The sequence below is a fragment of the Eubalaena glacialis genome, chromosome 18, assembly GCF_028564815.1.
Source record: "Eubalaena glacialis isolate mEubGla1 chromosome 18, mEubGla1.1.hap2.+ XY, whole genome shotgun sequence".
In the NCBI taxonomy this organism is placed as follows: domain Eukaryota; kingdom Metazoa; phylum Chordata; class Mammalia; order Artiodactyla; family Balaenidae; genus Eubalaena; species Eubalaena glacialis.
In genome coordinates, this window is record NC_083733.1 from 58,007,444 (window position 1) to 58,113,085 (window position 105,642).

At 57.3% G+C, this 105,642-nt stretch overlaps 6 protein-coding genes across 20 annotated transcripts; 2 read left to right on the forward strand and 4 right to left on the reverse strand.

The window, feature by feature from the left end:
• Positions 1-3,056: 3,056 nt before the first annotated feature.
• On the forward strand, positions 3,057-4,440 carry CNFN (cornifelin). The gene is made up of 4 exons (XM_061174014.1): positions 3,057-3,093; positions 3,549-3,659; positions 4,117-4,253; positions 4,351-4,440. The coding sequence occupies exons 1-4, from the start codon at positions 3,069-3,071 to the stop codon at positions 4,438-4,440; spliced, it is 363 nt and encodes a 120-aa protein (XP_061029997.1). The 5' UTR covers positions 3,057-3,068.
• Positions 4,441-10,442: 6,002 nt separating this feature from the next.
• MEGF8 (multiple EGF like domains 8) lies at positions 10,443-52,036 on the reverse strand. 2 transcript variants are annotated; one of them, XM_061174514.1, is made up of 41 exons: positions 51,078-52,036; positions 46,146-46,309; positions 45,699-45,905; positions 44,675-44,855; positions 44,505-44,593; positions 43,486-43,901; positions 42,879-43,024; positions 42,628-42,750; positions 40,384-40,538; positions 39,925-40,044; positions 39,438-39,582; positions 39,192-39,355; positions 35,634-35,834; positions 35,037-35,237; positions 34,354-34,590; positions 33,408-33,526; positions 33,189-33,320; positions 32,985-33,098; positions 32,222-32,470; positions 31,514-31,713; positions 30,982-31,192; positions 30,635-30,884; positions 29,985-30,117; positions 28,220-28,467; positions 28,019-28,129; positions 27,743-27,861; positions 27,154-27,361; positions 26,438-26,609; positions 25,713-25,876; positions 24,807-24,951; positions 23,138-23,369; positions 21,970-22,093; positions 21,614-21,827; positions 21,245-21,459; positions 16,571-16,778; positions 16,217-16,376; positions 15,608-15,800; positions 14,956-15,126; positions 14,657-14,787; positions 14,029-14,161; positions 10,443-11,823 (listed from the first exon to the last, which is right to left on the reverse strand). In XM_061174514.1, exons 1-41 carry the CDS (start codon positions 51,262-51,264, stop codon positions 10,555-10,557), a joined length of 8,361 nt encoding a protein of 2,786 aa, XP_061030497.1. In that variant the 5' UTR covers positions 51,265-52,036; the 3' UTR covers positions 10,443-10,554. The 2 variants fall into 2 exon arrangements, with proteins under 2 accessions (XP_061030497.1, XP_061030496.1); XM_061174513.1 differs by having other exon boundaries at positions 26,438-26,618.
• Positions 52,037-52,417: 381 nt separating this feature from the next.
• Positions 52,418-60,866, reverse strand: TMEM145 (transmembrane protein 145). Of its 4 annotated transcripts, none has more exons than XM_061173011.1 (15): positions 60,689-60,866; positions 59,818-59,892; positions 59,624-59,701; positions 59,455-59,541; positions 59,260-59,361; positions 59,072-59,156; positions 58,894-58,965; positions 58,712-58,780; positions 58,304-58,384; positions 58,137-58,215; positions 57,897-57,990; positions 56,970-57,142; positions 55,980-56,100; positions 53,729-53,935; positions 52,418-52,764 (listed from the first exon to the last, which is right to left on the reverse strand). In XM_061173011.1, the coding sequence occupies exons 1-15, from the start codon at positions 60,809-60,811 to the stop codon at positions 52,684-52,686; spliced, it is 1,527 nt and encodes a 508-aa protein (XP_061028994.1). In that variant the 5' UTR covers positions 60,812-60,866; the 3' UTR covers positions 52,418-52,683. The 4 variants fall into 4 exon arrangements, with proteins under 4 accessions (XP_061028994.1, XP_061028993.1, XP_061028992.1 ...); XM_061173009.1 differs by lacking the exon at positions 52,418-52,764 and adding an exon at positions 52,919-53,246; XM_061173010.1 differs by lacking the exon at positions 56,970-57,142 and having other exon boundaries at positions 52,674-53,246.
• Positions 60,867-63,158: 2,292 nt separating this feature from the next.
• Positions 63,159-67,264, reverse strand: PRR19 (proline rich 19). 3 transcript variants are annotated; one of them, XM_061172856.1, is made up of 4 exons: positions 67,029-67,264; positions 66,517-66,682; positions 63,769-64,393; positions 63,159-63,682 (listed from the first exon to the last, which is right to left on the reverse strand). In XM_061172856.1, the coding sequence occupies exons 2-4, from the start codon at positions 66,625-66,627 to the stop codon at positions 63,210-63,212; spliced, it is 1,209 nt and encodes a 402-aa protein (XP_061028839.1). In that variant the 5' UTR covers positions 66,628-66,682; positions 67,029-67,264; the 3' UTR covers positions 63,159-63,209. The 3 variants fall into 3 exon arrangements, with proteins under 3 accessions (XP_061028839.1, XP_061028840.1, XP_061028838.1); XM_061172857.1 differs by having other exon boundaries at positions 66,470-66,682; XM_061172855.1 differs by having other exon boundaries at positions 66,470-66,682; positions 66,984-67,264.
• Positions 67,018-69,590, forward strand: PAFAH1B3 (platelet activating factor acetylhydrolase 1b catalytic subunit 3). 2 transcript variants are annotated; one of them, XM_061172858.1, is made up of 5 exons: positions 67,028-67,505; positions 67,730-67,819; positions 68,503-68,619; positions 68,698-68,820; positions 69,258-69,590. In XM_061172858.1, exons 1-5 carry the CDS (start codon positions 67,428-67,430, stop codon positions 69,546-69,548), a joined length of 699 nt encoding a protein of 232 aa, XP_061028841.1. In that variant the 5' UTR covers positions 67,028-67,427; the 3' UTR covers positions 69,549-69,590. The 2 variants fall into 2 exon arrangements, with proteins under 2 accessions (XP_061028842.1, XP_061028841.1); XM_061172859.1 differs by lacking the exon at positions 67,730-67,819 and having other exon boundaries at positions 67,018-67,505.
• An 858-nt stretch (positions 69,591-70,448) lies between these two features.
• On the reverse strand, positions 70,449-96,610 carry CIC (capicua transcriptional repressor). Of its 8 annotated transcripts, none has more exons than XM_061174420.1 (21): positions 96,508-96,610; positions 91,359-94,151; positions 79,286-79,435; positions 78,964-79,198; positions 78,750-78,879; positions 78,472-78,654; positions 78,226-78,391; positions 77,183-77,385; positions 76,862-77,087; positions 76,290-76,393; positions 74,789-76,016; positions 74,510-74,697; positions 74,022-74,143; positions 73,758-73,924; positions 73,366-73,656; positions 72,947-73,269; positions 72,425-72,678; positions 72,175-72,329; positions 71,964-72,095; positions 71,532-71,663; positions 70,449-71,442 (listed from the first exon to the last, which is right to left on the reverse strand). In XM_061174420.1, exons 2-21 carry the CDS (start codon positions 94,138-94,140, stop codon positions 71,075-71,077), a joined length of 7,539 nt encoding a protein of 2,512 aa, XP_061030403.1. In that variant the 5' UTR covers positions 94,141-94,151; positions 96,508-96,610; the 3' UTR covers positions 70,449-71,074. The 8 variants fall into 8 exon arrangements, with proteins under 8 accessions (XP_061030403.1, XP_061030400.1, XP_061030404.1 ...); XM_061174417.1 differs by having other exon boundaries at positions 72,425-72,726; XM_061174421.1 differs by having other exon boundaries at positions 72,175-72,326; positions 72,947-73,272.
• Positions 96,611-105,642: the final 9,032 nt, after the last annotated feature.

Sequence of the window (105,642 nt, forward strand, 5' to 3'; positions counted from 1 at the left end):
CTCACCATCGCGGCCTCTGTTGTTGCGGAGAACAGGCTCCAGACGCGCAGGCTCAGTAGTTGTGGCTCACGGGCCCAGTTGCTCCGCGGCATGTGGGATCCTCCCAGACCAGGGCTCGAACCCGTGTCCCCTGCATTGGCAGGCAGACTCTCAACCACTGTGCCACCAGGGAAGCCCCAGCAAATACTTTTTAAGTATAAATATGTTCCATCCAATACTTGGGACATACTTATACTAAAAAAGTATTTGTTGTTTATCTGAAATTCTAATTGAACTGGACATCCTGCATTTTATCTGGCAACCCTATTTGAGGAGGATGCAGGCCAGAAGCCTGGAGACGCTGCCATGCTCACTCCTCAGCCCCCAGCTCTCCTCTTCCTGCCACTGCCCTCCTCCTCACCCCCAAGCAAGCCACCTCACAGCTTTCCCAGTCCTGATTTCCTCACGTACATGAGTTTCTGTATCTATCTAATTGGGGCCCCCAGGCTGTGTCAGAGCTGGGAGAGGAAACTTGAGGACAACTCAGGTTGTCATCTTGGGAGCCCTAGGATCTGATCCTGAGTCACCTGCAGCCCATGGTCTGGACAGCTGGGGGTGGGGCTCTGTGGCTGCCTCCATGGAGCAAGCCTCAGGATAGGGAGAGATGCTGAGATAGGACGCAGAGACTCCAGGATAAGGACGCTGAGACACAGAGCTTGGGAAGAGAGACTCAGAGATGAGGAGACAGAGAACCAGGAGAAATTTGGAAACAGATCTGCAGAGATGAGGAAAGAAGGAAAGGAGAGATTCAAAGCCAGAGAGACAAAGATGCAGAGACGGGGGTGGGGGTGGGGTGGGGGACAGGGACCCTAGAACAGAAGGGGGGAGAAGATGTTTCCCAGACATGCAGGCTCCCGGACCAAGTAATGGACACTGACAGACAAGACGCTGAGTGCTGCCCTTACGTCTGGGGACAAGGACAGCAAGCCATCTGGGTGGTGTCAGGAAATCAAGGATTGCGGGGGGAAAGCTGGGATCCCAGACCAGCAGGGTGATCCACCTCATCATCCCATACTCATACCCAGTGAGTTGACAGCACCACCTTCTCTGCAGCTGACAACCCAATTTTCTGGTGCCTCCTACATTTTTGGAGTGACACCCGTGGTGGGAACCCCACCCAGCTCTAATTCTGCTTCCTTCACTGAGTCACCTCCAACCCCGCCAGACCTGTTGAGGGGAGACTTTGGTGACTCAGGCCTCCAGGCCCCCAGCTCTTTCATCTCCCAGGAAGCCAGCAGTCTGGGTATCCCAAGACCCCTACCCCACGCACGGATGCAGCCTAGCTTAACCCCAAGAGTCTGGACGCCCAGCCCCCTCCTCCCTCAGACCCAGGAGTCCGGGGCCCCAGTCCTCTGCTCTGTTAGGACTGAAGTGTCCTAGACCACATCCACCTCCCTCAGGAACCAGAAGTTTCTCAGTCCCCAGCCTCCTCCCTTCCTAATTTGGAGTTGGGTGAGGTGGGTTTATTTACTTTGGTTCCAGCATGGGTCACCCCCAAAACACACTTCCCCCCATGTGCCCGGTGGCCCTGAATGGGGGCACAAAGCCCCTTCTCCCCGGGAAGAAGTCGGGGCTTCACTAAGGATGGTGGGAGGGGGCTCATTGGGAGCCCACTCTGCACTCTCCTGCACCACCGGCCTTTCTCCTCTCCCTGTTTCCCTTCCCTCTAAGCCTTGGTGTGGCCAGTGGCTGGCACCTCCAGTCACCTGACCCTCCACCTTTCTATCTTTGTGTCTTTTTTCTGAATCTCTTCTCCCCCTTGTTATTTCTCCCCAGATCTTTGTGCCTCTCTGTCTCGGCATCTATTTCTCTCTCTCTCCATGTCTTCTCATCTTCTCTCTCTCCATCTCTCTGAATCTCCTTGTCTCTCTCTCCCCTCTGGGCCTCTCCTTCTGTCTCTGTCTCCCATTCCCTCCCTATCTCTCTTGTCTCTCCCTCTCTTTTGGTGTCTGTACAGCTGTGCCCCTTGCACCTCCCCTCAGCCTTCGCTCTCCATGTTTCGGTCTCTCTGCCCACTTCCCTTTAGACCTCTACTCCCAGCTCCTCATCCTTGGACCCCCTCCCCCACGATTTCCTTGGTCCTCTGAGGCCAGGCAGGAGGCAGGAGAGGGGGATGAGGGATGGAGAAGGAGGAAGGGGAAGTCCCAGTGTGGGGAAGAGGGTCGGACAGACCGGCTTGGCTCCCTGGGCATCTCTGTCAGAGCCCCACCCAGGGCCACGTGGCCTGCCCAGATATAAGCAACTCAGTTCCCAGTTGTCACCCACACCTCTGTCTCCATCATCGCTGTAGCAGTCCTGCAGGTAGGAGCATCTGCCCACAGACTTCTGCTCAAAGGTTGGTGCCTCTGCTCTGTTCTCCCCCCACCCAACTCCACTCACATCTCTCTGTCCCCTTACAAGTCTCTGTTTACCTCTCTGGACATCCCTGTCTTTCTCAATACCCCCTGTGACCCACCCCCCTTTCTCAACCTGATGGCACTGAGTTGAAGTTGGAAGTTCTGGGGGCCAGTACCCCCTCTACTAACCCTCTTGGCTGGGCCATCAGATGTGAGGCATTTCTCTTCAGCTCACTGAGCCTCAGTGTGCTGTCTGTGAAATGGGCTTGCAGAAAAAGAGTACTGGGCAGGTGTGAGTGTTACTGGTGGCATCTCTATAGGCACCTACCTCTGATCTCTTTCTCCCCTTGTCTCTGACTCTGCCTGTCTCTGTCTCTTGGTCTTTCTCTCCAGCTCTGCCTCTGGTATGAGGAGGTTTCTCTGGGGTCTGTGGGCAGCTGTACAGAGATGGGCGAGTTTCTCGCCCCCAACCCCATACAACCCTATCCCACGTCTTTCCTAGCCGGCAAGCTGATTTGGCCTCTTTCTCCCCAGCATCCTTACCCCTGAGAACCCAGCCCCCAGTGCCTCTGCCCCTTGCCCTGACCTCCCCCAGTATCCAGCATCCCTTGGACAGATTCTGACGCTGTCACCACTGTCACCTCTACTGTCCCCAACGGCCACCTCCTCAGGGCCAGCAAGATGTAATTTGAGATGCACGACAATGTGAAAGGCAAAGGTGGGATCGCTGGATGGAACCACAAACCTTCCAGTCCCCGGAACGTGGCCACTTCCTTCCCCTGGGCACCCTGGCTTCGAAGACAGACGGCGTCTACTTGCACCCCAGAAGCCCCGACATGCAGGGACCCAGCTCCCCAGGCCCAGGCGTGGAGGAAGCGGCGGCACGTCTCCGCCCCGCCCACATGTGGCACCAACCTTCCCTAGACTTGCAGGCTCCCCACCCACCCCACCCCCAGCTGAACCAGTTGTGCAGGAGGCACCAACAACAGGGACAGACTGGGGTGTCGATGCCCAGATGTGGCATAAAGAACGGGGGAGGCACAGTGGTGTCCCCTCAGCGGGCGGCCTGGTGGCCTCGCCCGGACTGCCCGGCAGAGGGAGGGGCTGCATAGGTGCAAGGGCCCAGGAGGTGCTGCGAAGCTGCCCGCTGACCCCCGCCTCCCCCCTCCGCAGCCATGTCCTACCCAGTGACCAGCCAGCCCCAGTGTGCCAGCAGCTGCTACCAGACCCAGCCCTGTGACTGGAACACCACTCTCATGGACTGCTGCAATGACATGCCCATCTGTGAGTGCCCGCCGCTCCCTCCCCAGACCCGGGGAAAGAGCAGGAGGGGAGCGAAGGTCACCCCCAGCCCCTTCCTCTCCCTACTAACCCCACTCCCAGTTTCCTTCCTTGGGCCCTGAATTCCCAGTCTCTAACCCTCATGCCTTCCTGGGACGCCCGACACTCCCTAGGATCCTGGCCTCACACCTTCCAACTTCCACTGGGACCCTCAACGTCCCCCTTGCACCCTCACTTGTCTTCCTTGGGGCCCCAACTCCCCCTTCAAACCCTATTTGCCAATCTTGAAACCCCACTCTTCGGACCCCTAATTCCCTCTGGGCCCCTCACTTCCACCAACACTCAGCTGCCTCTGGGCCCCTCAACCGCGCGCCGCGGACCCCGCCTCGCCCCTCCCCGAGGCGGAGCCGGCCGATGGCACCCGGTGGGCCCCGCCTTTAGAGCCCCGCGTCCCCTCCAGGTCTGTGCGGCACTTTCGTCCCTCTGTGCCTCGCCTGCCGCATCTCCGACGACTTCGGCGAGTGCTGCGGCACTCCCTGCCTGCCCGGAAGCCTGAACTCCCTGCGCACCGGCATGCGCGAGCGCTACCACATCCAGGTGCGCGCCGGGCCCGGGACCCGCAGGAGCCGAGGGCTGGGGACGGGCCTCCTGGGATGCAAGTTAGGGCTGCTAACCTCTTTCTCCCACCCTCCAGGGCTCTATCGGGAAAGACTGGGCGGCCCTCACCTTTTGTTTGCCCTGCGCCCTCTGTCAGATGGCGCGGGAACTGAAGATCCGAGAGTAAAGACTTTCCCCTCACCCTTCTCCTTTTCCACCCGTCACGCCTGCCCTCCTCCGCCTTCTCTTGGGAGGTCCTAACCCTCCGCCCTATCCCGCCACCAGAAATGCACCCACAATAAAAAAAAAACCTAAAAACCAACTCCGCCTACATCCTTTTTGTCCTAGGGAAGGAATCTGGGTGGAGGAGGAGGTTTGGTGAGAGAGGCGGGGACACAGGGAACATGCCTAGGTGTGGAAGGAGTTCCAGAGTCGAGTCAGACGCTTGACCCGGATCTGCTGCGTACGACATTGGCAAGTCTCTTCCCTCACTAAGCCAGGGAGTCCTCACTAACAAAGTAAAACCACCAACTCCCTAGCTGCCTACCTGAAGCTCCGCCCAGAGCCTGAAAATAAGCAAAACCAGAAAGGCTGTCTGGGGACTGTCCAGGTAATAACCATTCAAAGAAAAAATTAGGGGAGTCCCCCTGATCATTCAATACCTATGGACTCTTGGCCTGCACACAATCCTAACAGATGTGGAGGCTCTCTGTCTTCAAAGCACACAACTGTCAGGTTTAAAACTCTCTAGAGCTGAAAGGCAGACTCAAGGATCATACAATTCAATCCACCCCCTTTACTGAAAAGCAACTAGCAGATTAGAAGATGTTTGGGTCTCAAAGTTGGACAGACCTGGGATTCAATCTTGACTCTTGCCACTTACCAGCTGTGTTCTCTTAGTAAATTAATAAACCTTTCTGAGTCTGTTTCTCCCTCTGAGGATAATCCCTAATATGTCATATGGCTACCGTGAGAGCAAGAGATGGAAAGGCCAGAGTCAATTTAACAAACTGTTGTTAATATTATTATATATTATGTAATAATTTATAACTATTCTAATATGAATATATTATTTGTATTATTTGCTATTCTTCTCTGTGTATTCAACCATCGAGTGACATTCTTCACTTGGAATGTGTAATGAGCATCTTAAGTTTAACGTGTCTAAGACCTGACCCCTGATTCCCCACCGCCCCCAAGTCTGCTCTTCCCACAGTCTTCCTCATCTCAGGAAATAGCAAACCCCATGTCTTCTGTTGCCCACTTTCTCACCCAGTGTCCAAACTGTCAACAAATTCTGTTGGTTCTACTTTCAGAACAGATCCAGAATCTCCCTTCTCCCCATTCTACTGCGCCTCCTTGTTCCAACCACCCTCCTCTTTGGCCTAAACAAATGCAGTGGCTCCTCACTGGGCTTCCTGCCCTAACTCCACCCTTTTCGTCTCTTCCCCACAGAGAAGCCCTGTGGCCATCTGAAATAGATCACATGCCTCCTGTGCTCAGAACCCTCTGATGGCTCCTCCTGCACGTAGTAAAAGCCAGAGTCCTCACGGTGGCTCAAGGACCTGCAAAATCTGCCTCTTATTCCCTCTGTGACCTTACCTCCTCTTTATTCTCTCTACTCCACGAGTCTCTTTGTTGTTTCTCTTAAGATGTTAGGCACGCTCCCACGTCAGGATCCTTGCACTGGCTGTTCCCTCAGCTCGGAATTCTCTTTCCTCAGATGTCCCTATGGCTCACTCTTTCACTTCTGCTCACACGTCATCTTAAGAGTGAGGCCCGCCCGGGACTTCCCTGGTGGCGCAGTGGTTAAGAATCCGCCTGCCAATGCAGGGGACATGGGTTCGATCCCTGGTCCGGGAAGATCCCACATGCCGCGGAGCAACTAAGCCTGTGCTCCACGACTACTGAGCCTGCACTCTAGAGCCCGCGAGCCACAACTACTGAGCCCATGTGCTGCAACTACTGAAAACCATGCTCCTAGAGCCAGGGCTCCGCAACAAGAGAAGCCACTGCAATGAGAAGCCCCTGCACCGCAACGAAGAGTACCCCCAGCTCGCTGCAACTAGAGAAAGCCTGCACGCACTGACAAAGACCCAACGCAGCCAAAAATAAATTTTGAAAAAAAGAGTGAGGCCCCCGCTTCCACCTTACATTAAATAGCAAGTACCTACCTCCCCATCCCCCTCCTTCACTGCCTTGTTTTTCCAATCATTTTCCAACATACCGAATCTTTTATTATTTGGCTCCCCACTGGCTTGTCAGCTCCATGAGAGCAGGGACCTTGTTGACGGCTATATGTCCAGAACAGTGTGGAGCCCAGTAGAGGTGGAGACAATGTGTGATCACAGGTGGGATACGTTGGCTTAGAAAAGGGAAGAGATCATTGTAAAGCAATTATACTTCAATAAAGATGTTTAAAAAAAAAAAAAAAAAAAAAGGGAAGAGATTTTAGAGGTAATACATGGGGGCAATGGAAAGTCAGGCTTGTGTCGGAATCTGGACTCGTCTACTAATTTGCCCTGAGTTTTAGGCAAGGGACTTAACTTCCCAATCTGCAGAATGGGGGAACATGCCCATACCTCCCAGCTGTGATGTTGGGAAGATTAAAAGACTCATGCCAAGCACCCAGCACAGTGCTGGAGTGCTGTAGGCCCTTGGTAAAATTTCTCCCCTTTTCCTGAGGTCCCTAGGGCATCAGTGGCCACACATGGGCTAGAATCCAGGTCCCTAGCATCCCGTGTCCAGGCTTTCTCTCACTTCACCACAAGCCCCTTGCATTCGGATGTGTGGGTACCAGGGAGAGGCAACTGCTGAGGGGCTGACATGGAAAAGGAGGAACACGTGCTGTGGGGCACTGGTACAGGAGCATCTGCATAGCAGTGACAGGAGCTGGAGGGAAGGTGGCTCTGTGCCCCAGAGCAAAAGTCCAGTCAGAATGCAAACGCTCTGCTCAGGAAGGCAAAGCCACAGGGTGACTGCTAATAAGAGACCTTACCAAAGGGTCCAAACACAACATAGAGGAGTCTTTTTTTTTTCCTAAGCGTTTAGCGGGACCTGGCAGAGGGCCAGCACTTTTATTTATTTTATTTATTTTTGGCTGTGTTGGGTCTTCGTTGCTGCGCGCGGGCTTTCTCTAGTTGCGGCGAGCGGGGGCTACTCCTCGTTGCGGTGCGCGGGCTTCTCATTGCGGTGGCTTCTCTTGTTGTGGAACACAGGCTCTAGGCGCGCGGGCTTCAGTAGTTGTGGCTCACGGGCTCTAGAGCACAGGCTCAGTAGTTGTGGCGCCCGGGCTTAGTTGCTCCGTAGCATGTGGGATCCTCCCGGACCGTGGCTCGAACCCATGTCCCCTGCATTGGCAGGTGGGTTCTTAACCACTGCGCCACCAGAGAAGCCCCCATGGAGGAGTCTTGAAGAACCACCTTAACTCTTTTCTGGTTATGTGGGATGACCCCACTGGCCTCAGGACTCCCTGAGGCAGCATGTCCCACTGCTAGTTAGCTCCCCAGTTGGGAAATTCTGCCTTATCCTGAGCAGAAATTGGCCATTTGGAACACCTACTCCTAGTGTCCACTCTGTGCTGAGACAGCTAGGTCAACTTATGCTAAATAAAGCAGTCCTTCCTTGGGAGGTGGAAGAGCCTGGTGGTCAGGAACATGGATGTGAGAGTCAGGTCTGGGTTCAAATGGCAGCTGTCACTCAACAGCTAAATAATGTCTATCAACTTCTGTCTTCTCATCTGAAAGATGGGGATTACATGGTACCTACCTCATACAGTTGATTGTTGCAAAGATCATGAAAAGATCAAGCGAGCCATCTAGCATTGGTATTCAGTAAAATGTAAGCTCACAGTCACGTCTTGGAGGTTAGGTACGACTATCAGCTCATAAAGGCAAAACGTGTGTGGGCAGAGTAATCCCTGAAAATTCCTTAAATTGCTCATAAAGTCTGAAAATACCATGATATTCACAGGCCACACTGGAGACCCACAGGCCCCCTAAATCCAACACATCATCATGTCCTTGGCTCAATATCAGATGAAGCAGCCGGTCTGTGCCTAGGGGCTGGGTTGTAAGTACACTGTGGAACGCTCCCAGCCAAGACTCCCACGCTGAGCGAGGCCCACTGACGGGATGGAGATCTCCCACTCCCACCTTCCCTCGCAACAGGCCTCTTGCTTGGCCGGGGGACTGGCGGATAAAGGCTCCCATGATGCTTTTGGTTTGGGCTGTGAGAATCTACTTGAATTAGAGAAGAATCGCCGTGCTAGGGCCTCACCTCAGTCTTTGCGCTGCCTGAATTCTCTTACGTCAGGGGCCAGAATAAAACCCAAACCTGGGACCAAGGCAGTTTGTTTTCCTTCCTGAGACGAGCAGGGGTCTCCTTGTGACAGGAATCTGGGCAAGGGTCAAAGGTCTCACTGCCCTCATGTCCCCTCAGTTCATCCCTCCTGGGGAACAAGAGCTTCTGTAGTGGCACCACCCCCGCCAGGAGAGACAGTGAAGAGCCAGGCTCAGGCCACGTGGGTTGGAGGGGGCACCAAGATAAGGATATTTATCTGATTTAACCAGCTCTCAGGTGCTGGGTCAGAGAGCCAAGACGGCCCATCTGCTGCATACAGACAGCACTTGGACACTGGATCTTCCCCACACTATTTGTTGCTTTAATTGCTCCCCCTCTTTCAGACAGCCTCTGATGGCACACATGGCCTCAGACGGAGAGGAAGACACAGGGCCCAGCTCCCCAGGGTCCAAAAAAACAGCTGAGGGATGGAGTCTTGGGAAAGGAGGAGTCCCAAGTTCAAGATGGTTAGGATGGGGTGGGGGGCAGAGGCGGTCCTCAAGGGGCAGAAGGGCTCAGAAGTCCAAGGTGGTGGCTGGGGTGAGGGTAGGCCCTGGGGAAAGGCCAGATGCTGCTTCAAGGCAGCATTGTCTGGGAAGAGAGCTGTATGTTGAAAACTCTGCCATTTCTATTCCCAACCCTGGTGTCCCCCACCCAACCCTGCCCTTCCTGGGGCGGCATCTCAGGCAGGGGCTTTGTCTCCTTATGCCCCCTCTGAGCACAGTGACCCTGGTCCTGGGGTCAGGTAACACCACCTGAGCCTCGTCCCCCCAGCCTAGCGGTGGCAGCAGCATCCTGCTCTGGCTCGCCCCTGGGCTGCCTCACTGTCCCATCTCTTCTCGGCAGCGTCCCTCACCAGTACAGCCAATCCCCACACTCAGCTCCCTTTGCTGAAATACTCCGGGTGACTCTGTTTCCCTGGTTGGACCTACCCGAAGAGATGTCTCTAAAGGGGATCTAGGTCTAAAGCTGGACTCCTGGTCTCCCCCCCACAGCTCCAGTCTGCCCCGTCTTTATAAACCCACCTTCCACCCCCAGTTTGGGCCACAAAGTTGGGGTCAGCCTGGATTCCTTCCCTCCCTCACTCCGACGTCCACACCATCGTCACATCCTTCCACCCACAGCCTGCATCTGTTCGCGACTCCTCTTCTCACGGCCACTTCCCTGATCCGGCCCATCTCTTGTCCCCCTGCTGCCTCTCTCTCACTGTCTCCAGTCTACTCTCCACACAGCTGCGTGACCCCTTAAATACCTCGGATCCTGTCATTCTCCCTCCTAAAACTGATGGCCGCCCAATGCCCTGAGAATAAAACCCCAAACCCTATGTGTGGCCCACAGGCCCTGGGTGATCCGCCCCCTGCCTGACCCTGACCTCATCTCCTCTTCACACTTGGTCTGGGTCACACTGGCCAGCTTTCCGATCCTTCCAATAACAGAAGCTGGTTCCCGCCTCAGGGCCTTTGTCCTTGCAGTTCCCTCTGCCTGGATCCCACTTCCCACAGCTCTTCCCACAGCCAGTTTCCTTCTTAAAGTCTAGCTTCGCACAATGACCAACTGACTACCCCAAGGTTCCTCACAGCCACGTCCCGTTGCTACCTCACGGCACTCGTCCCATTCGCAATGGCCTGACTCATCTGTGTGCGCGCGCGTGTGCGCGCATGCCGACGGTCTCCCTTCGCTAGAACCTAAATCTCACGAGATCAGGAAACCTTGGCTGTCTTGGTTCCCGCTCTGCCCAGTGCCTTCAACAGTGCCTGGCACATAGTAGGTATTCAATAAATAATTGTTGAATGCAGAACAAAGAAGGCCCTGTCTGGGGACCCCCCCCACCCCCCCACCCCCGCCCAGGGGAAGGAAACCAGAGGTCTCTGAGGACACAGTGTCCCAGGTGGAGGGGCCCCAAGTCCATGGCGGCCCCCTCAGGGGACTCCACTGCTGTGGCTGAGGGTCCCACCACGGGTCAGAGGGACATGCTGGTGAGGTTGTCCTGGCTCAGCAGTCCCTTCCGGCCTGCACCAGCCCCGTGCCCACCGCCCCCAGCACCCCCGCTCCCCCCACAGTACTCATGTAGCCTGTGCCGCAGAGTGACAAGGGCTGACCCCAGGCAGGCGCCGTTGGGTGCGTGGGGCCCGCCAGGCAGCTGGAGCAACAGGGTGGCCACGCCGGCCATGCCATCTTCAGTGGGCTCGAGGGTGATAGGCCCGGCTCGCAGGCCGGCAGTGGTGGCAGGGATGGCTGGTGGGCAGCAGCTCCCCCCCACGGGTCCCCAGGGCCCACCGGCCCCCGTCAGCAGCAAGGGTGCCAAGAAGGGCTCAGAGCGGCGGAAGGCGGGTGGTGGGAGCCCGGCCGGCTTCCAGGCGGGGGCCGGGGCAGCAGGGTCGGGCGGGAAGCAGACGGTGACCTTGGCGAAGGGGCGGCTGGCCATCTTGGTCATTTCTTGCAGGTGCCGGCGCTGTTCCTGCCGCTGATCCAGGGCCTGCTTGGCCTTCCAGAGCAGCACGCAGAGTGAGAGGAAGAGGAAGAAGCAGGAGAAGAAGACGGAGAAGAAGACAAACAGGTCGATGTGGGCCTGGTCCTGCCGGAAGAAGAGCAGGCCCTGCGAGTCGGCCGAGCCATTGGCACTGGGTCCACTTGGGTCTCCCACGCCCAGCAAGAGCAGGTAGAAACGGCTGGACTTGAGGGTGTGGTGCTCGTGCGGGTAGGTGATGACCAGCCGGTCCCGCACGCCATGGACCACCAGCACCACGGATGGCTCCGTCACCGTCACGTACGTGATCAGGCCCCGTGGCCACACCTCCCGCACTCGTGGCTCCGCTGGGGTGGCCGGCCCACCTCCGGCCCCGGGTCCCCCCAGATCCCCAGCCCCCCGGGGCCCACCGTCAGCAGGGGGTGGGGGTGCTGGGGGAGGCGGTGGCGGCTGGATGTGTACGGTGTGGACGCCAGTGTCGGGGGCCACACGGACCACGAAGGTGTCATAGGAGGTGGAGACGTAGAGGTCCACGGCGCCAAAGGTCACGTCCAGCGTCAGGCGGATGTCCACATTGGTGAACTTGGGCTGCACGCCGAAGAGGACCGTGCGGCCGGGGCCCAGAGCGCGGCGCTTTGGCTCGTGGAAGCAGTTGGTCTGGGACGTGGGGTCCAGGCAGTACTCCTGCTCCACGGAGATGAGGCGGTAGCACTGCTGGCCACCCAGTGGGCTCCCGTGGAATGACTCCCGGCACTTGGCACACTGCGGGCAGGGTAGGGAGTGGAAGCGGCCATCAGAGCTGAACTCAGTGTCCAGCCCTCCTCCAAGGAGGACTGATATTTTGTACCTATTGGTAAGTAGCCCGTGCCCTGGGTTTCCACAGTGTCCCAGCAGCTTCCTTGTGACGCCCCTGGATTTCCCTGACACGGTGTGGACACTAACAGCATCCTACACTCCAGCACTGCTGTTCCTGGTGTCACCCCAGTGACCACAGCACCCTAATGGCAAGGCCTCTGGAACTCTGAGGCACAGCAATGAAGAGCTCTGTTGAATCCTGGCTCTACCTCCTCACTAGCTGTGTGGCCTTGGAAGAGTGACTTAACCTTGCTGAACTGGAGATTCTTCCTCTGTACACAGATAGTAAACACTACAGAAATCACAGGCCCAGCACAGGTGAGCCAGCCTTGCCTGCTAGCCTTGCTGTTTCTGGACTATATTGGGTAGGTCCTGCCTCAGGGCCTTTGCACTGGTTGAGTCTCTGCGTGGATCGCTCTCCTGCCTGCCCCGCCCCCTGCCCCCCATGTTTGAATGTCTTTACTCAAGTGTCATATTCTCACTGAGGCCTTCCTTGGCCACTGTATCTACCATTTCCGCTCCCAACATTTCCTGGCCCCCCTTTCTGCTTAATGTTCCTCCTTACTGCTCATCACTAACGCGCTGCGTGCTGACATATTCATTCGTTGGTTGCTGGACTCCTCCATGAATTCCCTGAGGACACAACATTTCGCCTGTTTTGTTCCCTACTGTGTCCCAGTGCCTTGCACGGTGCCTGGCATATATTAGGAGCTCAGTAAATAGGTGTTGAGTTAATGAGTTGGCTGGATAATAGCTATTTTGATTCCTGTAGTCCAGTGGAAACCACTCAATCTCTGGGATTGACCAAGGTCAGGTCCAAGCTCCAAACCCAGCCAGCTGTCTGACCTGGGACAAGTCTCTGAGCCTCCTTTTGCTCTTATGCCCACAGCTCACCGAGGCCCTAGCACGGCCTTCATGAGCCTTCCATGTCTGTGCTGTCTCCACTGTATCTATGGCAGGCACTCCTTACATACTAACCACTACTGCTATCATTAGAAGCTAAAGAAACTGCTGTTTCAGAGCTACCAACAGAGCTGCTGGAGGAGGAGGTCTGAATGAAGCTCTGAAGCTGTCTGTTTTGACAAAGACCAATGGGCCTTTTGATTATGCATCAAGCAAGCAAAAATTCTGGGGACTTCCCTGGCGGTCCAGTGGTTAAGACTCCGAGCTCCCAATGCAGGGGGCACGGGTTCGATCCCTGGTTGGGGAACTAAGATCACGCATGCCGCACGGCAAGGCTGAAAAGAAAAAAAAAAGAAAGAAAGCAAAAATTCTGGTCTTGGATGGAAATGTTAGGAGTCAGTAAGGCTTGTGAAGCTCTGTCGCCATTTTGGGTGTAGTCGCATCTTTGCCAATAGATGGGTAGGGAGACTGAGGCAAGCAAGGGATTCTCTCTTCCTTCTGGAACTAGAGAGAAGGTAGGTGGGTGGGGTGGTAGGAGCTGTACTCTAAGGAAGGAACATGGAATATCCCCTCTGTGGGAGGTGAGCCTGCAACACAGTAACCAACCAGGCAGTCAGTATGGGGGCTCCAGGAGCCCCCCAGCTGAAGAAAAGGGATATGGACTCAAGGGGAATTCGCATATGGGTATTAGTAATAATATGAGATCCCCTACTGGCCCCAAGTGACCAGGTGAGGGCTGCCACTTGAGCGAAAACTTGCCTGAGAATGAAGCCAACCCAGAGGAAAGCAGAGTCAAGATCCAGGGAAAGAAGGACTCCTGACTGCACTGTGTGAGCACCCAGATCTGGCCATTCCTGAAGTGGACTCCAGACCTCAGTTTTGAGAGCCAACACATTTTCTTTTTTGCTTAAGCCACTATGAGATGAGTTTTCTGGCATCTGCAATCTTTAAGTTGTGACTATCCGTAATGGAGTCCGTCTCCTCACCCCCACCGCCTACAAGAGGCTCATTTCTGGGTTCCCAGCGTCACCGCCCGGGTCCTGAAACTGACTAGGGCTCAGGAACAGTCTATCAAGTTGACCTTGATCCCCATGACCACAGATATCGGAACCACGCTGTCAGTCCTGCCCGGGCCAGGCTACCTCATCCCAGCTCTGACCTCCTCTGGGCATGGGGCCCTTGGCCCATAACTTGCTTCTCCAGCCGCACCTGGTACTTGTAGCAGTCTCGGCGGTCACTGGGGGAGCTGCCCTGGCACGTGCCCGTCTCTGTGTTGTTCTGACACGGGCAGCCTGTCCCGTCCTGCTCGTTACATGTGTCCGCATGGCCATTACACTGACATCTGAAGAGAGGGAAGAAGACAGGGGTTATAGAGCTCCCATGACCTACAGGGGCCCAGGCTGGATGCTGCAAACATGAGCTCCAATCCATGAGGCCAGAAGAGGAAACTGAGGCTCACAGAGGTCAAGCCGTTGACCCCAAGGCCACAGTGTTGTTCAGTGGCAGAGTCAGGATTAGAACCCAGGATGGACGGACTCCAGGGCTTACTGACCATTCAGAAGGAAGGGGGTGGAATGGGGAGGCTGTCTTGAGGCCTCTCCCTCAGGGCCCTCTCTCTTTGCCCAAGAGTCTCCACCAGGGCTGCTCGGTAGCCTGCGTTTCAGCACTGGCCTGAGGGAGAGGGTCTCCCACCTGAGTCTAGTTCATCGCCCCCAACCCCTGCCTCAGGGGATCTCATCCTTTCCTGACTGAGGGCAGAGGACTGGGGAGAGGAGCCTGGCTCCCAGAGCTATTCCTACTGAGCGGGGCAAGGGTTCCTGGCCCCCCTTCCACTTACTTGGTGCACTTCTCATCGAGGAGGAAGTAGCCATGGAGGCAGCTCTCACATTTGTCCCCATAGCTATTATTCTGGCAGTTCACACACACGGCCTCGTCTTCACTAGGACCCTCTGTCACCCAGTTTTCAATCTGGCCAAGGAAGGACAGGGTAAGCACAAAAAGGCATGGACCAGCCCCTCCTCCCTCAGAGCCAGGAGTCCAGACCCCAGCAGCCTCCTCCTCCCTCAGACTAGGAGTCCAAGCCCCTGGCCCCCTCCTCCTTCAGACCCAGGAGTTCAGGACCCCAGCCTCTTTCACCTCATCTGGATCCAGCGAGTACTTCTCCGGCTCCCTCCTGGCCATTTCAAGCTCCTTCCTGGAGACGCAGACCTGGCTGTTGCCCCGACAAAAGGCGTGGCAGGGCCGGCAGGTCCCGCCCCCCACGGCTGAACCCACGAACAGGGGGAGGCACTGCTCACAGTGGCTGCCCTGGAAACCAGGGACAGGGCGGTCAGAGGGGGTGAAGAGCCACAGTGGGTGTGAGAGTGGGGGAAGGTTCTGAGAGCACCAGGGGAGGGCAGCAACGGCACAGGCATTTGGCTTGGGCAGTCCCAGCCCATCTGCCATTTAGCCTTCCGCCTTCACTTGCACACCTCCAGTGATGGGGCTTCACTCCCTTCAGCCCCAAGTGTTGAGCTCAGAAAGCCCTTCCCCACAGGATCCCAGAGGCTCCTCCACGTGACCCCCCTCCCTGGTCCAGTACTAATTCTGTCCCGCTATCCAGGGTGGCTCCTCTGTGATACAGACCCAGACGGTGTGCCCAGGGTCCTCTCGTACTCCCCTGGGATAGGGCTAGGCCCCCTCCTCCCTGTGCCTAGCTCACTGGGGCTTGGAAGGAGGCTCAAGATGCCTGAGCGTCGGCTGAAGGCACAGAGGCCCGGGGCGAGGGCCTGAGGTCCCGGACGGACACCTTGGTGTGATTGTGGCAGAGCAGGCAGTGGTCGCGGGCCCCCACGCCGGCGCACTCGCTGTGGCGGTTGCAGCGACACTCCGTGGAGCAGTTGTGGCCGACAAAGCCGAAGTGGCAGCGGCAGTGATCGGGCTCCACGCACGAGCCGTTCACGCAGCCCTGGGCGCACACGGGGCGGCACAGCCCCGTCACGCTGCAGGGGTGGGGCAGGAGTCAGCGCAGGGCAGCGGGCTGCTCCCTCCCAAAGGCACACCCAGCCGTCCGTACGGTCCTCACCGCGCCTCTGAGGCCAGCCCACCCTCTTCACAACTAGTCCACCGCCCGGTCTGCTGCATCACTCCCCTGCCCCGGGTCCAGCCCAGCGCCTCCTCCAGGGGCGACGACCCCCTCCCCAGGGTACCCTGTTAAACTAACTGACCAACCTTGCCCTCCACGACCTAGCCCCCACCCTCACACCCTCCTCCACACCTTGGACTATGTTTTCTTGCGTCCCACTTTGATCCATGCCCCGTCCTTTACCGCTCCCCACAGACTCTCCCACCCCACGGTCTGCCTGGCCCCGCTCCCCTCAACCCCACCCAAGCCCCCCCGTCTGGCCTGTAGCCTCACTTGTCCATGGTGTAGCCCGTCTTGCAGCTACACTCGTAACCGTGGGGCCGGTCATGGCAGTTCTGTGTTTCGTTGCAGTCGTGGTGCCCGTTTGCACACTCGTCCTCAGGGGGGCAGGACAGGAAGGCCCAGGAGGCCCCAGGTCGCCCGCATGTCAGCCCTGGCATGAGGATACAGGGCTTCAGTGTGGAGGCCTCTGAACCACCCGCCTAGCCACCCGGGCCCTTGCTCCCCCTTCCCCTGAGCGCCACCTGTGAGGGCCCCCAGCGCCCCTCCACATTCCCTGCACCAAGCCCCAAGTCAGAACGCAGACAGGGGCCAGCCCCACTCACCCCATCCGCAAACCTGTCTCACCATCGCGGGGGCCGCTGAGTCCACCCTCCAGGCAGTGGCCGCCCCCATCCTGGCCCCCCCAGGCACACCAGCCACAGTGGGGCCGCCGCAGGCACAGGGCGCACTGGGTTGCCTGAGCACAGCCCAGGGAGCAGCTCTCGGGTCCTCGGAGCAGCCGCCCGCAGCCTCCAGCCATACATCGCAGGGGCAAGTAGGAGGGGCTCAGACACTACAGGGGAGGGGAAATGGCGGAGAAAGAAGATCAAACAAACACCTCCTGGGTATCTTCCTGGATTGCACCCTCTTCTCAGAGATCTCACCCCTGCTGGCCACAACCGGGTGGACCAAAATGGACATCAGCTGGGGTCATCACATTCTCCCTCCTCGGCATTTGTAACTACAAGTTCAGACCAGAAGTCAGGCTAGGGACATCCTTGAAACTAGACTGTGTAGACTAGGGCTGGCTGGGCCGTTTGGATGAACGAATGACAGCAAATGAAGAGAGCAGAGAGAGGCAAGAAAAGAGCAGAGACAGAAGGAGGCAGAGATGAGAATCACACACCCCAAAGACAGGCGGACAGGCAGCTTTCCAGGCTCCATCTCCAGCCCCTGGTAGGGCCTGGCTGCACTCTCCACCTGGGTTACAAGAGGCACCACTGTGTCGGTATAATGAGCCCCTTTACCCACCTGGCTTGGGATGCAGCTGTTTCTTACAATCAAAGAAAGGCAATGATCCCAGGTGGAAAAAGAAACAAGCCATCAGGAGCGGGGGTGCCAGCCACAGCCTCTTAGAAAGAACATGGACCCAGCTGCTGGGGCAACAGGATCCTCCCGCCCTTGGCTGGGAAGCTGAGGAGTCCGTGGTCAGGGGCTGCACAGCAGCTCACACACACCATCACTTATCGTGTCCTGGGACCCAGACACGGTGCTCAACGAGGTTCACACTCCTGGGAACTTACCTCAGTGTATGAGAGCGTTTTATTTACGGCTTGGGCCTTAAGTAAAGTATAAGAGGAAAGAGATTAGTCTAGGCTGGCTGTCTGGAAGCACTTAGGAAGAAACAAAGCTACCATGCAGTCCTGAAATAGAAAACCCCAACAGCTGTGGCCGGAGCTCTGAGTCCCTACGGGTTACGCCGGTGATGAGCCGAGCCTGGCTGAACTGCCAGAGCCAAATTCTCCTCCAGGTTAGGCTTCCAGATCTGAATTTAGTGCACCCCTTGGCACACAGCGGGGGCAATCTGGAAGGGGCCCAAAAGAAGCCCAAGGCTCCAGTCTGCTCAGCACTTTCTGCTGGGACCCCCCCCTAGTGGCCAAATGTGATGCTGCCCAATACCATAAACTGCATTTCCTGTATTCCTGGAAGAGATGCAGGATCCTAGCTCGCCTGCTGACATATGGCCACAGCCTAGCAAAGTGCCCGGCACAAGGAAGGTGCTCAATGAAAAATTTGGGAAAAGGACAAAGGGAAGGAGGGAAGCCGCCAGCCAGCCAGCCAGCCAGCCAGCCGGGGAAGAGAGCACCTTGTTGTCTGCCCCAGGCTCTGAGGCCAAAGGCATTCAGAAGAACAATGCCTGACTGTTAAAATAAGGCTGCCCTTGAGCCAAATCACAACAGGTCTGCTCTGCGCACCTGTTACGATTGATCTGTGTTTTTAAAACACCTGAGCCAACAGTTTTAACTGATTTTCCCAGAAATCAGATCTGGCAGCAGCCCTCTGACACTCCCATGCAGCATCAGCTCCGCGCTCTCCATTCAGCCGCCCCACCACTCCCTCCCGCCTCACACCTCCTGAGCTGCCTGCAGGCTCTCTGGTGTTGCCTCCCAGTCCCTGGGATCCCAATAAAGACAAACAATGGAAATCTCAATAATATTTAGGGAGGACGTGTATCACCGGAAGGACCCCAGGCCTGAGGACGAGAGGCCTCTGCTTGTTAGAGGTGCCACCGCAGGGGGCCTCTGTCCTTGCAGCCACCCTGAGAGCCCCACGGGGAGCACCCCCCACTCCCAGCCGCTGCACTGACCCTCTTGGTGTGTCCCAGACAGCGGAGACTGGGAATCCTCCCAGTGGGCCGAACGTGGGGACGTTACTGAGTTTTTACTGAATAGCAGGCCGGGCTCCACGCTCTACATACATTCTCCCATCTAATTTGGATGACCTTCCTATGGGACGGTGTGGTATGATACAAAAATATATCTGGTCTTTGTCCCCGGTTCCTGATCCTGAGCTACTAAAACACATAGGGGTTCCTGAGCGGTGGGGATGTCTTGCTGTTTCATAAGGAAACCCTTTCACACCTGAGTTTATGCTAATGGGGTGACTTAGGGGAGTCAGCAGAAAAAGCAAGTGATTAGAGCCCCACCCACTCACCCGGGGTCAGGGGAGAGATTGAGCTCTATAAAAACACTTGAACAATGAGATTCAGGGGACTTCCCTGGCGGTCTGGTGGTTAGGACTCTATGCTTTCACTGCTGTGGACCGGGGCTCAACCCCTGGTCGGGGAACTAAGATCCCGTAAGCCGCGCGGCACGGCCAAAAAAAAAAAGAACAACAGTGAGATTCAGAGAGCTTCCAGGTTGATGAATGCATCTTCTGGGAGGGTGGCATGTCCAGAGAAGGCATGGAAACTCTGCATGCCTTGCCCTATTCATCTCTTCTATTTGGCTCTTCCTGAGTTGTATCCTTTATAATAAACCAGTATTAGTAAGTAAATGTTTCTCTGAGTTCTGTGAGCCATTCTAGCAAATTATCAAACCTGCAGGGGGGTGGTAGGAACCCCCAATTTACAGCCAGTTAGCCTGGATTTGTGACTGGCATCTGAAGTGGGAGCAGTCTCGTGGAACTGAACACTTTAACCTGTGGGATCTGACTCTGATCTCAGGTAGATAGTGTCAGAAATTAACTGAATTGTTGAACACACAGTTGGCGTCCAGAGAACTGGAGAATTGGTTGTTGGTGTTGGAAAACACCCCAGACAGGGTCTGTTGATAGCGCTCCTATTTTACCAAAGACTCATGTAGGCTCTTGGGTTGTGAGATGGTGAGTAATCACACCTCAGTTGGGTCTTGCACAATCTTGCACAATAAAGATGAACGAGAAGTAGACAGACTCACAACTCTGGCCCAGTGACACTGTTTCTGGATATGACAGCAGTAGCTGAAGCTTTCTTATCTCCTGCTGAGGTGGGGCTGGTGTTGACTGCCTGTGTCTGCCACTGGGACAGCTAAATCATGCCAGGCAGAGGCATCTTTGGTTTTTTTGTTTTGTTTTGTTTTTCGGCCGTGCCGCACAGCTTGTGGGATCTTAGTTCCCCGACCAGGGATTGAACCCGGGCCCTCGGCAGTGAAAGTGCGGAGTCCTAACCACTGGACCAGCAGGGAATTCCCCCCAGAGGCGTCTTTGGAATGGACTTTATGAGACAGCACGCACTGGGCAGCCAAGGGGTGGACTGTACCTCCCCAGACCATGCCCATGTTCAAGAATCATCTCTCTAGACCATAGCCATGGATGAGGGGTGGATCTGAATGGCCGTGTCAGAAGCAGTGCTCCTTCCCTTCCCCGGTCACATCTCACTGGACCACGGCTGGACATCTAACTCGTGAGCTGAGCTGAAGTCTTCCCCGAGAATGTGAACTAACAGAAGAACACAGAGATGACTGTGGTCTCTGGAATCAGAAAGTCACATAGAGACTCCCCTGGTGGTCCAGTGGTTAAGAATCCGCCTTCCAATGCAGGGGACGCGGGTTTGACCCCTGGTCGGGGAACTAAGATCCCACATGCCGTGGGGCAACTAAGCCTGCGTGCCGCAATTACTGAGCCCGTGTGCCACAACTACAGAGAAGCCTGCGCGCCGCAACAAAGAGCCCACAGGCCTCAACTAAGACCCAACGCAGCCAAGTAAATAAATAAATAAATAAATATTTTAAAAAAAAGAAAGTCACATAGACTGAGGATCAAGGTCTGCCAGTTGAGGCGATGTGTGTTGATGATCAAGCCAAGAGAAACCAGAGGATGGAGACGCGCAGAAAACAGCTGAGATCAGAGACCAGGCAGCCCGAGAAGGATGAAGCAACGGTACTTCCTACCTTCAGACAACATCAAATACCCCCGGTTCCTTATAATAACACCAGCTCGAGTGGGTTTCTGTTTCTTACAACCAAAAATTCTAAAAGTAGAGAGAGAAAGAGATGGAGGAGGAAAGTGGAAAGGTGTGGGAGGGAGAAGGGAGATGGTATTGAGTCATGGGAAGGATGAGCTTCCCATGGGCGAGGAGAGCTTAATTGAGAGTTGGAGAGACACCAGGGTTGAGGAGTCAGGAAGGGGGCGCTGGGACATGACGGGGAGACTCACAAGGCAAGGAGAGGGACTTCCCTGGTGATCCAGTGGTTAAGACTCCACGCTTCCACTGGGGGCGTGGGTTCGATCTCTGGTCAGGGAACTAAGATCCCCCAAGCCGTGAGACGTGGCCAAAAGAAAAAAAAAAAAAAAAACAACAACAAGAACAAGGCAAAGAGGGAAGAAAGAGATGTTGGAAGGGGAGAGAGAAGAGAAAGTGGGAAGAAAGAGAAAGTGTGATGGTGGGACCAGCCCTAAGGAAATGGAGGCGGAGGTAGGACAGCGGCGGCGGGGCTGGAGAAAGGTCAGTGCGCAGCAGGGAGGAGGGCCACCGCACACCCCGCTGGGGGCAGTCAGTACCTGTTGGAGGCTGCTGCTCCAGACACAGTGCTGCCAGCCCCCGTCTGCACCCTTGGAGTCCAGGCAGGAGGTGCAGTTGGGCAGGAGGTGACAGGGCGTGGGGCAGGGCAGCGGGGGCGATGATTCTACCGGCATCGGGGACACGTTCAGCAGAGAGTGGCTGAAGCACGTCCAGTCATAGGTGGGCTGCACCGAGAGGATGCGGCGGGTCTCCCCTGGGGTTGGGGGCACACGGATCAGAAGCAGGTCCAGGCCCCCAGCCCCCTCCCCTCCTCCTCCCTCAAACCAGGCCCCTGAGCCCCTTGCGTCCTTGGAGCAGGAATCCAGGCCCCCAGACTCTCCTCTCGGGGAGCAGGCCTCAGCGCTCACCAGTCCTCTTGAACTGCCGCGTCCACATGCACTTGCCCTCCCTCGTGCACTGCTCGCAGTCGGCCGCCCCACACACGGCCTCCGAGCAGTTCCCAGCCCAGAAGACCTCGCGCTGGTTGATGCGACAGTCATTCTCCGAGGTGCAGGACCCATTGCGCCCGATGCAGGCACCCTCAGGGCAGTTGGTACACCACTTACAGCGGGGGGCAGATGCCTGGCGGGGGGATACGGGCTCAGCGGGGTTGTCAGGGCCCCCAGCATCCCCCCAGCCTCAGCTCTTGCCACCCAATCCCAGCTGAAGAGCTCAGTGGTGCTTGAGCCACGCCCCTTTCCCCACCCCTACCCCCATCATTCACCTCTCCATCTCCAGGCTGCAGGGTCCGGGGATGGCGGGCCAGGCACTCACTGCAGGTCCGCAGACGTCGACATTCCTCGGGGGAGTGGGGCATTGGAGAGCAGGGGGGACCACCACAGCCCAGCCTGGGGGGACATGAGGTCTGGCTCATCACATTCAGCCAGGCCCCACCCTTCCTCCTCACCCTCGCCTCTTCCCGGTGCCTCGTGGACACCGTCCTGCAGGCCCCACATATGCATCCCAAACTGCTCTCAGCACAGGCCTCCCAAAGCTGCTCCTCCCCACCTCACTTGGTGATGGTCCCACGTCCACCTATCACCCAGGCCAGAGACACGGGAAGATAGCCCATGTCCTCCTGGCCCTCCAGCCATCGAGGCCTCTGCCTCCTGAATTCTTCTCTGACCATCCCCTCCTCCTCCACCCCTGCAGCCCCCCGCCCAGTTCAAGTCTCCCCCTTCCAGGCCTCCACCTGCAGCCTCCCCTCACCACCCCCTCCTACACAAGCCTACCCCTGCCCTCTCCTGCTTAAACCTTCTGGGGCTCCCCATCACCCACAGTGGAGGGCCATAATCCCTTACTCAAAATCCTTGAAGGCACACCTGTTTCAGAACTTTCCAGGTTTCAGAAAAGCAGTGGGTGCACCCGCTGTTACATAATACCCCTAGCAGAGTCTGGGGGAGCACCTTAAAAATCACACCCTTTAATATTCTGTAGTAAACATGGTGACACATACAATGGGACAAAACAAAGCCCGTCAGTAGCTTCATACCAGTGCAGGATAACTGCGCAGTCCAGTTAGTTTGTGCTAAACCTAGGACAGCGCCTTCAGTCTCCTGATATGTTTGGATTCCCAAACTCCAGGCAAGGAGTCTCTGGAGCTGGACGGAGCCCAGTTCAGCCAGGCACTGGAAGGCCTTTCTGAGCTGACCCACCCACCTTTCCAATCTCATTCTTCCCCAACTCAGATGGTTTCTAAAATACACCAGATACAGCCCCACCTCTGAACCCTCATGGTCTAAACTTGACTGGGTCATTTAGGGCCCAGTTCAGACTCAGCTAACCCCAGCCCACAAACAGGACTCCCCACTCGGTGGGGCCTGGCACAGAACCCACTTTGGAGGGCACCAGTACCACCCCCCCATCCACGTGCTGTCAGTCTCCATGGTTACCTATGGGCCTGGTCCCCGGACAGGCAGGCCCCATGGCACCAGGTACAGGCCCCAGACTGGTTACAAGCTTCGGGCGAGGGCAGCAGGTGGCAGGGGTCAGGGGGCAGGGTCAGGGCCAGCAGGCGGCCCAGGGCCACTCCCCCAAAGCCTCCTGAGATATACAGGCGACCCCCTACCGCCGCCACAGCATGGGCCACAGACTCCTCCATTGGCGGTCCCACAGAGGCTGGGCCTGGGGAGAGACAGAAAGTTCAGAGAGAGAGAGCAGGAGACTCAAGGAAGAGAGTCACACAAAGGTACCAGTCAGACAGGGATGCTGAGAGGAGAGACAGTCTAAGGAGAGCAGAGACAACGAAAGACAGAGAGAAGATAGATAAGGCCAAATAGGACAAGAGCATCAGACACAGACAGCAAGACAAAAGAGAGGGAGAGAGACACATAAACAGAAAAAAGGAACAGAAAAGAGTGGAATAAGAACAGAGACAAATGTTGTGGAACCCGGGGACTTCCCTGGCGGTCCAGTGGTTAAGACTCCGCGCTTCCACTGCTGGGGGCGCGGGTTCCATCCCTGGTCGGGGAACTAAGATCCTACATGCTGCGTGGCACGGCCAAAAAAAAAAATGTTGTGGAACAAGACCAAGGTGGTGGTTGAACCACACTGTGAAGGTACTAAATGTCGCTGAATTGTTCGTTTTACGATGACTAATTTTGTTATGTGAATTTCACCTAATTTTTTTTAAATCCTCAAAAAAAAAAAAAGAGTCACAGAATAGTGGAAAAAATAGAGTAAGAGCAAAAGAAAGTTAGAGGGCTTCCCTGGTGGCGCAGTGGTTGAGAATCTGCCTGCCAATGCAGGGAACACGGGTTCGAGCCCTGGTCTGGGAAGATCCCACATGCCGCGGAGTGACTAGGCCCGTGAGCCACAATTGCTGAGCCTGCGCGTCTGGAGCCTGTGCTCCGCAACAAGAGAGGCCGCAATAGTGAGAGGCCCGCACACCGCGATGAAGAGTGGCCCCCACTTGACGCAACTAGAGAAAGCCCTTGCACAGAAACGAAGACCCAACACAGCCATAAATAAATAAATAAATAAATAAAATTTAAAAAAAAAAAAAAATTCAACTTTAAAAAAAAAAAAAAAAGAAACAAAGACCCAACATAGCAATCAATCAATCAATCAATCAATCAATATTTGGGGAAAAAAAAAAAAAAAAGAGAGTTAGAGACAGAGGGTCAGAGAGAGAAACAAAAAGCAAAGGAGACAGGCCCAGAGACACACACACACACACACACACACAGTCACTTACAATGACTGTCAAATGAAATAAAACGGCAAGATACAATCCCTTTCCAGCCTATGAACTGGAAGGAAGCACCCTCACATATGACAGTCGTTGTCTCTAGAGAATGGGATTATGGGGGATTTTTTCCTTCCTATTTTACAAATTATCTACCATGACTATCATTACTTCATAAACAGAATTAAAAACTTTTCTAAGAAAAAAAAAGAAGGAGGGTGTCTCCGTGGGTGCTTAGATAACGTGGAGAGGACAGGAGTTTCGCTTGTGGGCCTGAAGGGGCCCAAATGACCCTTAATGAGTGAGAGTCGCAGGACAGGGCCAGGGCTCCCCCTGGTTGTCCCGGGGCCTCCCAGGGAGAGTGGTGGACTTACGGATGAGGTCGGGCAGGAGCCAGGTGTTGCAGTTGACCTGGTAGAGCAGAACATCGCTGCTGAACTCGTCAGGGTCCGAGCGCCCCCCGAGGACCACCATGGTGTCCCCTAGCAAGGCTGAGGCGTGGAAAAGTCGGGGGCGGGGCTGATGGGGAGACACACGGCAGGACGGCCTGTCAGAGCCCACAGTCGTCCGCTCTTCGTGCTCCCTCTCAGCCCACCCGCCACTCCGAACCTCCCCACGCCCCAGCCCCTACCAGACCACCCAATCCTAACCTTCCTCAAATCTCACCTCCTTCCTCCGGGAAGCCTCCCTCATTCCTCAGAGCTGTCTCCACAGCCATCTCCTTTCCCTGAACTCCCAGAACCCCCAAACCCCATGCAGTTCCTCAGGAACCCAGCCTCAGATGCTTGAGATGAGCCCCACATTTCTTGTGTGACCTCGCCAGCTGGGCCGGGGCGTATCCTGCTGGGGCTCTTACTTCCATCTCCCTTGCGGTCCAGCCCCAAGGAGGGTTTGGGAATATGTTTGTGGATGGCAAATGCAATTGTCTCTAATCAGCATACGCGGGGTTTCATGCTCTCCCACACACTGTCTCCTTTGGCCTTGAAGGCACAAGGAGCCTCAGTGTCCCGTTTCACAGCTGGAGAGGCCAGGAAGGGGAGGGACCTGTCACGGCCACGCCCAGAGTGTGGCAGAGCTGGGGCAGAACCCAGGCCTCTGACCTCCTGGTCTAGGATTCTTACCTCCAAGTCACAGAGGGAAGAAGGGGAGACTTGGGGTACTGGAAAGGAGGCAGAGTAGGAATCCAAGGTTGAGCCAGTCCCCGGGGCACTGGGAAAGGGGGGGGGGCCTCCCCTCCCTCCTGCCCCCTACACTCATCTGTCTGGACCTTCTTTCCTGACCTTTGCCCCCTGAGAAGGGGCCAGCAGGCTCCAGGTGCGGTCAGGACAGTGCAGGGAGTAGAGCTCAGGGGAAGGGGCCGCCAGCTCCACGTGGAAGCGGAAGCCGCCAAACACGTAGAGGGAGTCAGTGGCCTCGTGATACACAGCGGAATGACCATAGAGACCTGGGGGTGGAGGGTGAGTGAGCACAGAGGCTGGGGGAAGGGCTGGTGATCAGGAACGCTCCCCATCTTCCTGGGCTCCCCCTCTCATGACCACACCACCACCCTACCAGGCCCTGAGGCCAGAGACCTGGAAGCCTTTCTCAACCCCTCCCTCTCCCTTCGGTTCTAAAGGACAACCATTAAAGAGACTCTGGGAAAGGGAAGAGAGGGAGACAGGGTGACCAGAATGACCTTGCGGACGGTGATCAAAGAATGTAGAAGGAGAGAGAGAGAAACGAAAATACCTGAGGGGCACTGATCTAGGACCTGGAAGAGGGAAAAAGTGACCCACTGCTACTGGGCAGGAGGCGGGCAGCTTCTCATGAAGTCTGGGAGGGGTATATAGAGAAACTGAACTTCTCAAAAGGCGGTATCCTGAGAATGTGAGTGGGTGATGGGGGCAGACAGGGAGACAACAGGTAGGGGGGGCAGTGACCACAGACTACAGGAGTGGACAGAGAGGATGGCTGGGAGTCAAAAGCGCAGCGCCCCCTCCCCGCCACGCCCCGTCCCCAGGCCCACCTGTGGGAGGTGTCCCGCTCTGGGCTCCGGACACCCAGGTGCCGGTCGCCAGCTGGTACTCAAGCAGCTGCTGGTTGAAGCCATTTTCAGGGGAGTAACCACCCACCAGGAGCAAAGACAGGCCTCGGCGGGCAGTAAGGGTGTGACCAGCAACTGCTGGCAGCTCCACGGTCTGCGGGGCCTCGGGGATGAAGGGTGGAGGTCACGGGGGTGGGGGGGCAGAGGTCAGGGGTCATTTTGTGGGTAGAAGCAAGGCTCAGAGTTTCCCGAACTCCCCTTGAACCACTAAGGAGGTAGTGAGCTGCCTGGGGCTGGTCAGACCCCAGGCCTTCCCGCCAGCCATGGTCCCGGCAGGTGAGCAGCAGACCTCTTGCTGTTTCTGCCTGCTCAGTGTCACTTCTTCAGGTAGGAGTAGCCTGGAGATCCTTTGGGAAGCCCTTGCTCCTCTGCTCTCACTCTGGCTGCATGGGGCTGACTGTACCGGCTCCACAGCGGGCTGTGCCCCAGCCTGGAGACCAGAGCCTCACGTCCCCTTGGCTAGGGATTGACTCAGGAATTAAATGTGACCCAGAGTGGCCAATGAAATTCAATTCTGGGACTTGTGCTGGAGCCCTGGGAGGAAGCCTCTTCCTCTGGGGGCAAAGCTGGCAGGAGCTGCTTTGGTCATCTTTGCTAGAGCCTGGTTGTGGGGACTAGGGGAGGGGAGAGATGCTCACCTTCTCCTGCCGCCACTGCAGGGTGGTGAGGTTGAGGACCCAGAAATCCCGGGCGACACCCCCAGCCGTGAGCCCCCCCAACAGGTACATAGCACCACGGCCAGCAGGCACATAGGCAGCTGCATGGAAGGAGCGGGGTGAGGGGCCTGGGCCCCCATCCTCAGCTCCTGCCAACATCTGTGTCCACCGCCGTTCGCTCACTGAGTACCTGGGGCCAAGATGCAATAAAGCAGCCTCACTATACAGTCATACCAGCATCCCCTTGGGTGGCCCCCCTACACACTGGTATCCCAGCATCCCCTGGGATCACCCCCACACTTGGCAGGTATCCCAAAACCCCTAAGGTGACCCTCCTGTGACAATCACCTTACCATCCCCTGGGGTAGCACCACCCAAATAAGTATCCCAGTCCCTGAGGTCAGCCTCCTGCGACAAGTGTCCCAGCATCCTTTGGGGTATCCTTCACCTGTAGAGGTTTTTCTGCACCCCCCCCCCCCACCGAGGGGACTCTTATGTGAGAGACATCTCAGTGTCCCCTGAGGTAACCTTTTCTCATTCAGGTATCCCGCCTCCCCAGGGCAGTCCTCACCTGTACAGGTTTCCCAGCAGCCCCTGGGGCAGACCCAGGCCCCCAAACATCCACAAGGTGGCCTCAGGTCCCTCCACCATAGTGTGCCCCAGGCGGTGCAGGAAGCGGCTAGCGGTGTCCTGTGGGTGGAGTGCGGATATGAGGGCTCAGGTAAGGTCATTACAGAGTGTCAGGCTGGGTCTAGGGTCTATGGGGTAGTCTCAGGAGTGGAATGGGGGGACGATCCAGGAGACGGGCTGCACGGCACCTCCCCGGAGAGTGGCGTCCACAACTCACGGCTGAGAGGCGGCTGTCCATGAGGGTCTCCCAGACCAGCTGCCCACCGTCCAGCTTTGTGGCACAGTCAGGGCCCCCGAAGCCCTCAGCACAGATGCACACGCCCAGGCTCTGGGGAACAGCAGAAGGAAGCTGGGGAGGAGCCCTGACTACCCCCACCCAGCTCCCTGTCCCGCCCAGCTTGCCCTCTTTCACCTGTACCTGGTTACAGGTCCCTGCCCCGTTGTGGGCATTACAGTTCTCAGGACACAGAGCCATGCGGCAGTGTGGGCCAGCCCAGCCCTGGGGACATCGGCAGAGTCCAGCATCTGCGGCCCCGTCCTGGGGCACACACTCCTGGGGGACAGGGCAACTCCCGGGGCCCCCTGACCCACAGCGGGCAGAGCCCACGGAGGCGTTGAAGCCCCAGGACGAGGAGCCGTTGGCCTCCCAGTGCAGCACCAGCAGCCCTGTTGGAGAGAGTCCAGAGGCTTGTCACAAGGCCTCAGTAAAGTGATATTTAAAGAGAGGGGTGGGGGTTTCCCCGGTGGCACAGTGGTTAAGGATCCGCCTGCCAATGCAGGGGACACGGGTTCGAGCCCTGGTCCGGGAAGATCCCACATGCCACGGAGCAAATAAGCCCGTGTGCCACAACTACTGAGCCTGTGCTCTAGAGCCATGAGCCACAACTACGGAGCCCGCGTGCCACAACTACTGAAGCCCACGCACCTAGAGCCCGGGCTCCGCAACAAGAGAAGCCACCGCAATGGCAAGCCCACGCACCGCAACAAAGAGTAGCCCCCGCTCGCCGCAACTAGGGAAAGCCCGCGTGCAGCAACAAAGACCCAACGCAGCCAAAAATAAATAAAAATAAAAATAAATAAATTTATTAAAAAAAAGAGAGAGGGGTGGCCTGCAGGCCCTCTGACCTCATCACCTCCCACTCTCCCGGCCCTCTTCGCTCCAGCACCACCGACCCGCTTCCTGTTCTCAGAGCCTGGGCGTCTGCTATTCCTCCACCTGAACTAGTTGCCCTTTGCCCACACCGTGAAATCTCCCTTCTGCAAAGACTCCCTCCCCAACTCCCCAGACAAGCCAGGCTCCCCACTCCTTTCCATTTCCTCCTGTCCCTTACCAAAAGTGTCACTATTCTGACTACAATTTGTTCCCTGGTCTTTGTCACTCTCCACCTCTGCTGTGAGTCCGCGAAGGCAGCGCCTGTGTCCCTTGTTCACTGCTACATGCCCAGAATTTAGCTCAGGCCCAGCTTACTGCAGGGAAACATTTGCTGAGTGAAATGAAATCGAGGGCCCCTCAGCTCTAGCTGCTTACTGTGAAGGGTCTGGGCTTGTGTGCAATCGCCGTCAGGCCAACTGCAACTCTGCCCTCTCTCTCACAGCCTTGGAGCCACTCTGATTTACAATATGAAGAGAAGCATTTCCAAACCTAGGCCCTTTAACTGCCATGGGTAACAAATTATTTCTAGTGCATCTCCATCAGCTAAGCACAGCTGAGGTAATGGGGCCTGGTAATTCTTGGTTGTGGGGGCTACAGCCTGTGCACTGCAGGATGCAGAGTAGCATCTCTGGCCTCCACCCACGAGATGCCAGTAGCAGCCCCAATCACGACAATCAGAATGTCTCCAGACATAGCCAAATGACCCAAGGGGCAAAGTCACTCCTGGTTGAGAACCAGCGGGCTGAGGAGATAGATGCTCAGGGGCCCTCGCACCAGCTACATTCTGTGTGTCCCTAAAACATGTCCCACGTGGACCTTCTTTCCAGAGACACAACCAAGCCAGTACAATCCTCTCTATTTGCCTCTCAGCTGAAGAAACTGAGACCCAGTGGTGGCAAGGGACTGCCAGCAAGTCTCCCAGCAAGTCAGCTGGCAGAGTCAGGCTGGGTTTTGAGCCCACCTCAGGTAGCAAGGTACAGGGACAAAGGACAGCCCAGGACAGAGGTCCCACTTCCCCCAGTCCCCATACCAGAGAGGGCCTGCACAGTGAGGGGCCTGTCCCGCCGCTGGCCGCAGAAGGCAGCAATGAGGCTACGGTCCGACTGGACGACACCAGTGTCCAGGAAGCGTGGGAATCCATCAAAGGCCAGGACATAGCTCAGCTGGAGAGGTGTAGAGTGGGATCAGGGGATGATGAGGATGAGAAAGAGGAATGCTTGGGGTCTGGGAGGAGGTGCAGCTCAAGAAGAGAGGGCAATCTGAGACTGGGGAAAAGGCTGCTTGAACCACCTGGGCAGACTGTCAAACTGTGGCATGGAGGCCACCATTCCCACTCCTGTGTTCATGACAGACATGGTTGATCAATCATGCATTCTTGCATGGAGCCTCTTTCTCAATGCACAGATCCTGGCAGCCACTACCAATCGATCAGAGTTGGCACACAAGGTACCAATATTTACCATACCTGGACTGGGGAATGGGAGACTGGAGTCCAGGAAACAGGAGGCAATCTGGGAAATGGGAGGGTCTGTGGGCTTAGGAACAAATGGGTAGGGGTCGGAGGAATAGAGTTGGCAGTTTGATGGATGAAAAAACAGGGACATGGGGGCCAGGGTCCCTGTGAAGATTCAGACTGAGTGGGGGAGACGTGGGCCTGTAATCAGTGCCCTTGGTGCTCACCGTGCAGGGGGTGCTGCTGTCGGGGGAGAAGGTGAGGGTAAGTGGGGGACAGAGGGTCCCAGGGGCACAGGGCTGTAGCACCTCGGTGGCTGAGACAACCCACACACAATAGGACAGGCCTGGCCCAGCTCTTGCTGCCCCACCACCGGGAGGCAGTAGCCCCCCAACCCGGCGTGAGCCCAGTGCCACGGAGGACACGTTGGTGAGGAGGGCACGACCCCCACACTCCCGGAAGCAGGAGCCACCAGCCCTGGGGAGATGGAGGAGAGCCAGCGTCAGACCAGTCCTGCCCTATCCCACCACGTCCCTAACCCCACCCTGCCCCGCCTGGCTGGCCCCTGGCTCACCGGGGGTCCCCATAGTAGCCAGGGGAGCAGAGCTGGCAGTGGGCGCCCTCAGTGTGGTCCTGGCAGAAGCAGAGCCCGCTGAGGTTGTCGCAGTGGCCTCGGCGTGGGTCCCCATGCCCGTTGCACTGGCAGGGCCGGCAGCCTCCTGAGCCTGTGGCGTTACCAAAGCTGCCCGGCCGGCACCGTTCGCAGTGTTCCCCCCACGTCCAGTCTGTGGAGGGCCCAGCAGCCAGGATGCAGAGTCAGGGCAAGGGTGAGAAGGAGCCCGACCCTCCCCAACCCCACCTGGCTCAAAGGAGGGTAACTGGAACCCCGACTGGGGAGCAACTGCAAATCCCAAGAGGGAGTGCGGAGGCCCGCCAGAGAGGTGGGTGGCACCGAAACCTGTCTGGGGTAAGGAGCAGGCAATGGGACAGAGGGACTCAGGGCTGGGTGAGGGGACGCAGAACCCCACACAGACAAAAGAAAACAGAAGCCCCAAGGAGGCTCCCTTGAGGCCAGTCCCGAGGAGCTCAGGATGAGGGCTGCTCACCCTGGCACTCATCGCAGAAGCCAGGCCCCCGCTTGTGGCAGTGGCTGTGGAAGTTGCAGCCACAGTCCCGGGAACAGCGGGGAGAGGGGGGTCCCGGGGCAGGCGTGGGAGGGGGCAGGTCCGATGTCCAGCCCAGGTCACACACGCAGGTGAAGTCTGGGGGGCCACTGCACATGCCGTGGCCACAGTCCTCCAGGCACCTGAGGAGGTGTGGCAGGGGTGGGGGAAGGACTGGGCAGGCTTGGAGACCCCAAGGCATCCACCCCTCACCCCACTCCACCCCATTATCTCCATGGCAACACCATCATAAGCTACTGCCTGTTCCACAGATCCTGGACTCCATGGGTGGCCGTGTCTCCAAGGCAACCCCATCACATGTAGTAACTCCTGTCTCTATAGTAACCAAATATCACCACTGGTGATCTGTTCCCTGTGAAAACCCCTTTCAACTTGGTCCTCCTCCATCTCTATGGCAACGCTGAAGCCTGTGGCCTGCAGTCCATGGGTGACCTGTCTCCACAGTAACTAGTGTTACACTGAGGACCCTATCACTCTAATAAGGGCCTGCTCTGCAAGGTAAAAACCCAAGGCTCACTGGGGAGGCTGGCTCCATGGGAGGCAGCCCAGCACCGTGATCATTTCCTCCCAACATCTCCGCATGCACCAGCCCTGGGGCGACATCTCCATGGAAACCCATGCCCCACTCACGTGCGGTTGCAGTATGTGATGCCATCACCCTGGTAGCCCCTCTGGCAGTGACACTCGTAGCTGAGGGGTGTGTTCAGGCAGGTCGCCCGCAGGTGGCACCGCGCCAGGCCCAAGCGACACTCATCCACGTCTGGACAGCGGGCATATGCCCAGCGGGCAGGGAGGGCCACAGACAGCCCCAGGCCCTCCCCGACCCACAGGGAGCAGTTACCCCCACCCAGAGGCCCGGAGAAGTCCCCCTGGAGGCAACTGGGGAAGGGGGGAGGTTGAAGAAGGTGGTTGGGTCGGGTGGGGTGGGGCGGGGGGGGGGGATGATAAAGAAACAAGAGACAGAGACAGCAAAACAGTAACAGGGAGAGGGGAGATCAATCAGAGAAAGAGAAAGAAATATGAATACGGAGAAAGACAGAAAGAGAAATGGAAGAGAGGCAGAGAAAAACCCAGAGAAGCCAGACAAAAAAAGATTTTAAAAGACAGGAGAGAGAGAGGGATACAGCGAAAGGGAGCCAGAAGAGAAACAGAAACAGACAAGAAGAAAGAAAACAGAAGGAAAGATGAGAGAAAACAAGTCACAGAGACGGGGAAAGAGATGGCAGGGAGAAAAGAGAGAGAAAAACAGAGAGAAGGAGAAGAGGGGAGAGAAAAACAGAGATGATGGTAAGAAAAAGGCAAAGGAGCAGAGAAACAAAGAGGCCGTTAGAATTAGGGTGGGCGGAGAGCCCCCACCCGGCCCCGCCCCCCCCAGGCCCCTGCCCTGCCTCACCGTCCCAGCGTGGGGTTGTCCTCATTGCCACACCAGCCACACTCGTGGCTCTGCAGACACTCGTGGCAGGTCAGGAAGCGGTCACAGCTCCGGCACCGCGGCTCTGAGTGCACGCTGCAGGGTGATGGGCGTGGGGCTGTCAGAGCCACCCCGCTACCCTGGTCCCCGGCCTCCCCTCCTGGAACCCTGCCACCCGGACCGCACCTGTCGTCCCAGCCGCGGCAGCCCCCGTGCGGGTACCGGGCCAGGTAGGCGGCGAACATGAAGCAGGCGTGGGTGGACTGGCACCAGGCACACTGGCTGGAGTTGGCCAGGCAGTCGTCGCAGGTCAGGCGCCTGGCGCGGGGAGCGGCGCACGGTCACCCCACGGCCTGGCCCCCACACACCCTCACGCACCCCCTCCCGGCGCCCAGCTGCGCTCACTGGCTGCAGAGCGGGGGACACTCTTGCAGGCTCTTCAGGGCACCCCGACCCCGGCCCCGCCGGCTGCACGCTGCGTCCCCCTTGCGGCTGGTGCTCTGATGCCACTCGCAGAAGGGGTCCTGGGAGGTCGGAGGAAGAAGAGCCCGGCTTGGCCCTCTCCCTGGGGCTCCCAGCGCCAGTCTCCCAGTGCCAGTTCAACAGGCAGCTGCCTCCCTTGCCTGCCAGGGCCCACAGACCCCTGTTCCAAGCCCAGCTCCTTGCTACAGCCACCGACATCCATGGGTTCTGCCTGACCAGCACCCACTCTCTTTTTGGGCAGTAGCACCACTTTATGTGGTCCAGGTGGGGCTGATTCAATCCCTGGGGTCCAGAGGTGGGCAGGGGGACACTCTCCTTCCTCCCAGCCTCACTGATTGGTCCAGGAGCTGGCACAAGCCCCAGCTAGAGCAAATGAAAGGCACTTCTGAGACTTCTGTTGAACTGAGGGGTGAGAGTCAGGTGGGGACAGAAAGGTGCTCTCCTTCCCCTTGGGGCTCCAGTGGCTGAGGCTCCCTCGCCACTCCCAAGGAATGAACCTCCAGGGAAAACGAGAACGTGCAATGGAGGGAGGTGAACAGCTGACTACACGGTTTGAACCTCTGGAGCTAGCAGGCCTAAAGACCTACTCTTGGACCCTGGTGTCTAAGGGGATAAATGCCCCTCTGGTGCAGAGGTGCTGAGTTGGGTATTCTGACCCGTGCAACATGCAGAGTCATGACTGCCAGGAGCCGACTCTCCAGCCCCTCTCCGCAGCTCACAAACGACAAGGGCCCCAACTGTCTACCCCACCACCGCCCACAGGGCCCCTCGGCTGCCCATGCCAGCTCTGGGGGGCCCACCCCCTTGCTCAGTCGCCTGCTTTGGCTGACTCCGTGCCGAGACCTCCCCACTGTGGCCCGGTGGGCACCTGGGTGCAGGCGTGGCAGTCTCGATGCTCCTCACAGAGTGGGCAAAGGGCAGGCACCAGCACCAGCAGGGACCCGCCGGCCCCGCGGTCCCCGCAGTGGGCCCCGCTCTGGCGCAGGTGGCAGGTCGCGCTGGCCAGGCACCAGCCGCAGCCCTGGTCTGCCAAGCAGCCCAGGCAGGAGGAGTAGGAGGTGCAGGCCGACGAGCGATAGGGCTCCAGGAAGAAGAAGGAGATCTCCTGGGGGAGGGGGTCATATGAGGGTCAGGGGTCCACGCTCCAAGTCAAGGTTTGGGATAGGGATTAGAGTTTGGAGCTAAAGACTTAAGTGTTTGGAGACAAGGTTGAGAACTCGGGCCTGTAGAAAGTCAGGATTTAGGACATCAGCAGACAAAAGGGGATCAGGGTTTGAGAAAATCCAGAGATTAGAGGTCAAAGTACGGAGGGCAGAAGTCAGGGTCAGCAAGATCAGGGCAGGAGGAGTCAGAGACGTGGGCAGGGGTCAGAATATGAGATCAGGTCAGACTCTGGGGGTCAGATGTTGGGGTCTAGGGAGGGTTCAAGGTGAGACCCAGAGCTCAAGAGTCAAGGAGTAAGAGGTCAGGGTCAAGGGAGTTAGTTTGTGGCCCACGGCATCTGAGGCCAGGGGCTGGGGTAGGGTCAGAGGCGGGGACCTGGGTACTCACGCTGCCACCTGGCACGCCAGTCCGGTCCCACAGCAGGGTGAGCTCGCTGTGTCCAGGGCCCGCTGAGCCGTTGAGCTGGCCCCGGATCTCTACCGCGTACTTGTGGCCCCGGCCAGGCAGTGGGAAGAGGCGAGCAGACCCTGGACGCTGCAGGCGCCTCGTCTCCTTCTCCTGCTGAGCCACCCAGCGCCCTACCTCCTCCTGAAGTAGGGGTGAGGGGCAGACAGGGGCCTCAGAACTTTCCACCCACACTGACCCCCTGAAACCCCCAAGAGCCCCAAACCTACCTAGCACCCACCCCCTCCTCTTCCCAGGAGGGCCTCAGAGTTTCTTAGACCCCCAAAACCTCCAAGCGCCACTAAACCTCCCAGCAACCCACCTCCTCCTCAGGGGAGTCTGACTTAGTAACTCAGACCCTTCCCTTTCTTCACAATCCACCCCCCACCCCGTTCTGTTCACAGCTGAAAACCCCAGGGTCCTCCCGCCACTAAGGATAGATCCCATGCCTCTGATTTCTCCCCATTCCTCCTACCCACCACACATCCAAGCCCCCATATTTACCATAAACAGCCCCCTGCATGTCGCAGGCACCCTCACCATGTTTTCGGCGTCAGGCCCACGGGCCATCCGGGCCAATACGTGCAGGCGCTGGGCCCGGGCCCACACGGCCACGTCCTCAGCCCCTGGCCCTCCAGGCCCTCCTGGCAGCAGTGGGTGGATGAAGCCACGGTAGACCAAGGACACGTCGGTCTCTGAGCTAGGTGTCAGGGTGATGGTCGTACTGCGGACAATCAAGACCTGTGCCAGCCAAGGAGGGAGGCATGCATGAGGACCTCTCTGCGTCGCCCCACAGTCCTCACACCTCTCCAGCCACATCAGAGCTAGAAAAGACCGGGCAACCCAATCTCCTTCCCTAGTTTACTAAATGGGAGACTGAGGCCAGAAGCAGGGGGGATAGCTCGCCCACGGTTACTCTGGGAGAAGAGTTGGGACCCCAACTCAGACAGCAGACAACAGGGTCCCAGCCCCTGCTCATCTCCACCTCTCATTAAACTCCAAGACCCTGGACCTTTCAGCATCTTCTTCCTCAACACCCCATCTTTCCACCTAAGCCCTTAAGAGTCCAGATCCCTTAACTAGGGGGTTTGGAGAACTTTCAGGTTAGTAAACACATTCATGTGCCAGGAGGGTGCCACACCCCAACCCCACAGGGACAGAAGCTCAGGCCCCTTCTGGACCTCATCCTACGCATCACGTTCTTTGTTATATAATGAACCAGTATATATGTTTAAAAAAGAAAAGAGTCCAGATCCAATTCCAACGTTTGAAGCGACGCACATACTACGTGATTTACTGCTAGTATGTGTTCTTGTAATTGTAAAAGAGTGGAACAACCCAAGTGTTCATCATGGGAGACTGTTTAAATAAACTGTAACCCTACGGCATCAGAATGTAAATGCAACATTATGAAGCTGTTAAAAAAAAAAAAAGAGGGTGTTTCCTAAGTTCTGTTATGGGAAGCTTGCCGGGATACATTAAGAAAAAAAAGGAGAATGAGAAAACAACAACAACAACAAAAAGACCAAAAAAAAAGAAAAAAGAAAAAAAGGGAAGTGGTAGTACAGTGTAGATAATATATTACTTTTGATGCAAGAAAGAAAAATAATTAAATGTCACATTTACTTGTATTTGAATAGTTGTAAACAGCGGAAGGATATAGAAGAAATCCAAATAGATCTTCTGGGGAGAGTTAGGGTGGTCTTGAGTTAGGGGGATGCTGAGGCCAGCTTCCCACACTAAGGGGTGAGGACGGGGTAGATGGAAGAGACTTTTCACTCAACAACTTTTTACACTGTTGTGGGGTTTTTTGTGTTGTTGTTTTTGTTTTTAACTATCTAGGATTCATTTATTCTATTTTATTTTTTTTAGCCACACTGCACGGCATGTGGGATCTTAGCTCCCCGACCAGGGGTTGAACCCTTGTCCCCTGCATTGGAAGCTCAGAGTCTTAACCACTGGATGCCAGGGAAGTCCCCATTGTTATGGTTTTTGAACCATGTGACTATAATACCTATTTTTTAAATTAATAAGGTACCACTGTGGAAAACACTTTGATGATTCCTCAATAAGTTAAACATAGGATTACCCCAGCAATTCCGCTCATACTGAAAATAGGTTTTCATCGCAATATTTGCAAATATCAATTCATTATGTTGTACACTTAAAATTAATATAAGGTTGTTTGTCAATTATACCTCAATTAAAAAAAAAAAAAAAAAAAAAGAGGGACTTCCCTGGTGGTCCAATGGTTAAGAATCCATCTTGCAATGCAGGGGACACCGGTTCAATCCCTGGCTGGGGAACTAAGATCCCACATGCCGCAGGGCAACTAATCCCGTGCACCACAACTAGAGAGCCCTCATGCCACAACTATAGACCCACGTGCTATGGAGCCTGTATGCCACAACTAGAGAGAAGCCCGCACACCGCAACAAAGAGCCCCCGCGCCACTACGAAAGATTCCACAGGCCACAACTAAGACCCGACAGAGCCAATAAATAAATAAATAAAATATTTTTTAAAAAAGGAAAAACTTGCCAACAGGTGTAAACAACCCAAATGTTATCAGCTGATGAATGGACATGGCATGGCCATACAATGGAATGTTATTCAGCCATAAAAACGAACAAAGTTCTGGGACTTCCCTGGTGATCCAGTAGCTAAGACTCTGTGCTCCCAATGGAGGGAGCCCAGGTTCGACTCCTGGTCAGGGAACTAGATCTCACAGGTCGCAACTAAGAGTTTGCATGCTGCAACTAAAGATCCCTCATGCTGCAACTAAAGATCCCATGTGCCACAACTAAGACCTGACACAGCTAAATAAATAAATAAATAAAAGAAAAAAATAAAGAAAAAAATGAACAAAGTTCTGACACATGCCACAACACGGATGAGCCTTGAAAACATTATGCTGAGTGAATGGAGTCACACACAAAAGACCACGTATTATATGATTCCATTTATATGACCTATCCAGAGTTAACAAATCCAGATACAGAAAAAGAAAAAGGTTAGTGGTTGCCAGGGGCCAAGGGGAGAGGGGAATGCAGAGTGATTACTTAATGGATCTGGGGTCTCCTTTTGGGGTTATAAAAATGTTCTGGGGGGGCACATCCCCAGTGGTCTGGTGAGTAAGACTCCATGGTCCCAGTGCAGGGGGCCCAGGTTCAATCCCTGGTCGGGGAACTAGATCCCACATGCATGCCGCAACTAAGAGTTCACATCCCTCAACTAAAAACAAAAAAACAAAGAAACAAAAAACAGGGCTTCCCTGGTGGTGCAGTGATTAAGAATCCGCCTGCCAATGCAAGGGACACGGGTTCAAGCCCTGGCCCGGGAAGGTCCCACATGCCGTGGAGCAAATAAGCCTGTGCGCCACAACTACTGAGCCTGTGCTCTAGAGCCCACGAGCCGCAACTACTGAGCCCGCGTGCCACAACTACTGAAGGCTGCGCACCTAGAGCCTGTGCTCCGCAACAACAGAAGCCGTCGCAGTGAGAAGCCAGAGCACTGCAACAAAGAGTAGCCCCCGCTCGCCGCAACTAGAGAAAGCCCACACGCAGCAACAAAGACCCAACGCAGCCAAAAAAATTTTTAAAAATAAAAATAAAATAAATAAATTTAAAACAAAACAACAAAAAAAAAGATGCCGCAACGAAGATCCCGTGGGTCACAATTAAGACCCGGCACAGCTTAAGAAAAAAAAAAAAAAATGTTCTGGGGACTTCCCTGGTGGTCCAGTGGTTAGGGCTCTGCGCTTCCACCACAGGGGGGCGGGTTCGATCCCTGGTTGGGGAACTAGGATCCTGGAGGCCGCGCGGTGCGGCCAAAAAAAGAAAAAAATGTTCTTGAACTAGAGAGTGGTGATAGTTGCACAGTATTGTGAAGGTGATAAATGTCACTAATGGTAAGTTTTATGTTACGTGCATTTCACCACAGTTAAAACTTTTCTTAGGCCAATAAGGAAAATCAGACCCTTGCATGTAAACACTTAAGGGGTAAACCCAAGAGTGATAAAGATCCATTTGAAAAATGAAAACTCTAAGACCAAGCCCTTCAACACTCCACACTGGGCCCCATCCCCTGGCTCCCCACCTTGTCAGGCTGGGAGGTGTTGGGCGGCTGCTGGAAGGTGAGCAAGTGCAGGCCAGGCAGGAAGCTCTGGGTGACACAGGCCTCCAGGGAGGTAACGAAGACAGGTACGGGCCCCCACCAGCCCACGGTGCCCGAGATCTGCTCCCCTCGGCAGCGGGCCTGCTCTGTGAGGACAGGAGGGTCGGGAGATGGGGGTTGGTGTGGGGTGCTATGCTGCCCCCTCCCACACTGCCACTGGACACTCACCAGGCCGAGGGAGGCAGCTCTCGTTGTGTACGCACCAGCCCAGGGCGCCGGGCCCCCGGGGAGGAGCGGCGGTGCTGCTGAACGCCAGGCAGGCCTGGCAGTCACCCAGGAGGCGGCCCAGGCCCAGGCAGCTGGCAGCCAGACACTGCAGAGAAGGGAAAGACAGGGGTCACTATCCACTGGGGCTTAAGAGACCTGGGAAAAGCTGTGGATTCAGGAGGCTTGGGGCGGAAAGGTCAGGGGATTGGAGAAGGGAATTGAAAGCTGGGTTGGAACGAGAAAGATCAAGAGGACAGGGGTGGGGGATCCAGGGACAGAGACGTAAGTTCAAAAGGATCGGGAAGAGGGTCAAAGGTTCAAGGGTCAGTAGTCAGGAATGCCGATCTTAGGTGTGAAAACGAGTCTCCCAAGCGCAGGTCTGGGCAGAAGAAGACACTGCGGACCAGGTCTCCGTGCTAAGGGGCAGAGTACTAGGACAGTCACTCACAGCCCCCGAGGGAGTCCCAGGAGGCGGTGCAGCCTGGCAGGCTCCCTGACACCAACTGCATTCAGGGTCTCGGGAGCAGACGCTGTGGTCCGTGTACATGGAGCAATAGTCCAGGTGGTACTGTAGAGAGATGGGCAGGGAGCAGGGGGCGCCTCAGACCTGGGGCCTGCTCCCACGTCCTCGCTCACTTTGATGAGCCCAGGGAACCCCAACTGCTCAGAACCTCGAGGACCCCTATCCACTTCTCCCCCAGCCCCAGGGACCACTGCCCCTCTGCCCTCAGCTCCAGGGACCACCATTCCTCCTCCCTTGGACCTGGGGACTGACCTCCCTCCTCTCATGGCCCTAGGGACCTCCTCTCCTTCTCCCAGGGACACCCCCCCCCAACTTCCTCCCTTAACCATGGGAAACATGCTACCTCCTCCCCAGCCACCCTCTCCCTATCACCCCAGTGCTCACGTCTGGAGCAGGCGCCTGGAACACAAAGGGAGGCACCTTGTAGGCCATCAAGTCCCCACGGGGCCGGCCACTGTACCCCCCTGCCACCAACAGGACACTGCCACCAAGCACAGCCGCCACATGTGAGTACCGACCACTGGGAGGTGCTGCTCGGCCTAGGAGAATACAGACCCCCCGAGGACATGTGACCCCCCCCATCCCCCCTTCATGGCTCCCACCTTGAGGACCACCCCTGACTCTCCTGTGCCTCAACCCCACTTGCCCAAGGAAACCCTCCCAGCCTGCCTGGCCCTGCTCTAGTCCTAGTTCTCTCACCTCCTGGAGCTCCCACACTGCTGCCAAGTCACCTTCCAGACAGAGCATGATCTTTGGGGTCAAATCCTGGATCTACCATTTCCTTGGTTTCAAATCATGGATCAACTACTGACTAGCTGTGTGGCCTTGGGCAGGAGACCCGATTTCTCTGAGTCTTGGTCTCCTCCTCCGTGCATGGAACCTTGCCCTGGGGGAGCGGTGAGGCAGGCTGCCTGGCTCTCACCCGTTGCTGTCTGTCTGACACCAGCCTCCCTTCTGGTGACAGCCGCTGACTTTCCTCTGGAAAACCACCCCTCCCACCCACAGTCCACAAGGCTCCAGTCGAGCTGTCCCTGCCTCTAGCAGCAGCCGGGCTTGAGCCCAGGCCTATCAGAGTCAGTGACTAGTTCAGGGAGGGGACCCAATTGCTACAATTCTTGGGAAAAAGGCACTGTCTTCCCTCTGGGTATTTTCAAGGGGTAGGATATAATCCCAGAGCTGCTGGTGACCATCTACAAAAGGCAAACCTGCTACAGACTGAAGGAAGTCCAGCTGAGAACTGGGGAGAGAAATGGCTCATGCCATTATGTGAACACCTGGATCCAGGCCAGCCTGCAGCCAGTTTTCACTCAAGTGAGTCAAGAAATTCTTCTTTTTGCTTAAGCTGGCTGGGTGGGGTTTCTGTCACTTACAACCAAGAGTCCTGACTGACGGGTAAGCAGTCAGTGATTAGTGACTCCCTCACACTCTTACTGACCTGTATGCTCTGTAAGTGTATGGGACTTGGCCCAGGGGATCCAAATCTACAAAGGAGGAGGAGGCCTCCAGAAACCTCACGCTCTGGCCTACCCAGTGAAGGGGCCTGAAGGAGGGACAGGAGAAGCAGTGGAGCCCTGGATTGGAGGTCTCCAATGCTAGGCTAAGGCTTTATTCCTTTTTTTTTTTTTAAATATTTATTTATTTATTTATTTGGTTGCACTGGGTCTCAGTTGCAGCAGGCGGGCTCCTTAGCTGTGGCTCCCCGGCTCCTTAGTTGTGGCATGCAAACTCCTAGTTGCAGCATGCACGTGGGATCTAGTTCTCTGACCAGGGATCAAACCCGGGCCCCCAGCGTTTGGAGCGTGGAGTCTTAACCACTACACCACCAGGGAAGTCCCATTCCTGATGGTCAAACAGGATTCCTTGGGGACCCTTCCTCTTGCCCACCCCTTAAATGTTACTGTCCCTTCTTTTATGTTTGCCCTTTGTCCTCACTCTTCTGTTCAGAAGGCTGGGGAGAACAGATGGGCCTCTGGGAAGTCCACAGTCCCCTGAAAGAATATGCCCAGTTTGTGCACACAAGTGTCTTTCTAAGGAGAGGGCCTGTGACTTTCTTCCCATTCACAAAGCAGTCTCTGATCTAATGAGCTTGAAAGGCTTCTCCACACCCCCTCCAGGTGAGCCCTCTGGCCTTGCGCTATTAGGACAATGTGTTGGGCCCTTCACTGGACTGTCTTCTTTCTTCACTTCATTTTACTCAATTTATTCTCACAACAGCCCAGTGGTTTAAGTGTTATTACATTTTACAGAGGGGGAAGTTGAGGTGCAGAGAGATTAAATGATGGTTTTTGTACAAAAGGTTGTTTAGGAATGGCCATCCTGGTTCTGCCACTTGCCCACTGTGTGACCTTGAAGAAGTTGCTTCTTTGTAGGCAGTCCCCTGGGACAGCTGATAACTGGCAAAACCTGGATTGGAACCTAGATCTGATGCTTCTGAAAATGTCTTCCATCTCCATAGCAACAATGCCCTGGTCGTAGCGCTAGTGCAGGTGTGCCTCCTGAGGCCAGCTCCGATAGGATACTGGGCTCACCCCAACAAGGACCGGGGTGGCTCCTGCCCAAAGCCCAGTATTGTTGTGGGAGCAAGCGTGACCCTCAGGAGCCCCTCATGGAAACAGAGGGGCCACTCACCCTCAGGAGTTCCTGGAGGGGCAAGCTCGGCCCCCGACACCCACTGATGGCAGCCAAGGTGGTAGAAGAAGATGCCATCTTCATAGCACTTTTCCTCCTGGTAATGGGTGTGCACGTTGCCCCCTGGGAAAGGAGGAAAGGAGCACAGCTGGCAAGCCTGGGGGAGGTGAGGACACCCCTGCAGGGAGCCTCAGCTCAGCCTTGGGCCCCTGGCAGGCAGGCAGGTAGGTGGGATCGGGGAGCCTCCTCACCATAGACCACCATGTAGTTGCCCAGGACACTGGCTGTGTGAAAGGCCCGCTCCCGTGGGCCCTGAAGCCCATCCCGGCCCTTCAGGGTGGTCCACACGCGCCGATCCACGTGGAAGAGCTCGGTGGAGTTCACCCGCACAGAGAACCTGCAGGGGAGGGGTAGAGGAGGAGCTTGAGGCAGGAAGGGCCTCTCTCCCTCCTCTGGGCTCTTACGAGTTGTGTGATCACCCATAGTTGAGACTGGCTTTACTGGATTTATATCCCCTCAGAACTAGAAGCTCCTCATGGGCAGGACCCAGGTTTGATTGATCTCTGGGTTCCCTGCATAATCTAGCCAGGGCTAGACACCAAGCAGGGGTTGGTTAAATGACTGGATGAGTGGGAGTGCGTGGGGAAGCAAGTGACCAAGAGATTGAATGACAGACTAGAGAATGTGTGAGTCGGGGAGTAAATGAGTGAATAAACAAATGAGTGAATGAATGACAGACGGGGTGACTGAATGACTGCAGGGGTCTATCAGTGGGCAAAGACCGTTAAAGCATAAAGGCCCAGGGTGTTAGGCCAGGCCTGGCCCTGCAAGGCATGGGTTGTGGGGCAGGTCACTCACCGGGCAGTGGAGGGCCGGTGTCCACCGTGAACCAGCAGGGCACGCGACGGGGCATGGAACACCATGGAATGGCCAGTGGCGGCAGGGGGCCGCCCACCTGCCGGAATCACCTGCTCCCAATAGCCCCCACTGGTGCTGTCGAGGCGGAAACGGAAGAGGCCAGAGGAGAAGAGGTCGTGCTGGGTGCGGCCACCAGACACATAGAGCCAGATGCTGTCCACTAGGGCTGCTGCATGACCTGCCAGGCCTGGCGGCCCTGAGGAACTGGAAGCAGCTGGTGCCAGAAGCTCCCAGTGGCCAACGCCCAGCGGACTAAAGGCCCAAACGTCACTGGTGAGGGAGCCGTCAGCCAACTCACCACCCATCAGCACCAGGGAGCCGGCCCAAGCCACAGCCACGTGGGAGTGACGGGCAGCCTGTGAGGAAGAGACCAGGAGACAGAGATGGAGAGGGAAACAGATGGTGACACAGAGGAAGAGAAAGACAGAGAGAGATGCAGAGACAGGGCAAGATGGAGAGACAGAGATACAGAGAAAGAGAAGGTGAGAGAGGGGCAGAGATAAAGACAGACAGAGACATGCAAAGAGAGAAAAGAAGAGAGACGGACCCAGAAAGACAGACACATGCGAATAAAAACAGAGGTGTGACAGAGAAACACAATAAGAGAAGGCGGAGTCAGGGAGAAATGACAGAGACCAGTAGAGAGAGTAAGAGGTATAACCCACAGAGAAGGAGACACAGAGACCGAGAGAGAGCAGACGACCAAGAGTCAGAAACAAAAACCGAAAGATGGACCAAGAGAGACAGGAGACACACAGAAAGGTAAGATGCAGAAAGGAAGATAAACGAAGAAGAAAGAAAATCAAAGACACAAAAGCAGAAGCGGGAGGTGTAGGTGGTCATGTATCACGCTGCGGGAGCTGGGGGTGTGCAGGGTGATGGGGTCGCTCTGGGGCGCCCTGGCTGGGTCTGACAGAGTGGACAGGCACCTCCAGGCAGGGAAGAGGTGGGGTCCATACCGGGGCAGGACTCAGGTCCCAGCGCTCCCAGGTGTTGGCAGAGAAGTTGTACAGGACGAGGTCACCCAGGGCGCTGTTGAGGTCCTGGCCTGTGGAGAGGTGGACAGTCTCAGGCCCTGGCCACAGGCTGCCAGGCCTCTAGACCCCAGACTCATATCCCATCTGCTCACCTCCGAAAACAGCCAGCAGCCCCGGTGGAGACAGGAAGGCACCAGCCGCCCCGATACGGGCGGAGAAGGCGGGGTCCCCGGCACTCACGTTGTGCCACCAGCCAGCCCCCTGGTTCTCCCATAGGTGCAGGTCACAGGCGCGTCCCAGGAAACCAGGCTCACAGCGGCACGGTCCCAGGGGCTGGGGGGAAGGGGGCACAAAGGCAGGGACAGAGAGAGAGAGAAAGAAACAGACAGGGAGCAGAGAGAGAGCCAGAGTGAGACAGATGGAGCAAAACGGAGAAGGAGAGAGATGAACAGGAAAGGAGAGGATGGAAAAATAAAGATAGAGAGGCAAAGAAAGAGACAGGAAGGAGACAGGCCAACAGACAGGAAGAGATGGACACAGAGACACAATCAGAGGGAGGCAGAGGAGAGGAGAAAAGAAGACAGACCAACAGAAAAAGGGAAAGAACAAAGAAAAAGACCCAGAAAGGAAAATGAAGACAGATAGAAAGACAGGTTGGAGAAAAAAAAACTGATGAAGTCAATGTTGGCCTGGGCTGGAAGAGCTCAGATCCGGGGAGGTCAAGGCAGGGAGGGCTCAAGGCGTGATCCAGTCCCGAAGCTGGATATGCATGGCTTAGGCCCAAGGTCAGTGGTCAAAAGTCAGAAGTCATGGCTGGGGGCCCAAGGCCAGACAGAGTGGCTGGGTGGGAGGGTGGAGTCAGGCCTGGCACGAGGAAGGCAGGCAGGTTCACAGGTGAGAAGCGGGCTACAGGTGAGGCTGGGAGTGAGCTCAGGCAGAGGAGGGGCCCCCAGTGAAGGTGGAGTGGAAGTGGAGTAGCAGGTGGGGGGAGTGGGATCTGGAAGGAGGGAGGAGAATGTAGGAGGGAGCAGGGCCCCTGGCGGGGTCAGCGTCATGGGAGAGGATGGGACAGCAGGGGTTGTTTCAGGCAGGGGCAGAGTCAGGTCTAGGACATGGGAGTGGTAGCTGTGATCACAGGGCAGGGCCCCAGGGGGACACAGCTGGGGGCAGGCTCACCGAGGCGCAGGTGCCATGGCTGCCACAGTAGGCTGGGCACTCCTGCAGGCCGCAGTCAGGGCCCCCCCAGCCCGGCTCACAGACACACACCCCTGGGGGCTGGCACTGCCCATGGCTGTAGCAGCCCCCCGGGCACAGGGAGAAGCGGAACGAGGCGTTGAAGCCCAGCAGGTTGTAGTTGGCATCGCTGAAGAGGTGCAGCAGCATCTGCAGGCACAAGGTGGGTAGGGCTCTGGGGCTGGACTGGGAGGGGGTCCACTCCTGCCCCCACCCCACGCTGGGGTCCCCATCTCCTTTCTTTGTCTCTCTCCACCTTTCTTTGTCCCTGTATCCTTCTGACTGATGTCAAGCCCCCCGCCTTTTGTTTCCCTCTGTGTATCTACCCGCCTGCCCTGCACACTCCACTCAGATCCTCCAGCCACAGCCCCGCAGCCTGGCCCCACCAACCTTGCCTGAGGAAGCCTCAATGGGCGGAGGCCGGGTGCTCCCACTCAGACTGGCAAGTAGGGGCCCGCGGGGGGAGTCACCATCATACACGAACAGGTAGTCATACGTGCATTCTGTGTCCAGGAAGAGGAAGTCCAGCAGGATCCGGTACTGGGAGCTCGGGGCTGAGCAGTGAGAACAGGTGGGCCAGGCTCAGATGTGGACCCTCTCCCCATGCCTCCATGCAGCCCCCCCACAAACACCAAGCCCTGCTCCTCGTAACGCTGGGATGGGGGCCCAACGATGAGTCAGACCTGGGCCTTGCCTTCAAGGGGCTCCCAGGCTCACAGCCCAGGGAGGTCAGAGCTGCGACAGCAAGAGGGACAGAAGCTCAAAGAAGAAATTACAGTATCATCCCTGGAAAGGACCCCTGAGATCAGGCTGAACACCGCCTCCTATTCAGATGGGGAAACTGAAGTGCAGAGAGAGGAACCCCATCCTAGTGGTCACACAGAACTTCCCATTTATTCTTGAGCCTCAGACATGCCCAAGCCTGAGGGTCAGTCCAGGCGTGAGCAGAGAGGCATACTCCCAGCTGGAAAAGGGCCTCTGCGAGGGTCCTCTGTTCCAGGCTCAACAGAGCTCTCAGGGAAGAGGTCCCTTGCTTCCCCCGGCCAAAGACTGAAGCTTGGAGCACCACAGCTCCTCTCTGCCCCCACCCAGGGTCTCTTCTCTCTGTTTATTGTATTGAATAGTAGCTACGGGCACAGACTCTGGAGCCAGACTGCCTGGGCTCCAATCTTGGCTCTGCCACTTACTAGCCACTAGCTGGGTGACCTTGGGCAAGTCAGCTAACCTCTCTGGATCTGTTTCTTCATCCGTAAAACGGGGATATAATCACTCTGGTCGATTCAAACTTCTTGGCCACTAATCCCAGCAAGAGATGATGGCTGACTCCCGGCCCCTTGTATCTGGGAAGAGCCTCAGAGACTAGCCTGGCCAATACAAACCAGAAGAAGTGATGCTCTGGGACTTCCGAGGCTAGATCAGAGGAAGCCTGCAATTTTTACCTGGGCCTCGTAGAATACTCCTTCTCAGAACCCAGCTGTCATGCTATGAAAAGCCAAAGTCACATGGAGGGGCCGTGTGTAGGCGTCCCAGCTGTCATCCCCAGCTGAGCTTCCAGCTGACAGCCGGCATCAACTGCCAGTCCTGTGAGGGAGCCTTCTTGGATGCCCGGCCCAGGTGAGCATTCAGATGACTGCAGTCCCCACTGGTCTGACTGCGACCACATGGGAGGCCAGAATGGATAATGCACCTAAAGTGCTCATGGTAGGGCCTAGCACTTCATAATGCTACTACTTCTAGCACTGTCGCGCTTCTTGCTCTCTGCCAGGTCCTGGTTGCAGAAGGTTCTCTCATCCCACATCTCCCACTAGGGGCTCAGGGAAGGCTTGTGGGCTAAGGAGACTAGGAGACCTGGGTTCCAGCTCCGCTCCTGACCCTAGGCCAGCCCCTTTACCCATGCTCCTCAGTACACCCATCTGCACACTGGAGATGCTCGTCCACTATTCACGAGCTGTGTGATCTTGGGCCAGGGCCATGGGCTCTCTGGGCCTCAGTTTCCTTGATGTAAAATGGGGATAATTCTCCTCAGCCACCAAGGCTGGTATGAAGATCCCAAATTGGTGACTCTAACATGCCAGCCCAGGCCTTGTCCACCCTCACCAGGACCACTGACCCAGCCTCCTTCCTGGCCTCCTGGCCTGCGCTGACATGGGTCCCTGAGGGATCTCCCCAGCTCGACATCTGGCCCTTACCCTCCCCTGCTCAAAAGCCCTCCATGGCTCCCCACCATCTCCAGGAGAAAGTCCAGCTCCCTAACCTGGTGTTTGGAGTCTCAACTTGTCTCACATCACCCCACGGCTTACAGCTCTATCAGGAGCTGGGCCTGTACAGAAGTTCCTCTCTCTGTCTAGAGCACATTCTCCCTTCCTGCCAGCAAACTTCCCCAGCTTCTCCAAGAAGCCTTCCCTGATGCCCCCTGGCTGGGTTAGGTGCCCCTCTAGGTTCTCACTTTCCAATACGACCTTCATTCCTCTGGGCCAGGACCATCTGTGTCCAGGTGTGTCCCCCCTGCAGCCTAGGAGGCCCACAGGACAGGGCCTGGGCCTACTCATCTTGGGGATCCCTCCCCGACATTGCCCAGCACAGGGCCTGGTATTGAGAAAGGGCTCAGGAAATACTGGATGAAGGAAGGAAGAGATGCACAAGACGGAATACTGAAGTTGGCAGCTCTCCCTCAGGCTCTGGCCAGAGCCCCCAAGAACATCACACATAGACCCCGAGCTGTGGTCTGGAGAACGCAGAAGAACAATTCAGTCAGGCCAGGCAACCAGACCTCCCAGAATCTTACCAGCCGCAACCAAACTATAAAGCTCTGTTCCTAGAATCACAACAAGCACATCTTTGCCAAGTGCCCACCAGGGGCCGGCTCACCACCTGCCTTCCCCAAGTTCCACCTTAAGTTCAAGTTCTTCTGTTCCTGCCCAACATAGGCCTAACCCCCAGACCATCCTGGACAGAGATCTGACCCTAAATGCCCCTGCTTCTCAAAGGCATATGCCTCTTATTCACGAGGATGTTATGAGGACTGGCCACAATGAAGTGTGAACACGGTACAAAAGTAAGTGGGTCAGTTGCTTATTTTTTAATAGATGGGGGAGCATGTTGGTTCTTAGAGGTGACGGATATTGGGAAGGATGGGAGCTCAAGGGGGGTCCAGAAGTCTCCTGGACTCCTTCTTACCCCAACATCCAGCCAATCGGTCCCCCAAGTCTCACTGGTGAAACTTCACAAATCTCTCAGTGTTCTCCGTGCCTCTCCACCCCCTTAGTTCCTGCCCCAGTTCAGAACTCATCCTCTCCCACAAGACAAGCACACCAAGTCTCCAGTCCACCCCCGACCCAGCCTGAGAGCGATGCCCCACTCCTGCTCAAAATCCCCCTTTGGCTCTCCATCAATCCCAAGAGAAAAGTCAAGCTGCTCAGCATGGCATTCAAGGCCCCTCTTCCCCTCCTTCTGGTGCCCTCCGCTCCTCCCAGCCAACAGTTTAGCCAGACCAGACAAGCCTAGACATGGCTCCTGAGACCCACCAGGCCCTCTTTTGTCTTCCTAGAGGCTGTTCCCTTTTCTCACCCGGTAAACTCCTTTGTATGTTTCAGAACCCTGCTCTGGTGGCTCCTCCTCTGTGACCCCCAGCAGAGTCTTCTCACTCCCCTAGGCCCGTCTACCCAACCCTGCACCTCCTTCGGCCTCAGCCCTGAGCACACCGGGGGCTAAATGTCTGTGTCCATCCCCAACCAGGCTGGAGCTCTTCAAAGCCGGAGAATGATTTATACCCCTAACACATACACACACTTCCCATTCTCTTCTCATCCCCTAGACAGGAATGGCCCCCAAGCTGGGGACAACACACTTCTCCCCAAAAAACATGCTTCATCCATACCCCACACAACAGCCATAGAGATCTTCTAAAACGTAAATTAAATGTCTTTCCCCTGCTCAAAACCTTCCATAGATGCCCAGTGTCCCCAGACAAAGACCAAGCTCCAAAGGCTGCAAAAGGAGACACTGCACGATCCAGACCCTGTCACACCTCTGACCTTTGCCCAGGACCTCCTCTGGGGGACTCCCACCTCTCCCTGGAGGCCAGCTCCTCATCCACTGCCAAGGGAGCCTTCCTGGACCTCTCCAGCCACTGTCTTGGATTTCTCTTCCACCTCCCTACTGCCCTTAGGACACAGCTCAAAAATCACAACGTCCTACACCGCCTGCTTCCTCCCAACCCTCCAACCTCTGGCTCATTGTTTGTCTTCTTGGATTCTGTGTCCCAGCACACAGATTTCTAGTTCCTCAAAAGCATCATATCCTCCTGTTTCCAGGCCTTTGCACAGGCTATTCCTCTTACCTGGAATACCCTTTTGCTCTCTCCTGCACATGCCTCTGGTCTCAGGTATAGCCCAGGCTAAGTCAGATGTCATCTCTGGGATTCCCACTCCCTGGGGGTGGGTTTGTTTCCCCCACTAGACTGGGAGCCCAGGAGGGTAGAGATGGCGCCTTTGCACAGGCTGTTCCCACTTCCTGGAATGACTTTCTCCTCCTCCTGGCTAATTCCTGTTGGTTCTTCAGGTCTCAGCTCAGACATCTCCTCCAGGAAGCCTTCTCTGCTCTCTCCCACCCAACAGGTCAGGCACCTCCTCTGGGCTCCCCAGGCCCGTGGGGTTCCTCCATCACAGCCCCTACCACTCTGGACTGGACTGTCTGTTAACATGTTTGCCTCCCCCACTGGATTCCAAGCCCCAAGTCATTGGGGATTGCTAGGGCTGTGGAGGTCTCTGCTATGTCCCAGAGGCAAAGACAATGTCTGGCACATGAATGACTGAAAGAAATGCTTTTATTGAAGTACTTTAAAAAGAACAACACTAATAATCCTAAGACCATTTACTGGGCATTTATTATGTGCCAGGCACAGTAAATACCTGTTCTCATTTAAGTCCAACAGCCCTATGAGGGGAGTACTATTACTATCCACACTTGCAGGAAGGGAAAGCTGAACCTCAAAGGAAGGAAGCCACCTGCCCAAATTCACAAAGCTAGTAAGAAGTGGAACCCAAATTTGAAGCCAGGTGGTTGGGCTCAGAGCCTGAGTTTCTAACAGTTACTCAGAATACCCCTCACTGATGCTTCTGGCTTGTAATTGTCCATCTGGGTCTGGGTGCAACTCCCCCATCAGACTTCAAGGCCTTCCAAGGCAAGGCCTAGGCTGGCTGCATTTTAGAGCAAAGGGCCTGCACCAGAACCGGTTCTGGGAACATGGTGAGTGGATGCAAGACTGCACAAATGGATGAATTAGCACACCAGCCGGTGTGTGACCCACACGGCCCCACTCACCCTCGATGAGCCACTCGCAATTGCCATTGACGCTGTAGTTGCCCGCACCATCTGTCACGAAGCCTGGCGCCTCCCGCAGCACTTGCCGCTGTCCCTTGCAGTCCCCTGCCCGGGCCCCAGGGGACAGTGGCCCCAGCACGGCCAAAGATAGAGCCAGCGCCGCAGCCAGAGCCCGGCCCAGGGCCATCGCTGTCTCCAGCACTGACCCTTACAGAGGGACGGGTCCTAAAGACCCGGAGAAGCCCCTCCACCCGGTTTGAAGACCTGCAAATGCGACCTCTAGAGATGGGACATGGCCTTGTAGACCAGGGAGGTCCAGGAGTCGCTGTCCCCGCGAAGGAAACCTCCGCTGTTGATGGGCTCTGGAAACCGAGGGGTGGGCCCTATAGACCCATGGAAAACCCCGTAAATGGGGTCGTTACATACGGGGCAGACCCCTAGGGGCCATGGGAGTCCCTTATAGACATGGGCCCCCCATACGCTGGCTGACCCCATAAACGGGCCGCTGCAGGCCGAAATGGACCTTATAGACCACTGGGTCCCCAGTGGGCGAAGGGCTCTACAGCTCGGCGGGGGCCTACATAGAGTGCGGGCCAGGCCTGGCCCGGATGGTCCTCCGGGAGACACCCCCCTCCAGCCAGGGGCGGGGCGCGAGCGGGTGCCCAGGGCAGAGTCAGTCTTCAGGGGCTCAGGCCTGGACACCACAGACGAACTCCCTTGCTCACCCACCCGCGCCTCCCTTCCGAGCCGGATGAGCCAGATCAGAAAGATGAAGGGACGCTCGGGCCAGAGCGGCCCCGGGAGGACCCGCTTGGAGGGCGAGAGGGCGGGGGCCGAGTGGCCGCGATGGGAGGGAGGACGGAGAGGAGGCGAGAGTCGCGGAGACGCAGGTCAGAGCGGCCCTGGGAGGACTGCGGAGCACCCAATCCCACCCCTCCACAAAGAGAGACTTCCGGAAACTTCCCCGCCCATTTGTTCCTAAACGCATGCGCAGCAGTGACCTCCTTGGCTGGCGAAGTGAGAATCACACATGCGCAGTGCTAAAATCGTAACCCGAACTCCCGGCGCAGGTGGCTGAGCGAAGCGTCGGCCACTGGAGGGCGCCTCTGCCTCTAACTGGGGAAGAGAAGGTAAAAATAAAGAAGCCGTACAATAAGAGGACTCTGCTAGATGATGATTCATATTTTCAGGGCTCCCAGATTCTGGGTCAACAAAAGGTCAGGTTATGCAGGCCCCTCCCAAGATACCATTTCACAGTTGGGCGCACTGAGGTCCCGAGCCTGGAACGGTTCTTGCTCAGCCCCGTCTCTGAGCACTGTCAAGATGTAAAAGAGCCCATCTTAAACATAAAAACTCAACGAATCCTCTTTATTTTGGCAAGAAGGGGAAAAAAGTCTTTCTGCCAAGGACCTGAGGGAGGGCCTCCGGGATGGAGATAGGGTGGACAGAGTACGGGTCCTAGGTCACAAAGATCCCAAGGGAAGGTATGAGTCGAGACTAGCTTCACAACATCCGTCCCGGGAGCGGTAGCTCGGGGTCGCGGAGTCCTGGAGAGTCACAGGCAGGGTCCCGGCGATCGTCACTGGTGTTCCGGGGTCCGGCGGGGTCAGAGGTCTCGGAGGGGGCCCGGGGGCCGGAGGTCACGGAACAGCGGGAGCCCAGAATCCGGTGCCGCTCGGGGCAGGGGCTGAGGGAGGGGACGGGGAGAGCGGCTCCCGCGGGACCGTTTGGCACAAGAGTCGGGGGAAGGGGCGGGAGCGGGACACTACGCACCCCTACCTGGGCGCGCGGGGTGGGGAGGTTTGGGAAGGCCGGGGTTGGCAGAGCCCTGGGGCCGGGATAGAGCGGGGATCCGGAGCCCGGCCGGAGTCCGGCCGGGGCCCGGCGCGCGGCCCATGGGGCAGGGGCGGGCAGGGGTGCTCAGACCGGGGGTGCGGTGCCCCCGGCCGTGTGCATGCTGAAGTATTCGGTGAAGCCGGTGTGCGGCGCCGCTGTCTGGGGCACGAGCGGCTGGTAGGGCGGCGTCGGGCCATCCCAGCTCGGGTCGGCCGCCTTGGGGAACCGAGAGGAAGGGGGCGGGGAGGCCGTGCCCGGCTCGGCCATGGTCACCACGCGGCCCCTCGGGGCCACCGCCGCCGCCACCGCTGTCTCCTCCACCTGCTTCCCGGCCTGGGAGGGGGGTCAGGGTCAGAGGCCGTCCAGGACCCACGGGGGGCAGATGCGGCCCCGAAGGCCCGTCCCTCTTCCCCCGATGATCCCCCCTCCCGAGGTGTGGGCGCAGGTGTCAGTCAGGGGCGCCTGGACAGTGGGGCCAGGTACTCAAGGGGCGGCGTCGGGGTGCGCCGGGCGAACTCCGGCGGCGGCCGGGGAGGCGGGGGAGAACCGCGGAAGGCCGGCGGCGGCGGCGGCGGCGGGGGCACCGCGCGGGGTGTCTGAGGGGGCGTACGCAACAGCGCCAGGACCCAGTCCGGCAAGGTGGGCGCGGGCGCCGGGGGACGGTCGCGGCGCGGCGTTGGGGCGCTGGGGGTGCGAAAGGCAGGGGGTGGGCTCAGGCGCCTGGACGTGGAGGGCGGTGGAGGGGCCGGGAGCGGGGTCAAGTACTCCAGGGGCGGCGCCAGCAGCTCCTCCGGCGCCGGGGCCGCGGGGCTTACGCAGGAGGTGGGCGGGGGGATGGAGAAGAGCTCCGTGAAGTTGGGCACCGAGTCGCTGATGAACGTCACGTTCCCGTAGACGTGTTGCGGGAAGGCCTTGTCTGCGGATTGGCTTCCTCCGGGGCCTGGGGCTCCGGCCGAGGCGATCTGCGATGTGCGCACGTGGTACGGGAAGTTCTTGTTGGCCGCCGAAGGGCGTGTCATGATCTGGGGCGAAGGGCAGGCGCAGGTTGGAGAAGGACTGTCCAGGCCTCAGGCTGCCTCCATAAACATGAGGCCCTGAGGATTCCCCTTCACTTGACATCCCTCGCTTCCCTGAAACCCTTCAACTGGATTAGGCGCCTCCCCTGAGCTCTCGCAGTGCCCTGGCCTCTAACCTTTCCCGTCCATCACAACTCTTACTACTCTGCCGATGCTTCCTCCATCAGAGCCCTGATCGGCCAGTTATCACTGAATGGTTAAGCTTCAGCGTCCTACTCTGTCTAGTATGATAGCTACTAGCTATATGTGGCTATTTAAATTTAAATTAATCAAAATTAAACTAAAACTTTCATTTCTCAGTCACACTAGCCACATTTAAGTGCTCAATAGCCACATGTGGTTAGTAGCTATTGTATGGGACAGCACAGATTGTAGAATATTTTCATAAACACAGAAAGTTCAATTGAACAGCAACTGACAGACTCTAGAATGTTAGCTCCATGAGGGCAGGTACTTGACTGTTCTCTTCCCTGCTGAATCCTCAGTACCTTTAGAACAGTGCCTGACACATACAAGCTCTCAATAAATATTGGTTGAATGCAGAGATGTCTCCTGAATTAGCTGGCAGGCCATGAGGGCAGGGACCGGGTGTGACCCTAGCACTGCAACACGGGAACCCAGCACAGTCCCTCTAAAGTAGTTGCTGAATAAGTGAACAAGGAGCTGAAACCGAAGAACAGTAGAGTGCCAGAGGTGGAGCTGTGCTGAGCTAACATGAGCATTTTTAGGAAGGAAACTGGTTGAAGGTGAAGTATAACAGAAAGGGCACCCCACCTCCCGGCCCCATAGCTCACTGAGTGTGCGATCTGGGGCACATTGATTAAACTCCCAGAGCCTCACTGCAGAAAAGGGGTTACAGTGCCTACTTGGAAAGATGAAGAGAGGGTGGAAATGAAAACCACTGGTGCAGAGCCTGGCACGTGGTGGGTTCTCAGCATTTCTGCTCTCTCTGTCCCTTTGTGACTTCCTGGAACAGAGCCTCAAGAGGGACTGTCCCGGGAAAGTGAGTCTGTACCTAAGGTTCTAGGGTAGAACATGCGGGACCTGGCCCCCTCCCTCAGTGGCTCAGTATATTCCCTGCAAAGAATACATGGCGGACCCCTTGAGTCAGGAGCCGGGGTCTTCAGCAATGCCTATTTCCCTGTGTGATTCCTTCCTATGCCAGATCTTGTGGTCTGCTGGAGAAGGATTGGGTTCAAAGTCCCCCTGCCCCCCACCACCAAAGGCCATGGAGCCTGGCAGGTCACCTCCCTTCTCTGGGCTTTAGCTTCCCCTCTCTGTATAGTGGGTTCAGTGATGGTTATCCATCCTGTCTGGGGTTGCTCTGCCAATTAAACAAGAGGACGAAATAAATGCACGTGAGTGTTCCCAGCATGAAACAGAGGCTGGTTCGAGACAGGTGCCCGTTGAATGGTGGATGGATGGATGGATGGATGGATGGATGGATGGATAGAAGAACTGTCAGCCAGAAGGCCAGATAGGATGTAAACCAAGGCAAAGAAGAGGTTTGGTGCTCGAACCCTCTGCTGCCATTCAGATTTAGGCCCCCTGAAGCCCCAGCCTGACCCACCCCAGTTGCTTCTTCCTGTGATAGAGCAGCAGAGATGGAAGAGTGTGTGGGGGGGGGAGGAGAGACCAAGGGGCTTAGGGAAGGCAGTGGGGATACAGAAGGGAAGAGTGAGAGTCTAGGGACACAGGGTCAGGATGGAAATGGGGAGGGGGGCAAAGAAAGAGGGTGGGGTTGGGGGAAGAGGCCAGGACACAAAAGTGGGAGAGAGGAATAGAAGAGGGTGGACTCTGGGGGATACAGTGGAATAGCCTGCCAGAACCCAGCAGGCTCTCAATAAGTGTCTATTGAATGACTAAAGGGATGAAGTGAAGGAAATGGATCAAGAGCTCAGAACAGAAGGTTCAGGCAGCTCAGGCGTGGAGAGCCTCATGTATCCTCCACCCATTGGTTTCCCATCCCCAACTGGATGCCCAGCCTCACCAGGAACACGCCGTGGGCATACAAATGGATCCCCAGCTGGATGCCATTGACAATCTTCTCCCGGGCCCACTTGGGGATCCCAAAGTTGGCGATCAGGGCCATGACCGGAACTGCAAAGAACCTGAAGGGGAGGTATTGGGTCTGTAGAGACACTGTCCCTGCCTTCCACCCCACCCCATGGCCCCAAATACCCTGCTATGCACACACATAGGTCCCAAGTGTATCCCAAACTGGAGGGAAGCCAGTGTGACCTTCAAAAGCCAGAGGTTAAAAGGAGACAGGAATCCCACTGGCATGGGAAATTTGGGGGGGGGCAAGGAGTAGGTTGAATTTAACTCAGTTCTATCCCACCCCAATCCTGGCACCTGATAGGAAATCAATAGATGTTTGATGCATGAATTAACATATGATAAAAACAATTAAGGACTTACTGCATGCCAGACCTGTTTCTAAGCATTTCACATATATACGCTCATCTAACTCTCACAGTGACTCTATGAGGCAGGTACAACTTCCGTCCCCATTAAACAGGTGAGGAAACCGAGGCAGAGAGAATTTAATTGACTTGTATAAGGTCACACAGTTTACAAGCTTTAGAACTGGGTCTAAACCCAGGCAATCTGGCTTAGAATCCATCTACTTTACTGCTGTGTTATTTTGAATGAAAAATATCACAACTAGCTTTTATTGGACATTTACTATGTGCCAGACTCGAAGCCCTCATCTGTTGCCCTATGCATGCTCAAGATAACCCTTTGCAGGAGATACCCCTGACAGCCTTTCTTTATGGGTAAGTAACCTGAGGCACTCTTTTTTTCACTTAGGGAAAGTAATTCTTTCCAGGTTACAAAGTGAGTAAGTGGCAGACTCTGGTGACAGCTGCCTAACTTGAAAGCCCATCTGCCTCCAAGAGGAGGGTTTGAGTTGGGAACAGCCATTTCTGAGAAGCTGGGGAAGGCAGGGACAGGTTGGGGGCCCAGCACGTCTCACCAGAGGGTGTAGGCAGCAAAGAAAGGCACATAAAAGGGCTGCTTCTCTGGGAAGTGGCGCAAGGAGATGAGCACGGCATAGCAGAACCACACGTAAGCTGCCACCTGTAGCCCGATGAGCCCGTAGCCCGCTGGCGACTCATACGTGTACAGTACCTGGCCCGGGTCAAAGAACTGGACCCAAGGGAGAAGGCTGGTCATAGCCCTGGCCTCCAGCCCTCCACACAGGGACCCCAGACCCCACCCTCAGGTACCCAGGGGGCAGAGGTACTTGGTCAGGACAGAAGCAGCAGGAGAATGGGAGATAGAGATGAAAGCATATAGAAGTAGACAGAGAGGGCGAAAAGATAAGAGAATATATCTGCTACCGTGGGCCCAACAGTGGGGGCTAAACAGCACCATGTGTAAGCTTTTCCATTGGCATCAACTTGATGAAGTAGGTCTTATTTTCACCCCACTTCACAGAAGGGGAAACTGAGGCTAAGCAGGAAGACTTTCGGCCAAAGTCAAGGTGATATAAAGCCTTAGAGAAGTCCCCTGGGGTAGGTAAGATCCTCCTAATTTTACAGAAGAGGAAACAGGCCCAGAGAGGGGGGCCATCAGCCAAGGTTAGCCAGCTGGGAAGTGGGAGAACCAGAGCGGAATCCAGGTCTGTGTGACTCCTGAACTTAATCATGACACTGAGCATTAAATGTGACAGACAGTGAGAGACAGAGGGAGGAGGAAGAGAGCTAGCTACTCAGAGATGGTGAAGAGGGGAGGAATGCACTTAGACAGATGGGAAGGCGGAAAACCACAGAGTGGGAGAGAGGGAGCCAGGAAGAGCGCGATGTGGGGAAGGGCTAGCAGACAGGTGGAAGAGGCCACCAAAAGCTTTGAAGGGCGAGGAGGACGGGGCAGAGCCTGAGCAGTGGCAGGCAGGACTCACCTCGGCCTCATAGATGAGCAGCGCCACGTGGGTGAGGGTGTACAGGGTCATGTAGACAGACAGCTTCACCGAGCCCGAGTGGCTGATGCGGCCCCTGGCGGCATGCCGTGAGGGGGGACAGCAGGGGTGGGGGCCGTCAAGAGAGGAGGGGGCAGCCACCCCCCCAGCCCAATCTCTGCCCTGCTCCCTAGCCCAGCCACCACCCCCCCACAGTGGTCCCTCCCGCCCCAGCCCGGGCACCGTGTCACCGTGAATCCCTTCCCCAGAAGGATGAGCATCAGCAGGAAGATGAGGAAGCTGGAGGAGAAGAGCAGCTTGGCTGGTAGGAGGGAGGAGAGGGCAGCTCAGGCACAGGGCTCAAATTGGAGAGGAGCCCCAGCACCCTCCCGGACCCACTTCATTCTCACCCAAGATCTTCAGACTCTCATTGCCAATGCCATCAGTGGCATATTGGCCCCAGTAGATGCAGAAGAACAGGAGGCTCAGGACTGAGGGGAGGATGGGCAGAGAGAGGAAAGGACAGAAAGCAGCTTTAGGGCATCACTGTTCCCTAACACTATGATCCAGATGCCCAAAACCCTTTCTTCAGCCCCGTCAGGATTCTAGACCCTTTATTCCCACTGACCTCCTAGGAAACTCTGGAGTCCAGGCCCCAGACCCCTCCTCCCTCTGACCCAGGAGTCCAGGCCCCCAGCCCCTCCTCTCCCAGGACCCAGGAGTCCAGGCCCCCAGCCCCTCCTTGCTTAGGCCCAGGTACGTGAGCCCTAAGGCCCTCCTCTCACAGAACTCAAAAGTTGGAATACTCTACACCTCACCCTCCACTCCTGCTGCAGCCATGAACATTTTATAAGTCGTGTGGAGCAACTGACGACCCTTCAGCAAATCTGGAAGGAGGGTGGGGAAGGCTGTACACAGACAGGAGGGGAGAGCAGCTCATCTCCTCCAACCTTGTTTCCCCTCCCCCATCTCTCCCCCCCACCCCATGTGCTGGACTCACATCCAAAGTAACAGGAGAGGAAGAAGATGAGGATGAAGACGAGAAGGAAAGTCACATCCGTCTCCAGGATCCCTGCCAATTTGGTGGAAGGAGGAAACCGTGCAGTCAGGATGGGTGTCCCTCAACAGGCTCCCAGCTCCAGGCTCCCACAAAAGATCTGGGGTCCCCGTATGCTCACCAAACTCATCAGCAGAGAAATGCCGTGTCCAGAAGGACTTGCCATTGGTGAGGACCATCTCATACTCCAGCTGCAGCCCATCTCCCTGTGGGGAGTGTGGAGGCCTAAGGGGGGCCCTGGGCAGGGAGGGGGTCGGCAGGAAGGCAAGGAGGAGAAGGCAGGCCCCGGTGGCCGGCCCAGCCCCTTACCCCACACTTGCTGAGTGCAATGTACCACCACCTTTCACGCACTGAGCGGAAGCTGCGGCCGCTAGAGCAGCTCAGGTAGCGCATTCCCTCCTCTGACACCACCTGGGGAGGAGCAAGAAGGCTGAAGTCTGCCTGTGCCTCCCCCTGGCCCTTGACCTCCAGCACCTGCCCATTCCCCCCAAGCTGGGCCCATACCTGACAGCCTGACCAGGCATACTGGGTGGTGAGGTTGATGACCTGGTTGTTCTCTGGCCTGATCACCGACTCCTTGGCCAGGCAGTCCTAGGGGAGGCAGGGCCATGGTCACTCCTTGGCTAGCCTCAACCTTATCGCCCCTCCCCTACACCCTCCTCACAGACTTCACCTTGTCCCCTGCCTTGTACACGGCTGGCCACTGGGATGGGTCGTCGAAATAGAGGAGGATGTTCTGACAGCACTTGGCCTGCAGACCCAAAGATTTGGGGGGTTGGGGGAGCATAGGGAGCTGGGGTAACCCTTGCCTTGGGAAGCCAAGGGAGCATCCAGCCTTAGCATGGTGAGTGCTTGGGGAAGGCTCACCTCAGGGTATCGGAAACGGAAGTCCAGTCGGCCGTAATCCGAGAGGAAGCAAAATCTCGTCAGGAACACCCAGTCCTGGAAAAGGGGCCCACTCAGACCCTCTTCTGAGTCCCTTGAGAACTCTCCTCGACTCCACAGACACCCCCCCAACTTTTCTTCCCTACCCTGGAATACCTGCTTTCCCAAGAAGCGTAAGGGGACCAAGTCACCTCCAAAATTCTTCTGCGATCCTTTCACCTTGGTTCCAGGATTCCTCCTTCAGATGCCCCCCCCGCCCCAAGTTTCTTCCCCTCCTTTCAAACACTTCTCCCATTTGCCAGGCGCCTGAGAAGGACCCTGGAGGGCCAGATCCCCACCCTGGACACCTTTTATCAGGGATACCATCCCACCGGCTTTGCCCTAATTATCCACACACGCCCTCACGGTGGTCCCAGAGACCATTAGGTGCTGGGGAGTATTCCAAACGGCCCTCTCCTGGTCCTGAACAGGAGTGTGAACTCAGGCTCAATGCGCAGTGAAAAGTGCTGTCCCTTCAGCACCACCTCGGCGTCCCCCACCCCCAACCCAAACTCCGACTCTCCCAACCCGGCCCCCCTCCTTAACTCCGTCCCTCCCCCCCCCCGCCCAACTCTGACCTCAATGTCCCTCCTACAATCCCCGAGTCTCCTCTCGACCCAATGGCCCCCCTCAGCCTCAACCCAGACCCAGTCCCGCACTGTGCCTGCCCACCCCCCACCCCACCCCACCCCCCGCGCAGCACTCAGGGACCGCCCGGGGGAGGCGGCAGGGGGCGGGGCGGCACCTGCCCCCTCCCCTCCCTATCGTCCCTTGGGGGCCTGGCGGGTGGCAGGGGAGGGCCCGGCGCGCTCACCTCCTTGGAACTGAGGTTGCCCCTCACATACTTGGCCCGGGCGCGGGGGGGAAGTGGCAGCAGCAGGAGTAGCAGCGGCGGCAGCAGCAGGCGGCGCAGAGCGGGCGCGCTCGGGGGCTCCATTCCACCCGCTCCGGCCCCAGCTCGGGCTCCGCTCCGGCTCCCACTCCGGCCCGGCGACGGCGGCGAGAGCGCGCGGGCCGGCTGGCGCGCGCCCCCGATTAAAGGGGCCGCCGGGCACCGCGTTCCCTGCCCCCTCCTCCACAGGATGACCCGGCCTGGACCCTTCCCAATCCCCGTGGGAGGGGACGCCCCTTTCCCATCCTCTCCACGCCTCCGCAGCCTTAGTCCTCCCCTCTGGGAATCTCCTTGGTACCTCCAGCTCCCCGTGTCCTAAAGTGAACTCACATTCCCCCAAGCCGAGTAGCCTCCTCCAGATTGCCATCTCAGGATGGCCCACAACCCCCAGACCCCAGCTCTGTCCTGACCTCCCCCCAGTTTAGTCCCCAAACTGCTCTTTGACTGCCCATCCCCGCCCCCATAACAGCCATCACCAGCTGTGAACACCACAAATCCCATGCACTCTGTGAAGTTCCTACAGAGACACAGAGGCACAGAGTAGGCAAACCACTTGTTCTGGGTCACACAGCTCCGAGGTGGCAGAGAGCCCTCAGCCACAACCACTACACCCTGCTGCCTGACCCTGCCCTGTCACTGCTTACCAGGGTCTGAAACCCAGCTGCTGTGAGGCAGAAGAGGTGGTATTGTGAGAAACCCACAAGCAGACTCTGAAATCAATTGCTTGGGCTCAGATCCCAGCATTGCCACTTCCTTCCCATAAAAACCTCAGCCAAGTCACAGCTGTGTGACCTCCCAGTCCCAGTCTCCTACACCCTGGTACTTACTTTATGGTTTCCCTGTGGGCAATGGGGAGCCCTGGAAAAGCTTTACAGAGTACAGTCCAAGCCCCTCAGCTTCATTTTCCTGATCAGATTCCAACACATTTCCAGCTTCATCCCTCCCCCTCCACTGCAGAAAATCTGCTGCTCCTCAAAATATCATTTTAAAAAACTTTCTAAGTCAGGAGGCCAAGCAGGAAACGTAAGTGTGTGAAGTGCTTTCAAAGGAGAGTGTGACCCCACAAAAAAGGAGCCTCTGCTACTTGGCTTCAGCCAGTTGTTGACAGGAGGGATAGTAGGTCTGCTGCCAGGTTTCTTTCCTTCCTCCCTCCCTACCTCCCCTCCCCTATCCCTCCCTCCCCTCCCTCCCCTCCCCACCCTCCCTCCCCTCCCTCCCCTCCCCACCCTCCCTCCCCTCCCCTCCCCACCCTCCCTCCCCTCCCCTCCCCTCCCTCCCCTCCCCTCCCTCCCCTCCCCCCCTCCCTCCCTCCCTCCCCTCCCCTCCCTCCCTCCCCTCCCCTCCCTCCCTCCCTCCTTCCCCTCCCTCCCTCCCTCCTTCCCCTCCCTCCCTCCCTCCCTCCTTCCCCTCCCTCCCTCCCTCCTTCCCCTCCCTCCCTCCCTCCTTCCCCTCCCTCCCTCCCTCCTTCCTTCCTCCCTCCTTCCTTCCTCCCTCCTTCCTTCCTCCCTCCTTCCTTCCTCCCTCCTTCCTTCCTCCCTCCTTCCTTCCTTCTCTCCTTCCTTCCTTCCTTCTCTCCTTCCTTTCTTTCTTTCTCTTTTCTTTCTTTTTTTTCTTTTGAGAGAGAAGCCAGAATATTTTTTTTTTTTCAAATCAAGCACACTGGTTTGTAACAGTAGATAACTGATTCTAAAATGTTAAATATACTGTAGCCCAAAGAAAAAAGTCTATCGCCATATCCAGGCCTCATGTGCCATTCCTGCCCGGATCCTGCACACACACTGTTCCTGTGCCCACCAGACCAGAAACCTCTCATAGGCAGAACCCAGACGTGACTCACTCTAGATCCCAGCATGGCCTAGGGATATAGGCTGAATGAAAATGGTCCCACATCCCCTATTTGCCCTCCTCCAGGCCTTACACATGCTGTTCCACCAAAGAGCATTTCTAGATTGCCTGAAATATTCTTTTCCTTCTCTACTGGCAAGTTTCTACCAAACTTAAAAAATACAAGGGTCTTATGTCAACTCCCTCATCAGCAGGGCAGAGTCATGACTCCCTCCTTGGACTCCCTCAGCCCCTGCACCTCTCTCTCTCCCAGATGCAACCACTAGGGCTGAAACTGTCTGTGTTCACCACTGTAGTGGGAGTCCCCTGGTGACACAGCCTCAGTCTCACTCACTCTGGAGCCCCAGCATTATCAGAGCTCAGAGTCGAGCACATAGTTGCAGTGGGTGGATGTGTTAGACTGACTGAAGGCCCCTGGGCCCTAGGAAGGCGACAAGTGACAGTACCTTCCCCTCCACCCTGGACCCAGAACTCAGAGCTAGGAAAAGCTGCTCTCCTGGGCCAGCCACTCACTAAAGACCAAGAGGATCATGAGGAAGGTACTTTATTGAAGTGATCAGAGTATGGGATTCCTTCCCCCAACCCAGCCTCAGCCTGCTCAGTACAGTCTCATGGGTGGAAAGCACCAGGCCTCTGGGCTGCTCTGGGCCACCACCCAGGAGAGGCTGGGCAGTGGGGCAGGGGGGCTGGGGCTCCAGTCCAGGGCAGAGGTTCGGGACAAAAACGGTGATGGTGGCTGAGGCAGGGGTTGTGGTGGGCCAATCCCCCAGGGCCGGGGAGGGGGAGGTGTGTCTACCAGCCAGATGCTTTTCAGCAGATCAAAGGCTGTTGGGGGGCCGCAGGCTGCCCCAGATGGCGAAGGCAACGAGGACAATGGGGGTGGCCAGGGACCTTTAGGTGGTGCCAGGTTCACCCGGTACACAGTAGAAGTGCTGGCGGTGTGAGACATGGCGAAGGTGAGCTCCTTTGTCCCCTCTCGCCTCCTCTGCCTCCCCTCCCCTGGGGCCTCCTCAGGGCTGTTGATCCAGGAGGGTGTCATCCTTTGTCTCTCAGGGCCCCTAGGCTTGGTCCCTGGCACAGAGGAAAGAAGCATGGGGCACAGCTGAGCTAGAGCAGACAAAAGAAAAGGAAGCTCAGGGGGCAGGAGGTGAGCTCACCTGGCAAGTGTGGCTGGCAGCCCCGGAGCACCAGAGTAAGGTCAGGCACGCAGCCATGGCAGGCCTGTAAGGTGCCCACGATGGCATCCCTGGCCTCTCGTACTAGGTTCCTCCTGGGGAAGGCCTGTGGCAGAATCAGCTGGCATTGCAGCTCCCCCAGCAGCTGCCCCAAGCCAGGGAGCTGGGGGGGACTAGGTGGGCCTGGGCCCGAGGCTCCAGGCACATGGTTTTCCTTGCCCCTTGACGGTGGGGCTGGTTCTTGGGCCCTGCCTGGGCTTGGGGAGGACTTGGTGGGGAGTGCAGGGGTGCCTGACTCCAGGGACCCACTGCTAAGCAGCCGTGCCACGTCCAGAGATTTCACCTCGTGGTTGAAGAGACCCCGGTGCTCCCGGCTCAGGCGCCCCTGGGTTATGACCACGAGCTTGGGAGCAGCAGGCGCCACAGAATTCCGGAGGACCACATGTGGATCCCGACTGGCCACGGGAGGATCCTGATGGGCCAATGGCCGGCGACTGCCCACCAGGGCCTCGTTAAGCTCCCGCCTGGTCTTCCGACGGCGGACACGACCAGGTTTCTCAGGCCGCTGGAAAGGCTTGGGGGCTGGCCCCCTGGGGTCCATGGTGCCCTGGAAGATAAAGACAGGGTGGTCATCAGCATGCAGAAAAGTCAAAGACCTAGAAGTGAGTAGTGAGAAGAGATGGTTTGGGATGAGCTGGGAGTACTATTTAGAGACACAAGATGAGACAAAGGGATTGGTAGAGAGCAACTGGAAAAGGCTTGGTCAGGGTAAGGTCAGAAAAAAAGGCACGGTCATAGGAGTAGGATGAGGTCAAGGGAGTCATGCTGAATGGGAAGATTTATCAGGGGATAGAGAAAGGGTTAGAGAGAACAGGGATATGAAGAAATAGCTAAAAAATGGGGGATGGGAAAGGGATCATTATATTGGAGGGATCTGGTGAACCAGAAAGGCACTTTGGACAGAGGAGAAATCCAGGGGTATAGGAGGTACTGGAGATTGCAGAAAGTGGAGAGAGATGGTAGAGAGAAAAAGGCAGGAAAGAGAATGGAAGTTGGAGAAACAGAGAATAACTCGGGAGGACAGAAAGGGCAACAGAGGAGCTATCAGGGACTGGGGCCTGGTCATGGAAGGGGGTAGGAAACAAGGCTGCATGAGGCAGATGAGGTAGGGAAAGGGGTACAGTTGGTGGGGGCGGGGCAGGGCAGGGCAGGGGAAGGGCACCTCACCTTCTCCTGACCCCAACGAACCCCCCCCTCCCCGCCCACTCCACGTGGCTGTGGGGTACAATGGCTTCTTTTCCGCGGCGACCCTACCTCTGGAAGCGCCTGATGCTCTTCCGGGCCTCGTGCAAGCACGCATGCGCGTGCCCCTCCCACGCCCTTTGGCTCCCCACCCCCACACCAAGAGGCACAGGCCCAGGGGCACGTGCCAGCTGCCCAGAGTGCAGGTTATAGCCCCACCCCTCCCGACCTCACATTCGGAAACCTCTTTCATTTGTCCTTAGGCACCTCCTATCCACCAATTGGCTGTGAGGTCAACTAGGCCCGCCCCCTTCCTCAATGCTGATTGGTTTAGACATCTACCGCGGACTTTCTCTCTGGAGCGCGGAGATGTAGGCGAAGCCAAGGGGGAGAAGGGCTATGGTAGCCTCTACACACAGCCAGTCTCCAAGCAGTCACAGGCTTTATCCCTAGAGGGTCAGTATAGTGTCGTCATTTAGAGCTAGGCTCCAGAGCTACACTACCTAGGTTCAAATGCCCAGGCACATTTGAGCTCTGTGACCTCGGAAAAGCATGTAACTGCTCAGAGGTTCAGTTTCCTAATCTGTAAAATGGAGTTGGTATCTTCTCCTTCTTATAACTGCTGTAAGTATGAAATGAACCAACATACAATTTGAAAACAGCGCTTGGTGAATGGATGCCTGTAAATTTTGTTTCTCACTACACTTGTCCCCTCAGACTTTTTTTTTTTTTTTGGCCGCGTGGCTTGAGGGATCTCAGTTTCCTGACCAGGGATTGGACCCCAGCCACAGCAGTGAAAGCCCGGAATCCTAACCACTAGGCCACCAGTGAACTCCCCCCTCAGAGTTTCAAATCAAGCTATGCCAGGGTATTCCCCATACCCTAATAAGCTATATTCTATATTACCTGGTAATATTGCTTGCCCAACCTTCATTATCTTTCAAAGCCTAACTCCTTAGATACTACTCCTTCTAGGAAATCCCTCACCCTGAGTCCTTCTCTTTCTCCTCCCACAGAGGTCCCCTGTGCATTCCTTAATCACAACCTTGATCCCTCCCTCAGCTTTGTGTCTGGATCTGCCTCCCCCAACACGCTGGGACAAGGCCAGGATCTGACCCATTCCTTTAATACTCATTCAGCAAGTACTTGTGAACAGCCATAGATAGTACTTGGTATTAATACTGGGAGTCAGGCCCTGTTCCAGGCAAGTGGATTGAGGCAAAACACAAACACAATAAATAAGATTCATCTCTATATCTCAGTATCAACCTACCTAGAAGGAATGAATAGATAGGAAGATCCCATCTGGGAGTGGAGCTACAGGAATATGACCAGGACTTTGAGGGTGGTGTGGGACCCCCACCTGGTCCCCCAGAACAGGGAGATCTGGGAAGACTTGAGGTCTGAGATTAATTTGGGGCAGGAGGTGGGGGGCAGCGACCTTAAGTGGCCTTGGCTGTGGATGTAGGTTTTGGAGCTCAGACACACCCAACTGAAGTTGTTGGTCAGCCATAGGTTTAGGGAGGGGAGCAGAGGCCACAGATCTGTAAGACGAGCTGCGCGGGAGGCGCTCCAGGCTGGACTTGGGCCTTGCAGCATCTCTAATTTCCTTTATCTTTCTGCGTCTTCTACTATCCTCTTTGCAGGGTAATGTCTGTAATGCAAAGACATATAGTTTAGAAATTATGCCACAAAAACTGGCATAATTTGAGCAGGGGAGGCCCATGAGCAGATAGGCTCACTAAAGTCCTGGCACTGCCTTAGCGTGAGTGTCTCCTTACAGCTGAGCCTCTAATTTTCACATTTCCATCCTCCTTTTCTCTCCCCCACGTCAGAAGAAAATGGGAGCGTCTCTTCCTTGCCAGGTGCGTTTGAGCCACCCCCTCAAGGATCCAAGCATGGACTCGTCCACTCACTCCCCTACCACCACGTGAATGAGACACACAGACACACACCCCCACACACAGTAGGTGGTTCCTTCCCCACATTTCTCGCCCTACAGCAAATGGTTTCTTCCCCCGAGGAAAGGCGCTAGATTTTCCCCACTCTGCTTTCCCGGTAGGGTGGTTTCTCTCTCCTCCCCTCCACGGGTGCTGGATGGTCTCGCCTCCCCCCACGCCCCGTGCCGCCGCCGCTGCCGGAGAGTGAGCGGCCCGGGCAGGAAGCGCCGGACGAGCCCACTGCGCGGCCGCCGTGGGGGAAGCAATTCCTCTAAGTGAAGGTTTCCGCCCCGGAGAGGAGGTTGCGCCCGGGATCGGCCGCGCCCTCCGCTGGAGTGCGGGCTTCGGGACAGTCCATTGTTGCCTGAGGGGTAGGGGTGGGCGTGGCGGCGCCGCCTCCTCCGGGAACACTCCCCGGCTGACCGCGCTCGCTCATCCTGCTGGAGACGCGGCGCCAAGATGAGTGGAGAAGAGAACCCAGCCAGCAAGCCCACGCCGGTGCAGGACGTGCAGGGCGACGGGCGCTGGATGTCCCTGGTGAGCGACCCCGCCCGGGATAATCTGGTGTCCGGGGCTGGGGGCTGGGGGCTGGGGGCTGGGGGCGGGGGAGGGGGGAAGGCTCTGAGAGAGTAGCTGGTTTGCGCCGTTCTCCTTACGAGATTGGGAAACTGAGGGCAGTTGGCGTGGTGCCGCCTAAGGAAGCGGGGCGGGGCGGGCCCAGCAGCGCGCGTGCCATTGACTCCCGCTTTACGTCCCCAAAGCACCATCGGTTCGTAGCCGACAGCAAAGATAAAGAACCCGAAGTCGTCTTCATCGGGGACTCCTTAGTCCAGCTAATGCACCAGTGCGAGGTGAGGCCCGTCCCTCTCCTCCTGCCCCACCCCCGCCTGTGCCCTCACTGACAGACCTGGACCAGAGCCCAGGCCAGGCGGTGTATGGGGTACCCGAAATAGCCTCAGGTAGCGCCGGGCACCCAGAATCTCAGTATAATGTGCCACATTCTACTGAGAAGGAAGTGTGTGTCCTGGCTTTGTCATACTGGGTTTGTGTATAGTGAGACTTAAAATGAGGCTTCGTGCAAGATCGCCTAGGATGAGGCTCTTTGTTTGCTTAAACTAGTGCCCAGCCCTAATGGATTTCCACAAAGCTATAGTTATTTCCACAAAGTGAAGGTCAACGGTAATAGGTCTCTACTAAGGGGGCTCAATTATGATATCTTTCCATTAAGCGACGTTAAACCATGGCTTTCCTCAAAGTGAGGTTCAACTGGAATGCTGTTGGTTCGATGCCTGGCTCAAGTAGAATGGGTTTCCGTGAAGGGAGTCCTGCTTCCATGGGGTTTTGTGAAAGTGAGACTATAATGGGTTTGCATAAAATGAGGTTTGACCATACTGGGGTTTGCTCAAGGTGAGATTTAACCAGACTGCTTCCGTAAAGCAAGGCTCTTCCATGATGACATTTGGTTAACCTTTGGATAGAGAGCGGTGGTCCATGCTGACAGTGCCCCTGTGCCCACACCACTTCTTGCCCACAGATCTGGCGGGAGCTCTTTTCCCCTCTTCATGCACTTAACTTTGGCATTGGCGGTGACAACACGCAGCACGTGCTGTGGCGTCTGGAGAACGGGGAGCTGGAACACATCCGGCCCAAGGTGAGCAGGGCTTGGGTGGGCAGCTAGAGCACCCTTAGCCTGCCCCCTCACCACTGCTTCATGCCTCTCTTTCCACAGATTGTGGTGGTCTGGGTGGGTACCAATAACCACGGGCACACCGCAGAGCAGGTGGCTGGAGGCATCAAGGCCATCGTGCAACTGGTGAACCAGCGGCAGCCCCAGGCCCGGGTCGTGGTGCTGGTGAGAGAGTGGGAGGGTGGGAAAGGAAGAACGGCAGTGTTCTGGGACCCCTGGGCAGCTCAGCACAGAGCAGTGGTTGAAGGCAAAATCTCATGTTGAAGCTTGCTACACCCATCAGAGGGGCTGTGGTTAAGGACATGTTCAGGGACCAATTAGCCCCTTTTGCCCAAGGGACTGCTAGAGATTCCCGGGGTGTTGAGAAATTCAAGACACTTAAAGAGCCAAAAGTTGTCAGGCATTCCCAGGGTTAATCTTGCCTCCATCACTTCTAGAAGGTCTCACTTCTAGAATAAGGTCTCAGACCATCATCTTCCCATCCCTAGTGTATTCTGCAGCTGGGGACATACTGGTGGGGGGTGGAGGACAGTTTGGCACAGGGAACAGGATACCCAGAGGCTGGTAGGATGCCTCCTCACAACTCTTCTTGCCTTCCTCAGGGCCTGCTTCCTCGGGGCCAGCACCCCAACCCACTTCGCGAGAAAAACCGACAGGTGAATGAGCTGGTACGGGCAGCACTGGCTGGCCACCCACGGGCGCACTTCCTGGATGCAGACCCTGGCTTTGTGCACTCAGATGGTACCATAAGCCACCATGACATGTATGATTACCTGCATCTCAGCCGGCTGGGGTACACACCTGTTTGCCGGACCCTGCACTCCCTGCTTCTGCGTCTGCTGGCCCAAGACCAGGGACAGGGTGGTGCTCCCCCGCCAGAACCCACACCCTAAGCATCTGCCTTCCTGCAACATTAAATTTTCATTCTTCAGTCTCCCATTCTCTGCTTTATGGCCAAGCCCTTCTGGGTACCTGAATCTCAACTCCAATGTCTGTGACCCTGCAGCTCTGCCCAAGGCAGGCCGCACCAATGCATCAAGATACTCTGGCTCTTGTAGAGTCAGGCAGATTTCTGTCATCACAGTGGTGCTCCAGGCAGGCACGACCAATCAGTAAGACAGGAAGTGAAACTGGTTTGCTAACATGGCCCTATAGGATCATGGTCAAGCAAGAATTCTGGGTGACCCAACAGTCAAAGCCCACCCAAAGCTGCCCTCCAATCTGCACATGCTCTTCCCCCTGACTGGAACTTCTGGTGCTCTGGTCCTAGCTTAAGTGTGACTTCCTGTGGAAGCTTCCTGACCTTCCCACCCCTAGCAGTCATCCCTCCACACAGCGTATGGGTATTTTTCTCTCCAGAGAAGCACTGTCCACAGGCTGTGACAGAAGCGTAAACCAGGAGAGGTTCCTTCTGGCCTGGCTGCAGTGCTGGCTCAGGCCACACAAGGGCAGCAGGGGTCACTGGGGACAGCATGGTACTCTGGGCTGACTGGCCTCCCCACCCAGTGCCACCCCTGGCTCAGACCTCTCTCGTTCAACTGGAACGTCAAGAGGTGAACTGCCCTTCTTGCAGTACCACATCACAGGCCTCCCCCAACTCGTGCGTGTTGGACGGCTGAACAGGCTTCTTGACTCTGCGCACCACGTCCCCCTGATGTAGGGAAGGGACGGTCCTGGAATCGCACCCCCCACCTCACGGTGGTTAGGGGGAGAAGTCCAGCTCCACGGCCAGCTGGGGGTCGGACTGGTACGACCAACATCCCTTCTCCCTTCCGAGCAGGCAGCCACACAGGTGTGTTAAACAGCTTTAATCTCGGTCATTGCGGCTTCTCAGCACAGTAAGAAATATTGCACATGATCAACATGTTTTGTTCTGGGGATGGGGACAGGGTCAGGGAATCACCTTCTTAGAAAGTACAACCCAAGCTGGGAGGGCAGAGGGGGTGGGGAGAGAACCCTCCCCGTGCCTGTGGCAAAGTGCAGGAGCCCCCACCCCCAAACTAACCTGAGTCCAGCCCCTCTGGGGAAAAAAGGGGTACATGAACTCCCCCTACTCCACAGGCGCCTCCCTGTGGTCCGAGGCCCACACTACCCTCCAGCTTGCAGCCCTCACACGAGCCATTTTGCATAAAGTACAAGTGAAAAGGTCTGAAGGTAACACACTCCAGGTTATGTACAGGGGCTCGGTGGAGGGAGACTGTGCCCCCTGCTTCCCCTCAGCTGCCCCCCATCACAGGGAGGGAGCTGTGGGGGGAGGGGGATAGACAAGAGGAGCAGGCCTCATTCCGTCCCAAACTGGAAAGGACGCAATGGCTTCGCTGGGGAGGAGGTAACCATCCTGCCCCCGCATTCCTGCCACCTACATACTGTCCGTGTCCTGAGGGGAGTACTGTGGGTCTGGGGTCTTCTCAGGAGCCCCTCACCTGCCTGTGGCAGCTGTGGAGGGACCAGAGGGGGGTGGTGAGGGTTGGGGGGGCCCCTCCCAGCCAGGCTGTCCGGGCCCCGGCTCTGGGGGCGGAGGCAATGGCGGGGCAGCCGGGGCCGTGCCAGAGTCCGAGCCAGGTGAGGTGGGGTCAGGGCCCCCAGCAGGGCTGGGAGTGGGGACAGGGGCAGCAGCAGTGACAGTGGGGGGCGGTCCAGGGAGGGGGGCCTCGGCTCCCGGGGGCTGCTCCGTGGGAGTGGCCGCCTGCATGATCTTCTGGCGCACCTCACGGATCTTCAGCTGCAGACAGACCTTAGAGGGGAAGATGTCTGCGTAGCGGGCCTGGAAGGCTGCCGTGGCCTGGGCTGTGGACAGAAGGGTGGTGGGGAGGGCAGGGTGAGATGAGTGGGTAGGCCCCCTCCAAGTGACCCCCAAGACTCCGACACCTGCTCACCTGATGGGAAGAAGCCATGGTCCTGGAAGAGCTGCATGACAAGGGCCCGGCGCTGGTCCAGGGTGCGCCGCAGCGACGAGTATGGCACCTTCTCGTATTCCAGCTCCCCGAGCACATCCTCAGCTTCTGTACCTGGGAGCAGCGCAGGGAGCACAGTCGAGGCTCCGCAGCAGCCTGGCCCTCCACCACTGTCCGGGGGGCCACTCCGCCCTCACTGAATTCTATTTCACAGCGGGGTTTAGAGACGGAACCCACCCAAGGTCACGTACCGACTTAGGGGCCTGTTGAATATCAGAACCCACCCTTGACCTGCTGTCCTTCCTCTCAGCAACACCCACCCCACCTCTCCCATCTTTAACCCCGTTCCTGAGACCCCCACCCCTCTTGGAGGCCCAAGGACCCCCGTAGCTCTGCCTGCCACCACACCAGCACCTGTACGGTCAAAAGTGAAGATGTCCCCCTCGCACTTGGCACTCTTGGGGGTGTTGGGCTCCGAGCTGCAACTGGAGCGTCTCCTCATCTTACGCTTGGGCGAGGTGGGGTCCTCGGGGGCTGAGTCCAGGTCTGGTCAAACGGAAGCAGGCTCAGCAGAGATGGCCCCGGTCTGTCCCCCACCTACCCTGGGTGCTTTGCGCTCGCCTACCAGTGGAGTTCTTCCTCTTCTTGCGGTAGGAGCCCAGGATGGCCCGGGGTGAGGTGGCCAGAGACTGCAGGGTGGGCGAGGGCAAGACCTCCTCAGGCCGAAACTCGGGCAGCTCAGCAAAGCGCTCTTCGAAGTCCACCTCCGACAGGACCCTGCTGGAGAGCGGGCAGGGTCACCTCCTCTGCCCCAGCCTGCAGCTGCCCCCTCTGCCACCAACCCACACACTCCAAGTCCCCCAGCCCATGCTCACTTGTCCACAGAGTCAAAGGTCTTCTTCAGGGGCGGGGGCCGCACCTTGACCTTCTTGCCAGCACTAGCCGCCTCCTTGCGCTCGGGGGTGTCCCCAGCTGCCCTCCCACTGCTGCCCTCACTGCTGCTGCCGCTGCTACCAGGGGCTGGGGCTGGAGCCGGGGCCGGGCTGGGAGGGGTGGGAGGCTCCCCTCGGCTCTCCAGGCCCAGCCCGGGGACACGCCAGTCTGAAGATGAGCTGGGGAATTTGCTGGCCTGGGGTGAGGATGGCAGGGAGATGGAGGACACTGGGTTCAGACTCACCTGGGCAAGACCCAGAAATACAAAAGATGAACGCTGACGGCCAAGACACAGAGCCATGGGGATGACCCATTCATGCAGACAGACAGGCAGGAGGACAGAGGAGGACCCACAAGGGCACGGTTCAGACAGAGACGGAAGAGGGGTGGAACAGCAGGGCAGGCAGGGGACTGAGGGGGCCGAGCCCAGCAGCAGGGAACCCCCAGGCCTGCTGGGCACTCACCATGGTCTCAGGGCCCTTGGCACTGGTCCGCTCCTCAGCAGGTGGGGGCGGCGGGGGACTGCTCCGGGCCGGGGGAGCCCAGGTCTCTGGGGGCAGTGGAGGGGCTGGTGTTGTTGGCCGCCCCTCAAGCTCTGACTCGGATGCAGGGGGCTCACGAGCTGGGCCAGGCTCCAACGGCTGCCGGGGCGCAGGGCCTGGCCGCCCAGGGGCACCTGCCTCAAAGGAGCCCACGGGAATGCTGGCGATGGCCGCCTTCACTTTCTGGGGGGCCTTGGGGGTGGGCCGCTGGGCCTTGGGGGCCACTAAACTGTAGGTCATGGAGCCTGCTGGTAAAGAGAGTATTCGCTGAGCCAGGCTTGACTGGAGCCCATCCCCTGGGTCTCCCCACTCACCCCACCCTCGGTTGGCCCGACACCCACCTGTGGCACTAGGGAAAGGGCTGGTAGGGGCCGGGGTGGCAGTGGCGGGGGCCGGTGGGCCCTTGGGCAGGATGGTGGCAGCAGGTGGGGTGGTGTTGGTGGCCACGGTGTAGACCAGGCCGGGGGGGGCCTGGGATGGCTGGGCCAGGGGTGCTGAGGAGGTGGGTACGGGGCTGCCAGGGTAAAACGCTGTGATGACGGGACCACTGGGGGCTGCGCAGGTGGGAGGCAGCTGGGGGCTGGGCACGGGTGACACGCCCACCTGGCCAGGAGCCAGCAATGGGGCTTGGCCTGCAGAGAGAGAGACAGAGGAGAGGCAGGGGGCCGAGTTAGGGCTGGAGCTGCCTCAGCCCCACCCTTGGTCCCCAGCTGCCTGCCAGGCCACCCCTCACCTGAAAGCAGGGGCTGCACGAAGGCGGGGCCGCTGGGCCCCAGCGAGGTGAAGCCTAGGGCTACTGAGTTCGTGGGTCCGTACGAGGTGACTGTTCCAGCCTGACTGGACGCAGGACCGGTGCCCAGGGGCAGCGCATGCCCGCCTGCTGACTGCACGTAGGTGATTCTGCCGCAGGGAGAGGAAAGAGGAAGGTGTAGGCGAGCTGGCCCCACCTAACCCCTTCCCTGCACTCACCTCCAGATGAGGGCTCAACTGCCATTACCTGGTGGAGGAGGGCAGCAGAACCTTCTGAGGCTGCGAGGCGGGTCCGGGGAGCGTGGCCGGGCTGAGGGGCGGCACCAGGCCGCCGGGTGTGCTCACAGGCACTGGAGTCAGCTGGATGATCTGTGGGCAAGGACACCACAGGCTGAGGTGAGCTGGGGACCCAGAATGGGGCAGGGGGGGACCAAGACCTCGGAGGCTGGATCTCAGCAGAGACACAGGACAGAGAAATCGGGATGGGGACGGGAAGGGAGAAACAAAGGCAAAGAAGACAGCGAGAGATAGGAGACACAGAGAAGGGACAAGGTACAAACACGGAGGGCAGAATCAAGATAGCGCACAGATGTCGAGCAAGACAGGGGCCAAGAGACAAAAAGGGAGAAAAGGAAAAGACTGAACGAAAGGCAAACACAGAAACCGTGGGACACAGAGGCTAACACCCAGGAAGAGAATAAGAAACAGGTGGGGCCACCACCGAGGTGCCCTTACCTTGCTGGGTGGCTGAGCACCGTTCTGCACAGGTACTGAGAAGGGTGGGCTCACCAGGGGCAGCGGCTGGCCGGCCCCTCCTCCCCGCACTGACATGCTAGGGGTGGCCAAGGGCACTAGTACCTTCCCAGGTAGCAGCTGGGCTGAGCCACCCGGGGGTGGGGCCTGCACAGGAGAAACTGACTGGGCTGCAAGTTGAGAGACAAGGGAGCAGGTGGTTACAAAGGAGTTGAATAAGCCTGTGGTCCCTCTCCGTGTGCTGCCCAGCCCAGGCCTCACCTTTGGGGGGCAGGGCGGAGGGTACGGACTGCAGGATGGGGATGCCAGGAGTGGGTGCGGTGGCAGCCAGGACTTTGCCGTTGGTGGAGGTGCCCGGCGGGAGGGTGAAACGGATGCTGGTGGTGGGTGCAGGGCCGCTGGGAGCCGCTGCCTTGGTCCCAGGGGCTGGTGCTGGGGCAGGCGCCACTTGAAGTTGCTGGGGCAGCGTGGGCAGAATGTACTGCACTTGGGTGATTCCCCCAGCCTTGCCCAGGGGACCCGGCTGCAGGATGCCCAGGGGCATTGGCCCATTGGGCCCACTCCCAGCACCTGCTCCTGAGCCCGCAGCCGTCCCGCTGCCAGGGCCCCCCTGGGCAATGAACTGGACAGCGGGGGGCGCTTGGGCCCCATAGCCCGGGGCGCCCACCAGCAGGTTGGTGACAGTGGCAGGCGCCTTCCCCACAGTGCCCAGTAGGGGTCCAGCCACCAGATGTGGGGCTGTTGAGGTGGCTGCTCCCGACTTCTTGTCCGAATACACTAAGCTGACGCCCAGTGGGGAGCCCCCAGGTGCCCGGGACCCAGCGACTGTCTCAGTCCTGGCACCGGCTGTGTCATTTGGAGGCGCTTCTGCCCGGCCAGAAGTGGGGAAAGGCTTAGAGGCGATGGGCACAGGAGTGCTGCTGACAGGCCGCACCACATTGGTGACCATGGTGGCGGCCGGGCGGGACAGGGGGGCTGCTGGGGCCCCATAGGCCAGCGATGGGGCTGGGGCCGAGGGCATGCGAGCTCCACTGCCCTCCCGTTCCTCCTTGTTTGAGGGCAGGACCAGTGTCTGCAGAACACTTCCTCCCCCGCTGGGAGGTGCCGCAATGACTGAGGGGCCTGGTGGCTCCAGGCCCCCCACGCTTTCAGGTCTCTTGCGCCGGAAGGTGGCAGGATCCGTGGGGAGAAACCGGGTGGCCTTAGGTGTTGCTGGGCCCCCAGTTCCAGGGGGTGGGGGCCGCAGGGGACCTGTTGTGCTGCCCTGACCTGACTCCTGGGCCTTGAAGGTCCCTGAGCCCAGCGGGAAGGAGGTGGCTGCTGAGGCTGAGGAGGAGGCAGGCGAGGATGAGGAGGATGGGGTGGGTCCGTAGCCTTTGCCGAAGCCTGCAGGTGGATCTGGGGGCCCTGGGGGCTCAGGGTCCAGTGACGGACGGCAGTGAGTAAAGGAGGAACGGATCACAGGCGAGAACACCTTCCGACCAAAGCCCTGAGTGGCAGGAGAAGGGAGACATGAGCATGTCAGGGGAGCCTGGATACCCACACCCTGCCCATCCCGCCCATCCCAACCTCCCCGTCCCGCCTGGCAACCAGGCCAGCCGAAGGCCTCCACTCATCCAGGCTGACATCCAGTTCCCCATGAAGCAAGTAGCTCACCTTCTCTGCGCCTTAATCTCCCCCTCTGTCAAGGTACAGAGAAGTAACATTCCCCCCCGTTCCCAGGATGCATGAGACCAGACAGCAGCAAGTCCCAAGCCCTCACCTTGCTGCCCTCCGGGTCCTCCCCAGAGCTATCTCCGCTCTCGCTGTCGGTCACCCGCTCCTTGCACTTGAGGTCAATGTCAGTGGTGCTGAAGCCATCGTCAGCTGAGAGGACAGAGGGAACAGTGCTGGTAAAGGGCTGGGAGCAGGGCTGCCAGGAGGGACAGTGTGGAGCCTGGCTCTGGCCTCGGCTCTGCCCCGAGTTAGCAGTTAAGTGCTGTCCAGGAATGCTGTTCCTCACCAGGAACAAGTGTTGTTCCAAGTGTTGTCCAAGAATGCTCTGCCCACCTGCCCGCCAGCAGACCCTAAGAGCACACTGGTAACAGCACCTAATACTGTGTCCATTGGCCCGGCCATGCCCGTGTCCTCCCGGCTTCCTGTCAGGCTTGGGGCTTCTTGAGGGCAGGGCTGGGCTTACTCAGTAGGGCCTGAACTGAACATGCCCGCAATCACAAACGAACGTGGAAGGGAAGAAAAAGAAGGGGCCTAAGGGCCTGGACCAAATCTTCACCCACCCTCCGAACCTTAGCCAGCTGCTCCCTAGATAGGATTCTGGGCCTTGCAACTGCTTACCAATGACATCGTCATCCCCTTCCTCCTCACAGATGACCATGCGTTCCTCGTCACTGGTCATGTCCTCACTGGCTGCACGCTGGGAACGGGAGGCCCGGGTGGGCAGCAGTGGGGGCCGCCCACTGGCTGCCAGAGTGCCTCCCTCACCGGGGGCCACAAAGGGGCCTGGAGCCCCATATTGGGTGGAAGGCTTTGGGCCAGAGTAGGATGCAGGGCCAGACACCATCTGCAGGGGAAGTGCAGGGAGAGTTCAGCCAGTGCTGTCACCGTGGGCAGCCCTCCCTGCACATCGCCCCTACCCCCATGGCCTACACTCCAGACCTGAGTCAGTTCCTGTAGTGCCTGGCTGTCTACTTCCCCACCATCCAGGCTGTGGACCCCGCTGTGGGAGAAGGCTCGGGGCCGGGCTGAGCCAGGTCCACCGACTGCGTGCAGACGTTCTGCCCCACAGGAGCTGCTCCCCGGAGCCTTGGTGTCCGAGCTCAAGAGCGTCTGGGCTGTGACGGACAGGAGCTCCGAGGACACTGTAGGGTGGAAAGAAAAAAGTGTCGCAGTCATGAAGCCTCCTCCCAGTACCCAGGCTGGCCAAGCCATCCACAGATATTTCTAGATACCAGGCAGAAGCAGGTTGGACATCCTGGGCCACCTGGCAGAAAAGAGATACCACCCACCAGGCCAGCATTTCCCCTGGTTCCTGCCCTCTTGGGCTGCGAGGAGCAAGCCCACTGCTCCCTGGGAGGCAGCTTTTCTGAGAGCATGAAAGCCTGGAGACAGGTACGTGTGGCGTTGCCTAGCTAATAACCACTGGACTGTCTGAGCCTCTACTCCCTCATCTCGGAGAAAAAGGAACGTCTCCTCCCTCACAGAGTCGTGGGCCCAAACCCACAGGATCACTCCAGAGAAGCGCCTCAGAATGGTGCCGGGCACACTAAACACCCTCAGTCAGTAGAAGCAGACAACGAGGGGCTTCCAACTGTGGTCTTGAGAGCCAGATGAGCTGGGGTTTAAATTCAAGCTTTGCTACTTCCTAGTTTTTTAGTGACTTCAAGCAAGTGCTTTTGTCTCTCTAAGCCGTTTCCTCATCTGGAAAATTAGGTATGCTTTTGAATACTCGAGATTATGCCCTTCTTGATGCCTGTCACATAGTAAATGCTCAGAAAATGGCACTTGACAATAAGACTTCTGTTCAGAAATCTTATCTATTTGGATCTCCCTGATCCCTTCACAAGAGATAAATACCAGTTCCTTTGTGAGTAAGGGTCCTCAGATAAAAGAGATAAAGCTGAGAGGAGCTTCTGGGGAAGGGGGTGAGCAAGCAAAGGGGAGGTCGGCGTCAGGGCAGAAAAGCCAAAGGGCTCACTAACCTCCAGGGGCAGCGGCGGTGCCTGTCTCCGACATGCTCCGCTCCCTTGGCTCCTTGTGCCCTCCTGCCAGCCCCAGGCTTGTAGGCTTGGCCTCTGAGCTGGACTTCTTCCGGTCCTTGTTGCACCACTTCCAGTCTGGGTGGGCCTTAAAGTGGGCCTCTTTCACCTGGCAGGAGAGGGCAGGGAGACCCTTCACTCACCCACCCTGCCAGAGGAAGCGGAGGAGCCAAAAGGAGGCGGAGTTACCTGGAAGGCCAGGTCGTGGTACTTCTGCTTCTCCTTGGGCCCCAGAGCGTACCACCACTCGCCCAGGATCTTACTGACGGTCCGGTTGTCCTGGTTGGGGTGACGCTGGTGGACCAGGGCCCGGTGCCGCTTGCTGAAGATCATGAAGGCATTCATGGGCCGCCGGATATGGTCCTTCTCCCTCTGCAGCAGACACAGGCCCGAGCAGGAAGGTTAGGACTGGGGAGACGGGCTTGGGCGGCCACAAAGTGAGCTGGGGACAGGTGGAGATGAGGCACCTTGTTGGGGCTGCGTCCATCCTTCTCTGAAGATGAGTCTCGTTCCTTGGGCAGGGCGCTGAGAGACTGCGTCCGGCGTTTCCCAGGCGGCAGAGGCAACTGGATCTCAGGAGACATGATGGAGAGGAAGCTGTGGCGGGAGCGGCAGGGCAGTGAGAGCCATGTCTCTGGCCACTCCACCCTCCTCCCCAGTCCCAAGCCTCAGGGCACTCACGCATCGTCATGGTCACTCTCTGTCTCACTGTCCAGCCGGGGCTCTCCTGGAGGACCAGGGGCCTCCTCCTCCGTGGTGGGAAGGGGGCCCTTTCCAGGTTCCACCACCCCCAAAGTGTGGGGAGGTCCGGGCCCCGGGCTCTCAGGGCACGTAGCTCCAGGGGGCCGCCCGGGGTCAGCATTCCCCGTCCCGCCTGGTGGCTGCTCGTGAGCAACAGCCGCCGACTCAGCAGGTTCTGGGGACAGAGCGGCAGGCAGATCGGAGGGCTCCTGGGCCATCTCGACCCCATCCCCATGCCTTCCCACAGCCTCCCAGCCCTCACCTTTGCTCTGGTTGGAGGCCACTAGGTGGCTAGCAGGTTGCTGGGCCTCACTTGGCTGCACGGAGGGGTCAGGCTGGCTGGGGGCCAGGAAGGGGACTAAGGAATGCCAGGGGAACACGGCCACAGAGCGAGGTTCCACGTTCGTCCACACTGTGGGAAGGAGTCAGCTGAGCTGTGCGGCAGGAGAGCTTGGCCCTGACCCCCAACTCAAACTCTCCTCCACCCTGGACAAGGTGGCTCCACCCCTTCTTTACACCCCCTTCCTCAATCCCAGAGCCCCCTGGGCTCTTGCATGCGACATCACTCAGGAAAAACTCCTCCCTGAAAGATTTCTAGATTTTTAAGAAAGAAAACAGAAGCAGGGAAACGGTCCTCACACCCCACTCCCTCCCCCACCTCCACCCCCACCTCCACCAGCCTTGCCACCAGGGACCAGGCCAGAGAAACGACTGGCTCCTGTCGCCAACCAGGCCATGTTCGCTTGCCAACTCACTCTCTCAAGGCCCCTAGACCTTAGCAAGGCTGCAGACCCTCCCTCAGTCAATTCCTATCACCGTGTTGCCGTCTAACACAGCCCCTCACCTTGGCCTCATACTCCCTTTTTCTTTTCCTGAGGCAGATGGCCCAGTCTCCCCACCGTCCCCTCTCCTCCCCACCTTCCCCTCCCCTCCCCACTACTCACAGGACATGGGGTCTCAGGCCTTTCTCCTTGCCTCCCTCCCCCCCTACCACAGACCCCAGTGAGCCTGACCTGCCTTTCCCAGGCTGGGCACAGGTGGCTCCAGCATCTCTTTCCTCCGCAAAGAGAATCTACTGCCCATGAAGAGACCTCCCAGCCTCCCTCACTCTATATCCCTGAGCTTATCTCTAGTGTAGTGTCCAGCCCCCTTACCCAAAAAGATGGGAGGGTGTGGTAAACTCTTCAGACAAAAAGGCACAGACAATGGGACAGACGAGAGAATTATTACAAGACTCTGCCCAGGCAAGGCAAAGGGGCCAGGTGTTTCCTTAAGGCTACGCACAGGAAGGTACTTCCCTCACCAGGGCGCTGCTCCTAGAGGTCCAACCTTCTGCTCCAGGAGCTGGGTGGTAAGGGAGCCAGCCCACCCCTTACAGCTGAGTCCCACCCCTGGCTGGACTCCTGGGGCTGGCCCAGGCTGGGAGTGGGCTTCCTACTCACTGCCAGCTCCCTGGGGGAAGTGGAAGCAGCAGAGGAGGCCCCTGCTAGGGGAAGACCAAGAAGAGAAGAGGGAAACGCCCTAGCCCTGGTCCCCATCATTCCAGGCTCCCCCTGATCTAGATCAATCTGACCTACGCTGATCCCCCCCCCCCCGCCAATGCCTTCAGAAGGCTGGCCTAGGGGAGCCCCTATGTGAGGCACTGACCTCAAGACCTGATTCTGTGAGGTGCTGACAAAACAAAAAAGTAGACATCAAGGCAACAGGAGACGAACAAAGAAGCCCACACTGGAAAAGGACTCAAAACACTGTGAAGATTCCATCCACTAGCACGGGGGCACTGGAGCCCCAAAAGCCTGCTGGGCCCTCCAAACCCATGACAGCCTTCAGAGACCCGGACCTGTCCCTCTCTTCACAAGGATCTTTCCCATCAGGCCCCCTCATCTTTTGCTGGGTGGAAAAGAAAGGGCCCAGTATACAATGAGAGAACAGTCCTTTGGTCCTGTCCCTCCTGAACTCCTCCCTAGTGCACTACCCTCCAGGTTCCTGGGTCTCTTCCTCTCTCTGAAAAGCAAACCACCAACACGTCACTCTGTTCTCAGCAAACAGTGCCTCACTCCCTTCCCAAGACCTGTCCTTAGCCCCACTACTCAATCACAGCCCCTAGTCCCTTCTCCCTCTATTCCACACCTGGCACCAGCAGGTCTCACGCTGCTCCTATTCTAATCCATGCTCCGAAGCCAGGTACTCTGCACCCCTCACCTCCCATGACAACATACCTCTTCCACCCCACACCTAAACACCACAGCTGTCCTCAGCTACTCCCCACTCTGCACTCCCATCCCTCCACTACGCTCCCACCTGCCGTCACTAACCACTCAGCCCAGCCGAGCTCTGTAACTTTCCCCTCTACTCTGCCTCCACCGTTCTCTTACTATTACCCCATCACCATTACTCCGCACTCAGCACCCCGACACCTTGACCCCTGGAGTCCCAGGGCCCAGGCGCTACTGACCGAACATGCCGAGGCCACGGGAGGCCGCGCCGGACGCGGGCACCAGGGGCCTGTGGGCTGAGTACATGGTCCGGCACGGGGTGGCCCGGCCGGGGCTCGCGCCTCCTCAGCGGCCGCCGCCGTTCCGCCCGCCGCCGGCTCCTCGGCCGCCACCGCTCGGGCCCGGGGGGAGCTGGAGGCCGTCGCCGCATGCCCCCCCCACCGCCCCCCCTACCGCCCCCCCTCTGGCCGCCCCACGCGGGGGAGGGGGGGGGTCTCAGCCGGGCGCGCCTGCGCACAACGCCGCCTGCCTCCCGCCGCCCGGGGGGCGGGGGGAGGTCAGAGCGCGCCGGCCCCGCCCCGCCCCCCGGCGCGCGCGGGGGCCGTCACGGGGCGCGCGGCACCCAGGCCATCGGCGCCGCCCCCTCCTTCTCCCTCCTCCCGTGCGGAGCCGGGCGGGCGGGGCAGGTAGGGCGGGGCGCGGCGCGCGTGCGCGGGGGCGGCCCCCTCCCTTCCCCGTTCGCTGGCTCGCTCCCTCCCTCCCTCGCAGCTCTGGCGGGTAACGGCTCTGGCCCCGAGCGCGCCGGTTGCCGGCGCCGCGCCCCGCCTTTCCGGGCCTGGGGCCCGCGGCTCAGCGCCGGGTCGGCCTCCGGCCCCGGGCGGGCAGACGGACGAGCGTGCGTGCGTCCGTGCGCTCCGAGCGAGCCCCGCGCCGAACCGCCGCCGCCTCCCCGCCCCGCCACTACTACGCGCTCCCCTCCCCCCGCCGCACCTCCCTCCGCCCCTTCCCCGCTTCCCCCGCGGCCTTCCGCGCAAGCCCGGCCTACCGCGCGCGAGCCCATTGGCTGCCGCCGCCGCGCGCGGGTCAGGCCCCGCCGCGCCTGCCCCCATTGGCCGCCCCGGGGGAACGTCAGTCATATGCAAATAAGGGCAGGGCGGGGCGAGCTCCGGTTGGACCCAAGCCGGCCCGGGGCGGGACCGTGGGAGGAGGGCGGCAGGGAGGGCGCACTGCAGTAAAGGCACTGAGCCAGGGGGGCGGTTCGGGGCGCCGCGCTGCAGAGGCCCGGGGCTGTGGGTGGTGCTTGTGTGTCCAGTCCGCGCGAGGAACACGCTCACGCGCGGCTCGGCCCACCTCCCTCACGCCCACCTGGGCACGCGCGGCCACGCAGGGCAGACAAACTGCGTGTAGGATTGGGCGAGCCACCCCTGAGCCCTCACCAACTCTCACAACAGCAGTCACAAACACACACACACACACACACACACACACACACACTCCTCATAGACTTTCCTACCACACCCATTATCTCATACACAGTCCAGGGTCACATGTACCCTCGGTCTTACACACGAAGTCACACACCCGGAACACCTCACATAAATGTACTACCTCCCACACTAAACGTCCATCACTCCCCACCCACTATCACACACACTTGTTCTCACCAATCTTCTTCACATCACCTATTTCATACATGTCCTGTCATATGTGCTTCATCAAAGCATATCCTCATACACATCCACCAGCCCATGTGACTCATACAAACACAACACATCAAACAGGCAGAATTATCTCATACACCTCATCACAGCCACTGCTTGTCCACAGCACACACCCTACATCCCTCCAACACAACCACACACTCATATGGCCTTCCTGGCACCCCCCAACCCCAACACAGGTAACTCTCACAAATGCCATCATACTGACCCCAAACACTATGTAAACTTACCCTGGTGAGCACTAACTACTTCAGTACCCTGGCTCATCAGGTATACAAAGTGCCATGGCCATTCCCATTGATTCAGCTACCCTGCCTGACACTTAGCAGCCACCTGGGATCCTCTACCTCACAGTGGAAGGCAGGGGGCCACCACTCTGGGCTGGGAGCCACCCTTTCCAAAAGACGGCCAAGAGGAAGAAAGGAAACTAACACTGGGGCTGCTACATGCTGGGAGCTTGTACGTATAACCCTGTGCATTGAATCCTCACAGCCACTAGGGAAGTACACTTTATTATGCCTGTTGTTCAGATGAGAAAATGAGGCTCAGAGAAATTGAATAAATTGTGCAAGATCATGCAGCCAGGACATAACAGCCCAGCACTCCAACTCAAGTGCTCTTTCCACTACTGAAAATTTCACCTCAGGGTGGACACAGGCAGAGACTCCCAACAGAGGCCTGGGAATATGTTCAGACAATGGTATCGGAGAGACTGGTGAACTATAGAAAGGTCAGAGGGTACACACGGAGACACAGGCAAGGTCTGGGGCCCACCAGGCAGAGAGGCAGAGGCCCTGGATCACCCAAGAAGGGCCCTGAGGCCACATCCAGTAAAGGCAGAGGCCTGGGGTCATACCTGGGCAGGTAAAGATTGCACAGGCTCAGATGCACCAAGACTGGGCTCCCACACAGGTGGGATCAGTGATGGGCACAGACAAACCCTTTTCCCAGCTTTCTGCAGCTACAGACAGAGATGAAGGCATGGAGAGGGGGCAAAAACCGGGTAACCTGGGCACAGAGGGAAAGGGGAGGTCTGTAGCCCTCTGACCTCCAGAGACTACAGGGCCAGACACTTGGCTGTGAGCCTGGCGAGACCAACAGAGGGACTATTAGGTGACTGCCCCCTCCTCCCTATGCAGCCCCAGACTCAGACCCTCCATTACCTCACTGCCCCAGGGACTGCAATGTGAAGCAGAAATCAAGGCTGAAATCAATGTGGCCTGCTCTATCTCCCTACCGCTGCCCCCTCCTCTCCCCACCGGTGAGTCACCTACTGGCAAGTTAACCCCTTCCCCACTGCAATGAAGCCCAGGGACTGAGCTCAGAGGAACCCTGCTGCCAGCTCCCCCACTTCTGTTGGGTGAGAAAAAGAGCTAAGCCTGGCACAGTAGGGAAAGAAGGCCCCATACATCTGGGAGGGTTGCACATCTGGTAGAAGACAGTGCCCACATAGGAGGGATGGGAAGAGGCCCCTTACAGGGTAGGGTACAGCCAAGTGGGGGCCCAGCCTACCAGGGAGGGGCCGGAATCCGGGCGGGAAGGGCCCCCCTGCCCTGGGCACTGGGCCAGCCCTATACTTAGCTTCCATTGTTTGGAATGGAGGAACCCTGAGTGGGGGTGATTAGGAGTGGAGAAGAGGGAGCAGGTCCTGTCCCCAGACAGCTCCATCTCTCTAGCCATCCCCAACCCTAACTGGGGCCTCCCTAGTTGGAAAAGTCTGAGGGAGTTCCCCAAACCAGGGCCCCAGCCCCCTCAGAGAGGGGGGTGCATCGCCATCTTTCACTCAAAGCAGGTACTAGGCAGAACTACGGTGCAACCACCCCCTGCACTACCCCATAGCCAACTCCACAAACGGTTTGGCCCCAAACAGCCCGCACAGCCCCACCCCACCCCAGCCTGGGGACAGGGAGCCCAGATGGAGACAGCAAGTGCCACCCAGGGTGGCACAGGCTGAGGCCTGCCCAAAGGCCTGGGGCGCACAGCCAGGGATGCTGACAGGCTGAGGGACAGGCAGACATGCTCTGAACTCACGGGCCCCCGTTTACTGAGCCCGAGAGGCACCGCGCCCTGCCGCCTGCGGCTCCCCACCCTGCTCTCCAGGCCCGGGTCCCCGCCTCGGCTCACCACCCCAGTGTCCCCAGCTCCCCTCACCCGCTCTCCACATACACACCCACCCACCCACCCCGGGCGGCGTCGGAGACGGCCAGGGTTGCCTGGGGAACGAGCCCAGGATTGGACTGGTGCTGCTCGGGAGGGATGGGGGCCTAAAAATAGCGCCGGGGTGAGTCAGTGAGTGGGGCTGGGGTAGGCAGGGGGACCAGAAGGGAAAGAGAGGCAAGCGAGAGGTGCGGGGGAGGCTCCCCAGGGATTGGAAGATGGGCGGGATAGGATGGAGGGCGGGATGTGGATTTGGGGGTAGAAGAGGGGGTTGAAGGGGAGTGTACAGGCGCCGGGGCTGCGAGGGCTGGTCCGCGCGGGCTGAGGGAGGGGCCACTGCCTGGGCGGAGGAGGGGGCGCCGCCCTGCGTTCTCCTCCCCAGCCCCGAGCTCACGAGATTTTCCACTCGCCGCCTGGCCCCCAGCCAGCCCCCGGCGGGCCCCACAAAGCCGCTTTGTGCTGGGATGGGCGGGCGGGCACCCGGCCGGCCTGACACCCACGCGGGCAGCGGCGTTGCGCGGGTCAGCTGGCACCAGAACTGTCTGCTGCGGGGGGGGTGGGGTCCCCCCACCCAGCCCGAGGACGCGGCCGCGCAAGGGTTAATGACGCAGGGGCCAGGGTAGCAAGTCTCGGCCAATCGGCGTCGGCGGGCGCGACAGCGGCCAATGGGAAGGCCGGAGGCCCGACGCCCCGGGCCTACCCCCTGGGGCGCGGGAATGGGCGCGGCCCTGACTGGGTGCCCGTCTGGATCCACAAAGCCCCCGGTGCACCGTTTCCCAGGCTGCTTCGCAAAATACAGGCTCAGAAGGGCGTAGGATCTCGCAGTCAGGAGGTGGCACGGTCAAGATTCGAGCCCAGGTCTGCCTGGCTTCACAAATCAGCTTTTCCACCGAAATGGGGAGACGGGGGTTCCCAGTCCCAGGCCCCCAAGCGGAGCGGGAACAGGCAGGGGACGGGGTGCGGGCGGAGGCGGCGGCGCGGCAGGCTAGGGTCCAGCCGCCTGCGGTGCAGCCGCTGCCGCCGGTGGTAATGGGAACCAGACGCCGTCGCCGCCGCTAATGCGCCTCCCTCTCGGCCACTAATGGAGCCATTAATGCCCGGGCGCCGGGGACTGCGGGCCACACACACCACCCCGCCGCTGCGCATGCGCGCGCCAGCAGCCCCGCCACCCGCCGCCAGCAGGAGGCAGCCTGACCCCTTGCAGTGCCTGGCGCCGGGGGCTCTTCCAAGACTCACTCCTGCTACCTCAAAAAAGCCTCTTCTCTCTCCCGCAAATCATCCTCTTCTTCCCAGTCTAGGTCTCCTTCCTTTCCAGGGATCTTTGACACCCTGATCCAACCCTTTCCCTCTGCTCTAAACCCTTTCTCGGCTCTTCACAGGCTGACATTCAAGCATGGCCTGGCTGGACCTGTCCTCCTTGGCACCCTTCTGCCAAGACTAGGCTCGTGTCAACTCCAGCCTCAACTGGCCACTCAGAGGTCATGCACTTTCACCCCTCCTGGCCTTTGCTCCTGTGGCTGCCTAAGCCTGATGGCCCTTCCCTTTCTTTCACTACCCTGAAATCCTCATTCCTGCTTCAGCTCAAATGTCACCTCCAGCGAGAAGCCTACCTGAACCTTCCTCATCGCCTCGCATTAAGCCAGAGTTTTCTCTCTCCTCTGGCCTCCCCAGGCTCTGTATCTCCCTCTGCTCATCCTTGCCGGTGCCTGCATCCACATCTGCCTCCCCCACCCACTTATCCCAGGGCTGCTCAGCCTGGACCTGGTAGAGGGATGAGGAGTGACTTCTGGTGAGAGAGAAGGGGTTCACTGTTTGAGACAAAACAAATTCTGGTGGGCAGAATCTGGATCTGGATATGGGGAGTCAGGACACCCTTGGCTCCTCTTTGGGCCTCATTTTCCCGACGCACCCAAGCATAGTTGGTGGATGCTGCCTGGTCTCTGAGGTCCTACTGGTTGGGGTGGACTACACGTGGGACTCAATTAAATGGAGCTGGCACCAAAGCGTCTCCTGAAAGGCGATGGGGGTGGTGGTGGTAAGGGTGATCTGGGTCATGCCCTCGAGCAGGTGGGTGGGCACAGGAGCTGCTTTCCTGCTTCTCCCCCACAGCCGGATCTCCTAGCTTGGCCCAAAAAGCCCCCGCCTTCCTGCCTGTCTTGGGAACAGGTGCTTGGGTGTGATGGGTCTGCAGGATGGCTCCCAACACCTCTCAGCAGGTTTCAGGGACATTAGTGGGCATTTAATTTGTCAAGGGACAAGCGGGGGCTCCCAGGCCTAGACATTCTCCCAACACTCCCCATTCTCCCACCTGTTCCCCAAGGAGCAGGAGATCTGGTGCTTAGCAACTACCCACTGACTTAAAGGAACAGAGTACCTGATGTGCACAGAGTGTGGGTGGGGGCTAGGATGGGGGAAACATGTCTGTCTAAAGAATGGGAGAAGAAAGGCCAGAGGAGAGGCCAAGGCTGGACCAGAGACAGGATTCCAAGATGGGGGAATCAAAACAGAAAGAAGGTGGAATGAAGCCTCAGACCAGAACTGATGTCTAAGGAGGTACAAACCTGGAAAGGCATAGAGAGCCAGACTCAGAGAAAGTCAGACAGAAGTCCAGAGAGAGAGAGACTCGGGGCCAGAAACAGAGGCCTAGACAAGAGACAGACATAGGAACCCGAGAGAGACAGACATACAGTGGCTCAAACAGGCAGATGGGCAGACAGGCCCAGGAGAAGGGGCACTGCCTGTGAATATGGGGAAACCAGGCGGGAGCTGGGAGCTGGAAGGGAGGCCATGCCAGAAACAGGGCTGAGACATCTGGCCTCCTGGGTCAGGGCTGCAGGCCCTGGGGCGGCTTCCTCTCCTGGGGAGCAGGCGGGAAGAGTCAGAGGGAGGTGGCAATGGCAGCTGGCTGGCCTGGCCATGCACAGAATGTAGAGAATGCAGGCCCGCCTGCTCCGGCAAGTCCCCCAGCGGAAGCAAATGCCTGGCGGGGGGCAGAAGCAGGCAGGCTGCCCCGGGCCACCCCCTCACACCTGCTGTCCTGACTGAGGGTCAGGCCCTGGCATGGGCAGGCAGAAGGGGCCAGGACTATAGCCTCACTCTTCCACTGGGCACAGTCTGCCCTATCTGGGCCTCAGAGGGAGAAGGCCCCAAGGTGCCTACCTCCCAAGGGTTTAGGGAGGCCTCTGAGAGAAGAACAAAAGGGCCTGCTGGCTGGGAACCTGAGGGCAGCCTGGATACCTCAGCATGGGTGTAGTCAGGGAGGCGCTGCTCAGAACCGCCAGGACAGGCACTGGACAAGTTCTGACGACCAGGTGGCTTCCAGCAAGGGGCCTCCCCTCCCTGAACCTCAGTTCCCCCCCTCCCCCTGACAACAGGGCTGGTAATCCCTGTTTCATAGTATCAGGAGGTTTCGATGAGATGGCCCCACGCTTGAGGCTGGGCACATGGTAAATGCTCAATAAAGTGGGCTACTATTATTGTTTTCATTATTCTAATTGAGAGTGCTTAAGAGCCTGGGCTCTGGAGCCAGACAGCCTGGATTCACACTCTGGCTCTCCCTCTTCCTAGCTGGGTGACCTTGGGCAAGTCACGCTGCCTCTCGGGCTACAGTTTCCTCCTCTGTCTACTGGAACTAATAATCGTGCTGATCTCCCGGGTTGTTGTGAGGATTCAGTGAGTAAAGGCTCAGTCAGCGCTGACTGAGCAGTGTGCCAAGCACATGCATGGGTGGCACTCAATAAATTATTGCTACTGTTACTTCTAGTAGGAAGACTCCTGTGATCTAGAGATCAAGAGACCTGGTTCAAGGCCCAGTCCTGCCCCTCCCTGGCTGGGTGCCCTTAATCAGGACTCTTTTTCTGTCAGGGCCTCATTTTCCTCATCTGGAAAATGGTGGCAGGAACCCCCCCCGCCCCCGGACCACCCTGGTAGGTCTCAGGTCACCTGCATCGTGCCATCCCTCCCCACACGGCAGCAGTGAGGGTCATGACTGACCGATGCTATGTATGAGGGCAATGTCGGGGGCTGTAGGCATGCGGGGGTGGGGGCTGAGGGGGATGGTAGGAGTCCTTCTGCTTCAGTTTCTTCATCTGCCTAAGGATAGGAATCCCCGCTGTGCCCACTTTGTGGAATTTTGCTCATATCAACTACGATAACAAATGTAAAAAATGTTGGGGGTGGGGCAAAAAACACAGCTCACAACCTCAGTATATGAGCATAAGGGGCAAGCGTAGCCTTTGTGTCCCTCTGCCCGGGTCTGGGCTGGAGCTCAGTGAGGGCAGGGTCTGGGCCCCTTCCTATATTGGTCTTTGCACCAGCCCAAGACACAGCGGCTCCTACCCAGATCCACAGCCCAGACTCCTTCCTCCCTGGTCTCCCTGCCTCTGGTCTCAGGGGCTGGAACTCACCCTTCATGGTACAGCCGTGGTTGGGTCGGCTCAAAACCTTGCATGGCTCCCTAGCGCCCTCAGGATAAAGTGCCCAAGTCTTAGAAGGACCCTCTATGATCTGACCCTTGATGTATTGCTCACCAACACAGCCACACATCCCAACACTCACCCACTGTCTACAGCCCCTGACTTTGCAGATTCAACTTCCTTCAAATTCTTGCTTTTGCCTCAAGGCCTTTGCACACTCTTCCCTCTGCCTGAAGGTCCTCCTGCCGGCCGTGCCAGGCTCCCTTCTGCACACCCTTCAGGTCTCACTTTAGACTCTGCAGGTTTCACTGGCCCCTTCTCCAAGAAGTCCTCCCTGACTTCACATGGCCTCCTGGGCTTCCTCCATCCCAGCCCTGACCACTCTGGACAGCTACTATCTGGGAACAGGTCTGTCTGCTCCAGGGACCATGAGCCCTGTGAGGACAGGGCTGTGTCCTTAGCATCAGCCAGCATAGGGCCAGGCACAGAGAGGGGGCCTCAGTCTACAGTGAATTAATAAGTAAATAAGAAAAAAATGCTAGGGAAGGGGCTGGTGACGGGTCTGTCACCCTCCATGAAAGTTGCTCTGACAAGGCCCAGGCCAGCTGGCTCTCCAGCACCATCTCAGAAATGCCTCTCCCCCCACCGCTGGCCTTAGCCCTCTAGCCACTCTGGCTGTCCTCAGCTGTGCTCCTTCTGGCCTCGGAGCCTTCCCAATGGCCTCCTAGGAGGTTCTCCTGTCCCACGGTTGCTGGTTCCAACTCATCCTTCAACTCTCGGCTTACACGCCCTTTCCTGAGGGCAGCCAGACTAGGTTCACATCTGGAAGCATGCCCAGCACACGCCCAGCTCCCCGCCATGGCACTGACCACACCTGTGCTATTTCCCAGGTGCAGCGGTGAAGATGAGGGCTCCAGTCCTGGTCCTGCCACCACCTGGCAGAAAGACCTGTTGGAGCCTCAGTCTTCCATCAGTAACCCAGGCAGGTTGGTCACGAGCCAACCTGCCTGGGTTTGAAGGCTGCCTCCAGGATTTACTAGCCACGTGACCCTGGGCAAGTTACTAACCTGGCCTCAGTTTCCTCTAATTTTTTTTTTTTTTTTTTTTTGGCCGCACTGCGCGGCTTGTGGGATCTTAGTTCCCCGACCGGGGATCGAACCCGGATCCCTGCAGTGGAAGTACGGAGTCCCAACCACTGGACCACCAGGAAATTCCCAGTTTCCTCTAAATGAGCATAATCATAGCAGGGTTCAGAATGTTGTGAGTGCTGCGTTAAGGGGTGGGTGTGAGGGTTAGGTGCGATAACCCACTTGCAGTGCTTATCACGGTGATACCCCTGCCAGTCCTCCAGACGTGCGAGCTGTCATCATGATTATCATCTCTGTTACCCCATCAACTCTGTGGGGGCCTGGCTTTGAGCCTGCACTCAGGAGAGGTTTGCTGACTGATGGACCCCTTCAGAGTACATTCCCAACAGGAGACTTCTGGAAACACTGCACTGACCCTTCAAAGGCCACGCCTGGGGACTTCCCTGGCGGTCCAGTGGTTAACAATCCACGCTTCCACTGCAGAGGACACGGGTTCGATCCCTGGTCGGGGAACTAAGATCCTGCTTGCCGCACGGTGCGGCCAGAAAAAAAAAAAAAAGAAAAACTCCACGCCCTTGCCTGACAGGTGAACTCCCACCGGAACATCTGTGCAGAAAGGAGGCCAGCCTCCCCTTGAATCCCACCCAAGGTGGGGAGCTCACCTCTCTTGAGAGCCAGTTAGCAAGGGGCCCTGTGCAAAATGAGCCCTCGCCCAGCCCATCCACCCGAACCTCTTACCTGTCCCAGGCCGGCCCATGATGACTTCCTTTTTGGGGGCAGGATGGCTGGTGTAGCTGCTGGGCACCAGGACGGGCAACAGGGCAGCAGGTGAGGGGTGGAAGGCCACCGGCTGGAAGGGCGAGGAAGCCAGGCCAAAGGTGGGCATTGGCTGGGCCACGGCCGTCGGCGCAGCTGGAGGCACAGTGATGGGCACGGGGGCCGGCAGAGGTGGGGGCAGGCCAGGCTTCCCACTGGCCATCCCGGGCGGCACCGGAGTCTCTCGGCAGCCCCGCCCAGGTCCCCCGGCCCGTGCCTCACTGCCAGCGCCCACCTCCCCAGGGAATTTGGAGGGCAGTGGCACGTCAGGGTTGCGGACGATGACAGGTGAGTCCCGCTGCACGGCAGGCACCCTGCGCACGGAAGGCCCAGGATCCGAGGTGAGGCCGGCAGGTGGAGGCAACAGCAGCAACGGCGAGGGCTGGCGGGAGCGGGAGAAGGGCACGGCGGGCGACACAGCACGGAAGCCAGCCGGTGTGGAAGGGGTAGGTGTGTGGGACACCGAATCCACACCAGAGTCTAAGCTGTCGCTCTTGGGGAAGTCTGGGGCGGCTCCTCCGCCCGCTGCACCAGGGGCCCCCAACGCCCCTGGGTGGGGCAGCAGCTCTGTCTTCCGTCGCCCGGGGCTGATGGGCACAGTAAAGGTCAGGTTGGTCTGGAAGGTGGGTAGGATGCCAGAGGAATGGCGCTCTCGGGGGGCAGGCGGGGGTGGGTGAGGGCCCAGGTCTGGTGGCGTCAGCACGCCTGCCTTAGGGGTGCTGGCGCTGAGGTGGCGACTGCGAACAGCAGTGCGTTGGATGACTGGCGAGGCGTTGATGGGGCTGAAGTTGGCAGGGCGGAAGCCGAAGAGTGGTGAGGGTGAGGGTGACGGGGCTGGCGAGAAAGGTGACTGCGTAGAGACGGGGGAGAAGGAGGGTGTGCCCGAGCGAGAGCTGCCCAGTGACACCAGCATCACAGCCGCTTCACACTCATCGAACTCAAAGCGTGACAGGTCCGCGGGGGCCACCAGGCGTGGGCGTGAGTCTCCCCGGGCTGCCACGCTGCTGGCCTCACTGTCCCGAGACGTCTCGTCACCCCAGTCGAACTCGGTGCTGCCCTCACGGGCCGCCACACCAGCTGGCCGCCCAGCCCCACCTGGGCCACTGTCCGCCAGGCCCTCCATCTCCTTGGTTCGCATGGACAGGTGGCGGGAGCAGTAGCCCCGCCGCTGGGACTCCTTCATGCAGCCATCTCTCGAGCACAGCCGTCGCCACTGCTTGCCGTTGAATTTCTTTCGAATTCCATTGGGTGTGCAGACCACGTCGCCCTTCTTGTATTTCTGCTGGGCTGCTGTCAGTGGCGTGCGGGCCCGGGCAGCCGGTGCAGCCCCCTTCTCCAGGGAGGCCACGCTGCTGCTGCGGCTGCCGCCCTGGCTCCCCTCCTGGCAGGGCGAGGGCTGCTCACCAGGGCGGCCTGGGCCGGCGAAGGCTGGGGACTTGGGTGGCGGTGACAGGAGCTGGGGCGGGGGCAGTGGGAGCAAGGCCGGGGTGCCCAGGGCTGGCGGGTGCTTCTCCTCACCCTCCTCGCAAGCCCCCAGGTGGCCACCAAAGCTGATCTTGGAGACCTCGGCATCCTCGGGCTGCTTGAGGTCCAGGGCAGCAGGGCAGGGGGGAAGGGCGGCCCCCGGCTCGGCCTGCTCCTCCTCAGGACCCGCCGGGGGCTTCCTCGGCAGGGCTTCGGGCTCCCACGGGGGCCGCAGCAGGCGCAGGCTGGAGCGGGCCACCCACACCGCGTCCTCGGGCTCACGCTGCGGCGGCTGCGGCGGGGTGGCCGCCGGGCCCGGCTGGGAGCTGGGGCCAGGGCTGAAGCGGACCTTGTAGGCAGCCGGCTTGGCGGCCACCTCCACCACCACCCCCGCACGGTAGGCAGCCACACCAGGCTCCACACAGGTACAGACCGCTGTGCCCACCACCAGCGCAGCCGGCGGTGGCGTGGCATCCAAAACCACATCCACACCACTGCCAGGTGCCCCCTCGTAGAAAGTCAGGGCCCGGTCCCCAGGGAACTGCACACCCAGGTCCTGGCTTCGGCGCACCTGGCGCACCACAGCCGGCAGGAAGAGACCGTCCCCACGCCGAGCCAGCACCCGCTGGGAGCGCAGCTGCCGCAGGTCATAGCCACCGCTGGTGCTGCCAGGGGGCCAGGGGCCTAAACCACCAGCTTCGGCCGGCTCATCTTCCAGGTCGGCCGAGTGCTCGCTAGCTGTGTCGGTGGAGGAGGAGCGGGCAGAGGTGGGTGGCTGCGGAGGCACCCCCGGGGTGCCCGCCTCCTCGGGGGTCCGTGCCCGCTCTTCAGGGGCACCAGCCGCCCCACTGCTGCCACTGCCAGCCCCATGCTCCTCCACATACTTCTTCTTGGGCGCTCGTGACTTGAACGTGGCCGTCTTTCGGCTGAGTGAGGGCTCCCAGCGGCCTGCCTCGCCCTCCACCTTGGGTTCCTCGGCTGGGCCTGGGGCCGGGTCGTCGGGGTGCAGCTCTGAGGGCAGCCCTTCAGCCCCAGTGCCCCGCTCGGCCTCCTCCTCCTCACCCTCCTCAGCCTCTTCTGGCCCCGGCTGCTGCTGCTGCGCCTCATCATCTTCCTCCTCTGGCTTGTCACCCTCCCCAGCCCCTCGCCGCCTCAGGGCCTTGGCCCTGGTGGCTGGTGGGGACTTGCCACCGCTGCCAGAACCTGGGAGGCCGGCGCACGCCTTCTTCATTGGTTTCATCTTTCGTCCACCTGCAGGGTGAGAGGACAGACGAGGCTCACTGGGAGCAACTCAGGAACACCTCCACACCCACTGTCCCCCAAGACTTCCTACTTGCTGAGGTCACTGCCCCAACTCCATGGTCCCCAAGGTCTCCTTCCTGGCTGTCTTCAACTCATGTGGGCCCCTGGCCAGCACCCAGACACAGACTGGCACTCATGTCCCCTGAGCTATACACTCTGGTTCCTTGGGGACCCTCACATAATCTGCTTCCTCTGCAGAGGACAGTAGGTGCATGCACACACTCTGACTGCCCCAAGGGGACACGAGACGCACTAACGGTTCACGTCTATGGAGCACTCACTTTGAGCCGAGCCCTGGGCTAAACTTGCCTTTATTAACCCATGTCATACTCGCAACAGCCCTAAGAGGCAGATGCTACTATCAGTCCCATTTACACTCAAGGAAACTGGGGCACGGAGAGATCAAGCAACTTGTCCAAATTCATCCAGCTAGGAAATGGCAGAGCTAAGATCTGAACCCAGGCAATCTGGCTCCAGAGTCTGTGCTCCTAACCGTTTCAGCGTGCCGCCTGTCACATGATCCTCGCACTGTCACTGTCCAGAGAGCACACACACTCACACACACACACACACAGGCACACAGTCACAGAAAGGGAGGCGACTGGGCTGTGATGTGAGCCTCTCTCTACCACCCCCCACCCCTGCCCGGGCAGCCTGGCATGGCCAGGCATTGTGGGAAGGAGTGGGCAGCTAAGAGTCCCAAGGGACAGCTGCCCACTCTGCTCTGCACCCCAGGCCTACCAGGTATAGCCATCTCCCCAGATCCTGGCAGGGAACAGGCAGGGGCACGTCTGGGGCAATAGCTCATACCCAGTGCTACCACAAGGCCGTGCATAAGCACACACACGCGCGCGCACACACACACACACACACGGCACACGTCATCACACAGTGGGACACAGAGCTACACCGCAGGGTTTCACTGTCCCACTGGATGGGAGCCTCCCCTCCCCCCACAGCACCCAGCATGATACCCAAAAGCCCAGCCACCCCCCTTCTGGTCTGCTTGCATCCCCGCCCTGACTGGGCTGGCTCTGACAGGGTGGCTGAGCCGACTGGGCCCCCCTGGCCCCCAAATATGCCCTCGGACTCCAGGTGGGGGTAAGTGGGAGAAGGTCAAAGAAAGCAGGACAAGCCCAGCGGGCCAACCTCACCCACTTCCTGAACAGTCATTACTGCCCGCCCCCTTTCAAGCTGCCCTGAGAAAAGAGAAGGGAAAAAACTTTACTCTGAAGTGACTAAGAGAACCTGAGAGGACAAAAAAGGGGCCTCTGGGAGGGTTGGGGGATCCAGGACCATAAGCCAAACACAATCAGAGGCACCCCGACTCAGTCTTCAGGCTCCCATGGTACCCCTGACCTCATGGGAGAGTGACCTCTCCCACTTGGGGCCTGCTGCTCCTTAGGATCCTGCAGTCCCAGGATGCCCCTTCTCTGAGCCAATCCTGGGGTCCTCATAGGCAGAGGCTGGAGGGCCCGGGGCTTCTCACACTGGGGCAGGCACCCAAGTACCCGGGAGTTGGGCAGCCGCCACCATCTTCTCCCCACTGACCTGCTGGGCCACCATCCTGGGCATACCCCACCCAGGGCCTACAACCACACTGCCTGGCACCCCTGGACCCTGCTGCCTGGCCCAGCCTTTTCACACCAGAAGCCAAGCCTCTTTCTTTCCCCTGGGGCCTACTCTCTTCCTGTCCACACCTCTTTGGATAACTACCACCCAAGGCCCTGTGGGCCCTCACCTCCCTCAGAATCTGAGCAGTAACTCCTGAAGCCCAGGCTGGCCCAGGCTTTTCAGGGTCTCATGTCCTCTGTTCCCAACAGGCCTCCTGGCACCAGCTTCTCTGCCACTCTCTCTCCCATCCTGTCACCATCTCTATCTCTAGCTCTCTTTTCACAGGCCCTAGGCCCCCTCCTCAGTCACCCCCTCCTTGTCACCCTCATCTATCTCTGTCACCTCCTCCTCCCAGTCACTCTCATGTCAGCCATCTCTGGACCTGTCACCTTCTCTCCCCATCACCTCTCCTTGTCACCCCCTCCAACTCTGTCCCCTCCCTCTGTCACCCTGATCTAGTCCTGTCACCCCTCCATTCCTGTTACCCATTCTCTGCCCACCACCCCCTCCTTTGTCACCCTTTTTCTGTCACTCCTCCTCCCCACCACTTCCTCCACTCTGTCCCCGCTTCCCACCACCCCACTCACCCCTTTTCCCCTGTACCCCCTCCCCGTCCCTGCCACCTGTCCCCTCTCGGCCCCCAGCACCCCAAATCCCCCCTTCCCGTGTCAACCCTGGCCCCGCCCCTCACCTCGGACTCAGCGGGGTTACGGGGCGGGGGGCCGTGGCCCCGGCTCGGTCCGGTCCGGTCCCTCCCCGCCCCCCTCCGGCTCTCCCTCTCGTTTCTCCCTTTTTTTTTACTCCAACACACAAAATGGTGAATGGACCTGCAACAGCTGGAGCAGCCAGCCAATCAGCGGCCACAACCCCGCTGACCGGCGCCGTCCTAGACCAATAGATATTCGGAGCCTGGTCGGCTCCGCCTCTCAACGACGAGCGACGCTTGCCACAACCAATCGCGCCCACCCGGCAGCGCTAGGGGGCGGGGCCAAAGTCCAAGATCGGCCTCCCTCTGGCACCGACACCAACCTGAGCCTACGACCGCCTGATCAGCCTAGGGTCCTGCCCCGCAATAAGTAATGGACACCAGCATTGACCAATCGCAGTCCGCTTTAGTGCAGAATGACGAATACAGTACCCAGTCGTCTTGCGCTCTAGGCCGGAACCCAGCCTCTGCGAGGGACAGTAGCCAATGAAATGCAAGAAGGAGGGGCTAAGGGACAGGCTCTCCAATGAGCAAGCTCAGAAGGCGTGGCCTCAGCGTTTGTTGACCGGCTAGTCGCAATTCCTGCTGGGAATGGTAGTCTTCTTACGTCTCCGGCCCATAGTCGACAGTACATGGCAGACTACAACTCCCATGTGACAGAGTGCCTGGAGCTCCGAAGAACCCGTGCTAGGAGAAAAAGTCGAAAGGGCAGTTCCTCGTGAGTCTCACTGGGCGCCAGGAGCATCTTAGACCCAGGGCCCCGACTCACCCGGATTCCCGGCTCTGGCGTCGCTGCTGGCTCCTCTCGGTGGCGGCGGTAGCGGCACAAGGGGGAGGTGCGAGGAGCAGCCAACCGCCACCCGCGAGGCCCGCAGCCAATCAGCAGCGGTCGGGGCGGTGCAATGACCTCACCGAGTTCTACTCTCTTACCCCTCCCCCACGTGGTTGTTGCTGCCGGTAGCCGGGAGTAGGGAAGTTGGGGGGCAGGGGAGGAGAATAAGTGATGTCACCTTTCCCCCGCTTGATTGGCTGCTGGGTGGCCGGGACTACAACCAATCAACAGTCTCGGAAAGTCTGGCGCGGCCCCGCGGAAAGCCCTGTTGCCACCGGGAGGGGAAAGAACGAGCACTTGCGGTGTGGCGCGCGCTGCAGAGTAGTCTCCGCGCGTGGCCTGGGGCTTGGTGGCCTTGAGGACAGGCCACCTCCTCCAAGACTTTGACATTTAGGGCGGCGCAGTTTTCTGACAGCCCCCCTAGACATGGGGCGGGGGGAGGCACGAGATGGGGAAGTACAGCGCTTCATGGGGCGTCACACTGCATTCCGTGAAGAGCTACGCTTTGCAGGTGTTCACACCTGGCGGGAGCAAGATTTTTTTTTTTTTTTTTAAGGTGGGGTGATCACACTGGGGGTTGGGAGGAGAGGAATATGCCCTGTCAGTAGTAGATTCCTCCTGCCCAGATACGGGATTCACACCAGCTGTGAACCTGTTGGCAGTGCATCCGTACTCTGCACATGACATTTGCCCTGGCTAGCCGGTAATGGGCCGTCGTCACCTTTAGCGTCTAATGGGTTCGCAGTATCCACAAGGGATTCACACCAGGTGTGAGGAAAATGCCGCCAGCCTATTGCAGGTTCTTAATGCCTGTAACATTCGCACTACCGGTGACAGAGTATACTGTGACATGGCCAGTTCACTCTGGGCTAGAGGGAAATATCACTTGTCCAGTGGGATTCACTGAGTATGAAGGAGATTCACGTTATCCATGAGATTCACATTATGCACTGTCCACAGAAGGTGTGCCTTGAGAGGGGGGGAAATTTCACTGTCTTGTACAAGTTCACACTGGAGAGGAATCTTACACTGTTACTTATGCTATTATGTTATGACATACTATCTTATACTGTCATAACTACTATTTTAATATCCTTCTAAAAGAGTTTGCACGTCCATGTTGAGTGGGCCCTGAGTTGAGGGAAATTTTACAGGGCTGTTTATACTGTGCCCATTAGGTAACGGTTGGGTGTGAGCAAAGTTTATGTTCGTCAGAGAGTTCCCACAGCCCACTTAGGTAGACCCTTGGAGAATGGTTCGTGCTGTCCCACACGGGGTTCACAGCAGCCACAGAAATTTCCCCATGCGTGGAGATATTCACTGTCCATGATAACTTTGTCACAGATATGAAAGAGATTAATTACACTGGCCATGGGGAGCCTCATACTGCGTGAAAGTTCACATTGCCCGTGCCAGCTTACATTGTGTTGGTGGGGGGGGGGCAGGATTTCCATTGATTGGGATGGTGTTTCATGTTCCACAGTCAGTTCACATCAGGTGTGAGGGAGAATTAGACTCAATGGGGAGATCTTTACTCTCCATGAAGGAATTCACCCTGCCTAGGAAGCACAGGGGGTAAAAGGGGGTCTCTACTGTCTGTTCAGGATTGTCTCTGGCCGTGGTGTGTTTTTAATGTCCACAGAGGAGCCCCCACTGCTTATTCGAGTTACACCATGCATAAAGGAGACCCATCTGTGGGAGTCCACACTGTCCAAGGCCTATTTCACCTGTCCCTGGAAGAATTACATAAAACGTAGTTAACTTACACAGTTCATTGAAATTACACTTTCATGTGGAGCGGGGGTGATGTTGCAGGAAGAAGAATAACACAGGCTTAGCCAGGTTGCTCAGGGTCAAACTGAGCTGGGCTTCTTCCCAGTTGTGTGACCTTGGGCAAATCACTTAATCCCTCTATGCCTCCATTTCTACATCTGTAATGGGATAATTTTTTTTTTTAATCCTATGGCATAGGGTTGTTATGAAGATGTAATGAGTTAAGATGTGCAAAGCATTTAGGTCTGTGTCTCTAGCAGGGTAAATCCTCAAAAATGTTAACTATTGCTGTGATGATTATTATTCAGAAGGAGCTTATCACTACCCGAAGAGTCTATGCTGTCACAACCTTACTGGTAACCTGTCCATAGTTTGTATGTGTTGTAGTCGTGCTGGTGGTGGTGCTTTTTGAAAGGATTCCAGGGTTCAGCATATCTGTGGGGCATTTATCAATCCATCAGGAGGCATTATGGTCTACTGCTTGATGTCCCAGCTGTAACAGTTTTTAGCTGTGTAGCCTTGGGCCTGTACCCTCTCTCAGTCTCACTCTCCTCATCTGAAAAATGGGGATCATTAGAATATCTATCTCATAAAGTTGAGGTGAGGATGAAATGAGATGCTGAATCTAGGGCCTTGCACATAGTAAGTGCTCAATAAATGGGAGCCGTGATTTTTGTATGCCTTATCCTGCATTGGACTCTGGGAAATCCCTGCCATTCAAGAAGTCACCATTTCTTGGCCTTTATTTGGGGCCTATTGTTGATGATGGGTTACACCACCCTTCAGGGAGTCATACTATCCTAATACGTGTGTGTGTTGAAGGGGAGTTGGGTAACTTTTTATTGGAGAGTGAAGACTTTCCGGGTTGGGGGGGTTAGTATAATTGTATGAAAATTACAAAAGCCCAGAGGGTGGTTTTTTTTTTAATGTTAACAGTCTTTCAACTTTAGTGAATTTTTTTATAACTATTATCAGTTAGATTTCACTTCAGACACAAGTAATAGAAATCCAAACAACAGTGGCTTAAATAAAATAGAGATGTATTTTTCTCTTACCTCTGAAGAGATTGAATCACCTTCTGGTCTTTTCAGTCATACTTAGCTCCTCTGCCTGAGTGGCTACTGGAGCTCTTGCCATCCGCTCCAAGTTCCAAGCAGGGATATGGGATGTAAGGGTTTGACACTTTGAATCTTTTACCTTTTAGAAGCTTTTGTGGAAGCCCCACTCAATCTGTACTTCTTACATCTTATTTGCCAGGTGTGTTATTTGGCCACCTCTGTTTGAGCCCAGAGGGTTTAACTGGGACAGGGAGTTTCTTCCTGTCTACGGGAAAGGGCTACATTATCCATGACTTAATAAAACTGACAGTGACATTGGGGTTTATTACACCCATTGGTTGAGTCTACACTATTCACAGAGTGGTCCACCCAGGCAGGTGGCACTGTCCACGCGGGGACACAATGTCCTGCATGAGGCCATGCCGACTATGGGGCTACATTATTCCCATGAAGGCTCACACTGCTTATTGAGGTAATCCTGTTTATATGCTTATCCACACTATGCATGTGAGGTTTACCCAGTTGTGGGAATTGACCCTACTGCTAGAGGAATTCACACAACGTTAAACAAGTTATGCCGCCTCTGTGGTAGTGCACACTAAGGAGAGGACAAGGGCTTCCCCGGTGGCGCAGTGGTTAAGAATCCACCTGCCAATGCAGGGGACACGGGTTCGAGCCCTGGTCTGGGAAGATCCCACATGCCGCGGAGCAACTAAGCCCGTGTACCACAACTACTGAGCCTGTGCTTTAGAGCCCGTGAGCCACAACTACTGAGCCCGCGAGCCACAACTACTGAAGCCTGCGCGCCTAGAGCCTGTGCTCTGCAACAAGAGAAGCCCCCGCAATGAGAAACCCATGCACGGCAACGAAGAGTAGCCCCTGCGCGCCACAACTAGAGAAAGACCGCGTGCAGCAACGAAGACCCAATGCAGCCAAAAATAAAAAAATTTATTTAAAAAAAAGGAGGGGACAAGCCATTTGTACGGGGGGGGTGCATGTTGTTCATTTGCTTTCTCACCATCTATATGAGGCTCACACTGTTTATGAGGGTTACACTGCCTATGTGGGGTTTACACCATTTATGTGGGTTGCCCTGTTATATGGGTCCACACGGTTTATGAAGTACTTTTGGATGAGGCTCAGATCATTTATGAGAGCTAGCCTATCTGGACAAGGTTTATGAGGGTCATGCTGCCTATATTGGGGTTCACACTGTTTTTGAGCATTACACTGTCTATTGGGGGTTTACACTGTCCATGTGAGAGTCACACTGTATATGGGGTTTACATCAGTTACGGACACTGCCTGTATGGGATCTGGTTGTGGGGTTATACCAGCTGTATGCAGACTCAGTTCACTTCAGCAAATACATATTACCAGCCTACTCTTATGACAGACCCTGGTCTAGGCACTGGTGATAAAGCAATGAAGAATGTGAAGAATAGGGATCAAGTCCCTGTCTTTGTGGAACTGACATTGAGTAGGACAAGTTCACCTTTTATGGAGGTTTCCCTGTTTATGAGATTCACATCGGGATTCATACTCTTTAGGGGGTTGCACTGGCATTGACTGTCCAGGAGGGTTTCTCTGTGTGTATGGAGCTACATTTTATTGGTATTACATTGGGCATAAGGGAGTTCACTGTCCAAAGATGAGCTTATCCATTCATTATTGATTGCCATGCTCTTGGGGATACTATAGGCAACAAAACAGATAAAAATCCGTGCCCTCTTAGAGCTGATATTATGGAGGAGGGATTCAAATGACAAGCAAATACATTATGGAAATATATGTCAGATGATGCTAAGTGCTATGGAGAAAAATAGTGCGTAGAAGGGACACAGGGATCTAGGAAGGGGGTTCCAATTTAAAATATAGTGGTCAGGGACTTCCATGGTGGTCCAGTGGTTGAGACTCCACGTTTCCACTGCAGGGGGCAGGGGTTTGATCCCTTGTCAGGGAACTGAGATTCCCACATGCCACGTGGTGTGGCAAAAAAAAAAAAAAAAAAAAAAAATATATATATATATATGTATATGTATATATAGTGGTCAGACATAGTCGTATTGGGAAGGTGGTTTGTTTATTTTATTTTTTAATTTTTGACCACACACTGCGTGGCTTGCAGGATCAGTTCCCCAACGTGCCCTCAGCAGTGAAAGCACGGAGTCCTAACCACTGGACCACCAGGGAATTCCTGGGAAGGTGATTTTTAAGTAAAAACCTGAAAGGGATGAGGGACAGAGCTATGCAGACCTCTGGGGGAAAAGTCTTCAAGGCAGATGGAATAGCATGGGCAAAATCCCTGAGGGAGGAATATGCCTGGCATATTCAAGAAACAGCAAAGAGGCTGGAGCGTAGTTGGAAAAGAAATGAAGGGGAAAGGTGGGAAGTGAGGTCAGGAAGGAAGGGCCTTGCAGGCAAGGAGCTGTAAAAGCAAGGAGTTGGCTTTTACTCCCAGTGAGCAGAGGGGCTATTGGAGGTTTTGGGGCAGCAAAGGGATGTCATGTGGTTGACTAAAACCGTTCTGGCTGCTGGTAGAGCACAAACTATAGGGACCAGTGGCAGCAGGGAGACCAGTGAGGAGACCCTAGACCAGGATGGTGGTGGCAGGGGAGGGTGGCCGATTCTGAAACAGCTGAAGGAAGAGCTAGCTGATGGGAGTTCCCTTCAGATTGGATGTAGGATGAGAGAAAGGAATTAAGGATGATTCCAAGGTATTCAGCTTGAGCAACCAGCAAAATGGAGTTGCAATTTCCTGAGATGGGGAAGACTGGAGGTGGGGGGACAGTTTGCGGGAGCTCCAGAAGACCATTATGACTTGGCAAACTCGAGAAATCCAAATGGAAACACTGATGAGGCAGTTCAACACGTGAGATTGGCGTTCAGGGTAGAGTCCTGAGATGGAGATAGAAATTTGGGTGTAATCAGCATAGAGGTGGTATATGAAACCGTGGTCCTGGTGGAGATTGTCAAAGGAATGGGTGTAGATGGAGAAAAGAAGAGGACCTGGGACTGAGCTCTGGGGCCCTTCAGCATTTCAAGTCAGGGAGATGAGGAAGGGTGATACTATAAAGGGGTTACATTTTCTGTTTGGCAATGGTTACACTGTTTAGGTGGCTCTGCTCTCTAAACAGTGTGGGTGGGTCCTACTATTTCTAAGGGAATGACAATAGAGTAGTAGTGGTTCATTATTGCTTATATGGGTAATGGGTGGGTTGCAGTTATGATTTTTATCGTCCACACAGTTTCCTTTCTAGGTGTGAAGTCTGCGAAGAGTTGTGACTTCTGTGGGGATAGGTTCTGTCCATGCCTTTGCCTGACAACAATAGGATAAATGTTATCTGTGTCAGGACAGTAAACTGGAACAAGAACTACTAGGTCCATGGGTGTCGGGGTGTCCTCACTGTCCAGACAGAGTTGTTTTCTCCATGGAGTGTTACACTATTCATCCCAGGCACATCCTAGGTCTGTGAGAGGCTGTGCTTTTTACCAGCCCCAGGGGCATTTGTGGAGGCTTTCCATAGTGAACTGAGGAAACGGGGGGTGGTCCTTGCTTATTGGAGTTCACATGGCCTTGGTTGGATGGTATATCTTCAAGGAATGACCAGTGGTGATGGATAGTTTCCATCACAAGTTCACAACATCTAGGTGTTTCACATAGGAATCATGGGGTTCCCCATCCATGGGGGTGGTTTTCAGTGTTCACAAGACAACTGAAGTATCCAAGACAGTCCACACTTCTATGGTGGAGTCACACAGACCCCTGAGGGGTTATAATATCTGTGGACACGCCATTTTCACCAGGCACTCCCATTCTCTGTGGATGGCTGAGAGTCTCCCGTGAGGCATAGCCACCATCTATGATTGTGTTTCACAGAAACTGTGGGATTGAGTTATCCAGCTGGGTCAGGGTAGGATTATGCCATTAACAGGAAATTTCACTGTCAATGCTGTGTGTTTATTGCCAACAGTTGGAGTCTATAGGGTGAGGGGTGCTTACCTCATCCACAGGGTATATCGTTCACTCTGCTAATAATTATTACCAGTATTTATTGCGTACTTACCTCAAATCTCTGATTTCTCACAACAACCTAATCATGTAGGGCCTATTATTATCTCCATTTTACAGATGAGGAAGCTGAGGCTCAAAGAGATAAATTCACTTGCTCTATGTCGCGTACAGGAAATAGCAGAGTTTGGGTTGCCACCCCAGTCTCTGTCTTGCTGGTGGGAGTATGGAGGTCACTGAGGCTGTTATAGACGTTATTATCTTTTAAACTTCGCATCATCTTTTTCTGAGGGGGGGGCAGTAAAAGAGGTAGTAAAATATAGTGGTTAAGGGTGGTGATTTTGAATTGGATAGGTTGGGTTTGAATCCTGGCTCCAAAACTTCCTGAGCCTCATTTTCTTAATCTGTAAATGGGGCTAACAATAGTAATCCCCTTCTCTGGGGTTTTGTGAGGATTGAATGAGAAGATGTCCCGACAATGCTTGGCCCAGTGCCTGGCACATCATGAGCGTTAGCAATTGGGGAGGGAGCTGTTATAATAACAATGATGATGATTATCATTGCTGGACCACACTGCTCCCAGAGGGTTACAATATCCGTGGGGGAGCTGCACTGTCCGTAGGCAAGGTTACATAATTCCCCAGGAGGGTGATGCTTCCCAGGAGGCCTTGGTCTCCCTGAGGAAGAGGCCTGAGACTTCTGAGGCACTGGTGAGGTTCTGCTCTAATGCTGCTAGGAACCCAGCAACAGAGGCTGGGCTTGAAGCCCTAAGCACCCAGAGCCAGACCCTTCAGGCCTTCCCTCTCTGTGGCCTGTTCGTCTCTCCCTGTCTTCTTGATTTCACTCTCTCTGAGCATCTCCCCCCGCCCTCCCCCCTTCGTTTCCTTTGGTACCTCAGAGTGTTTTCTGAGACTCTGTTTCCAGGATCAGCCTGTGAATATAGCTTCTATTTGCCCTCGACTGTTGGCCATCTGATCACTGCTGATTTCCTGTTTCCCAAAGCCTCAGGCTCCATCCATTCCTCCCAGCTGCAGAGAACAGACTTAACACTGCCCTACGCGCTGGCCTTCATCCTTAAGCCCTGCCTTCCTCTCTCCTGGCGACCCCCCAGTGCCCCTTGGGAGCACATTTGTTCCGACTTTGCTCACCCCCTCGCATCCTGACCCCATCCCCGGAACCCCCTGCCCTGGAGGTGGAGGTGGGGGTATCTCCGGCGCCAGCCGTGTCCCCAGGACAGCTGCAGTCTGGGGATGGGGGGGCGGGCTCCCGTGTGCATTCTCTCTGGTCACTTCCTCCCCAGTTGGGACTGGGGCTATCTGGAAGGCCAAGACCCCATCCCTGGAGGAACGGAGGGCACAGCCGCCTCCCTATTTCCGATGCTGGGAAATGCCTCCCACCCATTCCACCCCACCCCTGGACAGCTGCCCCCATTCAGGCTCAGGGTT

What these genes read in the sequence shown, in the direction of transcription:
- PAFAH1B3 (XM_061172858.1), top strand. Translation starts at nt 67,428, where the DNA reads ATGAGTGGAGAAGAGAACCCAGCCAGCAAGCCCACGCCGGTGCAGGAC. An exon ending in ACGGGCGCTGGATGTCCCTG is followed by an intron (nt 67,506 to 67,729) that starts GTGAGCGACCCC and finishes ACGTCCCCAAAG; the next exon opens with CACCATCGGTTCGTAGCCGA. An exon ending in AGGCCCGGGTCGTGGTGCTG is followed by an intron (nt 68,821 to 69,257) that starts GTGAGAGAGTGG and finishes TGCCTTCCTCAG; the next exon opens with GGCCTGCTTCCTCGGGGCCA.
- CNFN (XM_061174014.1), top strand. Translation starts at nt 3,069, where the DNA reads ATGCACGACAATGTGAAAGGCAAAG. An exon ending in CGACAATGTGAAAGGCAAAG is followed by an intron (nt 3,094 to 3,548) that starts GTGGGATCGCTG and finishes CCCCCTCCGCAG; the next exon opens with CCATGTCCTACCCAGTGACC. An exon ending in CTGCAATGACATGCCCATCT is followed by an intron (nt 3,660 to 4,116) that starts GTGAGTGCCCGC and finishes CGTCCCCTCCAG; the next exon opens with GTCTGTGCGGCACTTTCGTC.
- TMEM145 (XM_061173008.1), bottom strand. Translation starts at nt 60,811, where the DNA reads ATGGAGCCCCCGAGCGCGCCCGCTCTGCGCCGCCTGCTGCTGCCGCCG. An exon ending in TGTACAAGGCAGGGGACAAG is followed by an intron (nt 59,542 to 59,623) that starts GTGAAGTCTGTG and finishes TGCCTCCCCTAG; the next exon opens with GACTGCCTGGCCAAGGAGTC. An exon ending in CCTCTCCTGTTACTTTGGAT is followed by an intron (nt 58,781 to 58,893) that starts GTGAGTCCAGCA and finishes CCCTCCTTCCAG; the next exon opens with ATTTGCTGAAGGGTCGTCAG.
- MEGF8 (XM_061174513.1), bottom strand. Translation starts at nt 51,264, where the DNA reads ATGGCCCTGGGCCGGGCTCTGGCTGCGGCGCTGGCTCTATCTTTGGCC. An exon ending in GGGACCTGAGTCCTGCCCCG is followed by an intron (nt 43,902 to 44,504) that starts GTATGGACCCCA and finishes TCTTCCTCACAG; the next exon opens with GCTGCCCGTCACTCCCACGT. An exon ending in TCTGCCACAATCACACCAAG is followed by an intron (nt 15,127 to 15,607) that starts GTGTCCGTCCGG and finishes CCTGGTTTCCAG; the next exon opens with GGCAGCCACTGTGAGCAGTG.
- PRR19 (XM_061172855.1), bottom strand. Translation starts at nt 67,016, where the DNA reads ATGTGGGGAAGGAACCACCTACTGTGTGTGGGG. An exon ending in ACCACCTACTGTGTGTGGGG is followed by an intron (nt 66,683 to 66,983) that starts GTGTGTGTCTGT and finishes TTTGCATTACAG; the next exon opens with ACATTACCCTGCAAAGAGGA. An exon ending in CACAGCCAAGGCCACTTAAG is followed by an intron (nt 64,394 to 66,469) that starts GTCGCTGCCCCC and finishes TTTATCTTCCAG; the next exon opens with GGCACCATGGACCCCAGGGG.
- CIC (XM_061174416.1), bottom strand. Translation starts at nt 94,140, where the DNA reads ATGAAACCAATGAAGAAGGCGTGCGCCGGCCTCCCAGGTTCTGGCAGC. An exon ending in ACCACGACCTGGCCTTCCAG is followed by an intron (nt 78,392 to 78,471) that starts GTAACTCCGCCT and finishes CTCTCCTGCCAG; the next exon opens with GTGAAAGAGGCCCACTTTAA. An exon ending in CTTCACTTTTGACCGTACAG is followed by an intron (nt 71,664 to 71,963) that starts GTGCTGGTGTGG and finishes CGCTGCTCCCAG; the next exon opens with GTACAGAAGCTGAGGATGTG.